At 46.2% G+C, this 144,179-nt stretch overlaps 1 protein-coding gene across 2 annotated transcripts; it reads right to left on the bottom strand.

Annotated features, from left to right (window-relative positions):
• Positions 1-28,841: 28,841 nt before the first annotated feature.
• On the bottom strand, positions 28,842-65,606 carry LOC123428396 (phospholipid-transporting ATPase 3). Of its 2 annotated transcripts, XM_045112594.1 has the most exons (27): positions 65,070-65,606; positions 63,745-63,810; positions 59,767-59,828; positions 59,551-59,632; positions 59,343-59,453; positions 59,113-59,190; positions 58,907-59,003; positions 58,652-58,758; positions 57,360-57,425; positions 57,150-57,271; positions 52,336-52,420; positions 52,184-52,261; positions 51,993-52,109; positions 51,593-51,748; positions 51,384-51,488; positions 51,027-51,169; positions 50,657-50,758; positions 50,459-50,522; positions 50,165-50,377; positions 48,661-48,826; positions 48,456-48,535; positions 46,527-46,766; positions 30,436-30,657; positions 30,187-30,354; positions 29,745-30,107; positions 29,535-29,641; positions 28,842-29,407 (listed from the first exon to the last, which is right to left on the bottom strand). In XM_045112594.1, the coding sequence occupies exons 1-27, from the start codon at positions 65,292-65,294 to the stop codon at positions 29,095-29,097; spliced, it is 3,738 nt and encodes a 1,245-aa protein (XP_044968529.1). In that variant the 5' UTR covers positions 65,295-65,606; the 3' UTR covers positions 28,842-29,094. The 2 variants fall into 2 exon arrangements, with proteins under 2 accessions (XP_044968529.1, XP_044968535.1); XM_045112600.1 differs by lacking the exons at positions 59,767-59,828; positions 63,745-63,810; positions 65,070-65,606 and having other exon boundaries at positions 59,113-59,195.
• Between the last annotated feature and the right edge of the window lie 78,573 nt (positions 65,607-144,179).

Genomic DNA, 144,179 nt, shown 5'->3' on the forward strand with positions numbered 1-144,179 from the left:
AAAAGTTATATGGAGATTTGAATTCCGCCATCATTGTTCTTGCAGCATCCATCATTGACCGGTTCTTCCTTTCCGCCACACCATTTTGTTGAGGGGTATATGCTGCCGAATATTGATGTTTTATTCCCTCATCACCTAGAAACTCATCCAAGGTGTAGTTCTTGAACTCGGTGCCGTTGTCACTTCTGATCATCAAAATCTTTGCTTGATGTTGACGTTGAGCTTCATTAGCAAAGTTGATAACAGTCTGTTGAGTCTCACTCTTCCTCTTGAATAAATATACCCAAGTGTATCTTGAGTAATCATCAACAATCACCAAGCAGTACTTTCTGCCCCCAAGACTATCAAATGATGGGGGACCGAAGAGATCCATATGAAGGAGCTCCAACGGTCTCTTAGTGTAAATGAGAGTCGTTGAACAATGAGCAGTTTCATGGATTTTTCCTTCAATGCAGGCACTGCAAGCACGATCTCTGGCAAAACTCACACTTTTTAGTCCACAAATATGGTCCCCTTTAAGGAGACTTTGCAAAGATCTCATATTGACATGAGCTAGTCGGCGATGCCACAGCCAGCCCACATCAACTTTAGCCATTAGACATGTCGCAGTTTTAGTGGGTCGCTTTGAAAAGTTCACCACATAGAGACCATTTTCGACATGTCCAACATAGGCTACTTTAAGAGTCTTGCTCCACAAAAGGACCAGAGTATCAAGATTAAAGAATGTGGAAAAGCCCATAATTGAAGTTGACGAACCGAAAGTAAATTATAAGCAAGGGACTCAACAAGCATGACCTTCTCAATAGATAACTCTTGAGAGATGACCACCTTACCAAATCCCAATACCTTTGACGATTATGCATCGGCGAATTGGACATGGGTGGGCATAGATGGGGAAGGATGCACATCCACCACTAAGTCCTTGCTTCTAGTCATATGATTTGTTGCTCCACTATCGAGCAACCATGACACCCCTCCGGAAGCAAACTCCTGAGTGATACCTTTGGCCATGAGGCACTTGGCGATGTGATTATCGTTGGGGGCGTTGAAGAGGGACACCTTCTTGGGAGAAGGAGTGGCAATAGCGACAGTCGCAGTTGCCACCATACCATCATCATCATCATCGGAGGAGTACTCTTCAAGTGCCACCATACCCTTTGGATGGGGTTTCTTGACAAAGTTATTCTTGCTTGGGAATGACTTTGTTTTGTCTTTGCGAATGAGCTTGCCTCCGTTGTCTTCCCTCTTCTCATAAGGACATTCCGCCATGAAATGGCTCACATTACCACAGTTATAGCATGTCCTCACTCGTTGCTTGGGTTTTAACCCACTTGAGTTGTTCTTGGTGAAGTTTGGTCTTGAGTTCCTCTTGTTGCCCCAGAATTGCCTCGACGCAAGAGCCATGTGCTCGTGATAAGCATACGTAGTGTCTTCAGGACAGCTCTCCTCTTCCTCATCCTCCTCTTCTTCTTCAGAAGCAGCCTTTTCCTTCAAAGCAAGGTTAGGTGAAGCTGTCTTTGACCGAACTCGAGCAAGTGCATTGTCAGCGGTCTCATTCATGATTGACATTGCAATGAATTCATCCAACACCTCACTGGAAGAAAAGGAGTGGAAATCTGGTCGTTGGCGAATGACTGATGACATGGCTTTGTTGAAAGGCATGATGGCCTTAAGAAACTTGCGCTTTACCCATGTGTCATCCACATCCTTGCTCCCATGATCCTTGAGAGCAACAGCAATAACAGTCACCCTCCGATAGAGATCACAAGGGTCCTCATCTTCCTTCATTACAAACTCATCGGCCTTATCAAGTACCACTTCATAGTTTGACCGTTAAATGCTAGAGCTTCCCTTGTATAGCACCATAATGTGCTCCCAACAGTCCTTGGCCAGAGAGAAGGGGCGCAAGTGAGGAAGATCTTCAGGCAGTACTGCGGACTGTAGAATAAACAATGCAGAGTGATTATATTGATTGTTCGCTTCTTCTCTTGGAGTGAGGTTGCTTGGGTCATGAGGATAGTAGCCTTGCTCGATGGTTCTCCATAAGTATGTTGAGCTGTGATTCAAATGAGACTTAATAGAAAACACCCAGTTAGCAAAATCACCCTTAACAAGCTTAGGAGGAGGACCAACAAGATTAAGACGCGGTGTGGGAACAGGTCCTCCATAGACCATGGGAGGTGGAACTCAGGCATAGGTTCCAGTCCCATCCTTTTCGAGAGATGAAGAAGGTCGCATACCTTTAGCCGCTTCCTTAGAGGAATTGGCCTCCGAATCGGTGATGGTGGGTTTAATCACTAACGCCGGTTCGGGTGGACTTTTAATTCCCTCAATTAACTCTTTAAGCATGGTCTTGACTTCGTTCGTCAAGGACGTCTTTAGGGCAGCCATAGCCGTATTCAAGTCGTCCCTTGTGACCGAAGTCAAGTCCATGGCCTCGGGTTGCTCATGGGGAACTCCCTCTTCGCCTTCCATACTCTTCGGGTGGTGAAACCCTTAATAAAGAGACGTGGCTCTAATACCAATTGAAAGGATCGATATGGTTGACTAGAGGGGGGATGAATAGGCAACTACCAATTTTTAGCTTTTCTAAATAAATACGGAGTAGCAATCATAAAGGTTCACTAACATGACACTAGGAGGACAACCTATATGATGCTACTTAGCAACGAGTAAAGAAGCACATAGGCGATACTCTACAACACAAACAAATACAAAGTAAAGGTAAGAGATAACCACAAGTGGAACCGATGAAGACGAGGATGTATTACCGAAGTTCCTTCCCTTTGACAGGAAGTACGTCTCCGTTGGAGCGGTGTGGAGGCACAATGCTCCCCAATAAGCCACTAGGGCCACTGTATTCTCCTCACGCCCTCGCACAATGCAAGGTACCGTGATTCCACTATAGGTGCTCTTGAAGGCGGCGACCGAACCTTTACAAACAAGGTTGGGGCAATCTCCACACAAAGCTTGGAGGCTCCCAACGAGACCACGGAGCTTCACCACAATGGAATGTGGCTCCGAGGTGACCTCAACCGTCTAGGGTGCTCTAACACCCAAGAGTAACAAGATCCGCAAGGGATTAGTAGGGGGAATCAAATATCCTTTGGTGGAAGTGTGGATCAAGGCCTTCTCAAGCAATCCCTAGAAAATCAACAAGGTTGATTGGCTAGGGAGAGAGATTGGGCTAAAATGAGCTTGTGGAGCAACAATGGAGCTTAGAGAGGTTAAAGGTGGGCTCTAGGAAGAAGAAGATGCATTCATATAGTGGGGGGCAGATCTAACCGTTACCCACCTACCACATAAATGCACGAGCGGTACTACCGCTTCCCAGAGCGGTACTACCGCTCCTAGGAGAGGTACTACCGCTCAGCTCCTCACCAACCATGGTAGTACCAGGGTGTACTACCGTGCCACCCCCTCCGTGGGAAAGTATGCGAGAAAAAGCCCGTCGGTGTGGTAGTAAAATAATACTACCGCACTGAGGGCGGTAGTACCGCCCTTGGAGTGGTAGTAAAAAACTACTACAGTTCTTCGGGCGGTAGTACCGCTCCTGGAGCGGTAGTAAAAGTTTGCTACCGCACCTCGGACGGTAGTACCGCTCTTGGAGCGGTAGTAAAAATTTACTACCGCTGTGCCAGCGGTACTACCGCTTACCCTTTTTCACATAGGCAAGGAAAACACAATGGTGTTCCATTGAAGCTAAAATATGGGTGGGTGCATGAGGTGTGTGCGTTAGGATTCCACCCAAACCTTTCCGACGCGGACCCCCTCTTGGAAGAAGACTTTCCTATGACTCAAACTAGGAAGAGAAATGGAGAAGAAAATCCGTCTTCGAGATCCTCCGATGGGCGTCAAGTCATCTTGTGCCTAGAAGAGAATATGCTGAAATGCTCAGGACACAAGATTAGTCCGCACAACAATTGTCATCAATCACTAAAACCACTTAGGAGAAATATGCCCTAACACCTCCTCTTCATCACATTCCTCGGATTCTGCCTCGAAGTCCATTTCCTTGCCAATAAGTGTCGGAGCCTTTCTGAAACTAGTCTTCTTGTGCGATGAGGACTTTGAAGATGAGGATTTTGAAGGATTCTTCTTTTTCTTCGAGTCATCCGAACTTTCATCCTTGTATTTCTTATTCTTTGATTCCTTTCCCCAACGAGGACAATCAGCAATGTAGTGACCTTATTTCTTGCATTTATGGCAGGTTCTTTTCTTGTAGCCCTCAGATGAAGATTCTGATTTCCTCATATCTCTTCTTGAAGATTTACCAAACTTGCCATGTCATGTAAACTTCTGGAATTTCCTCACGAGCATTGCAAGCTCCTGTCCAAATTCTTCAGGATCACCAATGCTACCATCTGAGTCTTCTTCTTCAGATGAGGAAATTGATTTGGCCTTCAGTGCGCGTGGTCTAGAATAGCTTGGTCCATATAGATCTCTCTTTTCTTCTTGTTGGAATTCATGAGTATTGAGTCTTTCGAGTATATCAGCTGGATCAAGCATCTTGTAGTCTGGTCTTTCTTGAGTCATCAGAATTAAAGTATCAAATGAAGAATCCAAGGATCTTAGCAGTTTCTTCACAACTTCGTGATCAGTAATGTCTCGAGCTCCCAGTGCTTGTAGTTCATTTGATATGTCAGTGAGGCGATCAAAGGTATCTTGGCAGCTTCCATTGTCAAACCTCTTGAAACGATTGAAGAGATTGCGAAGAACATCAACACAAGAATCACGCTGGGTTCATACTCCTTCATTCACTTTTGACAGCCTTTCCCAGATAAGTCTTGCTAAGCCCAACGCACTTACTCTGCCCTACTGGCCTTTGCTCAGATGGCTACACATGATATTCTTCGCTTGAGAGGCAAGTTGCTTGAATTTCTTCACATCAGCAGCAGAGACAGTAGCAGTGACGATAGGGACGCCATGTTCCACAATATACCAAAGATCGTTGTCAATAGCTTGTAGATGCATCTGCATCTTGGTCTTCCAGAAGGGAAAGTCCTTTCCTTCGAAAGTAGGACATGCTGCAGTAACCTTAATCATGCCTGTAGTCAACATAACTAAAACTCGAGGAGGTTAAACCAAAATCACACAGAACAAGAGAGTACCTCGCTATGATACCAATTGAAAATGTGTTATATCGACTAGAGGGGGGTTAATAGGAGATTTTTAGAATTTCGTCACCGAGGAAATTCCTTTTGAGGAAATTCCTCACTGATGACTAACTTACAACGGAAATAGCAAAGGATCGGGAGTGCAAAGTATCGCTAGAGCAGTTTTTCAGGATGAAGAATATGAAAACAGTTTGCACAGTATGCAGGCACGCAGAAAATAGATGAGGATTAACTTGCATGAAGAATTTGGGGTTGAGGAATTTCAAAGAAAGTCTTCAGCAAATTCTTCAAACAGTGACAGTGAAGATCATCAACACACAATCTTAGGAATATAAAGAGTTGACGAAATAGAACCTGTTTCACAGTGAAGACAGTGGTTGATGACCCAGTTCCAACTATTGTGACAGTTGTACATCGGGTTTGGAGCGGCTTGGTATTGAAACCAAAGGACACACAGTCCCGGGACACACAGTCCCTACCGTATTCTCCTTGGGCTAAGAACATATAGTCCTCGCCCAACACTCGTGGTAAGTCTTCAGGGCAGACTTCCAAACCCTCACAAACTTGGTCACTTGGCGATCCACAATTGACTGCTTGATTGCTCTAGACCATGACGCCTAACCGTCTGGAGGATGCACAGTCCTCAAAGGTAAAAGGCTTCAGTCCCACACAGGAACAACTTCTTCAGTGATGCTCAATCACTCGGGTTTCGGTTTGTGGTTTGGTGTTTGGGGTATTTCCTCACTGATGAATTACTCTCGAAGACTCTGAGGAATTTGGGTTGCTCTTATGACAAGTGTCAGTTTCTAACGGAGCAGCCAACCAGCTAATGGTTGTGGGGGGCGGCGATTTATAGCTTGGGAGCATCCCGACATGATTTGACATTAATGCCCTTAAATAATATGACTGTTGGTGTGGATAATACCAATGATGTGGCGTGGCTATCGATAATGGTCGGGACCCTCAAATGTGAGAGTCATCATGTCTCTCATATTCCTCACTTGAGGCTTTTCGTAGGATTAGGCTTGGGTTGAGCATCATGAGGAAATTCATTTCAATGTGTTACCTCGACCCCCTTTCACAGTGCGGTGTTCCTATTACTCAAGTGTGAAGAAAATAAAACAGAAAGGATAAATCTTCATGCTTCAAAGTCTTCAGATTGATTTTCTTCAGGACACACCGAATTCCTCAATTTCAATATCTTCATGAGGAATATCAATTTCAACGCAAATTCTTCGCGATTCAATTCTTCAGCTTCATACCAATTTCTTCAACCAAAGATATACATTTTTAGGGGTCGATATTCATCGAATATTTCAAACTCCTCAGCGACTTATAGATCATGTGTACACTCTTGAACACATTAGATACTTAACCTATAAGTCTTCAAACCGCCAAAATCACTAAGGGGCACTAGATGCACTTACACATACCCATATCTACTTAAATCATGAGTGAGGGTGAGAACATAATGATAGCCACCGCGATCTTCAACGCTCATTGGACCGCGTACATCGGTATGTATTATTTCCAATAAGTTGGTTGCTCGCTCCATTGTTCAGGAGAACGGAGTCTTGGTCATCTTGCCCATGAGGCACGGTTCGCATGTGTCAAATGATTCAAAATCAAGTGACTCCAAAAGTCCATCTGTATGGAGTTTCTTCATGCGCTATACGCCGATATGACCAAGGCGGCAGTGCCACAAGTATGTGGGACTATCATTATCAACCTTACATATTTTGGTACTCACACTATGAATATGTGTAACATCATGATCGAGATTCATCAGGAATAAACCATTGACTAGCGAGGCATGACCATAAGACATACCACTCATATAAATAGAACAACCATTATTCTCAGATTCAAATGAGTACCCATCTTGCATCAAGCGAGATCCCGATACAATGTTCATGCTCAAAGTTGGTACTAAATAAAAATTATTAAGGTTTAAAACTAATCCCGGAGGTAGATGTAAAGGTAGCGTGCCGACGGCGATCACATCGACCTTGGGACCATTCCCGACGCGCATCGTCACCTCATCCTTAGCCAGTCTGCGCTTGTTCTGCAGTTCCTGTTTAGAATTGCAAATTTCAGCAACAGCACCGGTATCAAATACGCACGAGCTACTACGAGCGCTGGTAAGGTACACATCAATTACATGTTGTCACACCCTGTTTTCACTGCACTTTTACTGTAATTCAAAAATCTGAGTTTATTAAAACTTCTCCAAAATCAATGATGTGAGTGCCATGGTTGTCATTGTATGTTTGTATGCTTGATTGTGTAATAGCAAAAGACTATATTTTTATAACATAAATATTCTCAAATCCTTTTTCCTATTTCTGGTTATTTCAAAACCCTATTTCGGGTTGCACTACAAGTCCTTGATAGCAAGGAGTGCTTTCACCCAAAGTTGGTATTATGGTTCTAAAACTATTTTTGTTCACCAAAAACCATAAAATAATTATTTTATAAATTATTTTCTTATTTTATTTGCATGTCCATTTCTGAGGCCAGAAATAATATTCCTACATGGAAAAATACTTTTCTGCCTTAGAAAAATCTGAGAAAATTTGGAGATAATGAGAGGACATATATTTTCCATACATAAGACTTTCAACCCCTATTTGTATTATAAATATTTGAGTAAAACCCTGAAAACCTATTCTATCTGTTTTGGCCTTTTGAAATATTTCCAAAGGAAATATTCTCAATAAATTCCTAGAACATTCCAGTGACCTTCCTAAGCCATATTCGGTGCCCACATGAAGTTTCACCTTGATCCTATGTGGTTAGGGTCATAAAATAATTCCAAAACCCTTTTTGTCCAGTATGGAGTTAGAGCAACTCTACATAGCAAAGTTTATCCAATGGAGCTGAAACTTTGCAGGAGTGCCTAATACCTCAAATGAGGACTCCATGCCAAAAATGGGATTTGTGGGACTTGATTTGCCCACACTCCCTTTGGAAGGGACGGATCTGGACATTTAGGAGTGATTTCAAGTTTGCATAGCTAAACTTGTCTAATGGAGCCCAAACTTGGTGTAGCCTCATGTTTTTGCACCAAACCTAGTCATGTTAAGTTGCATAGCCAGTGGTGGGGTGGAACCACCCCAAACCACTGTCGAGCACCTTTTGACAGTTTGGCAAAACCCCTCTTAACCCTAGCTACACCCACTCCCTTTCTCTCAAACTCATAGATTAGGTGGCCAGCATCAATGCCCAACTCCAGTCAAGTGGCTCTTCTCTGGTTCCAAGTAGAACATCCAAATCCTCTAATCTAAGCTTCAGCCCAAGACTCACAACAACTAGTTTCCTCCCCTCCTCTGACCAGCCAATGCTCCCACGGGATTCAAACAGCTAGGCACCTCCAAGCAAGGTCCGAGGACACGCCAGACGCGTCCAAGGCGCCCCAGAGCACGCCAGCATGTCGTGGCATGCCAAAGCTGCACTCTGGGCGCGCTACAGAGAGCAACCGAGGTGGGGGCGACCTCCCACGGCTAGTTCCAACCTCCCCGCGGTCTCTCTCCTCTCCCTCGACGGCTCCTCTGCATCAGGCAGCCCCCAGGGCCCCTCCTTTCCCGCGCTGAGAGCCGGTGCGACGTGTGCCCACGCGCACCGGTAGCGGCCAGAGGAACGCGGCCACACAAGCACGCCACTCCTTGCTCCCCTCTCTCTCGCAGTAAGCTCGGAGGTCCAAAACCATGTCATGAGACCGTGGTTTCGACCTGAGCCTCTCTCTGTGCCCCCATGCATGCCACGGTGAAACCACCGAAGTTTCCCGTCCGGTGCACCGTCACGGGCCTATATAAGGCCACCCCCTCGCTCCAGCTCCCCTCACACCACTCCACCTAGACCCCAATCACCTCCCTAGCCACCACATTGAGCAAGCAGAGCCCCGGTGCTCGAGATCGACCGAGGCCCCTCCGCCTCGGAGCTCCGGTCGATCTCCGGCTACATGTCGGTTCTCGCACCCCTCTGCCCACCTACACACTCCCCGTGACCCCAAGATCATTTCCCCTCTCTTCCCCGAGTGAATCCGTGCCCGTAGCCACCACCTCCACCGTTGACCGAAACCTCTTCGTCGCGGCCACCTCGTCGTCGGTGAACCAGGACCCCCCCCCCCCCCGTCGTTGACTCGACCACCAGTAGGTAGGCGAAGACGAGCCGGACCCATTTTCGCCGTTTCTAGAGCCTGAGGACGTCGGTAGCCATGCCGGAATGATCCTCCTCCTCTCTGTCCAGAGGTAAGAGACAACCCCGACAGGTGTACCCCACCTGTCGGTGGCCCATCCTCCTCTCCCTCGCTCCCCGTAGCCGCTGACAGCAGAGGCCCGCGCGTTAGGTTCAAACCTGACGACGCGCGTGCCTGGGCAGGCTGGCTGGCTCGCCATCTGGGCCGGCCCAGCCCCAGGCAGAGTCAGGCAAGGGTTGTTGCCCTTTTTGTTTTATTTTAAAACTTTGTTTTAAAAGATTTTTATAACAAGATTTAACGAGTGAAAAATAATGATTCTTCCATTGTTAGTTTTCTAAAAATAAGGAGTATTTAATAAAACTGTTAGGCAAATTTTTACGACAACTTATCTGTTTTATAATAATTAAGGCTAATTTGGAATAGTTTTGCTTCTGTTAAATTGATTTTTAAAATATTCCATTCACTAAAACTAGAGACAAGTATTTTTAAAATAACAATATGGATTTATTAGAATTAAACAACATTTTTAAAGTGACTTTGTGATCTGTTTTTGAGTGAGCTACTTATTGCCTTTTATTTATTACGACGATAGAAACTACGTTTGACGAAGGAGTTGGACTTGAAGACCCCGAAGACCCTGGATACTTAGTTGATCAAGGCAAGCAGCCCTTTGACCATGTTTGAGCATATTTTATATTGCATGCTAGTAAAGCAAATATTTCCGTTGCATGTGATCATAAGTATCGGTAAATCATTGAAGTGATGTTACCGATGGCTCCTCCATAGCACTTGCATTTTAAGCTTGATCCTATCACGGTAATATCATGTTGACAAGTATAGCTAAGCATAAAGGTAGCATGATCATCATGGTGGTATAAATCAAAGGTTTATGAAAACCCCGTCGGGTGCCACTAATGCCCGAGGGTGATGAAGAGTTAGGTGGCCACTTTTGGTGAAGTGGTGCACCGGGTATTTTGTGTGTGTATGGTTTCGGAAATGGGAATAGATTTATGATGTGTCGACTGTCCCAACCTTACATGTGCGACCACGTTACCCCTTTATGGGACGGGGCTTTGTTGATTACTCTGGTCGGTGCTATCAAAGAGTCACATTACTAGTGGCGGGAGTGATGTGTGGTCACTCTTGTGACGTGGTCGTGCCAGGTAGGGCAACTATGTCGTTTTTACGTGTTCCGGGCACACCGTTGGTCCCCACATGGATGATATTGTCTAAAGTCGGTGCTCGTAAGACGTACATCATGTGGGCTAGGTACCAATCGAGTGGACCTCTTTGTCTAGTATCGTCACAGGAAAGGCATTGATCGGGTACTTACCTCGGGTATGTTATATACCGCGAATCATGGATGACACGGAAGTTTCCTGGATCTCGTGGGTACAGCATACAACCTCTGCGGAGTGTCAAACTATTCGAATAGCCGTGTCCATGGTCAAGGACAGTTGGGTGGTGCTGCTTAAACTACGTCCAGTTATTTCTTCATAAACCAAGTGTCTGTGAGTTTAATGGTGTTAATATGAAAGAGTTGATATGACCAAGTTTGGTGACTTGGCATATCGGGTGAACCGGAGTGTTCAGCCCTTGACAGATATATTGATATTTGTAACCTGTTCTTCTAAACAACATCTACTTATGTTGTTTATTGATGAACATGTTTATTTACAGTTAAGTTGTTATCCACCAAATACTGCATATTACTTGTTATTCTACCAATTGCATTGTTCATATCATGGGTTGTTTGCAAGTACATTCAAAAGTACTCATTGGCTTGCCACTGGTTATAGTATTGACCAGACATGGAAGGACCGGAATTTGGAGAAGAGTACGTCTTTGGAGACGGCCCTACGAACTAGGACGCTTCCCAGTCAGAATGATTGTCGGTGTAGGCTGATGGCATGGGCACCCGCTTAGCCCTAAGATTTCTGCTACTAGTTGTATCAGTGTGATTTGGTCTTATAGCCTTACCTTGTGAACTTGACCCTTCGGTCATGTGTTGTAATAATTCGGTACTTGGACGTAAGACTCTTAATATTCAGCATTTATGTGTTCGGTGAGCATTGATCTCTAGGATCACTAAGCACGTTCATTTGGCAATCTCGACTCGTAAGTCGTGGTCGCCACAGAGCTGGTATCAGAGCCATCCTGACTGTAGGAAGCCTTAGGTAGCATGGACGATAGCCGAGACGATTAGTGCACTTAGCCTTTACACTTGAGATTTTTGAAACCACCAAAAACTTTCTAACCCTCTCCTACAACCTTGTAGATGGCCGCCGTACCTGAGATGCTTCTGGAGACGGGCTTTCCCCTACTTTTGGGAGATAGCCTCGAGAAGTGTCATGTACGCTGCATGCCCATCTTGCTCTACCACGAGCACTGGGTCAACATCGACACCAAGGAATATCACATGGACATGATAGTGAAGGCTAATGACTCCCCAACTAGTTGGTTATTTGAAGAACCATAGCTGGAGGATCTGATGTTGGCAGTGGAGACAGCCACATGAGAGGCGCTCGTGCGTCTCCGCGACATCCTTCCTGAGATGGATAATGAGCCACCTACTCGTCACCTGCCTTTTATTAAGGACGGGATTGACGGGAGTTGGACACTCAACCCATCTTCAGAGGATGGGATGCCACTAAGGTTTTAGACCAACTTCAGCCTCTCCTCATACACTTTGACTCGCCTTCTGGTCAAGGAGTCGACGAAGCTTCGCCAAGAACTGCACCAAGTCAAGGACCTACTTCGCCTGGAAAATATGAAGACCCGCAAGCTCAAGAAGGAAGGAGCACCCGGAGGGCGGTCAGCCATTGCCTTTCAAGGAGGAGTACCACCGCTCGAGGCCACTCCTATTCAGAGTCGCCACCTCACCGCAGAAGAGTACACTGAGCTCCTCACTGCTTCGCCAACTAAGAGACGCCGTGATGGACCACTTCCTTCTCCCACACCTCTGAAGGAGGAAAGTACCGATGAAGACGAAGAGGAAGACCCTGCAGAACCTGCCTACGAGACCGAGAAGTCCGCCGCTTAGGAGTACGGCTTAGGCAATTAGGAGTCTTCCCCAAGCATAGTGAGTTCATGTATCGGTTCATATGAACCATGAGTGTTGTGTGAACATGTATGATGCCAGCTGCATTTCTGCCTTAGGCAACTTGTAAGCGACTACATCACTTATTTTAAATTTAATGCATTAGTTTTTTCAAAAACCTTTGTTTAAAAATCTCACACTAGCACGGCACCAACTCCCTTATTAGAGCGTCATCCCTTATGATTCCCTACCAATTCGGCATACTGACGTGTCTACTCCCCTAACAGCATGGTGATTTCAACTCACACGAGAACCTTCGGCAACCCCGGCTCTGCCTCTTCAGGCCAACAGCAGGGAATCGGAGGGGACGCCCAAGCTGAAGATCACCACGAGCAGCAGCAAGGCGATATTCCTCCGCCATCGCCTCCTCCGGAGAGCTTCACTATGGCTCAGTCCCTCCAGGCTCTCCGAGAGGAACGCCAAGCTAGTAATGCCACCATCCAACAGCTGGCTCAAGTCTTGGTGAACAATCCGCCACAGAACGGAAATGGAAACGGTCGCTCTACTCTATCCGAGTTTATGTAGACTACGCCTCCTATATTCACGGAGACGACTGAACAATTGGATGTCGATGACTGGATCCGCACTATTGAAGACCTCCTCGCGCTGGTCAAGTGCACCGATGATTGCGAGAAAGTCCTTTATGCTTCTCACTGTCTCGGAGGCACAACAAGAGCTTGGTGGGATGGGTTCCAGATCACACGAGCAGGACAAGTTATCACTTGGGCAATGTTCAAGGAAGGATTTTGCGCTACTCACATTCCACCCGGAATGATGACCATTAAGAAGCGGGAATTTCGAGCCTTAAGGCAAGGCAGCGGAACCGTCAAGGAGTATCTGCAGAAGTTTAACCTCCTGTCGAGATATGCACCAGAGGACGTCAACACTGAGGCTGCAAAACTGGAACGCTTTATGGAAGGACTACAACAGTCACTCCAATATCAACTGGTTGTTTTTGAATGTCGTGCCTTCTGCGATCTCGTTAACAAGGCCCTTATGTTGGAGGATAAGCGTCGTGCAATCGACGACACCCGTAAGCGCAAGCTGATGGGTAGTGGAGGAACGAGTAGCCCGAAGCCACACCCATGGCAGTCAGCTCCAGCAAGACCCAGTTATCAGCAGCAGCAGTATAAGGCTCCAACATTCTACCAGAACTACCAGCCTCAACAGCAATTCAACACCAAGCCAGCATTCAACCCACCGAACAACAGTGGAGTCAAGACCAACATCCTGGGACAGGTTACCTGTTTTGAATGTGGACAAACTGGGAACTATTCCAGGCAGTGCCCTAACAAGAATCCCAGCGCACCGCGCCCCAATGCGCCAGATCAAGGTCAAGGAGCACCAGGTAGGAACCAGGCTCCCCGCAACCAACAGTACCACAGTAGGGGACGTATTAATCACATCTCCGCAGAACAGGCGCAGGAAGACCCGGATTGCATTCTGGGTACGTTCCTTGTCAACTCCGCCCCAGCAATAATATTGTTTGATTGTGGTGCTTCGCATTCTTTTGTTACTCATAAGTTTGCGGAAAAATGTGGTTTGAAGCCTACCCTACTTAATGGACAGAATGGCAGTACAAACCCCGGGAGAAGTGCTAAGGACCAACCTAAGATGTAGAGGAGTTGGGATCAATATTAATGGGATAAGCTTCTCAGCACATCTCATCGTCATTAAGTCGGAAGGCTTAGAAGTAATCCTTGGTATGGATTGGTTGGCCAAGCACGAGAGCATCTTGGACTGTGCCAACAGGACTATTACCATGACAAGCGACCAAGGGGTCAAAGTCAAGTATGTCTCCGAGCCTGTATCCGCTCGAGTCCCGTAGGTTAATAGACTATCGGGAGAAGAGCTGGACCGAGTGCCGATAGTCTGTGAATACCCGGACGTCTTTCCCGATGAGCTACTAGGGATGCCTCCCTACCGAGACATTGAGTTCATCATTGAGCTCATGCCCGGGTCAAGGCCTATCTATAAGAAGCCTTATAGGATGGGATCCGAAGAGCTAGCAGAGCTGAAGAAGCAACTGGATGAGCAACTCAGGAAGGGATTCATTCGTCTGAGTGCATCACCTTGGGGATCACCTGTTCTGTTCGTGTCTAAGAAAGATGGGACTATCAGACTCTGCATCGGTTACCGTTCTCTCAATGAAGTCACGATCAAGAACAAGTACCCACTCCCCAAGATTTAATAGTTATTTGACCAGTTAAATGGAACCAAGGTATTTTCCAAGATCGATCTCTGATCTGGATATTACCAACTGAAGATCCGACCTGAAGACATGCCCAAGACTACATTTGTGACCCGATACGGTCTATACGGGTGCACTGTCATGTCTTTTGGGTTGACAAATGCCCCAGCTTACTTCATGTACCTCATGAACAAGGTCTTCATGGAATACCTGGACAAGTTTGTCGTCGTATTCATCGATGACATATTAATCTTCTCCAAGTCCGAAGAAGAGCATGAGCAACACTTGAGGTTAGTGTTGGAGAAGCTTCGGGAGCACCAACTTCATGCCAAGGTCAGCAAATGCCAATTCTGGCTGCACGAAGTTAGATTCTTGGGTCATACCATGATGGCAAGCGGATTGCGGTCGATCCTTCCAAGATTACTACGGTAACCAAGTGGCAGTCGCCAATTGATGTAAAGGAAGTCAGGAGCTTCATCGGACTCGCGGGATATTATCGCAAGTTCGTAGAGGGATTCTCCCACATCGCTTGACCCATGACTCGGCTCTTGAATAAAGGCAAGAAGTTCGAATGGACGCCGGAGTGTGAAGCAAGCTTCCATGAGTTGAAGAAGAGATTGACTACCGCCCCGGTATTGGCCACTCCAGATATCAGCAAGGAGCTTGTGATATATTGTGATGCCTCCAGAAACGGGCTCGGTGGAGTCCTAATGCAAGATGGCAGGGTCGTGGCATATCTGTCACGGCAACTGCGCCCGCATGAGGAGAACTATGCCACCCATGATCTTGAGTTGGCAGCGGTAGTGCATGCCCTGAAGACATGGCGACATTACCTTCTGGGGAAGCGATGTGAAATATACACTGACCACAAGAGTCTGAAGTATATCTTTACTCATAGGGAATTGAACATGAGGCAGCGAAGATGGTTGGAGTTAATCAAAGACTACTAGCTCAGCATTCAATACCACCCCGGTAAGGCCAATGTGGTGGTTGATGCCTTAAGCCGGAAGGCCGGCACCTTGAATGTTACGCTCAAGGAAAGGCTGCCCGTCTTGTATGAAGAAATGGAAAGCTTTGGGTTGGAGCTAGTTGAACCAGGATTCCTCGCTAACCTCGAAGTCAAACCAACGCTAGCAAACGATATCAAGGAGGCCCAGAAGGGGCACAAGAGCATTGAAGGCGTCAAGAAGAAGATCCAGGAAGGAAAGGCCCCAGAATTCTCGGTGGATGAACAAGGAGTAGTGTGGTTTGGGAAACGTTTATGCGTACCCAACAAGGCAGAACTCAAGGATTTGATCCTGTAGGAGGCCCATGACACACCCTACTCTATTCACCCCGGTGGTACCAAGATGTATCAAGACCTCCGAGAGAAATTTTGGTGGCATGGCATGAAGAGGGAAATAGCGTCTTATGTTGCCAAGTGCGACGTGTGCCAGCGAGTCAAGGCTGAACATCAACGACCTGCTCGACTTCTACAACCTCTCCAAGTGCCTGAATGGAAGTGGGACAAAGTTGACATGGACTTCATCATTGGGATGCCCAGATCAAGGAAGGGGCATAATTCCATATGGGTCATTGTCGACCACCTGACCAAGGTGGCCCATTTCATTCGAGTCAACACCACTTATGATGGAAGCTAGTTGGCTAGTCTGTATATCCATCATATAGTGAGTCTCCACGGAGTTCCCAAGGAGATTGTATCTGACTGAGGCACGCAGTTCACCTCAAGATTCTGGAAAAAGTTCCAAGAAGACCTCAGAACCAAGCTCTCTTTCAACACCGCTTTCCACCCGCAGACGGGCGGATAGACAGAGAGAGTAAATCACATGCTCAAAGATATGCTCCGCACGTGTGTCTTGTCACATGGTGCCAAATGGGAAGACTGTCTGCCGTTCGCTGAGTTCTCATACAACAACAGCTACCAGTCCAGTCTCTAGATGGCCCCATTTGAAGTGTTGTACGGACGAAAGTGCCGCACCCCGCTCAACTAGTCTGAAACCGGCGAAGGGCTGATTTTCGGGCCGGAAGTTCTGCAAGAGGCAAAAGATAAGGTGCAGCTTGTCCGAGAAAACTTGAAGGTAGCCAAGTCGTGACAGAAGAGCTATGCGGATTCTCACCGTAGGGAATTGGAGTTCAACCTTGAAGACCAGGTGTACCTTCGTGTCACACCTCTCAAGTGAACCAAGCATTTCCACATCAAGGGGAAGCTAGCTCCAAGGTCCATTGGACCTTTTAAGATCACGGCAAGGCATGGAGAAGTTGCTTACGAGTTGGAGCTACCACCAGAACTTTCAGGTGTGCACAATGTCTTCCACGTGTCACAACTCTGGACGTGTGTGCAAGTGTTGAACCATCCAAATCTTTATAAGGACATTGACCATCAGGCCATCGACCTCCAGCCAGACCTCACTTATCGTGAGAGGCCAATCCACATCTTGGATGAAGCAGAGCGTTGCACCAGAAGCCGCACCATCAAGTACTTCAAGGTTCAGTGGAGCAACCACACCGAAGCAGAAGCCACATGGGAGCATGAAGACTATCTCTCATCCGAATTTCCGTACTTTTTTAGCACCTAGCTTAGGAATCTCGGGGACGAGATTCTTGTAAGGGGGATAGGTCTGTCACACCCTGTTTTCACCTCACTTTCAATGTAACCTCAAAATATGAGTTTATTAAAACTTTTCAAAAACCAATGTTGTGAGTGTCATGATTGACATTGTATGCTTGTATGCTTGATTGAGTAGTATGTTATATACCACGAGTCGTGGATGAAACGGAAGTTTCCCGGATCTCGTGGGTACAGCGTACAACCTGTCCAGGGTGTCAAACTATTCGAATAGTCATGTCCACGGTCAAGGACAGTTGGGTGGTGCTGCTTAAACTACGTCCAGTCATTTCCCCATAAACCAATTGTGTGTGAGTTTAATGGTGTTAATATGAAAGATTTGACATGACCAAGTTTGGTGACTTGGCATATAGGGTGAACCGGAGTGTTCAGCCCTTGACAGATATATTGATATATGTAACCTGTTCTTCTAAACAACATCTAGCTTATGTTGTTTATCCATGAACATGTTTATTTACAGTTAAGTTGCTATCCACCAAATACTGCATATTACTTGTTATACCAATTGCATTGTTCATATCATGGGTTGTTTACGAGTACATTCAAAAGTACTCATTGGCTTGGTTATATTATTGACCAGACATGGAAGGACTGGAGTTTGGAGAAGAGTACGTCTTCGGAGATGGCCCTGCGAGCTAGGACGCTTCCCAGTCAGAATGCCTATTTGTGTAGGCTGATGGCATGGGCACCCGCTTAGCCCTAAGATTTCCGCTACTAGTTGTATCAGTGTGATTTGGTCTTATAGTCCCTACCTTGTGAACTTGACCCTTTGTTCATGTGTTGTAGTAATTCGGTACTTGGATGTAAGACTCTTAATATTCAGCATCTGTGTGTTCGGTGAGCATTGATCTCTGGGATCACTCAGCACGTTCATTCGGTGATCTCGACTCATAAGTCGGGGTCCCCACACATGTATATCATATATACCATGGATGTTACCGGCCTTCTTATCCGCTAAGTACTTGGGGCAGTTTCGCTTCGAGTGACCCGTTCCCTTGCAATAATAGCACTCAGTATCAGGCTTGGGTCCTTTCTTTGGCTTCTTCCCGGCAACTGGTATACAGGACGTGGCAACTGCTTTGCCGTCTTTCTTGAAGTTCTTCATCCCCTTGCCTTTCTTGAAACTGGTGGTCTTATTCACCATCAACACTTGATGTTCTTTCTTGATTTCCACCTCCGCTGATTTCAACATTGAATACAACTCCGGAATGGTTTTCTCCGTTCCTTTCATGTTGCAGTTCATCACGAAGCCCTTATAGCTTGGTGGAAGCGACTGGAGGATTCTGTCAATGACCGCATCATCTGGAAGTTCAACTCCCATCTGAGTCAAGCGGTTGTGCAACCCAGACATTCTGAGTATGTGCTCACTCACATAATTGTTCTCCTCCATCTTACAGTTGAAGAACTTGTCAGAGACTTCATATCTCTCGACCCGAGCATGAGCTTGAAAAACTAGTTTCAGCTCCTCGAACATCTCATATGCTCCATGTTCCTCAAAACGCCTTTGGAGCCCTGGTTCTAAACTGTAAAGCATGCAACACTGAACCATAGAGTGGTCATCACTTCGTGCCTGCCAGGCGTTCCTAACGTCCTGGGATGACATGGGCGTGGGAGGGTTGCCTAGAGGTGCATCAAGGACATATGCCTTCTTGGAAGCCATGAGGATGAGCTTCAAGTTACGAGCCCAATCCGCAAAATTGCTACCATCGTATTTCAGCTTGGTTTCCTCTAGGAACGCGTTGAAGTTGAGTGGGACATTTGTGTTGGCCATTGGATCTACAATATTTATAAAGACAATTTTAGACTAAGTTCATGATAATTAAGTTCATCTAATCAAATTACATAATGAACTCCCACTTAGATCGACATCCCTCTAGTCATCCAAGTGTGGCATGATCCACGTCGACTAGCCCGTGTCCGATCATCACGTGAGACGGACTAGTCCTCAATGGTGAGCATCTCCATGTTGATCGTAGCAACCATACGACTCATGTTTGACCTTTTGGTCTCCTATATTCGAGGTCATGTTTGTACATGCTAGGCTCGTCGAGTCAACCTAAGTGATTTGCGTGTGTAAACTAGCTTACACCCGTTGTATGCGAACGTTAGAATCTATCACACCAAATCATCGCATGGTGCTTCGAGACAACGAACCTTCGGAACGGTGCACACTTAGGGGAATACTTATCTCGAAATTTTAATGAGGGATCATCTTATCTTTGCTACCGTCGTTCTGCATCTTCGGGGCACCATGATCATCATCATCACCGGCATGACACCATGATCTCCATCATTGTGTCTCCGTGAAGTACTCACGCCAACTATTACTTCTACTACTATAGCTAACCGTTGGCGATAAAGTAAAGTAGTCAACATGGCGTTGCATCTCATACAATAAATCAAGACAACTCCTATGGCTCCTGTCAGTTGTCATACTAATCGACATGCAAGTCGTGAATCCTATTACAAGAACATGATCAATCTCATACATCACATATGTAACATCACCTCCTTTTGGCCATATCACATCACATGGCATATCCTCCAAAAACAAGTTAGACGTCCTCTAATTGTTGTTGCAAGTTTTACGTGGCTGGTTAGGGTTTCTAGCAAGAACGCTTCTTACCTACGTGACAGCCACAAGTTGATATGCCAATGCTATTTACCCTTCATAAGGACCCTCTTCATCGAATCCGATCCGACTAAATTGGGAGAGACATACACCCGCTAGCCACCTTATCCAACTACTGCATGTCAGTCGGTGGAACCAGTCTCGCGTAAGCGTACGTGTAAAGTCGGTCCGGGGCGCTTCATCCCACAATGTTGCTGAATCAAGATAAGACTAGTAACGGCAAGCAAATTGACAAACGAGTGCCCACAACTTTTGTATTCTACTCGTGCATAGAATCTACGCATAGAACCTTGGCTCTGATGTCACCGTTGGGGATCGTAGTAATTTCAAAAAGAAATCCTACGCCATGCAAGGATCTATCTATGGAGAAACCAGCAACGAGAGAGGTTGTAGAGCATCTTCATACCTTTGAAGATCGCTAAGCGGAAGCATTACTAGAACGCGGTTGATGGAGTCGTACTCGCAGCGATTCAGATCGAGGTGGATTCCGATCTATGCGCCGAACGTCGGCACCTCCGCGTTCAACACATGTGCAGCCCGGTGACGTATCCAATGCATTGATCCAGCAAGGATGGGGGAGAGGTTGAGGGAGAGCTCCGGCAGCATGACGGCATGGTGACGGTGGAGCTACGTGGTACTCCGGCAGAGCTTCGCTAAGCACTACGGAGGACGAGGAGGACGAGGAGTATGGTTGCACCATGGAGAGATCAATTGTATGTCTCAAAAGGGAAAAAACCTCAAGTGTATATAGGAGGAGGGAGAGGGAGGGTTGCCTTGGCCCCTCCTCCAAGGACGAGGAGTTTGGCCGAACTAGGGAGGAGTCCACCTCCCACAAGGGAGGTGGATTCCTTCTTTTTAAATCCTTTTTTCCTTATCTCTTTATCCCTAGCCGCATGGGCCATTAGGGAAAGCCTTGGCCAGCCCAATAAGGGCTGGTCCACCTCCTCTAACAGCCCATGAAGTCCTTTGGTCGTCACCCCCTCCCGGGGGTCCTCCGGCACCCTCCCGGCACACCCGGTACACTATCGATGAGCCCGAAACTTTTTCGGTGACCAAAACAGGACTTCATATATACCAATCTTTACCTCCGGACCATTTCGGAGCTCCTCGTGACTTCCGGGATCACATCCGGGACTCCGAACAACCTTCAGTCACCACGTACACTTATTCCCTATAATCTTAGCGTCATCGAACCTTAAGTGTGTAGACCCTACGAGTTTAGGAGACATGTAGACATGATCGAGACATCTCTCCGACCAATAACCAACAGCGGGGTCTGGATATCCATGTTGGTTCCCACATGTTCCACGATGATCTCATCGGCTGAACCACGATGTCAAGGATTCAATTAGTCTCGTATGCAATTCCCTTTGTCTATCAGTATGATACTTGCCCGAGATTCGATCGTCGGTATCTCTATACCTTCTTCAATCTTGTTACCGGCAAGTCTCTTTACTCATTCCATAACACATCATCCTGTGGCTAACTCCTTAGTCACACTGAGCTCAATATGATGGTGGATTACCCAGTGGGCCCAGAGATACCTCTCCGTCACACGGAGTGACAAATCCCAGTCTCGATTCGTACAACCCAACAAACACTTTCGGAGATACCTGTAGTGCACCTTTATAATCACCCAGTTGCGTTGTGAAGTTTGATACACCCAAAGCACTCCTACGGTATACGGGAGTTGCACAATCTCATGGTCTAAGGAAACGATACTTGACATTAGAAAAGCTTTAGCGGACGAACAACATGATCTAGTGCTATGCTTAGGATTGGGTCTTGTTCATCACATCATTCCCCAATGATGTGATACCGTTATCAATGACATCCAATGTCCATGATTAAGAAACCATGATCATCTATTTATCAATGAGCTAGCCAACTAGAGGCTCACTAGGGACACATTGTGATGTATATATTCACACACATGTATTACGGTTTCGGGTTAATACAATTATAGCATGAATAATATACAATTATCATGAACTGTAAATATAATAATAACAACTTTATTATTGCCTATAGGGCATATTTCCAACACAGCACTCCTCAACTGCAGACGAGTGGCCCCTCTCTGGTTCCAAGCAGATGAGCCCAAAATCCCCATTTTAGTTTCTGAAGCAAGACTGGCAGCTCCTCTCCAAGCTCTTCCTTTGACCAGCAGTGAGACCCTCGGCTCCCAAACGGCTAAGGGGCATCTAAGCCAACCCCCGGACACGCTGGATAGGGCCAAAGCGCCCCAGAGCGCGCCAGCATGTCGTGGCATGCCAAATCTGCGCTCCAGGTGCGCTACACGGCGCACCCGAGGCAAAGGAGGCTAGACCCGGCATGTTCTCACCTCCCCTCGGTGTCTCTCCGCGTATCCGACAAACCTCCTGACTCGGGGCAGCCTCAGGGCCTCTTCTCCCCCTCTCCGCTGACCAGGGCGACGCGTGCCCGCACGCGCCTGGTTCGGCCAGAAGAACGCGGCCCCGCAGCACACGCGCACTAAGCCTCCCCTCTCTCTTGTTAAGTCACTGGGGTCTCAAACCGCGTCCGGGAAACCATGGTATCGACCCCGAGCCCTCTCTCCCTCTCCAACAGTCACGGTAAAACCACCAGCGCTCCCGCGCTAGGTGCACCGTTGCTGGCCTATAAATAGGCCTCCCCCTTTGCTCCAGCACCTCACACCACTCCTCCAGTACATCAATCGAGGCCCCAACCACCCCATTTGAGCACAGAGAGCTCCGGTGCTTCGTCGATCTAGGGCTATAGGCTAGGTATCGCGCTCCTCTCACCTCCTCCGTGACTGTAGTGAGTTCACAAAGCCTCTCCACCTCTTCCCCCAGCATTTCCCTGCATGTAGCACCCAACTCCACCACCACCCATAGCACCTTCGCTGCGGCCACCTCGTCGCCAGTGACCCAGGGCCTCCCCGCCGTTCATTCAACCACCAGAAGGTAGGCGACGTTGCCACGGTGCCATTCCTGCCTCACCTGGCCTCGCGTCAGTATCGCCGACAGCGTGCCTCCTCTCCCTTTGTCCAGAGGAGGAAGACGACCCCGACAGGCATGCCCCACCTGTCGGTGGCCTGTCTCTCCCCCTCTCTCCTCTCTCTCTGTCGCTGACCGCACGGTCCCGCGCGTCAGATTAAAACCTGACGGCGCGCGCGCACCTCGGCTGCTGGTTGGCTAACCGACCGGCTGGCCAGTTGGGCCGGCCCAGCCACTGACCGAGCGAGGCCAGGGTTAAGCCCCTTTTTTCCTTTTTTTATTTTTATATTGATTCTAAATGATTTTTGTAGAATTAAGTATTTAATCAAATTTAAATATTTTTCGATCGCAAATCTTCTAAAAACGTGTATAATTTATTAGTGTTGTTGCACTATTTTTTGTAAAAACTTATACACATAACTTTGATTAAAATGTCTCGTTTAAATATTTTAGCCACTGTTATTTAGGTTTTAAAAATACCTTTTTGCATCAAAACCAGAGACAAATATTTTTAAACTATAATAAATATTTATCACAAGGATAACATTTTTAAAATGAGTTTGTGCTCTGTTTTTGAATGAGCTTCTTATTTTATTACTATTATTACGACGATAGATTCCGCGTTCGAGGAAGGAGTTGGACAAGAAGACCCCGAAGAACCGGATACCTAGTTGATCAAGGCATGCAGCCCTTTGACCATGTCTGAGAAAACATTTTCATGCATGCCAAGTTGAACACTTTATTCCGATGCATATAGTTAAGGTTATTCGGTGCACCCAGCATGGTGTTACCGATGGCTCCTCCGGAGCTATTGCATTAAGCATGACCTTACCATCTATGAGGGTCACGCTAATAATATATTGACAAGTAGACGGTAGTGCCACGCATAGTAAGAGCATGTGCATAATGATGGTAACACAGAGTTAATATCAAAGGTTTTACGACAACCCCGTCACGTGCCACTAATGCCCGAGGGTGATAATGAGATAGGTGGCCACTTGTGAAAGAAGTGGTGCACCGGGAAATGTTTTGTGTTAATGGTTTCGGAAATGGATTAGATTTATAATGTGTCGACCGTCCCAACCTTACATGTGCGACCACGATACCCCTTTATGGGACGGGGCTTTGTTGACTACTTTGGTCGGTGCTAGAAAAGAGGCCACATTACTAGTGGCGGGAGTGATATGTGGTCACTCTTGTGACGAGGTCATACCAGGTAGGTTGACTATGTTGTTTTTACGTGTTCCGGGCACACCGTTGGTCCCCCACATGGATGATACGGTCTAGAGTTGCTGCTCGTAAGACGTACATTATGTGGGCTGGGTACCAATCGAGTGGACTCTTTGTCTAGTGTCGTCAGGGGAAAGGCAATGAACGGGTACTTACCTCGGGTATGTTATATACGGCAAGTCGTGGATGACACGGAAGTTTCCCGGATCTCGTGGGTACAGCATGGAACCTCTGCAGAGTGTAAAACTATTTGAATAGTCGTGTCCACGGTCAAGGACAGTTGGGTGGTGGTGCTTAAACTACCTCCAGTCGTTTCCGCATAAACCAAGTGTGTGTGTGTGTGTGTGTGTGTGTGTGTGTGTTTAAAGATGTTGTCTCAGAAAGATGATATGACAATTTTGGTGACTTGGCATATCGGGTTAACCCAAAGTGTTCAGCCCTCAAGAGATATGTTGATATATGTAACATGTTCTTATGTTTACCATCTAGCTTATGAAGCATACCCATACAAATACTTGACCATGTTCATTTTCAATTAAAACTTGCTTTCCGTAAAGTCTGCATATTACCTTATTATCGTACCAATTCCATTATCCACATTATGGGTTGTTTGCGAGTACATTCAAAGTACTCATTAGCTTACCACTAGTTATGTTATTGACCAAACATGGAGGAACCGAAGTTTGGAGAAGAATTCGTCATCGGAGACAGACATGCGAACTAGGATGCTTCCCAGTCAAAATGCATGTTCGTGAAGGCTGACGGCATGGGCTCCCGTTTACTACCAAGATTTACGCTAGTAGTTGTATTGGTGTGATTGGCCTTATAGGCCCTACCCATGTGAGACTTGACCATGATGGTCATTTGTTGTATCAAACGATATGTTTGGATGTAAGACTCTTAGTAATCAGAATTTGTGTTTGGTGAGGATTGATCTCTGGGATCACTGAGCACGTTCATTCGGCGATCTCGACTCGTAAATCGGGCTCCCCACACAAGGAGATCGCCTACTTCATGAATATTTGCCGTGAGTGGCTAGTCCTCTATGAACGGAAGCCATGGTGGAATAGACAAGGCCACTTCTTCATGGAGCCCTTATGGGTGGAGCCCTCCGTGGACTCTCGCACCTGTTACCCTCCGTGGGTTGAAGTCTCTACTAACATGGACATACGATAGCGCCACCTATTGGAACCATGCCAAAAATCGTCGTGTCAACCTTTGCATTTGATCTCCCTACCTTACCCTCTACTTTACATTTGCATGTCATTACTTTCCACTGACAGACTCTTAGATGTGCATGTGTAGGGTGAACTTGACTAGTCATAATTGTTAAAATTGGCCCACAACTAAAATTGGGGAAAGACTAAGTTTTTATCTTGTCAAGTAGTCTAATCACCCGCCTTCAGACATACTTTCGATCATACAACAAGTCGTCGCCTCATACGTCCATGCCGGCGCTAGAGGACGACCGCAACAACGCGGCGGCCACCGACGGGCTCCCCGCGATGCAGTGATCCCCATGGGCCTCTCCACGTGCCCCCAACGACCACCGGTGATGACACACGCGTCTGTCGACGTCACCTTTTTCTCTGGCGAACCACCGGTGACAAACCCCGCGTTGAGATCTCGGTCGTCCAATCCCGGGTAGACGATCTAGATTAGATCACTTCATTTCGTGAAGGGGTACGCAACAACGACTGTCAGATATAGATCTAATGGTTCTCAAACAACAACTACACTCGGATCGGTATGGGCCAACCAAAATGTTCCACGTTGCCACTTTATCCACAACCTTATCTGTAGCTATTTCTGTTTAACCGAATTAAATGGCAATTTTGCACAAAACCTGGTTCAACTTAAAACACTTATAACTTTTACCCGTAGGTCCAAATTGAGTGATTCTTTTTATAGAACTATCCTTATGAAATATACTCCCACTCACAAAATTTAAATTTCGAAATTTATATTTTAAAAAATTTAATTCAAAAGAATGAGTTTGAATTTGACTAGGGCATAACTTGCAGTTTATAAATCCAAATTAATTGATTCTTTTTGCAAATTGAACCTAAATAAATATAGTTTCGTCTTAGCTATTGTAATCTATTTTTAAAGTAATTTATAATTAGAACTCAAATATAGTTTAAACCGTGGTAGAATTCAAATGGAAATTAAACATAATTAGGTTTTAAGTTTGAAATAAATTATTGAATAAAACAATTAGGATACACAAACTATAATGTGTACTTTATTAGATATTTTTTATTATTACTTGACTATAGGAAATTCATATAACATTTGAATTTAATTATAACATAGTTTGAATATAACTTTGAAACCTTAGGTTTAATTTGAATAAAAATATGTCAATATGGTTTAATAAAATGAATTAAACCTAGTAAATGTTTTTGAGTTATATTTGACTTTAGAGAAAATGAACTCGGATTAAAATTTAGTTTAAACATAGACATAGTTTGAAAACTATTTGAACTTAGCAAATGATCTTGGATTTATATTTTGTTAGGAAGTACTCCCTCCGTTCCTAAATATAAGTATTTTAAGAGATTTCATTAAATGTCTACATACGAAGCAAAATGAGTGAATCTATACTTTTAAATATGTCTATATACATCCGTATGTAGTCTATTAGTGAAACCTCTAAAAAGACTTATATTTAGGAACAGAGGGAGTATTAGTATTGGTCTAGGAGTTCTTATTAATCTATGTTTACTTTCCTTGCACCTCAAATCTTGTGTAATATATATATGCCCCTTGAGCTTTTAATGAAGATAAGTTGCTTTTCTAACATGGTATTAGAGCTTAGGTTATCTTTTCGACGGCCGCAACTCGCCCTCCTGATCCAATCTTCTATTATGCCGTCGTTGCCTTCTCTCGGTGGTTGTCGCTAACTTCCCTACCGCGTGGCTCTTTCCGAGCCGCTGCTACCCCTTCTACCTCGTTGCTGGACATCCCGTGCATCTGTGGCATCGTCATGTCGGGTTGTCTCGTCACCCTCCTGGTCGACGCTCTCCTCTGCTGCGGGCATGGCTCTCATCTTGCTGTAGGTCAACCTCCCGACCGCCGCTCAAATCGATCTACGCAGACGTGTCATCATGTCGCAACGCGCCTCAAAGCCAGTGCATGTACGTCCGTTCGTGGGATCCAGCCGCTTCCCGTGCAAAGCTACTTGCCTGGTCGCTGCTAGTAGGTCGTCGTCGGCTGGTCGATTTTTTTTATAACCTTTGCTACAAACAAAACGCAAATCTGACCCCAGTTTGAAAATAAGCTCAAAATTGACATCTTTAAGTGACGCCAACGTTCCTGACGTCTGGGTTGCACTGGAGACGCCAGGGACCCCAGCGTATAGCACGGGCCCAGTCGATCAGTCTGTCGTTGATCGGATGACGTGGCAAAGGGGTCAGACGCCAGGGACCCTAACGTCTGGACCAGGAACCAGACGCCAGGGTCCCTTGCGTCTCATAAGTTCAATCTAGTGCAAACCTACTGGTGTCAATTGCGCGCACCCAGTCTCATAAGTTCAATCTAGTGCAAACCTACTGGTGTCAATTGCGCGCACCCAGACGCCAGGGTCCATGTGCGTCAACATTTACATTTTCTTTCTCATATTTTCATTTAAGACTTTTTTACTATGAAATTACATATGGATTATATATTAACATACATTTAAACTTAAGAATGGTTTTATACTTGAATCATACTTGAACCATATTCGTTCATTTATCTCTCAAAACCATACTTGAACCGTACCCATTTAGTGTCATTTTTAGCCCAACCAAAACCGAACCCACTATTTTTTCCACCCAAACCAATTTAAACCAAATACATAACCATGAATTTAAACCTAGTAAATAACTATGAGTTTGTTTTAATGTACATATGATTACACAAATTGACATGTTAAGAAGCATATGAGATAAAAAATGCATAAATGTGTCTACAATAGTTTGAAAACAAAACTATGCTTGAGATACAGTCAGCACACAGCAAGAGGCAAAAAAAACATGTCCATGACTGAAAAGCTCACTAACAAGTATATTAAAACCAAATTGCTTAGCGAAAGAACAAGCAAAATTGCTTAGTGAAAGAACAAGCAAACACTTTCGATTTTCATGTGGTGTTTCCTCGTAATACATAGTTACATAGTGCATTATAGCATGCACACGGATCAAAGATACTCGTTCTCGGTCATTGTTGATTATTGCATATAACCAATGCCTAAAAATTTGTTTGAACTCATAGTTTATAACCATTAATAACCAAACCGTTTAAACCCATAACCAATTATACCTAAACTGGTTTCTCCACACACCCAAACCAAAACCAAACTAAAAAAATCTCAACCCAATAAAACCTGAACCAAGCAAACCCAAAGTAAGAACCAAACCGTTACACCCGGTTCTTAATAACCATTCTTAGGTTTACATATATTATAGTGTAGATTCATTCATTTTTACTTCATATGTACTCACTAATGAAATCTCTAGAAAGACTTATATTTATAAACGGAGGGAACACAAAGTAAATACTCACTCCTCCGGCGGACAGTTCTCACATCTTGGGATAAGGTTGGTACGCTGCTCAACAGGAAGAAGAGAGGAAAGCTGGCGCTCACGCGTTAAGAGTCAGGGAGCAAACGGAAAAAAAGGAAAACTGACATGTCAACCCAACAAGCATCAAGATCTATGCCTGGAACACACCAGCACTGCATTCATTCTGCAACAAAGCAAGATTTCATAATAAGACAAGACAAATTTCAGTAACATCCAATTCTGTAAAAATCATAAGAATTTCGCTAACTGCATTTTCCAGTTTCCACTTTGTTTAACCAAATGCCTACCTGATTCTTCAGTCATCAAGATCAATGGTCACCTACTAACATCGCTAGCATAACATATTGGGTCATTGGGTGACAAACAAGAAAAAGTGCTACAAGGCTACTTATACACAATCATGTGGTCTGTGGGCAAACGAACATGATGTACAAAACTTTACACAAATCCAGGATTAGGATCTTCCTGTTCGTTGTGGCTGCTGCCGCTGCTGCTTCATGCTGGCTCTCCTTGCGACATCCCATGACTTGTGAGGCACACAGACACCTTGCTGCGATGCAAAAAATGACTCATAACCTGGGGAATCAAAAGCAAAACCAGTGTGCTTGGAGTTCTCTCGGGGGAGCATGGAAATCGCGTAGCTTCTCGCTTCTTCAGGGCTCAAATGGCTCCTCTCTGGAAGACGTATCATACTGTATTCATGGGGGTCATCCTTGTGCATTTCTTGAACAACTTGGTAGTCATAAGGGAATAGCCATCGCTGAAGCCTGGAAAACCGACAGAGTATCAGAGACAGCACACGGTTGATTCAGCCACTTCAGTATGTAGACTGAAAGAATCAAAACCAGACGACACTGACATATAATTGTGCAAAAGGAATAGGTGGTATCTTACGATAGATATAGGAAGTCACCAAAGAGAGCGATGACCGGAACAAGAATTAGTGTGAGGTAGAAGAAAAAGGTACTCATCAGAACATAAATCACAAAATATACATTTTCCTGCAGAAGGAACACAGCATGATGTTATGCATTTATAGAAAGAATGATCATTAGGCCCAAATAGTCATCAGCAGAGAGATAGATTAGTGCATAATTCACCCACCTGTCTGTCAAATGATGTCATTATGGCAGAGTATATAAAGATAAACAGAAACCAGGCCGCTATACTGCCAGCTACACTGAAATAATGCCATCTGGTAATAGAATTGCATGACATGAGGAGGCGGAGGTTCACAGTAACCACAACACAAGTAAAGGCCATCGTGCTAACATCCCATTGTCCAAGAATCTTGCCAGATGAGCCATGACCATGCTGACTTGCAGCTGCAGTGAAGTAATAGAACACTATTGACTGGTAGAAAGCAAAGAAACCCCACACCGCTATCACTTTCCACTTGAAGAATGTATTCCTAATTCCTTCCTGGTAAAGTTGTGGGTATTTCTTTGATAGAGATGCACTCACATCCTGAAATGGTTCAGTTACATGAATGCCACAAACAGCATCATTCCAGAACTAAATGTAAAATGAATACAGGCCGCTATACCTTATCAAATAATCCAACCATAATTACGGGTAGTGCTGTGAAAATGACATTATACAGCGACTGGAACCAGTCATCATAAAACCGCTGACCAGAAAAGCCAGTTTGGAAAGTGAACCAGAACTGAGTTAGCGTAAATGTCAGATTCTTGTAGAAGAAGTACGTGATAACCTGAAACAGCAAGTGACGACATTTAGTTTTGCGAACTATAAATATATGGAAAGATACAGGCTAACGAAACCATAAGCATACCTTGCACAATCTCAAGTATGACCACCGTCCATGTACAAGAAGCAAATCAGTAAGATAACGAAATTGAGCGATGGCAAAATCACTAGCCATAACTGCTTGCATTCCTTCTTGTCCACTAATGCCAATCCCAACATGAGCGGCTTGAATCATGCTTACATCATTAGCGCCATCGCCAATGCTGAGAGTTATCTTACGAGCACCCTTCCTAACTAAGCTAGTAACCTACAAAATGTGCGTCAACATTGGTATTTTGGCATCATTTGACCAAACAGTTTAGGCAAGGAAATTAACACACAAACCAGAAATTTTGATATTACTTGTATTGGGTAACTACTAAACCAGAAACTTTGTACTTGCTTTAGTACAAAGTTGTGAAGTTAGGACACTTGGCATGTCAACAGTACAGAATTGGTTTCTGAGATCAAAACTGGAATAGCAAATGAAACCAATGTACAATGATGAGTAGCGAATCACATGCACAAACTCTTATTGTGAAGGTACAATATTGGTTATTGCCTTTAAAATGTAATAATATCAACCTCATTTTACAGCCCAAGAACCTACAAACTATCCACATATGAGTACTAAAAAACTCGTATATCCACAAATAAAGGATGGCATGCTTGAAGCAGCACAAGGTTGTGGAGGAACAACTCCACCTTACTGCTACAATGTGTACAGCACAAGTGTTGAAGGAACTACTTCAACGTGCTGTGCTAGATATCGCTCTAGAGGCGAGCGGAGGCCAATATGGCAGCAGGAGTTCAATCCAAAACTCCTGGAGCACAAGATCTAGTCCAAGATCTTAGATAGGAACAACAAATTCTATTATAGATAGTGGGTACATAATCTGGTTACAACTAGAGGTGAGGACCTCTATTTATAGGGCTTTGAGAAGCTTTCACATACTTCTACTTATAGCTGGAACACTCTAGGAAACACTATTTAGTATTCACCATTCTACTCACAGCTACTTATAACTAGAGAACTCTAGAAACAGTAGGTAGGGTAAAGAAAAAAAAATACTACACTAGAGTGGAAGTATCTAGAAGTGGCCAAACAGATCTGGCATGTGATTTTCTCTTTCTTTTTCTTCTACTATTTTTCCTCATCATTCTCCCCTGGTTGTTTGGAACTCGCCCTCGAGTTATCTTCATAGAGCGTTTCTTCTGGATGGTAGAGGGTCAAGTCCGCAACATTGAAAGTATTGGATATACCCATGTCGCTTGGAAGATCTATCACATAAGCATTATCATTTATCTTCCTCATGATAGAGAAGGGCCCATACTTTCGCTGCCTAAGCTTCCCTTTAACACCTAAAGGCAGCCTCTCTTTTCGGAGGTAGACCATCACCTTATCACCAACTTGGAATGGTTTTGGCCTCCTTTTGCAATCAGCAAGTTGTTTATATTTCTGATTTTGTGCTCCCAAAACACCACGAATCTCTTCAAATAGTTCAGTATAATTATCAGCAAAGGACAAGACTGCTTTTGAGTTTCCCCTTGATGGTAGCTTCACCAGGTCCACCACATGTGTTGGAACTTTAGTGTAGACAATGGAGAAAGGACTCCTTCCTGTGGATCTATGCTTGGAGTTATTGTCGGAGAACTCTGCAAGAGATAGTGCCAAATCCCATTGTCCCTTTCTTTCTCCACAAATGCAACGGATCAGATTACCCAAAAACTTGTTTACCACTTTCGTTTTTCCATCTGTTTGTGGATGAGCAGTGCTAGAAAATTTCAATTCAGTGTTGAATTGCTTCCACAAAGTGAGCCAAAATGCAGCAAGAAACTTGCTATCACGGTTTGAGACGATCAACCTTGGAACTCCATGAAGTCTTACCACTTCTAGAAAGAATAGGTTTGCTACATGATGAGCACCCGTTGTCTTGCGGCATGGGATGAAATGACCCATCTTAGAGAATCTGTCCACGACCACAAACACAACATCACTCCCTCGTCTTGTTCTTGGCAAGCCCAAGACAAAGTCCATAGAGATGTCCTTCCATGGAGCAACAGGAACAGGCAAAGGCATGTATAACCCTGTGTTATGAACTTGGCCTTTGCAGGTTGACATATGAGACACCGTTGAACAAACTTTCTAGCATCTCTCTTTAGTTGCAGCCAAAAGTAACGAGTTTCCAGGTTAACGATAGTCTTGTCCCGTCCAACATGGCCACTAAGATCACTTGAATGAAGCTCTCTAACCAGCTTGTCACGTAGAGAACTTGTTGGAATGCACAAACGATCATTTTTGAAGAGATAGCCATCACCTAACGGCTGGCCTCTTGTGTGCTTTACCCAAACATGGCCAAGGTCTTCGTCATCCTCCTACAACTCCTTTATTGATCCATGCCTGGAAGTTCAACCTCAAAAGAAGTCAAGAGGCATGCACGACAACTCAAAGCATCAGCCACTCGGTTAGTCGGTCCAGATTTATGCACATAGAGCTCATTTTCCCTTAGTACTTCTAGCACCTTCCGAACGTGATCAAAGTGTTCATCTTCATCCTTACTATAGATCAAGATGTCATCGAAATAGACCACAACAAAGTGGGATAAGAAGGGTCAAAGGACTTGATTCATCAAGTGCATAAAGATACTTGGTGCATTTGAGAGTCCAAATGGCATGACTACCATTCAAACAACCTTTCCTTTGTCTTGAAGGCGGTTTTTCATTCATCCCCGGGTCTGACACGGATTTGACGATATCCACTTCTTAAATCTAGCTTTGTGAACACTTTTACCCCCACTAAACTGATCCAACATATCATCCAAATGGGGAAAAGGGAATCTATACCATACGGTGATCTTTGTTAATGGCTTTACTGTCCATACACATGCACCAAGATCCATCTTTCTTTGGCATGAGCAGGGCCGGTACAGCACATGGGCTAATACTTTCTCAAATGTGCCCCTTCTGCAGCAATTCCTCCGCTTTCTCCTTCAATATATCATGCTCTTTTGGGCTCATTCAATAGTGTGGAAAGTTAGGAAGACTTGCTCCTGGAATTAAGTCAATTCTATGTTGAATTCCTCTCATCGGTGGCAGGCCTTGTGGCTCTCCAAGTATGTTATAAATTTTGCCAATAAACCACCTACATTTGCTGTAATTTCAACAGTCAAATGCTCTTCTCCTTTTACAACAAGTGCAGCACACAAATCTGCCTCCTTCAAGTCTTCCATAAACTCATGAGAGGTATGGGAGATGGTTAACATAGTTTTCCCCTCATCCTTAGAGGTATTACCTTCAGTTTTGTTTGGTAGAATAATGATTTTTCTCTTGTTCCAAATGAAAGAGTAAGAATTTTCCTTGCCCTTGTGTGTAGTATCCACATCAATTTTCCAAGGTCTCCCAAGAAAAACATGGCTGGCGTCCATATCAACTACGTCACACAACACATTTGAGCGATAATGCTTGCCCAAAGAAAGTGGCAGGTTGCATTGTTTCGTGATCCTCATATTCACTCCTTTCTTGATCCATCCAAAAGTGTAGGGATTTGGATGATCACGGGTTTCAAGCTTTAAATGGTTCACCAACTTCTGGGAGATAAAGGGGTCAGTTTGGATGAAAGACTTGACAACATGCCTGGGAAAAACTCACGCCTGGATCCAGCCTGAGTTGTTGGAATTTTTTGCCTGGTCAGGCAAGCCTGACATGCACATGTTTGGTTTGTACCCTGGCTCTGCTGCTGCCTGAAGTGCAATTAGTATATAAAAGAAACCCATGCCCATCAATTTGATACAAAAGAAATAATATAATATTGCCAGGCAGCCCAGCAGGCACACCCAGGCGCATGGGAAGGAACGCCTGGCTCAGGCTAACCCCGCTGTCGGAAGATCAGGTGCGGCTAATCACTTTCCAGGCTTTTGCATGCCAGGCTAGTATCTAATGTCCCTGGATACAAACCAAACAAGGCCCAGGCAGGTCCCAGGGAAGCTCCAGGCCAGGCAATTTTACACCAGGACAGCAACCAAACTGACCCAAGATTCTCGCAACTGCAACTATCAATAACTAATTTGCATACCTTGTCATTCACGGAGCATTTGCTCTCAAATATTTTCTTCCGTTGTGTGTCGTCGGGTTGTGGAGTGGAACATAGGAGACGCTCAATCACAAATACCACCTCTTCACCTTCTCCTTGACAAACCTCTTGTCATTCTGCATCTTCAGATTCGTATTCTTCCTCATTGTCTTCACCATCATGGATAGTTGTGTTAACAAATTTTCTTACTGGGCAACCGTTGGATATGTTGTTAGGAATATGCAACTTATATTCCCATGAGACCATAGGCCGGTATATATACATGTACAGGTGGTGGACTATATGCAGGAAGCCCCTTATATATTGGGATAAACACAAAAGGGTACATGGCTATATTATATATACTCTAACACCCCCCCCCCCCCTCAAACTCATGGTGGATGAACAACACCGAGTTTGGAGAGATAGAAGCCATGCTGCGCTCTAGTCTGGGCCTTCGTCATAAAATCCGCCAACTGTAACTCGGAAGGCACATACTGAAGAGCAATAACCTAATCCTGCACACCAGCACGCATATAGAAAGCATCAACACCAATATGCTTGGTGAGCTCATGCTTCACAGGATCGCGCGCAATGCTAATAGCACCTGTACTGTCAGATAAGAGCAGAGTCGGTGTAGTGACAGAAACACCAAAATCCTGATGTAACCAGGGTAACCAAGTCACCTCTGTTGTCAAAAGAGCCATCGCTCGCAACTCAGCCTCTGCACTCGAACGGGAAACTGCAATTTGTTTCTTCGTCTTCCAAACAATGAGAGAACCACCAAGAAAAACACAGTAAGCAGAAAGTGAACGACGATCCGAAGGATCACTAGCCCACGTAGCATCCAAATAGGTCTTAAGCTGTAAAGAACTGGAGCGAGGAAAGAATAGACGGTGAGAGATCGTGCCCCAAAGATATCGGAGAACACGAAGGAGATGACTATAGTGAACCGATGTGGGAGCGGAGACGAACTGACTCAAAATATGAACCGCATAAGAGATATTCGGACGAGTGACAGCTAGATAGACAAGGCTACCAACAAGATGACGATAACGCGTCGGGTCAGGCAAGGGGTCACCATCAGTATCACGGAGGTGAACATTGAGCTCCATGGGAGTCTCAACAATGCGCTCATCAGTAAGAGCAGCACGAGCAAGAAGATCCTGGATATACTTTTCCTGGGTAAAAAAGCCATCAGAGATAGAAGAGACTCCAATCCCAAGAAAGGCAGCAGCAGACACCACAAAGGCAAAACGCTCAAACCAGGCGCGGGGGGGGGGGGGGGGCTTGCTTAAGGCCATAGAGAGAGCGACGAAGACGACATACCATGCCATCAGGAACAGAATACGTAGGTGGTGGCTGCATATACACCTCCTCACGCAGCTTACCATTAAGAAAGGCAAAACCATCTTCCACGGTCTCCTCGCCTAGCATGTCACCAGATTCTGCACCTTCATCTCCTCTGGTTTGTTGCGGGATGGTCGTTTTGCCTTTGGAGGAGCGATCTTTTCTTCCACTCTATTAGTGTGATCCCTAGACGAGCCTTCGGTATGAGGATATGGAGGATATGGAGCCTTAGTTGTCTTTCTTGTCCTCACAAACCTCTCGGCCTTCAAGGCTAGAGCTTGTGCTTGATCAATAGACCAAATTTGTTGCATCATCAATCGATCTTGAATAGCATCATTGAGACCATTAATGTCCTTGTTGTATGACCTGGTCGTGTAGATCAAGGAAGAGGCGTCCCTCTGGACCAAGGCAGGAGCGGCCGGTCTCCGTATCATCTACCCCCAGACCTGGGATGTACACTAGTCATAGGCTTTTCAATTCCCAGCATTGCCCCTCCTAGGAGGATTGTAATATAAACTCTTCCTTTTCAATACAAAGAAACGCACGTATCTCACTGCGTTTTCTCGAAAAAAAGACCATTAATGTACCTTGCAACTTGTTGATCTTCGGTTTCATCAAGGTTGCACCTCACTTGTAGCCTTAGAAACTCATCCGTGTAATCTCAAACAATCATATTTCCTTGAGCACAATTTTGGAATTGGATAAATAGGATCTGGTCATAATCAGTGGGTAAAAATCTCCCTTTCAAAATACTTTTCATTTGTCGCCAAGTTCTCACACGAGGTTCTCCTCTCAGCCTGGGTTCTTCTTGAACGTGATGCCACCGTGCACCGGCTCCTCCTTTCAGCTTGTATGCGAACAAAGGAACTCTACAATCTTCCGGAACCTCCATCACCTCAAAGAAAGTCTCCACCCATATAACCAATCAAGGCACCCTTCAATATCAACATTTCCATTAAAAGCTGGGATCTCATCTTTCACCTTCTATGTATCCCTTGCATATGTAGGGTTGGGTACTCTCCGATATGCATAGAGATTAGGTTCTTCAAGGGTATCATCATATTCTTCACCTTCAGAAGCTTCAACATAAATTGGCCTTCTTGAAGTGCGTTGAGCAGCACATTGTTGGGGCGGTCTCGCTCCAAGATTACCTCTCCTTCTTTGTTGAACATTTTCTTCTTTGGATGAATCTCCTTCATTGGCAGCAGGGGACACCCTTTCTTATCATCTCAACCAGCTGATCAAATCTCCAATTAAGATCTTCACGCAACTCTTTGATTTGTTGTTCTACAGCATCCATCCTCTTCTCCAATTGCTCCATTGCTTGCTGCAGCTTGCTCTCAAAGAGAACAACAATAACTTGTATGGATCAACGGGGCTCTGATACCACCTGAAGCGGCACAAGGTTGTGGAGGAACAACTCCACCTTGCTGCTACAATGTGTACAGCACAAGTGTTGAAGGAACTACTTCAACGTGTTGTGCTAGATATCGCTCTAGAGGCGAGTGGGGGCCAATATGGCAGCAGGAGTTCAATCCAAAACTACTAGAGCACAAGATCTAGTCCCAAGATCTTAGATAGGAATAACAAGTTCTATTATAGATAGTGGGTACATAGTCTGGTTACAAACTAGAGGTGAGGACCTCTATTTATAGGGCTTTGAGAAGCCTTAAAATACTTCTACTTATAGCTGGAACACTCTAAAGAACATTGTTTAGTATTCACCATTCTAATCACAGCTACTTATAACTAGAGAACTCTAGGAACAGTAGGTAGGGTAAAGAAAATAAAAGAAATACTACACTAGAGTGGAAGTATCTATAAGTAGCCAAACAGATCTGACATGTTATTTCTCTTTGTTTTTCCTCAACTACTGTGCCTCATCAATGCTTCACGATGTAAGTGGTGCTGGGTCCCACTAGTCACACATAGCCATCGACCAAAAAAACATTAAGTGGCAAGGACACCAAGGAAAATTAATCGGCGCAATGGATAGCCCAGAAAAGCCCATCAAACCAGCAGCAGTCCACAATTCCTGTTTGCGTCCTTCCCAGTCAATCGCCATGCCCTAGGCTAGGGCGTCGTCGCCTCAATCTCCACCGCACCACCTCCCGCTTCTAACCCTTCCTTCATTCCACGGCGCCTTCGTCGTCGTCGTGTTTCTAAGGACCGAGCGGAGCCTTGCGAGGACGCCTCCTCTGCTCTCTCCCCTATCCTACTTATGCCTCTTCAGCCCCTGCTCCTCCGCAGCCGTCAAAGGGAATAGCTAGGGACCAAGCCAAGCCATTCATGGCTGTTTCTCCCCCCCCCCCCCCCCCAATCTCGGCGATGGCGTCTTCAGCCCCTGCTCCCAGCCCCCTCCTTTTCTCCCCCAAGGTATGCAAAATCCCCTTCCCACACACACCACAGTAGTAGTGTTCGTGGCCCTCGGGTGTAATCGCCGCATCTCGCTGCTGTTTGCCCTGGCGGCCTTGTTTGTTGTGTGGATGTACTAGGATTGAATGGGAATGAAACTGCAGCAATTTACCCTTGCATTCTTACGTAATCTGTGGACTGTAGGTCTGTCGATGTTTGTTCCTGTGCGTGGTCAGATACTACCAGTGCGTTATTCGATTTCCAACTGCCTCGCTTTGTAAACTTCTGTCCCCAAATCTGATTGTGTTAGCGTCACTGTTTAGATTCAAACCAAATCCTATTTGTGTTGGCTTCAGTGTTTAGTGGATCCAGGATGAACAAGAGTTTTTTGCTGCTCCATCCTGATGTCGAACTTGTGCTGGAATCATACCCTTAGCTGGAATGTTTTGAACTATCTGTGACGTCAAACTTGTGCGATGTGTGCCAGTGTTGCCCTGGTGAACTGCTTGTTGCTTTGCTGAACATGTGCATCTGGAGAACTATGTTAAAATGCGCATTTGCGCATTTGGTGTTGAAGTACTGTATATTAGTTTTGTTGTGACTTGTGCATAGAAAATTGCTGTAGTACTACTTTGTTTGGAGAGCTGATAATATATAAACTGTTCACTGTAAACTGCTGTAGTACTATACAGTCTGAAGCAACTTCTAGGTTTGGAGAGCTTTCGCTGTGAGAGAGTACATAATACGTGTGGGTATAGTGAAGCGTGAGATAACGATCGAAAGGGAGCGTGCTTGCTGTGTTCAAAACTACGTACATGCATTAATTCATATGCAAATTTAGGCCCTGTTAAAAGTCTGATCTGCTATGAAATTAATTCATATGCTGAAATTAATTCATATGCAAGTTTTTTCAACATTTAACATGTGGGAAATCTTGTGTTGTGTCTGAAGAAAGCAAATAAAATAATTCTATGGTTGCGTCCATTTGATCTGATTGCTAGTCAAATTTAGCATCCATTCCACATTCATTTGATGGAAGTGACCATGGGTGATGTCGAAGACCAAGCGGTCTTGACGATCGACAAGCAAACTGAAAAGTGGGAAGCCATGGAGCAGGAACAACAGGTCTGGGATGCTATCGAAGAGCAACAGAAATCTCTGGGCCTCCTGTGTTTCCCTGTGGCATTAATTATATTCTTTGATATTTTTTGGTCCAGATGTAGAAAAACACTTGCTTGCTGTGAACGAAGCTCTTGACAACCTTTTCAAAGAATATTTTTCACAAATGACAGATGCATTGGATGAGTCAGCATCCGGACAAAAAATTGACAAGGTTGTGATGAGGAGAATGATCCGTTGGCGGATTGGGACGAACACTTGAATAAGAAGCAACGTCAAACTGCATTCACTTGCACAGATGATTTCAACATTCTTCAATGATGGCATCTTCACTCGTCCAAGTATCCCATCCTTTCTAGTATAGCTCGTGATGTTCTTGCTGTACAAGCTTCCGTCACATCGTTAGAGTCGGCTTTCAGTACTGGAAAGCGTTTGATAAGCGATTAGGCACGAATAACAGAGTTTGGAGAGGATGGGTCGGGAGAGCTCCTTTGCAGGCGACAAGGCCCCGCAGGTCGCTCTGCAACCTGCCCTGCCCGAAACGGCCCCTTGTGGTGACCTGGGCGGACCTGGCAGAGGATGCTGACCGCACCTCTGGCCTCCCCATCATGCGCCCCGAGCCCATCCAGCGACCTGCTCCTCGCACCAAGGTGGACGACCGTGCTGCGGCCATGGACTTACTCCCAGGGGTGGAAGTCGTCCTGGTGACCGGCACGCTCTCCCCCGTGCCTGGTTGTCCTACCCAGCTGGTTCGCCCCCTAGGAAAGGGGTAACCTTGCGGGTGTAGGCAGGCCCCCAACATCCCTGTGGCTGAGGAGTCGCCGGTCGCACAGAGTGAGGGGCTACGCAGCTCTCCTGGCGGGTGGATCGAAGCCCGCTGGTCCGTCCGGAGCACGACAGATCAGCCACAGCAGGTGTGCTCCCGTTCCGGACCACGGCTCGTCCTTAACCTCGACGGGCCTCTGCCGCCGTAGATCCCCCCTCGGCCGTTCATCGCCTCTTTCCGCTCCGTTCAAACCTCCGCATCTTTGTCATCAATTCCGGCTCCTGGATTCTCACCACCGCCAGCGGCGCGCCTCCCTACGGATGGGGAAACCCTGGAGCGTGTGTCCCGCTGCCTGGACAACCTGATGGGCCTGCCCTCCCCAGGTGGGCCGTTGGAGACGACCATGGGCCCAGTTGATGCTACCCCTGGTGCCACTTGGGCCGGTTCGCGTCGAAGATGGGTTGTCCCCAGCGTCGGCCCAACTTGATGTTGGCCCCTCTTCCTCCACGGCTGGTTCGCCCCGTAGGAAAGGGGCAACCCTGCGGGTGTACGCGTGCCCTGACGTCCCTGTGGCTGAGGAGTCGCCGGTCGCACGGAGTGAGGGGCTACGCAGCTCTCCTGGCGAGTGGATCAAAGCCCGTTGGTCCGTCCGGAGCACGGTAGATCGGTCACGGCAGGCGTGCTGCCCGTTCCGGACCCCGGCTAGTCCTCAACCTCGGCGGGCCTCGGCCGCCGTAGATCCCCCTTCGGCCGTTCATCGCCTCGTTCCGCTCCGTTTGAACCTCCGCATCTTTGTCATCAACTCCGGCTCCTGGATTCTCGCCACCGCCGATGGCGCGCCTCCCTACGGATGGGGAAACCCTGAGCGTGTGTCCCGCTGCCTAGACAGCCTGCTGGGCCTGCCGTCCCCAGGTGGGTCGGTGGAGACGGCCTTGGGGCCAGTTGATGTTGACCCCCTGGTGCCACCTGGGCCGGTTCGCGTCAAAGATGGGCTGGCCCCAGCGCCGGCCCAACTTGATGTTGGCCCCTCTTCCTCCATGGCTGGTTCGCCCCCTAGGAAAGGGGCAACCTTGCGGGTGTACGCTGCCCCCGACGTCCGTGTGGTTGAGGAGTCGTCATCTTGCGGGTGTACGCTTCCGGAGGTTGTGTCATCCAACCCCTCCCTGTTGGCGATTGCTTCGAATCTGGGCAAGGGCACGGCCACCCCGGAGTTGTTTGCGGCTGAGCTCAATCACCTATGCAAGGTGGAAAGGGACTGGCAAGTCGCCGCCCTCTCCGACCGCAAGTTCTCTATGATCTTCCCTGAAGAAACTAGCTTCGGCATGTGTACCCGGAGCACGGACATCACCCTGGCTCTGAACAAGTTGGTAGTCGACATCTTGGCGCCTCGCATTGACCACGCGGTCGCGGCCGAACTTAACATGGCTTGGATCCTTATCAAAGGCCTCCCGGACATCGCTAGACATGAGCGGGTAATCCGCAATATGTCTAAGCTCCTCGGCAAGGTTGTGGTGGTTGATGAGCTCTCCCCCTCTATAAAGAAGAGGTCCGGGTCAAGGTGATGGTTCTCGATGCGTCCAAGATGTGTGCCATCGTCCGCGTGTTCTTCAACAAGGTCAGGTATGACCTCCGGATATATCCGGAACCACCTCACACCAGGGTCGCCCCCGCTTCCCGGACGGTGGTGGTAACGATGATGGTCCGAGGAACCATGACAACCATCAAGAGCATCATTGTCGCCGCTCCCGTACCTCCGACGATGAGGACTCCCCCGAACGCAGCCACTCTCCCTCCCGGGATCCTCCTGCTCACTCCCGTTGGGGGAGCTCCAAAACTGCTACCACCCCTCTTCTGCCGGTGGTGGTGGATGTTTCTGATGCACCCCCCCCCCCCCCCCCAAATGGCTTGGATGTCTGTGGATCCACCTGCAACGGTTGCGGATGCCACCGCGGCCCTCATCTCCTCGGCCTCAACTTCAATAGAGGGCCCCGTCCCGTCAAGGAGTATGGCTCCTTTCTGCTGTTGGGGGAGGGATGATTGACTGCATGTGCTCCCTGGTGTCTCCAGATCCTGTCCAGACGCCCTCCCCCGCAAGTGACTCCTCAAACACCAGTATGCAGGTGCTCCCGCCCTCTTCACCCCAGTCGCCGGCTGCTCTCGCTCTCGGGGATGGGCGAAGCTCAGCAAAGCGCTGCCTCAGCTCTGGTCTAGTGGAGTCGTCGGGCTGCCCCTACCTCCCCCCTCCCCCGACTCCTCCGTGTCGATCTCCCTGGCCACGTCGGAGCTGCGAGTAGAGGCCACGCCCCCCGCCTCGTCTTGCCCCAGTCCCCACCCTCCAGGCAGCGTCTCCCCAATCCCCCATCTGAGGCCCCGGCGACGCTGCTAGGCCCGGATGTCTCTCCCCCGGCTCCGACCATGACCGCAACCGCAGCTTGCGGTGGCATCGAGCTGGCCGCCCCTTCGCCCGATGCGGCTAAGGATGCTCGCTCGCCGCCTCGACTGCCGACCTCTCCACGGGCTCCTCTGTCGCCATCCCCAGGCCCCGTCCCCTGCTGCTTCATGCCGATCTGCCCCCCGTCTCTGACTGTTGCCTCTGTGGTGGTGTCCTCAGTGGTGACCACTTTGTTGGACGCTCACCCACACCCACCATGGACGGCTGCATACTCCAGGAGGGTAGGTCAACCTCGACCCCGGCGACGTCATCTCGAAGCAGTGCTCGAATCACCTGGAAGCCCAGCTCTGCCCATCTTGGAGCGGCTGGAGCTTCGGGCCACGGCCCGCAACCTCGAGCCAGGTACTCCATCCATTCCTGTCAGTTCTTCCAACTGCTCGTTTTCCACTCTCAAGTCCGCCCAGCTCGGTCACTTAGCTAAGGTCGCGGCGGACTCGGCAAACGTCCTCAGGGGGAGGTGGATCCCTCCCTAGTTCAAATCGATGCAATTCGCCCCCGGGAAATCCTGGATGGGCGGCTGGCCGAGACCCGCGCTCGCCTTGCCTCGTCCACGGCCCCCAATCCTAATGGGCCACCACCCCACCCCCCTCCTCGCGGGCGGCTGCTCGGACCTCTACGACTGTCGCTAAGGTCCGAGGCCGCACCCGCTCACGCACTACTGCCCTCCGTGCGCAAAGTGCCTCTCGTGTCTTAGGGTCCCACGATGGTTCCTTGATGCGAACTCTCTTTTGGAACATCCGCGGCTTCGACCAAGATGGTCGCCCCCGTCAACTCGTCGAGTCCATGCATGATGAACAATTCAACATTGTTGCCACCAAAGAAACCATGCGCACGGAGTTTTCCCTGCCCGAACTCAAGCGTCTAAGCTCCCACCTGTTTGCCTAGCATTGGCTCCCTTCTAGTGGGATCGCCGACCACTCGGGTGGCATCCTTTCAAGCGTGCGTGAAGGATGCCACCTTTGAGGTGGGTAGCATGGACCGTGGTGAGTTCTTTGTTAGTATGGAGCTCTTCGAGCGAGTCATCAACTTCAAATGGGAGATCATAATTGTAAATGGCCCAGCAGATCCGCAGCCTTCCTCAACAAGCTCAAGAAGGTCTCGACCACCAATCTTCCGGTGGCGGTGGGCGATGAACCTTATCCGCTTTGCAGAGGATAAGAGCAACAATTTAGTCAACTTCCCGCGGATGCAGATGTTCAACGACTGCATTGCAGAGCTCGGCCTCCAAGAATTAGATAGAGTTGGTACCAGATACACTTGGACCATCCGCCAGGAGGACCCGACTCGTTCCGTTCTAGATCGCGTCTTGGTCTCCCCTGAGTGGGAGCTTCGCTGCTCCCTCGCCTCCTTCCAGGCTATCATCCAAACTGGATCAGATCATGTCCAGCTGCTCCTTTCATTGGAGAATGATCCCCCCCCCCCCGATTTCGCTTTGAAAACTTCTGGTTTAACGCTTTGAAAACTTCTGGCTTAACCAGAATGGATTCGTCGTCGCCGTCCGTGCTAGATGGACGGAGGCTCGTCTTTCTCCCCATCGCTCCATCTCAGCTGTCAACAATTGGCACTGCTATGCCAAGCGCTCGAGACAGTTCATGAAGGGATGAGGGCGAACCTCGACCGGGATATGCAGGAGCGGAAGAAATCCATACTGGTCTCCATTCAGGCGCTTGACCTTCGGGCGGACTCGGTGGGTATATCTCCTGACGAGTGGCTGCTTCGATACGACCTTGAGGATCAACTCGACCATTTACACCGACGAGAAGGCTTATTGGCGCCTCCACGGGACCCAAAAGTGGGTCCTCAAGGGAGACGCCAATACGGCACATTTCCAGGCCATCGCCAATGGCCGTCGACGCCGGAACTCTATCCCCTTGCTCTGGGACGGTGAGACCCTCCTTCAGCGCCCGGCCGACATCCGCGAGCATGTCCATGGCTTCTATAAGGCCCTCTCCTCCTCATCTAGGAGTGGTTTGGCCCTGGCAGCAAACTTCTGGACTGAACAGCAGTGTGACTCAGCCATGGAGAATGCGCTCTTACGGCCCCGCTATTTGAGGAGGAGGTTTGGACAGCCATCAAGGGGATGAATCCATCGTCCGCGCCGGGCTCGGATGGATTGTCGGTCAAGTTCTTCCAAACCTTCTTGAGTGTCATTAGGCATGAGGTGATGGCCCTATTTGAGGAGTTTTATGTAGGCTCCATCGACCTCCTCCGCCTTAACTATGGGATCATCACCCTGATCCCCAAGGTCACTGGTGCGTCGGATATCCGCCAGTTCCGCCCTATTACAGTGATGAATGTGATCTTCCACATCCTGGCAAAGGGGTACACAAATAGTGTGACCCCTTTTGCCGACTGAATTACCCACCCCGACCAGTCGGCATCCATCCGATGCCGGTGTATCCTGGATGGGGTCCTTGTATTCCATGAGGTCCTCCACGAGGTTCGGGTCAAGCGCCTCAAGGTCGTCTTCTTGAAAATAGACTTCCACAAAGCCTATGACACGGTTAGTTAGTTCTTCCTTTGGGAAGTGCTGCTTCGGAAAGGGCTTGTTGAGTTATGCCCTCAGCAGACCCCCCCCCCCCCCCACCCGCACACTTCGTGTCATGCTACCTTGTGTGTGTGTTTGGGTTGGACTTGGGTTGAACCTTGTGGCTGTGGTGGTTTACTTTATCTATAAAGCGGGGCAAAAGCCTTTTTCTGCATAAGCAATTACAGAAGTAGATTGTGAGCAAGACGGTGGAAACCTTAATCTGCCTTCAAGATTGGTATAGACGTGATGATAACCGTGCCAATACTCCTGATCAAGGTCACTACTATTAACTGACGTACGTGTGCACTACATAATATTGCTAATAAATTGTTCCATTGTAGCAAGCTTTGGGTAAATCTTAGGAGCATTTGAGTTAAATCTGGTTTCTTCTACGTCCATAGTTTCGAGAACATGGAATATGCTGTCAAGAACATGGAATGTAGGCATGCTAGTACAGCCTTGCTGTGACAACATCTGCTACTTAACATGAATTTAGCCATTTTCCAATTATGTTATCCATTTCTTGTCAGTTTTAATCAAACTTCGTATCTTTATTGAGATGGAGATTGTCTGCACTACAGTAATTTGATCTGGTTATAATAATGCTCACTGAGGACTTTTCTTGGTTAGAATATTAAGTAAAGATAATTGCTTATTGTGACTTTGTTGCTAGCTATCTGCATTTTTTTAAGATTGTGGTGCTAGCTATCTGCACTTTTAATCCTTGATGGTTTTGATTTCCTACTCTGCAATATGGAGTAATAATCATTTTAGGGAAGGGAAATACACACTGGTATACATATCTTTATGTTAGCTAGTGTCATTCAAAAATTGCACTTACTCAGTATTCAATATTTTTTGTGATTTTTTGCAGATGCAGACTGGGGTTGAGCCATACATGGTAGGATGGAAAAGTTACTGAGGCGATAGATGGAAGCATAAATGTTGTCAACTGCTAATGAATAAATTCAGTTGAGCTGAAACATGCTGAATTCATGGCGCAAATTGCAGCTGCTTTGTGGATTTTGTTATTTCCTGTACTATGAATGCTACTCTGAATTTTAATTTTTATACGAGACAATCTAAGTTGTAGATAAATGTTGAATCTGGAGATTTAAAGTTGACATTTTCACTGTATGTAGTACAGTACTGTAGTGTAAAGGCTGAATCTGGAGATTCTAAGTTGCCATTGTTTTAACTTTTATTTGCTCTGTACTGAATGATCTGAGAGGCTACTGATTAGGCATATATTAATGGCACTCTATAGAGTTTGCTTTGTAAATATATGGCACTATGTGGACACCACATACGCCACAAAAGAAATAACTGGACTATGACATAGTCCCGCATAACAAGTGGTGGTCAGAGCTGGCAAGTCCCACAATGTCCAGCGAACTGTCCATTTACATCCTGAGGCATGCTGTTGATACTTCATTACTTCCCTGAGTAAAACGCAAAGCCTGCATAAAACACTAAAAGCAAGAAATGATGTTTACCTGTGCCTTTTGCAGTGGAGAAACTCGACAACATACAACTGAGTGACAAATTAAACTCAAACCAAGAAGATTCACACGCAGAGCTGGGTCTAGAGCATACATCAAGCATCTTCCATCAATAATAAAAGCCAACTTTCGTTCCGGTGTGTTATTTAGAGAACGGTGGGCTTCCTCGAGGTAACTTCTTAGACTCTGTTTTACCGAGTCTTTAATAACTCGCGCAATTTCCACAGGGTCTCCCTGAAAATGACCAGAACATTATATATGGAAAGGAAGGTCCATAACGAAGATTACACAAGTCAAAAAGTTGGTTTAATACAATCAGATACAATTGTATTGCTGATTATGCTTTAACCAAAGTACAAAGAGCAAAAAAGATGTACCAAGGCACGTATAAACACGGCAGAGAGGCTAAATCAACACAATCCACATAAGAGGTAAGACATTTAAAAATATTTTATGCTGTTATCTACTCCCTCCGTTCCTAAATATAAGTCTTTTTAGAGATTTCATTAATGGACTACATACAAAGCAAAATGAGTGGATCTACATTCTAAAGTATGTCTATATACATCCGTATGCAGTCATCTAGTGGAACCTTTAAAAAGACTTATATTTTGAAACGGAGGGAGTATAGAAGAATCCTCTATAACACTAATCTCCCTAGTTTTAAAGAGCCCACATTCAATTAAGGTCTTCAATTAGAATTGGGTCACCCGATTTTGACCAGGTCAACAATTTCTCAAAGCTCTCCCATTCAATTCTTTTATACTATACACTATGCTTTCTAATTAACAAGGCCTCATAATTAATTGGGTCTTCAATTTAGAATTGGGTCACCCGATTGTGACCGGGTCAACAATTTCTCAAAGAGCTTTGTCATTCAATTCTTTTAGTTCTGCATGTTCTCTAATTTTGAAGCTCTTTCATTCAGTTGAGGTATTCAATTTTGGGTTTGGTTTACGGATTTGACCGGGCCAATGATTTTTCAAATCAATCAGCATCAATCGGCCTATAAAAACATATTAATCCCATGCATCCTCCCACAACCTAGAAAAAAGAAAGCAACCATCTGTAATTATAGCACTAATATAGTACATACAGCCGCGACACAGAACTTTCCCCATATGAATATACGTTGGTTAGCGGATAACACATGTCACACTATGAAAGTCCCATCAAATCACCGCATTATAAATAAAAATAAACACACTTCATTATCTCCCTTACCCGCCAAACTAAATATTCCATAAGTTCCAAAATATAAAGGGTATTAATTTTTTGGAAAATCAAATTTCTTTGACCTTGACCAAGTTCAGAGCAAAAAATATCGACATCCACAATATTAAACAAAAAGTATGGAAATTCATTTCATGATGAATCTATCAGGGAATATATTTATCTACAAATTTGATCAAACTAAAATAGTTTGACTTCTCAAGAAAGTTATATGCCTCATATTTAAAACAGAGTGTTTTTTTAAGAAACCCAACAACACCAACGACGCAGCAAAGCGCGCCCAACCCTTCCAGTAAAGACTAAGTCTCAGCCTAAATAAATCCCTTAATACCCCCACCAATCAATGTGAGTTCTACTCGCAAGAACCCAGTCAAGCTATTCCCTGATCAAAAAGATATAATTTAGCAGTCTACACTCGTATATCCATTTAAATCCTATAGAAGATAGTACACCCTCTGTTCCTAAACATACGACGTTTATGCAGTACAATTTCAACTGCCAAACAGAGGTTCCGTCCGAAAAAGCTTGTCCCAAGCTTGCCCCTCAAATGGATGTATCTAGCACTAATTTGGTGCTAGATACATCCATTTGAGGGACAAGCTTTTTCGGACGGAGGGAGTATTTGTTAAGGCTTGATTGCCTCTATGACAGAATATCATTTGACAGTGCAATTCTATATGATTATCTTACCCTGTCTTCAGCCTCTCTAATTGCGTCTGTCTCTGAACTTATGATGAACTGTTTTGTGTCGTTGTTCACCAGGCTGCATGCTGCGGAGCAAACAAATAACCAACTGAAAAATTTCAGCAGCTTCTCTAGGGGGGGGGGGGAGCTTTTACTATTCCCTTTAAGAAACAAGCAATGTTAAATCAATAACACACAACTAAAACCTCACCGTATGCTATATTAATTGCTGTTTCCATTTTATCTCCAGTTAGCACCCAAATTTTTATGCCAGCTGCAGAAAGAGTTTCGATGCAGGCTGGCACCCCTTCTTGCAGTTTGTCTTCAATAGCAGTGCAACCTATCAATATAAGGTCCTTCTCAATCAATTCAGCCACCTAGAAGAAAAATGGGAAGAAAATTATATCACATTATGGCCCAGCAATAGCAGAAAAGATTAACTTCAAATCCTTTTTACAACTCACTGTCCTTGATAATATGCAAGAATACACAGATAATGGTATTCTTGTGACAATTTTCAAACAAACTTAGGGAATTCTGTAAACGCTTAATGTTTTAGGGAAAAGGACCAGTCTATTTTGTTCATGATCCTCTTTCCTACCTTGGTACATATACATCGAATTGACTGGACAAAGATGTTTTTTCTAAATTATGTATAGAATACTAATATTCAATGACAAGGTAAGATTACAAATTAGCAACAAAAAATATTAAACTAACATTTACAGGTAATAAGACTCGTCCAGTTTTTATCTTTTGGAGAGAAAAAGACACTCATTAAAAAAATTACTCCTGTCTCTTAAGTAAAGGTTGTCATGGCATACTCGGATTCACGCAGTCCACCGCTTAAAACATTGACCATCAATATATAGAGAAGTATACTGAAATAGTACTAGCAAAGTGCCTGTGCATTACAACGGACCCAAAAGAGACAGCTACATGTTCGCAAACTTGAAAGGAAATCACCCAAAAGTACGTTCCTCTTATTTGTTTGGATGATATGGGGACAGATAGGTCTGGCCTAGAGAGACTAAGGGGTTTTCTGCAAATGTGGGGTAGAGTGGCAGGATATTTTTACAATACCACAGCTTACCTCGACTGAGTTGGATGTAGATCGAATGGTCAGAAACGACGGTGGATGGCAGGCACACCATCATCACCAACTGGGTCTTTTATAGGAGTATAGAGACGTGCAACAGTGGCACTGATTTGGTTTTAAAACAATCTGTTTAGAAACATCTTTTGCTACTACACTATTATAGAAATCACAGAAAGAGTTCCGCAGTAGAGAATGAAAATTCAAAAAGGACCTATTTGTCAAGTACATTCATTAATTAAAATGATCACAAAAGATATTCAACTTCTGATTAGACGAAATGCACAGATTCAATAAATCCAAAACGAGGCTTCAGATATGACAAAATGCAGAGCTACAGAGAATGCACCTATATAACAATTATTTCTAAACCACATTACTTTTTATACATAAATTGCTAAGTGATCACAGGAAATTAATCACATGCCCAGCAGCGCATACATCAAGACTAAGTCCAGTAATAGATGACAGTAAACCAAGATGTCAGGCAAACGATAGAAGGGATTGGAGAGGCAGTAACAGAACTTCAAATCACAAGGACGGCAATTCAGCACATATACTCAATAAAAGAAGATATAATATCATACTAATAAAATATTCAGAAGATAGTGATGCATGCCTCATCAAGCTTCTTATCGCGGTCACGTAAAGAAGATTTAGCTTGCACAAACTTCTCATTCCAGCTTTTGTATTGGTCCAAGCTGAGATCTCGATAAGCAAGGCAAAGTGTACGCAAGCCAGCAGATCCAAATTGCTCTAGATGTTCTCTGCTTGTCTTTTTAATGTCATAATTTCCATCAGCTAAACGTTCATAGATTACATTATCAGCACCCTATAACACAAAATTTGTTGTATAAGGTTAGTGCAACAATCTGAAAAATGCAAGCTATATCAAGTGTTTGTTTCTTATTACCTTGCAATAGAGAACAAGTTTTCCATTTGGAAAACGGCAAACCACAGATTGGCGCTTCCTTGTACTGTAAGTGCAGCAAAGTGTCAAATGAAAAAAAAAGGCAGCAAAGTGTCGGATGAAAAAAAAGGTACCAAAGTGAGAAGTGCAGAACAATGATTTAATCTCATCAAATTTCAGTTGGAATCAAAGAAAGCGGACCTGTTAAATTCCAAAACATTCAGAATTTCATAGGCAGCGTCTTGCATACTACCCATCCTATCAACATGTGATTCACGAACCATTACTGTGGTCGGCGTACGTCTGCAAAAGAGGCATAAAATGTCACTCTCCAGCATTCCCATTCACAAACAAAAGTATTTTAGCTCAACAATTTTAGCTGAACGTTTTGGTGCGAAATGGTAGATACACGTTTTAGTGTGTTTGTTCACTCATTTCAGTCCATATAAAAATATCCAAAACATCTTATATTGTGAACGGAGGGAGTAACAGAGTACAGAGCCTTTCTATATATCCTGTTTAGAACAAAACCACAAGAGCAATCTAAAACGACATCTAAGTAAAGACTTGCCTATAAAAAAAGAAACCAAAATTCTTTGCTGCAGCCACAAGTGCGGCCTCATCAGGAGAGGCAGCTTGATAAGTGATCTTTTCCGGTGTCTCCTCACCCTCAGGAAGAACTGTATGACAGATTGCCAGGCATCTGAAGAATTCCTAAAGAGACATAAGAGCAAATAAGGAATGGCGGTTTAGCAATTCACACAATAAAAAGGGAAAATCATTAAAAAGGGAACATATGTTTTAAATCATTTCATATTACAGAAATAGCTCCCGGTATGCCAATAACTCGCGTCAATCAGATTAAATGACCGAAATGAAATCAAAGTTAAGAATAAAAACTATTTCGCAAGTAGTCCAATGTATCTACCATGCAGGCCTCAGGATTAGGTTCATTTCTCCATGCACCACGCATTATTCTAGCGTCGTCAAAGTTGAATCCTTTCTCGTGAACTGCAACGGCTGATCTTTTACCCTAATAAAAGTAAGTAGGCCAAATATAAGGGTAGCTGTGCATCAAATGTTTCATCACAAATACCACACTTTAACAGCTTAAGTAGCAAGGAAGATATTGGAGACCTCATCATCATCAATCCTAACTCCGGCTCGCTCAGCTCCTCCCTTTTCAATCTCTGTAATGCCAGTTCCATATATTTCCCCACCAATTGAACATTTAAAGAATTCCATCAAGTTTCTTGTAAGTGTTCCAGTTTTGTCAGAAAATATATACTCAACCTGAACCATTAATGGTGAAAGAAACAAGGTAGAAAGAAATGTCAGAAATGTAAAATTTATTTGCAAGTGCTAAATATGCTTAGTTCAGTCGTGTTGTGTTATCGAGGTCTAATAACCAATCTAGAGCTAAATGTGCTTAGTTCGATCGTGTTGTGTTATCAGGGTCTAACAACCAATCTGGAAAGAATAAATTCATCTTGGACACAATGGAGCCATTGAAACATTTTTTGTAAGGGGATATTACCTGCCCAAGCTCCTCATTCAGATTAGAAGTACGGGCCAAAGCTGGGGTGTTGCTCTCAGCATGATACATATTCACATCATTGTTAATAAACTGTGCGCACTGAATGAATTTGATCATCTGCATATCAAAGGTAATATGAGGTCCAAACGTCCAATAACAGAATGCACTACATGAGTACTTGGACAATATACCTCAATGGACACGTAAAGAGATATGGGGATGATCGTTGAGTATAGAGTTATTAGAGTAAACATGGTTAAAATTGTCACCTGCAGCAGAAGTGCAATTGTATGAAATCATGCTTGGGGCAAAATATTTGAGAACATAACAAAATAGTACATACCACAAGTCTGTTCTTGGGATTAAACTGGTCCTCAACATGCCCACGCAATCCAAGATAAAAGTATTTCTCATTAATGAACACACCACTGTTGATAAAAGCCAAATATAAGGTATATTAGTAAAGTTACAATTATTTTTTAGATAACATGCAAACAGAACATGCACATCATTGCATTAAGATAAATCAGTCATGGAAGATGGCTCCGCTCTCCCTCCGACCTGCTCCCGCTCCGCGCGCCTGACCTAGCCGACCACCGGCCTCGCCTCCCCCATGGCGTCCTCCAGAACCCAGTCCGGCCAGCGCCACTCGGCCCGGTGACTAGACTCTGACGACGACGGCTCCACAGCACGCTCCTACCACGACGTCCCCGCCTCCCCCGCTACGGGCCCGACGCCTCGCCCGGGCGGCCCGCTCCGGTATTTGCCCCCGCCGGGCAGGCCGCCGTGGCTGTCACCACGCAGGTCCCAGCCACCGCCCGCCTTGGCCCGCGCTCGAAGATTCATCGCATGGGCAGCCCCGTCCGCGAGCCCGCCCTGGACCAGGACGGTTTCCAACAGCCCCAGCGCAGGAATCGACACCACCGTCCTCGACCTGCTCCTGCACTGGCTTCTCCGCGGCTGCCGCGCTCCCCCTCCCCTGAAGTTGTCTCGACCCCGAGCACGTGTTGGCGCCACCAAAGAAGATCCTCAAGATGCTTGAGAGGATCCAGCGAGGGTTCCTTTGGGCTGGCCTCGCCGAGGCTAACGGTGGTCACTGTCACGTTAACTGGCGCCGGGTGCACGCCGAAAATGCCTTGGTGGGCTAGGAGTGCACGACTTGGAGCGCACCAGCATTGCGCTGGGGACTCTTTGGCTATGGTTCAGCAAAACAGATGACCGCCGTGCATGGGCTGGGCTCGACCTCCAGTTCTCTGCTGAGGAGCGTGCCTTCTTTTTCGCGAGCACCCACACGATCATTGGGAACGGCGAGAGCACTAGATTCTGGGAGGACCGGTGGATCAATGGGCACTCCGTCTACAAGATCACGCCCCTGCTCCACGCCTGCATCCCCAAGCGACGCCAGAAAGGGCAGGACGGTCGCTAAGGGCTTACAGGCCCACCTTCGGGCGCGCGACATCCACGACATCCTCGGAGTCCACGAAATCGAGCAGTACTTGCAGCTTTGGCGTCTCCTCAAGAGCGTGGCACTCTCCATTGAGCCTGATATAAGCTGGTTTGGAAGTGGAACGAGGCCGGCACCTACACCGCTAGATCGCCTCCAACGACTGGAAGCTCATCTGGAAGAGTTGGGCACCGCCGAACATGAAATTCTTCCACTGGCTAGATCGATGTCGGACGACGGATCGACTCGCTCGGCATGGAATGCAACACCATGCGTAGGGATGGGCAAAAAAACCAAGAACCGAAGACCGGAGCCGAAAAGTTCAAAACCAAAGCCAAAAAAACCGAGGACCGAATCTTCGGTCATTTGATCGGTCAGCGAACGTCAAAAACCGAAATTGATTCGATGGTTCCGATCAGTGGCTTAGGTGCACCAAATTAACCGAATATTATATTAATACACCAGCAAAGCTAAGCCCAATAGTCCGGCCACATAAAAATATAGCCTACACTACACGGAGCTTTCCCATCCATTTTCTCTACCCACGCACGCAGCTTGTACGCAGCCACACACCTTATCCTAATGCGCTCCAGACTTCAGGCACATCACGCAGCGCCGCCGTCTCCATTTGCGGATTTGCCCACCTCCCGGCAGTGGCCGGCCAGCTCCAACGCGCAGCTCCCATGCGGCAGCGTTCCCGACGCCCATAGCTCCCTAGCGGCGGCCATGGCTCCCACACGGCTGCATCCAGCGGCGCCGGTGGCTCTCCTTCACGCCTGGCGGCCATGGCTCCCACACGCCTGCATCCACCGGTGTCGGTGTCTCTCCTTCACACCTGGTGGCCCGCGTGCAACGATATTCAGCTACACTTCCTTCCTCCTGTAGGCTATGCACGTTTCAATTGATTTTCTGTGCGGCAGTTCATCATTTGTTGCTATAGAATTGACTTGTGGTTTCTTCCTCTCCATCAATCTCGGTTCGGTTGTACCGACGATCGAACCGAATTGTCGGTGGACCGAAATCTCGGTTATTGATTTCTCATAATACCGATCGGTCAGTAAAATCTGTAAACTGAATTCCAAAATTAACCAAGGTACCGAACCGATCGATTCGGTCTAACCGAATGCCCAGTCTGAACCATGTGGCATGCCCCTTGTGCGACCAGGCCCAGGAGACGCTGCACCACCTACTATCATGCCCCTTCTCGCGACAGGTATGGCATGAGCTCCTTTGGTTGGATGCGCGTGACCTACAGACCGCCCGACAACGATAGCTCCCTGCTCGACTGCTGGCACCATGCTAGGCAGGACACCCCTCAACTGATGCGCAGGGGACTTGTATCTGTGACGCTCCTGACACCTTGGATGATTTGGAAGCATAGGAACGATTGCCTTTTCAAGCGTGCAACCGTCCGTCCACACTCTCATGGGCAGGATAAAAGACGAGGCCAGGCTTTGGGCCACTGCTGGTGCCAACACTCTCGTGGGCAGGATCAAAGACGAGGCCAGGTTTTGGGCCACTGCTGCTGCCAAAGGGCTTAGGATTGTGCTGCCAGCCTCACGGGATGTGCACTAGTGACCACCTGACATGTGTAACCACCTCCTAGGAAGACTGGAACTTCACAAGTATCTCTCTTCTCAATGAAATGAAATGCAAAGGTCCATTGCGTTTTCCCAAAAAATAAATCAGTCATAGTTACAACTTACAAGGTAACCAAAAGCAATGATTGGCAATCCATAAATCAACTATACATCTGCATTATTCTTGTGACATCCCAGCTTAATAGGAATGATAGACTACTCACATCAACAAGTTAAGCATGCTTAGCTTGAAGCAATTTGAGAACAGGTAACCGATTAGAAAGTTGATCCCTGGTGCGCACGAGTGAGGAGAAAGTGCACAGGAAAGACTAGTATTGGTCTGTGGGGCCAGTCTAGATCCTAGATGGCAGCCAAGCGGACAGGATTTTACCGTGTGATGATTATAAATTTGATTGTTAACCTGCCAGCCTGCAAAGAAATTAATATGCTGAAAAGAGCCTTTCCCTTCTATCCATCAAAAAAGAGATCATTTTGTTTGTCCACCCCCAAATCAGGATGGAAGTGGGACGTGTTGCGGTCACTGGCTCTTGCCCGCAAAAGCCATATGGCCAACACGGCAGATTACCAAGCTTTTATGCGGGCCCGTGGGAACAGCAAGCCCGCATATGCTTTGAATTTCAATGAACTTGGTTCACGGCTGAGGTGATGCCCTGCCTCACCACGGATTGTGAAGACTCTTGCCGATTGCTTTCCAACGAGAGCAACTTGATATACGAAGCTAGCTAGACACGCGGCATTGACTGATTGATTATTTTCTCTGGCAAACACTTCTTGCAATGAGTGACCTGTACAAAGTTGGTTGATTCTCCTGAACAATCCGGTTCTGGTTGATTCCCTGCCTCGCCACGGAACGTGAAGACTCTTGTCGATTGCTTTCCGACGAGAGCAACTTGATATACGAAGCTAGCTACACACACGGCATTGACTGATTGATTATTTTCTTTGGCCAACATTTCTTGCCGTGAGTGACCTGTACAAAGTTGGTTGATTCTCCTGAACGATCCGGTTCTGGTGTTGATCCCGGGTGCGCACGAGCGAGGACAAAGTGCACAGGAAAGACTAGTGTGAATCGATGGCTTCGGCTGAGGCGTTACAATTCTTTTACAATTTTATGTGTGACGCTTATAATATTGATTGTTAACCTGCTAGCCTTCAAAGAATTCAATATGCTGAAAGAGCTTTTCCCATTCTGTCCATAAAAAAAGAGCTCATTCTGGATGCAAGTGGGACGTGTTGTGAGCTGCTCACGATCAGTGGCTCTTGCCTGCAAAAGTTATATGGCCAACACGGAAGATTGCCAAGCTTTTATGCGGGCCCGTGGGAGCCGCGAGCCTGCATATGCTCTGAATTTCAATGAACTTGGTTCGTGACTAAGGTGATGCCCTGCCTCGCCACGACATGTGAAGACTTGTCGATTGCTTTCCGAGGAGAGCAACTTGATATACAAAGCTAGCTAGACACGGGGCATCGACTGAACGATTATTTTGACCGGGCAACACTTGCCATGAGCGACCTATACAAAGTTGGTCGACTCTCCTGATCCGGTTTTGGTGTTGCTCTATAATACATGCAATAACTAGCGAGAAATAGATCGTAGATGGTTGGATTGACTGTGAGCTTAGCTTGTGCGGCGGCAAGATGCAAACCAAAAGTCTGAGGCCAACAAGGCATGCATGGAGAATATGATCGTGCCTCTTTTGCTATGTGGGCTTGCTGCGGATCATACAGGTTGACCACAAATGGCAGCTACAGTTTGCGGGATGACAGCAACTGCCGCAAGAGTTGTGGGGCGGGCAAGAGGGCTCACTGACAATCCCTTTCCATAAACTGAAGTTACGTGTTTATTCATAACCCTCTTATGCCACACAAAACCACTAAAAAGAACTAAAACAATGAAGATCTCCCCCCCCCCCATGCATAGACGCAGACTCCAACAGCTCCTGTCAGAATTTTTGAAACCATATTTTAAAATTGTTCTCTATGGCCAACAAAGAAGCTCGAAAAAAAATGCAAGAGTGAGCCTCCAGAACATATACCTAAGCGGTATTACTATTTTTAAGAAGTACAGAATAGACATGTCAAATAAATTAAGTGAATAAAGAAAAAGCTTACCTTCCAATAGCACCAATGACACACATCGTAAAGAGGGTTGCAAATAGAGCTAGAATAAGCTTGTCTAGCTTTTTCTCCAATGTACTTCTTTTAGAGGGAACATTCATCGAGTTCATCATAACCTGCAATAGTGTTCCACTGCGGTAAATAAGAAAACCAGAAGCAAATCACAAGAAGTTGAATACATAGGAAACACAAAATAGCCCTTACTTTCGTCTCATGGCCCGTGAATATAACAACCGCAACAATGTACTCAGTATTACGAAGGCTGCATCCCTGCAGAAAAAAGGTAGTGTGACGTTATGGTCTATTGCACAGGCACAAACATACAGAGATAGAACTGAGTGCTGTGCAAGCAACTATTCAGTCTGATGAAAGTAAACACTGAAAGGAAGAAAAATAACAGAGCATCTCCCAACCCAGCAGGTGCATAAAAGGTGGTTAGAAGGGAGAATTCATGTCACCAAGCATCCAATAGTCTAGCCCTCCACTGTAAGCACCTTCACATGGGTGCTCAGATGGTCACACTGCAAAAAAACTCGCAAAAACCCATACATCTAAGCAGCTTCCACCTTGGAGCATCGCAGGTCTACTTTCTCTACTCGTATTTTTACTTCTCAAAAAGTCTTGGAAATATAACTTTTGGCCATAAGATTTCTATATACTTGTAACAAACACTACGGCATAAGTGCTCATTTCTTATACAATTTCCGGAATCTGGCTAAACCAGTAGCTGCTTGTCCAACATATGAGACTAGAGAAGTGGATGGTTTTTTTGTGTGATGGTTGAAATTTTTGAACTGTTCTAACTAAATACTTGTATCATCGGCTTGTCGCTATTCACGTTTGCAAAAGCTATAATAAATACTCCCTCCGTCTCAAAATTCTTGTCTTAGGTTCGTCTAAAAATGGATGTATCTAAATACTAAAACGTGACTAGATACATTCATATCTAGACAACTCTAAGACAAGAATTTTGGGATGGAGGGAGTATCACATTACACTTTTTTTCTGATGAATCCACTGATGATGTCAATCGAATATGCCCAACAAAAGATGTTTCATGTTTGTGGTTAAAGAGAGAAGGATGTGAGTGAAGGCAGTGATGTACATTTTTTTATGATATTTATAACTTGCAAACAACTTGGCTAGTGTATAGTATAGTAAACAAATATCAAAGGCCTATTTTGATAAGAGGCCTTTAATTGGAAGGCTTTGGTAACAAAATACCTACACTTTCCATCCAAGGAAAAAATCTCATCCAAACAAGCCCAAGAGGGAAATTCTGAATCATGCTACTCAAACTTGGTAAGTTTGAAAAATGCCGTCATGTCTAACTGACATGTCAGACCTGGACCCACATGTCTGTTTCTCGAGCAACAAGACCCATATGTCATTCTACCAGTTAGACGCATTTTTCATGATGCCAACTTCGCAGTGGAATGGTTCCAATTTTCTCAATAAGAAACGAAAAAAGAAAACACAGCATGAACAGAATTTACCCTTAGAAGTATTTGGTTTGGTGAAATTGGTATAGTTTGCTTGTCCACAATAAGATTCCCAGTAAATGTGTAAAGCGAATTGTTTGGCTGTTCACACTGTATTTCACCTGTAAGCCATAATAAAAACAGAGAATGTGAAGTTCAGAAAAGGTAGAATGCTTATGCGAAGTTCAGAGGAAGTACAAAGCTTCCTTAATTCCACCAACTATGGAATAGAATGTCCTCGAGATAAAACAAAATAAATACATGAATAACCTTTGAATTCCGAAGCCTTTTCAGGAAGAACATAGTCCCAAGTTTTCTCCAAAGCCTTCCTTATTTTCAGGTTGGTTTCCCCATCAAGATTAGCTGTCTAAAATAAATAAAAATATATAACACAAATCAATTAAGTTTTCTCTGAAGATCAACTAATACTTCCAATTTGAGCAAAAGAATGAAACATGTAAGAATGAATTATTAACCTCGATGTAGCAGACACCATCAGCGTTCGTACTTGATAGGAAGAGCAAATCAGCAGGGAAGTAACTGTCTTGCTTGATCTGCTCTAAAAAGTGTCCATCACTATTAGTTTTTTCTTTATGCATTTCAAGCTCAAGATTGAACTAAAGACACGACAAAAGATCAAGTGTATTAATTTTAGAAAGCAACAGACCAGTGATCAATAAGCAATAAGGAAGATTTGAGACATTACCCTCACAATATCTCCAACCTGCAGTCTTTTCCATGGACTACTTTCCCATTTTTGACCTTGTAATACATCGACATGTGCATTATTAATTGACATATCATTCTGGAAACGTTTCTGTATTAAGGACAGGAAACAAACAAAAGGGAAAGGCATCAGATATCATCATTACGATGGCACAATAAAATAGTGTAGCAACTGACAATATACTAACCCAGTCCTCAAAAGCTTCCTTGATGAGTGACACCAGAAGCACTAGACTAAGGGGAACCACATTGGTGACAGGGTGGACTGGACTACATAAATACAAGCAAGTGTGATGTTAAGATTGTTAGAAGTAAAGCTAAAGGGTGGCTTATTATGCTCAGAAGTTTGAAGTTGCAACTACAGAATTCCATAGAGACACACACACACACACGCACGCAGATACCTAATTGGTGTAGTCGACAAGATTGAAATCATGAGGAAGTAAAGATTTGCCACCCGCCTGAACTGTCAAAGCAAAAAAGAAAAGAAAAATGAATTACAAAAGGTTCCTAGGTCATATTGCTATCGAATAATACAGTAACACTTAAATCGACGTTGCAGCTGTCACTGCAAAGCTGCTTTGTTCAGCATGGAAACATGCATTGTATTTATAACAAGCATTACTTGATTCAATAGCTACAAGCTCATTGTGATACTATGATACCCCTTACCTAATGACGAACTATCAGACTGTCAGAATTATGTTGCCAAAATACAGCTTACAATGTGTAAGAGCAAGTCTAGTAGAACCCTCAAACCCTCAAATAACCGCTTTTTTACAGTTTTCATCGACAAAACGACGTAGACTAGAACCCTTAAACCCGTAAAAAAAATTAAAGGTCCAACCCGCAAACCCCTTCCCATCTTGTAAAAGTAAGGGTTGGGAGGGAAAACTGCCCCCAACCCGTACTCCACTTTCCACCTCGCGCGGGCAGTTGGTTCCCCGAGCGCGCGAGGAAGTTGCCTCGGCCGCCGCCGCCCCGCCTCCCCCCGCGCTCCGGCCGGCGCCCCGCGCTCCCTCCGCGCCCCGGCCGTCGCGCCCCGCCCCCGCGCCCGCCGCGCCCGCCCCGGCCGCCGCCCCGTCCGCCGCGCCAGCCGCCCCGCCCGCCCCCCGCGCCCGCCCCGCTCGCCGCGCCAGCCGCCCCTCCCCTTCCCTCTCCCTGCCGCAGAAGGAGCTCGCCGCGGCGGCGCCGCAGCAGCGCGCGAGCTCCAGCAGCCGGCGCGCGCGGTCCTGGCTGTATTCCGATTTTGAGGGTTGGGTTTGAGGGTTCTAGTCTTTGCCCCTGTTTTTCAGCCCTTAAAAGTGTCAAAAATGTGCAATTCTCAACCCTTAAAACTGGTTTTTGTTTTAAGGGTTTGAGGGTTCTACTAGACTTGCTCTAACAGGATGATGGGACCTCGATGTGTTGTCAAATACCAAACTCATATGATCTAACAGTGCATGCAACGATGTCGGCGGATTTTACATCAGGTCGTAACAGCAGTAGTAGAGGGAGTAGCTTATAAGCAAAGAGAGTTCAAGAAAAAGATGTGCAAAATGTTAGGAAAGCACCCGAAAAAAATAACCTAAGCTCTGATACCATGTTAGGAAAGCAACTTATGTTTATTGAAGGCCCAAGGGGCATATATATATTACACAAGACTTGAGGTGCAAGGAAAGTAAACATAGACTAATAAGGACTCCTAGACTAATACTAATAGACTAATAAGGACTCCTAGACTAATACTAATACTTCCTAACACAAAAGACATGTTGTATAAGAATTGTTACGCTTGCAAACGTAGGTTGCTGCCAAGCTTTGCGAACCTTGCCCTACAAGTGCAATCAAGTAGCGTCTCTTCTTGAGGTTGCGGGACATGAGCTTCATCTTTGTTACGCCAATTTTGTATGCTCACTTTCTTGGTTGCACAAGCCCAAATATCTCTGTGCGTGGGTTTTTCTTTTGGCCTCTCAATCCTTACTTTTGTGATCCCTTGCATAGCATTTGAGTACAATTTGGTTCACTTCCAACTTCTACATATCTAGAACTTCAAATTGCTTGAACAATGCCACTTAACACTCAAAGCTATCTAGCTGGCACGGTTACTCGGCAACCTAAACGGGAAGAGAGTTGACACTGTTAAGCTGAAGATGGACAGCAAGTCCGCGTGGAACTCAGCAGAACCCAGTTCTCCACGAGCAGGGCAAGGAAAGGATATTGATTCCCAGTATCATTTCATCTCTGAATGCTTGGAAGCATCTTTGCTGATTTCGTTGCCACCAAGGACCAGCTCGCAGACATCCTAACAAAGGCATTAGGGCGAGTTCGTTCCATAAGCTCAGCACAAGGATTAGAATGGTCAAGATCAATGCCAAGTAGACACACGAGGTTTAAGGGGGAATGCTGTTGTAATCCTTGTGATCAGCGACGCTTATTTTGTGATGGAGGGAGTATTAGATAGTTCGACTAAGTATCCCTAAAAAGTAAGATGTATGCAGGTAGACATCTAGCGTGTGTTTGGATGGTTGCCAATACCCACTCTACCAATTATTTTGCAAGAGCTCCGCCACAGCCAACAATTGCATTGATGAGCACATTGAGGAAATTTCCCGGTTCGGTTAGGGCATGTACAATGGTTGATAAGAAAATCTTATCTTAAGTCTTGCATGTAATTTAGAGATAACAAAAAAAATGTCTATAATGGGTCATCTTTTAGCCTTATCTTCAATAACTAGCTATTCCTAAAAACGTGGTGAGACAAATTGTGCTAAGAGATCATCTCTTGTCTTCTCTTAAATAAGAGAAGACAAACCTTTTGTTATGAGCTCCCTCTCCTCCACCTCATCATTTATCCTACGTGGCACTCCTAAGATAACACCATTGTACATGCCCTTACCAGATTGCTAAATTCGCGCTCACGTATACGGGCCCTCACGGTCAGAAGCACAACTTATACACACTCTCATCGAACGCACCACCAACAGGCTGCCAACTTGGAAGGCACGCATCCTGAACAAATCTGGTTGTGCCACGCTTGTTCAGTCTGTGTTGACCTCTATTCCATCCCATCAAGCAATGCAACGAGAATCGCCGTGCGCAAGGAGGCCAATGGTGGCAATTGTGTGGTCAATCAGAGTCACGTCTGTCGTCCACTTGAGCTTGACGGCCTTGGACACCTCCACCTGGACGCATGGGCATGGCGCTGCGCCTTCGGTGACTTTGGTGCAGCAAAACTGACCTATCCAAGCCCTAGTTTGGGCTCGACCTCCAAGCCTTGGCCCCTGAGCATGCCCTGATCCGCACCTTCACTTTCACTAAACTTGGCAATGGGCAATCCTGCTGCTTTTGGTCTGACCATTTGCTCGGCGATCGTCTTGTGGTTGAAACCACGCCTGCATCCTCACCAAGGCCCCTAAGCATCGAAGGAAAGTACACACATTGCCCAAGGGCTTGAGAATGGGGCCTGGATCGGCAAAATCCTTGGCAGCCTTTCATTGCCAAACCAGTTCATGTTGCTCTGGCGGGCAGTGGCTGCAGCCAACCTTTCTGATGAACCTGACTGCCTTGTCTGGAAATGGATGGAGTCCAGGGTGTACTTTGCCCGTTCAGGCTACAGGGCGACCCTCCATGGTTTAGTCAACTGCCATGCCTGGAACCTCACCTGGAAGACTTGGCTCCGTGTAAGGTCAAGTTTTTCCTTTCTAGCTGGCTGGTCAGGATCGTTGTTGGACAGCACAGCGCCTAGCTTATCGTGAGCTGCCACGCAATCCCCCTGCATGTTATGTGGCGAAACCTTGTTGACCATGTAGCACCTTGTTCTTGGCTGTCCGTTCGCCAGAGCCGTTTGGCATGAAGTCCTGCCCTGAATCTATGCCACCGTCAGTGGCTCCGCTGGCAAGCCACTCATCGGCAGATGGCTGCCGGCCAAGCAGAGTACTCCTCCAAAGCAGCGCAAGGGCCTCGCAAGCACCACGCCTCTCACATCCTAAATGATCTAGAAGCGCACAGGGACGCCTGCACCCTTGACAGCACACAACCAGACTCTCACGCCATCCGCAACGTGATCCTTGACGAGGGTCATGCATGGATTCGAACGGGTACCATCAGGCAAGTTGCCTAAGAGCCTGAGGGTTGGGATGTTCATTTATTTCCCCGTGAGGTCCCTCTTCTGCATTTTCTATTCCAATTTTGCTGTGCCAACTCATGTTTGTAAATAACCTTTACTCCTACCTATTCAATATATCAGGACACAAAGCTTTGCTTTTTCTAAAAAAACAAGATAATAGTTTCATGTTGCGTCAAGGCAAAAAAAAGAAAGGCCAAATTAACTTTAAAAGATGATAAATCTATAGGGTATGTCAATAGAATATGCATCAAACAGAAAAACAACGTATAAATACCTGTTCAAACAACCCTTTAGGTAGAAATGTCAAGACGCTGTACTTTGTAGTCGATACAGAATTTCCCTGGAAATGACGAACAAGAATGTTGAAGAAATAAGGTACGAATTATTAGAAGAAGAAAAAAACAAGGTGGGACTCTGGCATTAGAATTACAACACTGATGATTTGATATGCTACACACGGCAGACTGTGAAACTAAACAGAAATAGTCATGGTCAAACAAACTAGAAGATGTGAAGTGAGAAATGATATAGCTTGATCTTCACATTATCGATCCCGAATATATTCATTTGTTTACACTAGCATGTACGGAAAGGTGGGGTGTCAGTGAAAATTTACGAGAATGTTAAACAAATAAGATACAGATTATTAGAAAAAACAAGGTGGAACTCTGGCATTAAAATTACAAAAGTGATGATTTGATATGCTACACGCGGCAGACTGTGAAAGAAACTAAACAAAAATAGTTGATTGCATGGTCAAACAAACTAGAAGTTGTTGATAAAATGAGAAGTGATAGCTTGATCTTCACAGTATCGATCCCGAATATATTCATTCGTTTACACTAGCATATGTATGGGACAGGTGGGGTCTCAGTAAAAATTTATGAATGCATCTACTTACAATAATGGGGCATTTTTGCAGGGATCAAATAAGTTACGGTTAAGATAATAAAATAGTTGAAGTGGCAAGTAACAGAGTTTCGATTATTTTGTGGCACAAAATGGAGTATTACAATTAGACCAACAGCATTTTCATGGAAAGCTAACATGGCAACGAATGACGTGGAGAGCAACCATTCCCCTTACAAATAAATAGGTTGCTTCAGCTTGCAGCCATCAAGAGGTGAGTTGGCTGCCCTGAGCCCCTGACTGGAAACAAGTTCAGTAGTCGACACAGCAAGCATCATGCAGAGGTGTGGTTAGGTGGACGGGTGTATAGTATAGTCCAGCCTATGCATCTGAGCTCTTAAGCCTAAACGCCAGTAGCATCTATGTTGTACTGCTGCCATAGCAATCTAAGTGACTAGTAATTCACACAATCAGACTAGCTCTAATCCACTCAATTGGCTCATAGTTGACTAGAAATGCAGGTCTCGAGGACAAACTATACCTAAGTGACTTTCTCGCGGAATAATCAGTGTTAATGACTATGTAAACCGAAACAAACTATACTGCTCTACTAGCTCACAGCACCAAATGGATATCTCCAACCCAAACGACCGAACACGGAACACACAGGTGATTACGGGATCTAGGCACATAGAGCCCTACGCTTAGAGACGAATCAACCGAATTAGAGGAGGGAAGCCGGGCCTGTACCTTGTATGCGACGGGCGCGTTGGCCTCGCGATCGTTGCAGTAGATGGTGCGCACGGTGGGCGCCTGCGGTTGAGGCTGGCGCCGGAGGCTGGCGCCTCCGCCACCGAGACGTGCCGTCCTGGACGACTCCGCACGTCCGGGCTGAGAAGGTCCCGCCCGCGGCGACAGCTCGCCGCCCAGCCGTGCGGTGGCCACCCGCACCATCTCCTTTATCCGCGAGCTCATCCTGCCCTCTGCGGCGCCAGACCAAGCGCTGGAAGAACCCGCGGAAGATCTAGGGAAACCTCCCGATGGACCACGCGCGAGATCGGGGGCCAAATCTGGCCGGATTTGCGCGGTCTTCTCTGTGGATTTTGGGTTTCTCCGTAAGGAGGGGATTCGATTTGGATCACGCGTTCCCGTATGTGCGCGTTTTTGTTTTCCTCTCTACTTCCTCCTTCACTCCAACCTCCGGAGTCCGGAGAGGAGGAGACGAGGTCGCGAGTAGGGATTCTTAGATCGCACGACCTGGTTTGTTTAAAATGACGATGGCCCAGTTCTTTTGAGCTCATTACTCACCAAACATGGCGAGGCAAAATTGACATCGGGACGAAATAAATTATAAATTATACAGTATTAAAAAAAATCATTCAGCTGATCTTTTCGTGTCACGTCCGACAGTCACGCGTCATATTACCACTGTGTGATGACTTAGCCAAAGGCGGCACATCCCCAACCACGCCTATGTCTCGTGGCGGGCCGACCCCATCCTCAAGCAGTGTGAGGCCTAAGAAAAAGGCCGAGCACTTAGAGCATCTCTAGTACAGCCCTCAAACCCTTAAAAATAACCGCTTTTTACAGTTTTCATCGAAAAAACGGTGTAGACTAGAACCCTTAAATTCGTAAAAAAAAATAAAGGTCCAACCCTCAAACCCCTTCCCAGCCTGTAGAAGTGAGGGTTGGGAGGAAAAACTGCCCCCAACCCGCACTCATTTTCTCACCTCGCGCGGGAGGCAGTTGGTTCCCCCGTGCGGGAGGAATCCGCCTCGGCCGCCGCCGCCCCTCCGCGCCCCGGCTGCCGCCCCTCTGCGCCCCGCCGCCCTCCGCATCTCGGCCGCCGCCCCCCGCGCTCCGGTCGCCTCCCCACCGCCCATCCGCGCCCCGGCCGCCGCCCCTCTGCGCCCCACCGCCCTCCGCATCTCGGCCGCCGCCCCCCGCGCTCCGATCGCCTCCCCACCGCCCCTCCGCGCCCCGGCCGTCGCCCCCGCCGCCCCGGCCGCCGCCCCTCCGCGCCCCGGCCGCCGCCCCGCCGGCCCACCGCGCCCCGGTCGCCGCCCGCCGCCCCTCCGCTCCCCGGCCGCGTCCCCGCCCCGGTCGCCGCCCGCCGCCCCTCTGCTCCCCGGCCGCGTCCCCGCCCCGGCCGCCCGCCCGCGCCCCGCCCCGGTGAGATTTTTTTTTACTTTTTAAGTTTTTAATTTTTGCTTCATTGGCACTAATTGTAGCCACTTGGTATGTAGATGGACTCGTTGTAAGGGTTGGGTTTGAGGGTTCTAGTATTTGCCCCTGTTTTTCAACCCTTAAAAGTGTCAAAAATTGGCAATTCTCAACCCTTAAAACTGGGTTTTAGATTTAAGGGTTTGAGGGTTCTACTAGAGATGCTCTTAGGCGCCACACGGACACTTATCAGACTCGCGGGTCGGCCTCCCCCCACCCCCCTCCCATTCACCTCCATCAACCAGAACAAAGAAAGAGGTCCCCTCGAGTTCCCCTCTCCCCTTTCCTCAAATCCATCCCCAAATCAAGCACATATGAAGGATTGGTTCGCGGATTTCGACCCCAATCCCTCCCTTAAGGTAATCTTCCCCGATCCCCGCCCTCTCGTCCAAAAAGAAAATCTCATTTGCTCACTTTTTTGCAAATTTGAGCAAACGTTAGTTCTTCATGAAATTTGGAATGTGTATGATTTTGTTGCACTTGTTTGTATGTTAGGATTAGGGTTCTTTGTATGTAAGACTGAGAGTTGTGTTGGGGTTAGGGGTGTGGTGGGGTTAGGATTAGGGTTGTTTGGATGTTAGGATTAGGGTTCTTATGATTATGCAAATTTTGTAGTATTTGGATAATTTCTTATACAATATATTGTATGTTTTGTTGTTTAGGGATAATTGCTTATACAATTTGTACCTGGCTACGAACGTGTGAGGGCGTCGCGTCTTAGCAATCGCTAAACCAACTTTGAGAGGTTATTTACCACGCTAGAGCACGATCAACCTGACCACGAAGGTCTATTTCCTGCACGCAAACGAAGAACAAGCAAGAAACCAAGATGCAATCAAGATATTGCGAATATAAGAGCAAAGCTTTATTGATGAAGGTGGGGTTCTATGACGCATTTGTCTCGTCGTAGAACACAAATGAAGAACGCGAAGTTGCAGCTATGACGAACTTGTAATCTAAACAAAACCCAAGTCTAAATGGTGCCCTAAGGGCTGTATATGTGAGGGAATAGAGAGGCAATTTCGTGGCCCTTGGAGGAGGGGTCCGAAAACAGCCCTAAACTCGGTTTTCCCACACATACGGACTCTAAAAATAGCCTATATTATGGTATTTCGAAATTACATGGGCCTGGCCCAAAAATAAGGTGGCGCAACACCTATAATAGCCTATGGAGGAGATTTATAAAGTGTCATCTTGAATATTTCGTCCAAAGCCTTCATGATATCCTTATGTTGGCTTTAAAGTGTGAAAATCACCACTGGAAGCTCCATTGTTCTCTCCCACGTGTGCACCTTCTTCTCCATGCTTGATCCCGCTCCAACGGATATCCTTCTTGTCCATGTTAGATCCTTCATTCATGAGCACAACAAAAGTATCTAACTTAGGCAGCATCATATGTTCATGAACATTAGAAGTATTCCCAAGAAACGAAAGTACCTGGTAATTCAATTGGCGTGCACGAGCTCTAGTAATTGGTCCAGTATGTATAGCAGTTGGGGTTGTGGGTGTAACAATGGTGTTGATGTCCTCATCATCCTCCCCTTCTTGAAATGAAGTCGTCCTCGACGGAAGCTCATCTTCCTCACCCAAATATGACTTCAAATCTGCAATGTTAAAAGTGGGACTAACCCCAAAATCTCCAGGCAGCTCAAGTCTATATGCATTATCATTTATTTTCTCTAACACTTTGAAAGGACCATCAGCACGCGGCATTAGCTTTGAGTTGCGCAAATTAGAAAACCTATCCTTACGCAAATACAACCAAACAAGATCTCTATGTGCAAAGACAATATGTTTTCTACCCTTATCTCCAGCAAGTTTATATTTAGCATTCATGCGCTCAATGTTTTCCTTAGTTAAATCATGCATCTTTAATATCAAATCAACACGTTCTTTAGCATCAAAATTAACCTTTTCCAAAGATGGAAGAGGTAACAAATCAATAGGTGCACGAGGTAGGAAACATACACAACTTCAAAAGGACACGTCTTTGTAGTAGAATGGAGCGAACGATTATAAGCAAATTCAATATGAGGCAAGCATTCTTCCCATAGTTTTAGATTGTTCTTCAAAACAACCCTAAGCATAGTAGACAAAGATCTATTGACTACTTCAGTTTGTCCATCAGTTTGGGGGTGACATGTAGTACTAAAAAGCATTTTTGTCCCCAACTTAGCCCATAAACATCGCCAAAAGTGGCTAAGAAATTTAGCATCACGATATGAAACAATCATATTTGTCACACCATGCAAGCGAATAATTTCACGAAATAACAAATCAGCTACATTAGCAGCATCGTCACTTTTATGACATGGTATAAAGTGTGCCATTTTGGAAACTCTGTCCACGACAACAAATATGCTATCCCTCCCCTTCTTTGTTCGAGGTAAACCTAAAACAAAGTCCATAGATATATCCTCCCAATGAACACTAGGTACACGCAAAGGCATATATAAACCATGAGGATTGAGTCGTGACTTAACTTTTTGACATGTCGTGCAGTGAGCAACAAAACGCTCAACATCCCGTCGCATCTTTGGCCAAAATAAATGTGTAGCAAGTACGTCCTCCGTCTTCTTTACGCCAAAGTGTCCCATCAATCCTCCTCCATGCACCTCTTGTAACAACAAAAGACGAACGGAGCTAGCTGAATGCATAGCTTGTTAGCACGAAACACAAATCCATTAATAATGATGAACTTGTTCCATGTTCTCCCTTCTTTACAATTCTCCAACACATCTTTGAAATCAGCATCATGCACATATTGATCTTTGATGGTCTCCAAACCAAATATTTTAAATTCAAGTTGTGAAAGCATAGTATAACGACGAGACAAAGCATTAGCAGTAACATTTTCTTTACCCTTCTTGTGTTTAATGACGTAGGGGAAAGTCTCAATGAATTCAACCCATTTAGCATGTCTACGGTTTAGTTTTGCTTGACTTTTAATATGTTTCAAAGATTCATGATCATAATGTATGACAAATTCTTTGGGCCATAAATAATGTTGCCATGTTTCCAAAGTCCGAACAAGAGCATATAATTCCTTATCATAAGTAGAATAATTCAGACTAGGCCCACTTAATTTTTCAGAAAAATATGCAACAGGTTTACCATCTTGTAATAACACACCTCCTAATCCAATTCCACTAGCATCACATTCAAGCTCGAAAGTCTTATTAAAATCAGGAAGTTGGAGTAAAGGAGCATGTGTTAACTTATCTTTCAAAATCGTGAAGGCTTCTTCCTGTGTGGTACCCCAAGAATAAGGCATATCCTTCTTTGTAAGCTCATTGAGAGGTGCAGCAATGGTGTTGAAATCTCTCACAAAACGCCTATAAAACCCGGCGAGTCCAAGGAAACTCCTCACTTGCGTGACCGTTTTGGGCTGCGGCCAACTCTCAATAGCTTCAATCTTGGCTTTATCAACTTCAATTCCCTGTGCAGTAACAACATAGCCAAGAAAAGATACTCGGTCTATGCAAAAGGTGCACTTCCCAAGGTTACCAAACAAACGTGCATCACGTAGAGCAGTAAAAACAACACGCAAATGATCCAAGTGTTCCTCCAAAGATCTACTATAAATCGGTATATCATCAAAGTAGACTACCACAAACCGTCCAATGAAAGCACGTAAAACCTCATTCATTAATCTCATGAAAGTGCTAGGTGCATTAGTCAATCCAAAAGGCATAACTAACCACTCATACAAGCCAAACTTAGTTTTATATGTCGTTTTCCATTCATCTCCCAATTTCATGCGAATTTGATGGTATCCACTACGCATATTAACTTTGGAGAAAATTATAGAGCCACTTAATTCATCAAGCATATCATCTAGCCTAGGAATAGGATGACGATAACGAATAGTAATATTATTAATGCCTCTACAGTCAACACACATACGCGATGTACCATCCTTTTTCGACACTAGAATAATAGGAACAGCATAAGGACTAAGAGATTCACGTATATAACCTTTGTCGAGCAGCTCTTGTACTTGACGGATAATCTCCTTCGTCTCCTCTAGATTGGTACGGTATGGTGCACGGTTGGGTAGCGATGCAGCGGGAATTAAGTCAATCTGATGCTCAATCCCTCTAATAGGTGGTAATCCCGGTGGCACATCTTGTGGAAAGACGTCAGCGAACTCTTGCAAGATGTTAATGACAACAGGGGGGCAAAGAGGGTGGCATGTCCTCGAATGAAAATAATACCTCTTTGGATACGAAAGCATAGCAAACGGATGTAGTAATATCCAAATTAGTTGATGGGGTTATAGTCCTAGGGTAGGGTCATAGGCCTGTCCTATAGGTCCTACCCAAGGACTACCCCTCATAAGGGACAAGGCCCTTAGTCAGTTCCTACTGAATTAAGGACTTCTCATCATCCAGTCGGTGACGATCCCTCCATCATCCAGTCGGAGATGAGCATTCGGAGCGACTCAAACGTACCGACTGAATTCCACTCTGTACATCGTAACCCCCTGGAGGGCAATGGTCATACGTTTCCATATGCCTTTATTAGCATTTAAGACATACGTTACCTGTAACGTGGGCATTTATTCGCCACTACTCCACCCCTGTGCACCGAACCGTTGTGAAGGGCAGCGCACTCTATATAAGCCACCCTTCCCCGCTTGTGCAGGGGTTAGAAATTCACTGTAATCCATATTCCACTCGACAACAAGCTCCCAGAGCACTGAGACGTAGGGCTATTACCTCCACCGTAGAGGGGCCTGAACTCATACAACCTCGCCGTAGCTAAGGCTCTGCCCATCCTTTCGTACCCTACACATCTACTGTCAGACTTATACCCACGACAGTTGGCGCCCACCGTGGGGCTCGCGTCTAAGCGACTTCCGGCGAGTTTGCGACTACATCTTTTCGTCATGTCTTCCGGTGGAGATTTGAGCATGGGTCACGAGATCCTCTTCGGCGCTCTCTCCTTCATCGTCGATGATTCGGCATGGCTTCGGGACGCCCCTCTCGACATCAAGGCGCTCCCCCGTCGCGGTGCTACGCACTTCCGTGCCGGCGCCCGCGGTGTTCTTCTTCTCCAGCAGTCGGCTCCGGTGTCGACCTACGCCGTCGTCACGCGCCGCAACAAGCGGTCCCGCCGTCCGCGGCTCCAGCGTTGGGTGCAACACGCCCAGGCGCGCCAGAACGCGTCTTCACAAGTGGCGGTCTTAGAGTCGGTTGTGGTTGCCCCGCCATCCCAGCGCTCGGACTCGGTTCTGACTGAGTTCCCTTCCTAGTACTTGGGTCGCGGGCCTGCAGCAGAAGTACACATGGCCAACTCCCATGAAAGTCCCCGCCAAACTGGCCGGAACGAGCACGAGATCGGCGAAACATCCGGCGCACGCTGTCCTCCCCGCCGTTCAGCCAGTCGGCACACTCGACGGAGCAATGTTGAGTTGTTCCGCACACCCATCCTCAACCTGTCTGCTGCCGCCAAGATAGCCGATCCCCTTCAGTCGACTGACTCAGAGGCTGGCAGGGGGATCGAGCAAATCCTCGCCCTGCTGCACACGGGCAGCAGCAAAATTCGGTGGTCTCCCAGTCGCACAACAGGATCCACAATAGTTCTGTTCATGCGAACACGCATCGGTCAGTTCACAGCCCCGGTTCTCATCAGTGACACAGGGCAGGTAGCCGTTCCATAAATCCCGAAGATCATCGCCGTTCACGCACCCCTCCGCGGGGTGGGCCCTACGGGCCCCGACATCATGATGATCGGCGTTCAGTCGGTGACACTTACGATCCAAGGCCCGACGCGAGAGGGCATATCGCACAGCGGAGGGTCGATAGGGGCCGAGCCCACCGCGATGGTCTCGATTTGGACCGTCCGAGTGGAAGCAGAACCATCGTCTCTGGTCCCGAGTGTTTCAGTCGAGCCATCCGTTCGGCTGACATCCCTCCGAACTTCCGTTTGGCGACGGGGATCAACAAGTTTATAGGAGAGTCCAAGCCCGAAACATGGCTGGACGACTACCGAGTGGCAGTTCAGATTGGAGGAGGGGACGACCACATCGCCATGAAGCACCTCCCTCTGATGCTCGACGGCTCGGCGCGAGCGTGGCTGAACCAATTGCCCCCCTCAAGCATCTACAGTTGTGCAGATCTGGCCCGAGTGTTCATCAGGACCTTCGAAGGGACGTGCAAGCGCCCTGCTGGCCTCGTGGAGCTCCAGCACTGTGTCCAGAAGTAGAATGAGCCCCTGCGCGATTTCATTCAGCGTTGGACGACCCTCTACCACACGGTGGAGAACGTCATAGAGCACCAAGCAGTCTGCGCCTTCAAGGTAGGCGTGCGGTACAGGTGAAAGTGCATGCTATGCCCCTAATCGTCTTTTGGTGTTAATGACAACACATACATAGGAAACTAATCCTATTTGTTGAGTGTATCTCAGGACGACAAGTACTTTAGTAGATTGAGATTTATGTGGCAAAGGTTGCCTGAAAAGATTGATGATTTATATTTCGAGAAGACTAGGGATTAAGAAGAGATGATGTAGAGTAGTCTTTTGAGTTTACTCATATTGAGTATAGGGATCCCACACTATTAAAAGGGGATCACAAGCTTTGCGATAAACTTGCTCATACCACATCTCTACAATCATACCAAACACCACATACTACCCACTCTGTCTTCAGTTCAATACATGTCCAATTACCTCGGACATCCGGCTCCCTCCGGACGTCCGAGGGCCGGACGTCCGGCTGGCTTCGGAAATCCGCAGCCAGGCACCAGTAGTTTGTAAGGCTTATATCTCGGAAATCCGGCTCCTTCCGGACGTCCGAGGGCAATAACGTCCGACCAAGCTCCGGAAATCCAGAAGTCTACACCAGTAGAATGTGTGCCCTATATCTCGGAAATCCGGCTCCCTCCAGACGTCCGAGCGCCGGATGTCCGACCCCCATCGGAAATCCGGTAGCCACCACCAGTAGAAATTGTGCTGTATAACACGGACTTCCGGGCCACTCCGGACGTCCATATGCTGATGAATTCAAAATATGTTCAGGCACATGTACAGGCCTCGGACGACTGACCCCTGTCGGACGTCCGGCCGCTGATGAATTCAGAAGAGCTCCAGTCATGCCTACAGGTCTCGGACGACCGACCCCTGTCGGACGTCCGGCCCCTCACGGACGCCCGGACTTCCGACAAGCGTCGGACGTCCGGACCCTGTGTGACTTATTGCACCTCCAACGGCTGGATTTCACTCCACACTATAAATACTCTTCTCCCACCTCGTGAAAGGGTGTTCAACACAGCTAAGATACACCCAAGAACACCTTTCCTCTCACTCACTCTTGTCTACACCAAATCCTAGATCCCAAGAGAATTTGTGAGTCCTTTTGAGTGTTGTTCCAATCAAAAGATAGATCGTCTCCCTCTCCTCCTTCCCACCAAAGTGATTTGTGATTTGAGCAAGTTTTGAGCAATCCCCGTGATCTTGTTACTCTTGGAGGTTGGGGACTCCTAGGCGGTAGGAGTCTTCGGAGAGGAATCAAACCATTGTGATATCCCCCGGAAAGTTTGTGAAGGTTTGGAAGCCACCTCAAGGCTTACCACTAGTGGTTGAGAAACGCCTTCGTGGAGTTATCTCAAAGGGAGAATAGGGTGAGCCTTCGTGGCGTTGGTGTGCCTTCGTGGTAACATCCGCCCCTCTAACGGTGACGTAGCTTCCCTCCAAGGAAGTGAACATCGGGATACATCCTTGTCTCTCTCGGAGTTTTGGTTATTCCTAACCCTAACTCTCTACTTGTGTTAATCCTTATTACATACTTGTATTTGATTATTGTTTACCGCTTGCCTTGCTTCACTCCTAATAGCTTACCCTTTGTCATAGCAATTATTAGGCTTACACTCATATTCCGCACTTTAGCCTAAAATTACAAAGTAATTATTGAAATTTGGATTTGTACCTATTCACCCCCCCCCCTCTAGGTCCATCTCGATCCTTTTCAATTGGTATCAGAGCCTCGTGCTCTATTTGTGTGGCTTAACCGCCCTAGAGCGAGATGGACATGGATCCAGCTACGGTAGCTCGAGTGCAGAGGGACGGGACTTCCGCGGAAGTCGAGTCTTTCACCTGTGAGGACCTGGAACGGGCCCTTGCCAAGCAAAAAAGAGGAGCATGATGCTTCTCTTGAGGCCATAATTCATGAGACTAGCATCACTAACCACGGGGACAACCACGTCCCCGAGGGCCTCAGGGCCCCACGTGCACGGTACCTCATTTGGCCAACCTCCTCCGGAGAGGAACCAAACCAGTGTTCCATGACTCTATGCTAGATCTCAAATTGAGAAACCTAAGTACAATCCTGGAGGAAAACCTCCCTTGGTTGATGACAATTCCGATTTTGCTTTGTGGAGAGTTGGTATGCAGGATCATCTTAGGTACGCCAATGATGAGATGTTGGACATCCTCGAGCATGGGTACAATCCTGTTGATCCAAGATGCCTCACGCCCAGAGAAACTTATGACAAGCATCTCAATGACACTGTGATCATGTGCATAAGAAAAGGAATGAATGACAAGCAATGAAGGCCTTACATTCACATCACAAGTGCCAAGGAATTATGAGACAACATCATAAGGACCAAGACCGGTACCTCCACTCTTCGGCTTGCTCAATATGAAATTGCCAAGGGGCAATTACAGAATTTCTCTATGGAAAAGGGTGAATCTCCCAAGCAACTACTAGAATGGCTCATGACTCTCGCCGCAGACATTGAGTCATGTGATTGTGACAAGACGCAAGATGGTTTCAATCTGACCAAGAGATTTTTTGTGGACAAGTTACTTCACGCTCTTGCTCCATATCACCATCAAATGGTATGGGACATGAGACAACATCATGCTTTCAAAGAAATGACTCCAGATGACATCATATCCACTTTCCAATTATTTGAAGAGTCAAAGGCAAATGCAACAAAGCACCTAGCCATGCATGGCACTTCAACATCAAAGATCAATCTTGCTTTGAAAGCCAAGCATGAGTATGACGAAGAAGAAAGTGAAGAAGAAGGTGATGATGACTGTCAAGATGGTGATGACGTTGACTCTGATGAAAGCCCATCGTTTGAGGACATTGCTCTCTTTGTGAAGAAGTTAAGTGCAGGGAAGTTCAAGGGAAGATTCCCAAAGAAGAAGGTAAGGAAATGCTATAACTGTGAGGAAACCAACCACTTCTCCAATGACTGCCCTTATGAGAAGAGAGAAGACAAACCAAGGTTTCCAAAGACCTTTGTAAAGAAGAAGTTGCCAAACCCTATGAACTCCAAGTCCAAGAGGACAGATGGAAGAGCAATGGTTGCACAAGAAGAATCAGATCCAGAAGATGTTGGTGGAGTTGCCGGAGTAGCTCAAGATACACAGAGTACCTTGAGGCTAGTCAACAAAAGTGGTGATGTTGTTCACTACAACTATATGAAGGACTACAAGGGCAACGCTCACAAGTGTTTGATGGCAAAGACTGCCATGGGAGATGGGGAAGACCAAAGCTCCCATGATAAGGTTAAGGTAACCCCACGGTTAAACTCTTTCAGTCTAGTTTCTACCCCTTCTGATGAGTATCTTGATGCGGAAGATCACTATGAGGATAATGATTTAGATCATCCCATGTTTGCTAAAATGAACAAATTTATGTGCTCTCTTAAAGGAAAGAAGCTCACTATGTTTCGCATACTTATGGAAATGGTGAGTAAGCACACCAATACCATCAAGGAACTCGAAACCCTCGTCACTGAGGAGAAGGAGAGAAATGAACTCCTTGAGCAGAAAGTCCTTTATGAGGAAGCACAAAATGATGCATTATGTTCAAAAGTAGGTGAAAACCTTGATAAACATGCTAATGATCTTGCCTCCTTGAAAAAGGCTGAAAATGTGTGCAGAGAATTACTAAATGATAAAGACCGACTTGTGAACTCTCATGCTTCTCTTTCTAAGGACCGTGAGCGTCTATCCTTGTCTCTCAAAGACAAGGAAGAGAAACTCACTGTTCTTACAAAGAGCTTTGAGGCACTTAAGGTTACTTATCTTGACACTCTAGCTAAGGCCTACTCCTCACCTATTATCAATGTTGATACCTGCACTACTAACCCTAGTAGTGAACTGACATCTATCCTTGAGGAAAACTGTTCGTTAAGGGCACAGCTAGACGGAGGTCTCATGACATGTGCACAAGGACAAAAGACTCTCAATGAGATCTTAAGTCGACACAATGGAGGTTTCGCCAAGGAAGGGCTTGGGTTCAACCCAAGCACTGCCAAGAAAAGTGCATCTCCTCTCAAGTGTACCACTCCTCTTAAGGAAATATTTGTACCAGAGGGACACACGGAGAAAGGTAAGGTTGTGAGTGGATCGGCCACTAGGGGTTCGTCTACTCACAACAAGACAACCGAATTCATGCCGCCATCCTATGTACTACGCAAATCAAAGGAAGGAGAGGTCTATGCTAAATTCGTTGGTCCCCATAATGCATTTCGATTCTATGCTATTTGGGTCCCTAAGACTCTTGTAACTAATGTGAAAGGCCCCATGACAAAATGGGTACCTCAAACCAAGTCTTAATTCTTTAGAGGCTGTTTTCTCCGGTGGAGCAAAATGGGTGATCGACAGTGGATGCACAAATCATATGACCGGAGATAGTAACTTGCTCTACGACTTCATGCAAGCCATTCGACCATACATGAGCATTGTATTTGGTGGAGGGTCGAAAGGGCAGGTAATTGGGTTGGGCAAGGTGGCAATCACTAATGACATGTCTATTGCAAATGTCATGCTTGTCCAATCTGTTCAATATCATTTACTTTCAGTTCGCCAATTGGCTTCCGTCGGTTATGACACACTATTTGGACTAACGGATGTGAAAGTCTTTAAGAGAGACACTCTTGAAGTGGCTTTTGTTGGAGAGTTAGATGGCAACCTTTACACGGTTGATTTCTCGAAAGAGAGCACTTTCCATACAACTTGTCTAATGGCCAAGGCCGACATGGGATGGCTGTGGCATCGCCGGCTCGCCCATGTTGGCATGAAAAATCTTCAAAATCTCTTAAACGGTAATCACATTCTTGGACTAACAAATGTACCTTTTAAGAAAGATCGTGTGTGCAGTGCATGCATAGCTGGGAAACAACATCAATCAAGACATCCACCCAAGAACGTTGTATCCACTTCGAGGCCGTTAGAGCTCCTTCATGTGGATCTATTTCAGCCTCCTTCATGGGCAAGTCTTGGAGGGAAAAAGTATGGCCTAGTCATTGTTGATGATTACTCAAGATATACATGGGTGTTCTTTCTCAAGTCCAAGGACGAGACGAAGGTCACTTTCATTGACTTTGCCAAACAAGCCCAGCGGAAGTTTGACAAGGACATCAAGGCAGTAAGAAGTGATAATGGCTCTGAGTTCAAGAACTACACCCTAGAAGAATTTCTTAGTGATGAGGGGATTGAACATCAGTACTCCGCACCTTACACCCCCAACAAATGGTGTGGCAGAGAGGAAGAACCGGACACTTGTGGAAATGGCAAGGTCCATGTTAGATGAATACAAGTCACCACATAGCTTTTGGGCTGAGGCCGTCAACACAGCATGTCATGCATCAAACCGGCTCTTCCTCCGATCAATATTGGAGAAAATTCCATATGAGCTCCTAACTGGGAACAAGCCAAATGTTAAGTATTTTCGTGTGTTTGGATGCAAATGCTTCATCCTCAACAAACGGGAACGGTTAGGGAAATTTCAATCCAAAACAACTGAGGGGATTTTTGTTGGCTATGGGTCAAACTCTCACGCCTACAGAGTCTACAACAAATCCACTGGATGTGTTATAGAAACCTGTGACGTGACGTTTGATGAATTTAACCGCTCCCATGGGGAGCAAGTTGATCTAAATGATGCAGGTGAAGAAGACTCTCCACAAGATATCTTAAACATGGGTGTAGGTGCACTTCTGCCTATGGAACAAAGACCCCATGATGATGATGAAGATGATGAGAACATCTCGCATCCTCAAGACAGTTCACTGCCCGTACCTCCACAAGATATTAGCACACCCATCATGTCAGTTGTTGAGGATCAAGTGGGAGAACACGTCTCTCACCCTGATGACACTCAAGAACAAGTTGATCTTCAAGAGGTAGACCAAAGTATGGGTATGCTTGATGATGAACCTCAACAGGTGCAACGCGAAGAGGAATATCTTCCTCCGCACATAAATGATCCATATGTTGAGGACGTTGATGATGGAAACAAAGTTGAACCTCGTGAAACCTTGACCTCCATCATGCCACGTGTGGCCGGTCGTGTTGATATTGATCAAATCCTCACACGCGTGTCAGAAGGTAGAGTGACTCGTAAACAATTAACAAACTTCTGTGCTCACTTTTCGTTTGTCTCTAGTACCGTGCCACACAGGGTTCAGGATGCATTATGTGACAATGACTGGCTACTTGCTATGCAAGAGGAGCTAAACAGTTTTACACGCAACGAAGTATGGTCATTGGTAGAACGACCAACTGAGGAACATAATGTCATTGGAAATAAATGGATTTTCAAGAACAAGGAAGATGAGAACGGGACTGTCCTACGCAACAAGGCAAGGTTAGTAGCACAGGGGTACTCCCAAGTTGAAGGTTTGGACTTTGGTGAAACTTTCGCCCCTGTTGCTCGTCTTGAGTCCATTCGCATTTTATTGGCCTATGCTGCTTTCAATGGTTTTACCTTGCATCAAATGGATGTGAAAAGTGCTTTTCTTAACGGTCCTCTACAAGAAGAGGTATATGTATCACAACCACCTGGGTTTGTTGACCCTCATCACAAAGACCATGTATATAAACTTCACAAGGCACTTTATGGTCTTAAACAAGCACCCTGTGCTTGGTACGATCATCTTAAGAAGTTCCTACTCGATGATGGCTTTGTGGTGGGGGTGTTCGATCCCACTCTTTTTACTAAGAGGGAAAATGGTGATTTGATCTTATGCCAAATCTATGTAGATGACATCATTTTTGGTTCTCCTAACATCCATTTGTGCAAGAAGTTTGCGGCCTCCATGAACAAGACCTTTGAGATGTCACTCAACACGGACTTGAAGTTCTTTCTTGGTTTTCAAATACAACAATTTCAAGAAGGGATTTTCTTGTCTCAAACTAAGTACCTCAAGGACATTCTTGAGAAATTTGATATGACAAATGCTAAACCAATGAAGACACCCATGGCCACCGATGTAGTTCTAAATGAAGACTCAAACGGTATTCCTTTTGACCCATCTACTTATCGCTCCATGATTGGTTCGCTGCTTTATCTTTGCGCATCTAGACCGGACATCATGTTAAGTGTAGGAATATGTGCTAGATTTCAAGCTTCCCCTATGGAAAGCCATCACACGGCGGTTAAGCATATTCTTAGATACCTTGTTCACACCCCAAAGTTAGGCTTATGGTACCCTAAGGATGCAAAGTTTGATCTTATTGGGTATTCTGATGCGGATTGGGCCGGTGATAAAGTGGGACGGAAATCCACTTCCGGTGCATGTCAGTTTCTTGGACGCTCGTTGGTAAGTTGGTCCTCGAAGAAGCAGAACTGTGTTTCTCTCTCCACGGCCGAGGCCGAATATATTGCAGCCGCAAGCTGTGCTACTCAATTGCTATGGATGAGGCAAACACTGAAGGATTATGGTATCACGTGTCGACACGTTCCTCTCCTCTGTGATAATGAAAGTGCCATAAAGATCTCCGTGAACCTCATTGATCACCCTCGCACAAAACATATTGATATTAGGTATCATTTCTTGAGATACCATGTGCAAAAGGGTGACATTGATATTACCCATGTGGGTACCGACATGCAGTTAGCCGACATTTTCACCAAGCCACTTAGCGGAGCTAGGTTCTGTCAACTTAGGCGTGAACTTGGTATCTTGGAGCTTGACAACATATCTTGAAATCTTGCACACATACATACACTCACATTATGGTTGTGTCTTGATGTGCGCATACATTTAGGGGGAGTCGTAATTCTATGTGTTTTTAAGCTTACAACGTACGCACAGATCATTTCATGCATGTAATGCTTCTAGGAAAACAGTGTTCGTATTTTTTTTCCATGCAAGTCATCATCATCAAAACAAAAATTACCAGAACTCGCCTCTCCCTTCTCCTCTCTCTCGGACGTCTGGGTAATCTCGGATGTCCGGGGCCAGAACAACCTCCAGACGTCCGACGCCTCTCGGACGTCCGACGCGGCAAAACCTCCTCCGGTCGTCCGACCAGTGTCGGTCGTCCGACGCGAGAACAACCTCCGGACGTCCGACGCCTCTCGGACGTCCGACGCCTCGGGGCCTCTATATAAAGCTGGGCGCGGGGCTGGGCTTTTGCCCTAACCCCCAGCGCCCCCTTTTCCCCCAGCCGCCGCCGCCAGCTCGAGGAACTGCTCGAGGAGCCCCTGCCCAGCGCCGATCTCCTCGAGATCGGGCCGATCTCCTCCGCGGATCCCCCACTTCTTCCTCCGTATTCTTCGCGGGATCCATCCTCAGGTCGCTCCTCCGTCTCCTTTCGCGTTGGATTTGATTTCTCCCATGTATCTCCATGTTCGTTCCTCATTCGGGGATTTTTTTTCATCCGCGTAGGGTTGAGCTTCATGGGAAAGACCAAGCACACCGCTCGGAAGACCGTGGCCGGCTCATCCTCTCGCACCCCTATGAACACGGGGTCGGAATCGGATGAGCCACTTCGTCCCTTCAAACGGACTGCCCGGCGTTCTCCGCCCCGGCGTTCGCCATCTCCCTCGCCGTCTGATGATGCTGACCCCGACTTCGAGGAGGAGCTTGCCGCCGAGGAACTTCCTCAACACGTCGCTCAAAGGTCCACGTCCAAGCTCGGGACTCGCAGGGCGTCCTACATGCCGCAACCGCCTCCTGCCCAGCCTGCAGGTGAAGCTCGCCGCATCTCCTTAGAGCCTCCTGCCACGTTAGGTCGTGATATCACAAACTTCACCACACTTGGAGCAGCTTCCTATCTTACTTTCCGCCGCGATGTAAATCAATACGAGGTCGGCAGTGATTCTACGGATTCACGTTTCCGTACAAACGTCCAGGCGGACATCTTTACCACTGTCATAGTTCCTAAGGGGTTATCTAATCATCTTTTCATTGATGTTGAGCATATTCGCATGCACCTGGCGAAATATCCGGGTGCCATTGAGCTTATTGAGTCATCGGGGCTTGCCGCCCCATTTGCTTTTCATCGCGACTATAATGCTGCTGCCATTCACCAGTTCTATGCCACATGTCATTTTGGCTCCGACAACACTGTCAGCTGGATCACCTCTGACGTTCGCTTCAAAGCCACTTATGCTACTTTTATTGCCGCACTGGGTTTCCCCAATTACGGTTATAAAATACATAAGGATGATCCTAACCATGCGCCTAAGACTATTGACGTGTGTGGACACCTTCTCAAACCACTACGTGAGCTTGATGCGGATGAGCGCCTGAAGGACCTTAACCAGGTATCCATCTGGCGCTCACCTTACTTCATTATCTTTCAGTGTGTCATCCGCACCATCTATCCCAAGATGGGTGATAAGGGTTCTTGCAGTGGCTATTGTATCGACATCATGTACCACCTGTTCGAGAACCCCGAGAGCAAAATCAATGTGCCCCATTTCCTATGGCATGAGATTCGGCTTGCTAGCTTTCAGTACAAGCGAGCCTTTCCTCACGCTCCTTTCATCCAGGTACTTATTAACCACGTTGTTGATTTCTCTGTGGCTACCACTCACATCCATCGCAAGTGGGTCATTCCCGCTCACATGGCGGATGACTTTGCTCCCAAGAACGCCCTTTCTTCCTCTACTACCACTCGCCGCACTGCTGCACGGGCCGCCACCCCTTCATCTAGCTCCGCTCCTCTCGGTCGCATTGCCAAATTCCTTAGCAAAGCTCACTCTGCGTTGATGAAGGCTGTCTCCTTTCAGTGTGGTCAAACCCATGATGTGGTTTCCCGCTTAGTCTCCTCCCAGAATGCCCTCAAGGCTCGTCTGAGAGCCTCGGGCGCTCTTGATGTCAGTGATGATGAGGCCCCTCCTGCTGCTCCTTCCATTGATTTTGGCTTCCCTTCTGGTCCTGAGTGGTCTGATTTCTTTGACGAGGCTGGGGGCAGTGGTTTGGCTGATGATGCTGAGATGATGGTGATGAGCTTTGAGTTTGGTTGGCGCTGTTGATGGCTCCCTTTTTGGTACTTGGTGCCAAAGGGGGAGTAATGTATCATAGTTAAATTTTTATTATCGTCACTTTTAGTCTTTGGAGATTTTATGTAATGGATAAAACTCATGTATGGCTACTTATGAATGGTTGTGACTTGCTATGATATCATCATAGACTATTATGTCTTGCTTCCTTATTTCTATGATGATTTACTATCCTTCCATGTTGATCCATTGGAGCTTCGATCTCTTTATCATGCATATCTTAAGGGGGAGCTCTGTACTAAATATCTCCCAGACTAATATTTTTTTGAGACCTATGTATATGTTGTCATCAACTACCAAAAAGGGGTAGATTGAAAGTGCATGCTATGCCCCTAATCGTCTTTTGGTGTTAATGACAACACATACATAGGAAACTAATCCTATTTGTTGAGTGTATCTCAGGACGACAAGTACTTTAGTAGATTGAGATTTATGTGGCAAAGGTTGCCTGAAAAGATTGCTGATTTATATTTCGAGAAGACTCGGGATTAAGAAGAGATGATGTAGAGTAGTCTTTTGAGTTTACTGATATTGAGTATAGGGATCCCGCACTATTAAGAGGGGATCACAGGCTTTGCGATAAAATTGCTCATACCACATCTCTACAATCATACCAAACACCACATACTATCCACTCTGTCTTCAATTCAATACATGTCCAATTACCTCGGACATCCGGCTCCCTCCGGACGTCCGAGGGCCGGACGTCCGGCTGGCTTCGGAAATCCGCAACCAGGCACCAGCAGTTTGTAAGGCTTATATCTCGAAAATCCGGCTCCCTCCGGACATCCGAGGGCCGGACGTCCGGCCAAGCTCCGGAAATTCGGAAGTCTACACCAGTAGAATGTGTGCCCTATATCTTGGAAATCCGGCTCCCTCTGGACGTCCGAGCACCGGATGTCCGACCCCCATCGGAAATCCGGTAGCCACCACCAGTAGAAATTGTGCTGTATAACACGGACTTCCGGGCCACTCCGGACGTCCGTATGCTGATGAATTCAAAATATGTTCAGGCACATCTACAGGCCTCGGACGACCGACCCCTGTCAGACATCCGGCCGCTGATGAATTCAGAAGAGCTCCAGTCATGCCTACAGGTCTCGGACGACCGACCCCTGTCGGACGTCCGGCCCCTCACGGACGCCCGGACTACCCACAAGCGTCGGACGTCCGGACCCTGTGTGACTTATTGCACCTCCAACGGCTGGATTTCACTCCACACTATAAATACTCTTCTCCCACCTCGTGAAAGGGTGTTCAACACAGCTAAGATACACCCAAGAACACCTTTCCTCTCACTCACTCTTGTCTACACCAAATCCTAGATCCCAAGAGAATTTGTGAGTCCTTTTGAGTGTTGTTCCAATCAAAAGATAGTCGTCTCCCTCTCCTCCTTCCCACCAAAGTGATTTGTGATTTGAGAAAGTTTTGAGCAATCCCCGTGATCTTGTTACTCTTGGAGGTTGGAGACTCCTAGGCGGTAGGAGTCTTCGGAGAGGAATCAAACCATTGTGATATCCCCCGGAAAGTTTGTGAAGGTTTGGAAGCCACCTCAAGGCTTACCACTAGTGGTTGAGAAACGCCTTCGTGGAGTTATCTCAAAGGGAGAATAGGGTGAGCCTTCGTGGCGTTGGTGTGCCTTCGTGGTAACATCCGCCCCTCTAACGGTGACGTAGCTTCCCTCCAAGGAAGTGAACATCGGGATACATCCTTGTCTCTCTCGGAGTTTCGGTTATTCCTAACCCTAACTCTCTACTTGTGTTAATCCTTATTACATACTTGTATTTGATTATTGTTTACCGCTTGCCTTGCTTCACTCCTAATAGCTTACCCTTTGTCATAGCAATTATTAGGCTTACACTCATATTCCGCACTTTAGCCTAAAATTGCAAAGTAATTATTAAAATTTGGATTTGTACCTATTCACCCCCCCTCTAGGTCCATCTCGATCCTTTTCAACAGGGATTTGTACTTGAAGTTCGGCCGAACAGGCGACATCTCCATGAGCAAGATGATGGAGATAGCAGCACACTATGCAAATGGCGAAGAAGAGGTACGCATCCGTAGCGGCAAGCACAAAACAGTCGGTGATGGAGATGGGAATAACACTCGGAAGCAAAAGCCGAAAGCTCCGTCCACTCCGCAGGCAGAAGCCGCAGTTGTTACCAATGCCAAGTTCAAAGGCAAAGGGAAGGCTCAGTTCACCCCCAAGAAGAAGCAGTTCAACAACCCCATCCTGGACCAGCCATGTCCGATTCACACGAAGATGGATGAAGAAGGCAACGCCATATATCCGAAGCATACCACTCGGCAATGTCGCCTCCTGATCCAGGAGTTCGGTGAAGGGCAACCAAGTGAAAAGGGCAATGAACAGGATGAGGAGGACAAGGAGGATCCGTTCCCCCAAGTCCATGCAACACTAATGATTTTTGCTGACGTTGAGAGCAAGAGTCGACTGAAGCTGGTGAACAGGGAGGTGAACATGGCCGTGCCGACCAACCCCAGTTCCTCAAATGGTCTCAGACTGCGATCGCCTTTGACCAGTCGGATCATCCAGCACACGTACCCACCCCAGGGAGGCAGGCTCTGGTCGTTGACCCGGTGGTGGAAGGAGTCCGACTGCGCAAAGTCCTCATGGACGGCGGTAGTGGCTTGAACATCATGTACGCCGACACTCTCAAGGGGATGGGCATTCCGATGTCCAAACTTAGCGAGAGCAGCATGCAGTTCCATGGAGTCGTCCCTGGACGAAAGGCCAAATCACTCGGCCAGATCGCGTTGGACGTCGTCTTCGGTTCCGACAAGAACTTCCGCAAGGAAAAGATGACGTTCGAGGTAGTGGACTTCCAGAGCGCGTGCCACGCAATTCTGGGCCGCCCAGCGTATGCGCGTTTCATGGCCCGTCCATGTTACGTGTACCTGAAGCTGAGGATGCCAGGCCCGAAAGGTGTGGTCACTATCACAGGCAATCGGCAGCGGGTCGAGGAGTGTCTGCAGCAGGGATCGAGGATTGCCGATCAGCAGATGGCTGTCCTCGAGCTCGACGAGTACAAGAAGACAGTCGACCCCGCTGACTTGATGCGTTCGAAGAAGCCACGTTCGGAGTCCGCATTCCAGTCGGCGGGAGAGACGAAGAAGGTCAGCATCCACCCGACGGACGACACCGCCGCCCCGACGAACATCTCCACCACCCTCGATCCTAAATAGGAAGCCGAGCTCATCCAATTCCTCCGTGAGAACTGGGACATCTTCGCATGGAAATCTTCTGACATGCCAGGTGTACCCAAGGAGTTGGGTGAGCACCGACTGCATGCGGATCCCGCCGCTCGGCCTGTCCGAGAACGTCTGCATCGATCCGCCGCGCACAAGAGGAAGGCAATCGAAGAAGAGGTGGCCAAGCTTTTGGCGGCCAACTTCACTCGCGAGGTACACCACTCCGAGTGGCTCGCCAATGTTGTCATGGTGCCGAAGAAGGACAAGTCGCTCCAAATGTGCATCGACTTCAAGCATCTTAACAAGGTCTGCCCGAAAGACCATTTTCCGCTCCCCCGCATCGATCAAATTGTCGATTCGACTACGGGCTGCGAGCGTTTGTCATTTCTTGATGCCTACTCGGGCTATCATCAGATCCGTCTGTATGGCCCAGATGAATTAAAAACAGCCTTCATCACCCCATTCTGGTGCTTCTGCTACATCACTATGCCATTTGGTTTGAAGAATGCAGGAGCAACCTTTATGCGCATGATCCAAAAATGCCTCCTCGACCAGATCGGTCGGAATGTGGAGGCATATATGGATGATATCGTAGTCAAGTCACGCAAAAGGTTCCGACCTGCTGACTGACTTGGCAGAAACATTCGCCAACCTTCGTAGGTACGAAATCAAACTGAACCCGGCCAAGTGTTCATTCGGTGTTCCCATCGGCAAGTTACTCGGTTTCTTCGTTTCCGAACGAGGGATCGATGTTAACCCCGAAAAGATCGGGACCATCGTCCGAATGGAGCGACCGGTCAGAATACACGGTGTTCAAAGGCTCACAGGTTGCCTAGCGGCTTTGAGCGGGTTTATCAGTCGACTCGGCGAGAAAGCACTTCCTCTGTACCGACTCATGAAGAAATCAGATACTTTTGAGTGGACAGACGAAGCCCAAGTTGCATTCGACGACCTCAAAGTCCTACTTTCCACCCAGCCGGTTCTTACTGCTCCGCTCAGTAAAGAGCCCCTTCTTCTGTACATCGCGGCTACAAATCAAGTCGTCAGCACTATTCTCACAGTCGAATGAGAAGAAGAAGGCAAAGCATACAAAGTTCAGCGGCCAGTGTATTACGTCTCCGAAGTCCTGACTCCTTCCAAGCAGAGGTATCCCCACTATCAAAAACTTATCTACGGGATTTACATGACTGCGAAGAAGGTGGCTCATTATTTCCAAGACCGCTCGGTGTCTGTCGTTTCTGATGCTCCGTTGTCGGAAATCCTCCACAATCGGGACGCATCGGGCCGAGTGGCGAAGTGGGCAATGGAGATGTTGTACTGCGACATCAAGTTCGAGGCGAAGAAAGCTATAAAGTCTCAAGCTCTGGCTGACTTCATAGCAGAATGGGTAGAACAACAGCAACCGACCCACATCTATTCGGCTCATTGGACAATGTTCTTCGATGGGTCCAAGATGTTGAATGGCTCCGGCGCTGGCGTAGTGATCGTATCGCCAAAGGGCGACAAACTCAAATATGTGCTGCAGATACACTTTGATTCCTGCAACAATGAGGCGGAGTATGAAGTTCTCCTTTATGGACTGCGCATGGCCATCGCACTCGGCGTCCGTCGCCTGATGGTCTATGGCGATTCGGATTTGGTGGTTAATCAAGTGATGAAGGAGTGGGACGTCAGGAACCCCACCATGACCACATACTGCAATGCAGTGAGGAAGCTCAAGAAAAAGTTTGAAGGTCTAGAACTCCACCATGTTCCGCGACTGGAGAACCAAGCAGCTGATGAATTGGCAAAACTCGGATCCACTCGGAGACCAGTCCCGAGTGACGTCTGCCTTGAGCACCTCCACCTTCCCTCAGTTAATGAAGATCCTTTCACAGAGGAACCAGTACAACCAAAGAGCTCGACAGATCCGACTGAAGTCGACGTACCTGCTGTGGTTGATTTGATCATGGAGATTCTTGCTGTCATCCCCGATTGGACTGTGCCGATCATTGCATACATCCTGAGGCAAGAATTACCAGAAGACGAAGTCCAAGCCAGACATATCGTCCGCAGGTCAAAATCGTTCACTGTCATTGATGGCCAGTTGTACAAGGAAAGCGTTTCAGGCGTTCTTCAGCGATGCATCTCCCCTGAGGAAGGACAGCTGATCCTAGAAGAAATTCACCCGGGAACCTGCGGTCATCACGCCTCTTCAAGAGCAATCGTCGCCAAAGCATTCAGAGCTGGCTTCTTCTGGCTGCAGGCGAATGAAATGGCTAAAGATATGGTCGACCGATGTGAAGGCTGTCAGTTCTACTCCAACAAGTCCCACAAGCCAACATCTGCGTTGAAGACAATCCCTCTCGTTTGGCCGTTTGCGGTATGGGGATTAGATACAGTGGGTCCATTCAGGACAAACCAAGGGGGATTCACACATCTGTTGGTGGCAGTCAACAAATTCACAAAGTGGATCGAAGCCAAGCCCATCAAGAAGCTCGACACCCTAACGGCCATCAAGTTTGTCACTGACATCATCTCCAGATTCGGGGTACCTCACAGCATAATCACTGACAACGGAGCAAACTTTGACTCGTACAGATTCAAAGGTTTCTGTATAGGCCAAGGTATCCGAGTGGATTTTGCATGTGTGGCGCATCCCCAAACAAACGGGCAAGCAGAGCGGGCGAATGGACTTATTTTGCAAGGTTTGAAGCCTCGACTCCTGCGAGAGGTAGGACATGCTGCTGGCGCATTGGTCTCCGAGCTACCTTCGATGCTTTGGGGTCTCCGCACAATCCCAAATAGATCTACAGGGCGATCCCCGTTTTTCCTCGTTTACGGAGCAGAGGCAGTCCTTCCGAGTGACTTGCTTCACAATGCTCCACGAGTTGAACTCTTCTCCGAAGCTGAAGCAGAACAAGCAAGGCAAGACGGAGTGGATCTTCTAGAGGAGGAGCGCGAGATGGGACTGACTCGCTCAACCATTTATCAACAAGATCTGTGACGCTTTCACGCGCGACACGTCAGGAGTCGTACATTCCAAGCAGGCGACCTGGTGCTCCGAGTGGATCAGCAGATACCTCACAAGTTGGCTCCCACCTGGGAAGGACCCTTCATTATCTCCAAGGTGCTGAACAACGGAGCATACCGACTCTACAACATCGACAGGGAAACGGACGAGCCGCGAGCATGGAACGGAGACCTCCTGAAGTGCTTCTACACGTGACCGTCGACTGAAGCAATGTAAAGAACAAGTATCGGTGAAATAATACAAAGCAGATTAAGTTTTTGCAGGTCCAAAATTCTTCCGCGGTCACAGTCTCCGGTCTCAAAAAAAAAACTTAGCTGCGATCAAGAATCGCCTAAGTATTAACTTTCTCCCAGTGTACACTAAACGTCGCACTCGGGGACTTAGCTGCGATCAAGAATCGCCTAAGTACAAACTATCTCCGAGTGTGCACTAAGGGCCCCTTTGTTTGGGCTACAGATTCCTGAGAATCACTTTGCTAGGGATTCCTAAGAATCAGTTGTGGCTCTGGATTCCTGAGAATCAGAATCTGGTTGTTTGTTTACTCTATTGTGTGTCAGCTTTAGGAGTTGTGGCTGTTGTGAAATGTCAGTAACGCCCTCAACTGCTTATATGTAGATTATCCGTTTTGACTTGATAAAGTGTGAATTAGCACAAAAACACAATATATTAAAAATATGCACTAACCATAGTCTTACATACGTACACATATCATCCAAAATATTCACCATTCATCAAAGTCTCATCAAGTAATATGTGAAACTATACTTGATCCGCCATCAATCCATCAGCAATCGCATCACGAGTTGTTTTCATGGTCGCATCATCACCAACCACAATGTTCGACACATGTCCTATGGTAGGGGATGTAAATTCCCTGGCATGTAGTTCTCATCATCTTCAAGACACCAAATGAACGCTCAATAACATTGCGTAGAGATGAATGTGCAAAGTTAAATGTTTCCTTCTTTCCATTTGGTGGGAGACCTTGACGAAATTCTGGCACATGGTACTTTTGCCCTTTGTATGGAGCTAAATATCCATCACAATTGGGATAACCCGAGTCAACAAGATAGTACCTCCCTGCACAAAGTAATATTCATCACAACAAGGGATCAACAAGGTAAATAAAACGATATTTTTATGCACATGTAAATGAAGTGGATACCTATAGGTGGATGTGGAAACCTATCTGCATACTTCACCAAAGTATATCTGAATATCCTTGTGTCATGTGCTGACCCTGGCCATCCCACAACAATAGAAGTGAATCTCATGTCAAAGTCACACACTGCCATGATATTCTGTGTTGGATATCCATGTCGACCAACATGGTTGACGATCTCACCATTTGGTACTATTACAGGAATATGCGACCCATCAATTGCACCTATGCAACCATCAAAGTGAGGCGCAAATCTCGCATCTCGAAGCCTATCATGTACAACTCTGAACTCTGGATCACTTGGTCGAATGATGTCTACAGCCATGTCATTCAAGCATTTCAATACTTCATTGAATTTGCGATGTATAACTTCAGTTGATCTCTTGAAACGATTCTCCACTTGGCTTACGGATTGAGGGCCCCCAACCGTCCAAAGAAACACACCCAATGCTTCTTCTGAACTTGTGTTTCTTGTTCCTTTCAAACCATATGTGTGTACAAGTGTACGATGCAATCTATCAAAGCAAGGCTTGTACATCCTGAACATGTTCTAGCAATCTTTTGGAGTACTCAAGTTTTTGGTAACCCACTGTTGTCCGGTTATAATAGGAACTCTTCTCTTCCTTTTCATGAGATACTTCTCACTGTACATGATACCAACAAGTGCAACCATCATGTATTTTCTTTTCCTTTGCCTCCTTGAGGTTGCCATAGCATCAGAATCAGTTTCAGACTCTTCACTATGGCTGCCACTTGTGCTCATCTACAGAGAGACAGAAATATAGTTCAACAAGTCTCAAGTCACATAACACAAATGGAAATATAGTTCAACAAGTCTCAAGTCACATAAAATAAATGGAAATATAGTTCAACAAGTCTCAAGCGACATAACATAAATGGAAATATAGTTCAACAAGTCTCAAGCAAGTTTACAAAAAATAGTGGTCATTTCTGAACTCCAATTGGCTTTTGACATCTATAAATATTCAGCATGCAAATAATGTTAACAAGATGCATATTCTATCAATTGGAACAATCATCTGGCACAACACAGGCATGCTTAGGAAATAAACGCATGAAACAATCATATGTTAATAATATTCCCTGTTTACCTTGTTCTGATGGGGATGGGGGCAGCGATGCAGCAGGAGCCGGCAATAGGGAGGGCGCAGTTGGAGGCTTGGGGGCGACGGGGCCGGAGCTGGAGGCGGGACGGCAGAGGGGCCGACGACGGGGCGGGCGCGCTTGGGGCGACGGGGCGGGCGCAGCTGGAGGCGACGGGGCCGGCGACGGGGCCGGCGACGGGGCGGGCGCAGCTGGAGGCGACCGGGCGGGCGCAGCTTGGTGGACGGCGGAGGGGCCAGATCCGCACGCCGGGGTGGCGACGACCCGACGATGGCGGCGGTGGCGGCGGCGGCTACGACGGAAACCTAGAGAACGAGAGCCTCTGTCCCAGAACGAATGCGAGATGTTTCGATGGAGAGATGAGTTTGGGCTGCGGTGGCATATCCATCGTAATAACGGTGAGAAGAGTGCGTGTATTTGGAATGGGGTAAGTGGCAGCTCGGGAATCAGCGATTTCGCTGATTCTGGCTTCCGGCTGCGTGTAGTGCATTTTTAGGAATCGATTCTACGTAGTTGTGATGCGAATCTGCTGTTTGTTTCAGAATCTGATTCTGGAGGAGCTAGAATCTGGGAATCAATAGCTAAAGCCCAAACAAAGGCCACCTAAACGTCGCCCTCGGGGACTTAGCTGCGATCAAGAATCGCCTAAGTATTAACTTTCTCCAAGTGTACACTTCACGTTGCACTCGGGGACTTAGCTGCGATCAAGAATCGCCTAAGTACAAATTATCTCCGAGTGTGCACTAAACGTCGCACTCGGGGACTTAGCTGCGATCAAGAATCGCCTAAGTATTAACTTTCTCCGAGTATACACTTCACGTTGCACTCGGGGACTTAGCTGCAATCAAGAATCGCCTAAGTACAAATTTTCTCCGAGTACGCACTAATCGTCGCACTCGGGGACTTAGCTGTGATCAAGAATCGCCTAAGTATTAACTTTCTCCGAGTGTGCACTTCACGTTGCACTCGGGGACTTAGCTGCGATCAAGAATCACCTAAGTACAAATTTTCTCCGAGTACGCACTAACCGTCGCACTCGGGGACTTAGCTGCGATCACGAATCGCCTAACTACACACTTACTCCGAGTCTGCACTTAACGTCGCACTCAGAGACTTGTTTGCGATCAAGAATCGCTTAAATACAAAGCTTCCTTCGAGTGTATCTCACAGATCCACTCGGAGGCTCAGCAGACCCTCATTGAGGCTCATGTAGATGTCAAGACCACTGACAATTACATGAGTAGCAGAACCTCATTGAGTCTCATGTAGGTGTCAAGACCACTGACAATTACATGAGTAGCAGAACGTCATTGAGGCTCATGTAGATGTCAAGACCACTGACAATTACATGAGTAGTAAAACCTCATTGAGGCTCATGTAGATGTCAAGACCACTGACAATTACATGAGTAGCAGAACCTCATTGAGGCTCATGTAGATGTCAAGACCACCGACAATTACATGAGTAGCAACTCGCTCCGAGTACGTCCTTACAGTCGCACTCGAAGACTTAGCCGCGATCACGAATCGCCTAAGTATTCTATTGCCTTCGAGTGTATCCTACAGATCCACTCGGAGGCTTAGCAGACCCTCATTGAGGCTCATGTAGATGTCAAGACCACTGACAATTACATGAGTAGCAGAACCTCATTGAGGCTCATGTAGATGTCAAGACCACTGACAATTACATGAGTAGCAACTCGGTCCGAGTACGTCCTTACAGTCGCACTCGAAGACTTAGACGCGATCACGAATCGCCTAAGTACTCTATTGCCTTCGAGTGTATCCTACAGATCCACTCGGAGACTCAGCAGACCCTCAGTGAGGCTCATGCAGATGTCAGGACAACTGACAATTACATGCTCCGCATGTTTGCCATTGGCTTCACCAAGAAACGCCAAACAAAAACCACGAGCCAAAATCGTATCAACAACTCTTTGGCAAAAGAAGAGAAAAAGATTCGATTCAAATGCAAAGTTCACCTAAGGATAGTTGGCTCGGTGTAGATCAAGCTTATCCACACCGAACCACGAATGTGACGACCAACAGCAGTGGCCAAAGTTTCTTACAACCAACACTCGGCATACCGAGGTAAAAGTTTTCTTAAACGTCATCAGGACTGGCGCTAGGACTGGCAGGCTCCACGAATGTGTCGAGGTCGATCCCGTCGGCGATGCGAGTGGCGCTCTCAAGGAAGGTCTCCATGAAGTCTTTGAATCGAAGCTTTTTGGTGTTAGCAACTTGCAACGCCTTGAGCTTCTCTTCGCGAACCTCCTTGCAGTGCACCCAGACCAGCGACAAAGCGACGTCCGCACCACAGCGAGCCGTAGACTTCATCCACGCCTGCACTCGGTTTGGGACCTCCTCCAGCCGGGTCATCAAGCCTTCCATCTCGTGCCACGACTCGTCTTCAGGCCAAAGCTCCTTGTCGATTCGTCCGACGACCTCTCTCAGTCGACCGATGAAAGGTCCAACTTTGCCCAGGCGAATGTGCGCTCGGAGCATATCTCGATTGGCGTCCTCGCCGAGTGGAACGTTCTCAAGAATCGACCGCTCAACGTCAGCTGCTTCAACCTCAGCGTCGATGTAAAAATCTGCAAAGACAGGACGAGCAAACAGTCAGCATAGAAGGAAATGCACAGTCCACAAGCACTCGGAAAAACGGAACTTACCACCGAGAAGCGCTATCATCTTCCGGGCCCAATCACTGACGTAATTTTCCTGTGCTATGCACCGCCTGTTCAACACTTTCATCTGCCCCATCAGCTCCGTCCTTTGTTTCCCCATTTTTCCACTTTAGCAGTCAATGCCTTGTTTTCCTCACAGGCCTGCTCCAAGGACTTTTCTCGCTCTGCTAGAACATCCTTCATACCAGCCATTGCAACCATTGCTGCATCCAGTTCCCCAGCAAACTGAACCTTTTGAGCTCTCAGAGTCTCGTACGCTGCTCCCATCTCGCAAGTTTTCTGCAAGTCAGCGCCAAGAGACGATCAGACAAATTCAACAAGGACAACAATAAAAATTCTTAGTTCTTCAGACCCCTGCCGACGCAAGCAGTCGACAACGATCTCGGGGACTACACCCAGTGGGTTCACTAAGAGTGACCCCACTGGCATGAAACTCAAATAGGTCCGCCCTATTGAGCTACATGAAAACAAATAAGCCTATGAGGTTACTACTACCCGACCTGAGTAAAATTAATCTCGGGGACTCATCGAGTAGGTGCACTCCGAGTGCCCCCACTGCTAACATTCGAACAGATTAATTTTTGATCTGATCAAGTTAAAGAAAATGTGTATAAAGACAACTGCCGGTGCAAGCACTCGACAGAAGTCTCAGGGACTACACCCACTGGGTTCACTAAGAGTGAACCCATTGAAAAAAAATCATACAATATCCGAGTGCATTGCTCAAACACCCAGTGGGTTACAAGAGGAAAGTAAATACTTACTAGCCCACTTACTCGGATATCGTCCCGCAGTTCCAAGCTTCACTTTTACACGGACGCGATGGAGTCGTACGCTTTCTTGGCCTCTCCCGCCATCAGCTCCGCCTGCACCATGGCCCCCTTGGCAGCTCCCACCTGATCTTCTGGGAGGCGCTGGACGTTGTACTCGACAGTAGACGGGCCTGGCATCGTAGTAGGCTCCTTGGGCATCCCAAGGCTTGCTCCAGTCAGTTCAGCAGCGATCGACACCGTTTCAGTCGACGGCATCGTCTCAGTCGGCGGCGCATCCATGGCGAGAGTGGTAACCGGCGGAACAGCCTCAAGGACAGGCACTGCAGCTTGCTGGGACCTCCTCTGGTCGCCCTCCTCCACATAGATCACCTCTGAGGGAAACCCGACCGAACGGCGTGAGACCATAGGAAAAAGACAAGACCAAAGACAGAATTCATGATGCAATAATATAAACCCTCGGAATCGCCACGACGCACCTGGCTGGGATGTGACAACGTTGTCCATGTCCATGGGATCGTCCCCTTGGCGTGCCGGAGAGGTGGCAGAGGTAGCAGCTCTGTCGAGTGCCATTCATTCGACCAATAAGCATGAGTTCAATCAAATACTGAAGGAAGATAGAAGGACAATGCACTTACGTTGAGGTGACGGGAACCGTGACCCTCATCCGCGGCAAGGCCTTCCGAGGCTTAGATCCACTCGGTTTGGCCGCTTTGGAGGGTTGGCCCGTGGGCTCAGCAGCAGAGTCCCTGGTCCTCTTTGTGCTCCGAGCACTCGGAGCCATAGGAACGGCCGGCGAAGCACTCGGTACCACAGGAGCAGCTGGCGGAGCTGGCGGCACACTCGAGGATGCTGGAGGGGCCGGAGGAGCCACGGGTTCATGACGGCGTTTAGTTCGAAGCTCTGGCGGTGGAGGTGGCGAGCTCTGCTCCTCATCTTCCTCTTCTTCTTCTGCAGACTCCTCCTCTGTCTCCCCACTGTTGGAGACGTACTCGACGCTCTCCACGCTGCCCTCCTGGCTGCCTTGCTCCTCCTCGGCCGGATTCCCGTTCGAGACAGGAGAAAACCAGTTAGTCCACTCCTGCACAAGATACAGTCGACAACATCAGACGTCAGACAGTGATTCAAGAAAGCGATAAATCTAAGACAATTGGGTGCACTCGACAAGTTATACTCACTGCGTTTGGAGGAGGGTTGTCCGCGCGGAAGGCCTTCACTCGTCGAGCTCCTCTAGGGTTTTCGCAGGCGCCTGTGATGTTGAGGACCCACGACGCCACCGTCTCCCCGGTCACGCACTCGACGTTGGTCCGAGTGGAGTCCTCAGGCCCCGTGTAGTGCCACATGGCGTGGTGTCGAGCTTGCAGAGGCTGGATACGCCGACCCAACAAAACCTCCAGCAAATCTATGCCGGTGACTCCCCTTAGGACAACCTCTACAAGCGCATCGACCAGAGGCTGGATCTGGGTCTTCTCCGCCTTCGTGAGCGCGAGTTGCCTAGGCGGAGCCGGTCGGTCTAAGCTAAAGGGAGGCAGTCCAGTCGTGGCATTCGGGCAAGCAACATCCTGGCAGTAGAACCATGTCGACTGCCAGTTCCTAACCGGTTCACTCAAATGAAGAGTCGGATAGCTACTTCTACTCTTCTTTTGGAAGCTTAAGCCTCCACAAAGCTGGAGGAGGTGAGTTTTATCATCCGACTGGCTAAGTCGTTTGATGGTTTGGGATCTAGCAGAGAAGATATGTTTGAAAAGCCCCCAATGGGGAGGACAGCCGATGAAACACCCGCACAGCACGACGAAGGCAGAGAGATGAGCTATGGCATTGGGAGGAAAATGGTGGAGCTGCACCCCGAAGTGGTTCATGATACCTTTGAAGAAGGGGTGTGGAGGCAGAGAGAAACCCCGGTGCACGTTGCTGAGGAGCAAGACGCGCTCCCCCTCCCGGGGCGCCGGCTCGGTCTCGCCCTCCGCCGGCAACCTCCACGACTTGTGCGCAATCATTCCGTGCTCCACAAATTCCAGCAAGTTCTCCTCCGTCACCGTGGTGGGAAGGAAATCCCCCTGGATCCACCCCGCCGGTAACGCCCGCTGCCGCCGCTGAGCAGGAGCCGCCGCCTTCCCCTTCTTCTTCTTCGCCTCTAGCTTGCTAGTCTGCCCCTTTGTCATGGCGGAGGCTGCAGATGCGCGAGGGAGAAGGAGAAGGAAGGCGCTTGGGATGCGCAGGGGACGACGAGAGAAGCGGGGCAAGTGCAAGTTATCCGGCGAGTGAAACGAAAAACCCTTGCCGCAGAGGTTTAAATAAGGTTCCGACTGGGTCACTAGCAGGTGGCCCCAAAATCTTATCCCCGACCGGCCGCTGCGATATTAGTGGAGAAGATGAAGGTGCGGGAATCGAGGCGTCAGATACTACTCAATCGCGATGTCGTCATCCCCGCTGAGCGCGCGGCAACCGAAATTTCGAGATCCCGTAAAATCCGTCGCTGTCAGTTGACTGGTCACGTCAAAAGATACCATGGAAGCACTCGGTCCCTGACGATACGTTTCACAAATACATCCACTCGGATCATTGGTCAAAGAAGATAAAATGGATCGAGGCAAACAACGCCAAAGTTGCATACGTACCAGTCGGATCCGTACTCCAAGCATCGCTTCGTCGTTCCAACCCCAATCCATTCGGGGACTAATGATGGGGTTATAGTCCTAGGGTAGGGTCATAGGCCTGTCCTATAGGTCCTACCCAAGGACTACCCCTCATAAGGGACAAGGCCCTTAGTCAGTTCCGACTGAATTAAGGACTTCCCATCATCCAGTCGGTGACGATCCCTCCATCATCCAGTCGGAGATGAGCATTCGGAGTGACTCAAACGTACCGACTGAATTCCACTTTGTACATCGTAACCCCCCTGGAGGGCAACGGTCATACGTTTCCATATGCCTTTATTAGCATTTAAGACATACGTTACCTGTAACATAGGCATTTATTCGCCACTACTCCACCCGTGTGCACCGAACCGTTGTGAAGGGCAGCGCACTCTATATAAGCCACCCTTCCCCGCTTGTGCAGGGGTTAGCAATTCACTGTAATCCATATTCCACTCGACAACAAGCTCTCAGAGCACTGAGACGTAGGGCTATTACCTCCACCGTAGAGGGGCCTGAACTCATACAACCTCGCCGTAGCTAAGGCTCTGCCCATCCTTTCGTACCCTACACATCTACTGTCAGACTTATACCCACGACATTAGTAATATCAGATTTAGTGGCAAGTAAACAACCACTCTTCAGTTTTATTTCAGAGGCAACACTAGATGATGATTTAGTAGGCTTATTGTGTTGCTCAAATTCCTTTGCTGCAATCTGATTTTCACTCTTATGTAGGTCTTGTTTTGCTTTACTAGCTCTAGCAATGTCATCTTTCATAATATGTTCAGGAGACATAGGAAGCAAAGTTATATTTTGATCCTTATGAATAAGAGTATACTGATTTGTTCTACCATGGTGTACAGTGTTTATATCAAATTGCCATGGTCTACCAAGTAAAACGGAGCATGCTTGCATGGGTACCACATCACAATCAACAAAATCAGAATATGTAGCAATGCTAAAATGCACACGAACAGTACGTGTTACCTTAACCTTGCCACTGTTGTTGAACCACTGGATATAATAAGGATGAGGATGTGGTCTGGTGGTGAGAGACAGCTTCTCCACCATCTCCATGCTAGCTCAGTTATTGCAACTCCCTCCATCGATGATTATGCGAACATAACGTTCCTTTACCACTCCCTTGGTATGGAACAAGTTGTGCCTTTGATTTTGCTCAGCCTGTGTTACCTGGACACTTAAAAACACGTTGAGCAACTAAGCTTTCATACGTGTCAGTATAGTTAGCAGCCATGTATTGTGTCTCTTGTTCCGTATCATCGACACCCTGTTCTTCACTCGCAATAAGAGCCAGAGTCTCCTCATCATAATCACTAGCAGAGTCATATCCACCATCCTCAGTAATAATCATCACGTGCTTGGATGGCCACTCTCGCGCATAATGACCTCCACCCTTGCAACGACGACAAATAACCTCATGTGTTTGCCCTATGGATGCCATGGATGAAGAAGAACTCTGTGCGGGCCCGGAAGGTGTGCTCTTGGCGAAGGGTGTGGCACGGGCATGTTTCCTAGTATCTGTGGTGGAATTGGCGGCTGAAGTAGACGGTGCTGATGTAGCAGGATGTATGGAAGTAGATCTGGTTTGTGGCGTCCATGAGGAAGTGCGACCTGCAGAAAAATTAGTACTCGCCAATGCCTGTCGATCATGCACTTCACGTTCAGCTTTGCAAGCAAGATGGAATAAACGAGTGATAGTGTTATAATCCTTATATTCTAGAATAGTCCGAATATCTCTATTTAATCCACCCATAAAACGTGCAAGCATAGCTTCATTGTCCTCAACAATACCACATCTAATCATGCCAGTTTGTAATTCCAGATAATATTCTTCTACAGACTTTTTCCCTTGTCTTAAACGCTACAAGTTTTGAAGTAATTCACGTTGATAATATGGTGGAACCCAACGAGTACGCATAGCAGTTTTCAAAGTAGGCCAAGTAGTTGGAATATTAGCATGATGTATTCTGCAATATTGAGACCACCGAACACAAGCAAAACTAGTGAAAGAACAAACAGCAGCAGCAACACGTCTATCATCAGGAAATTGCAAGCAGGTAAAACGTTGCTCTGTTTCTAACTCCCAGGTAAGATATATATCAGGAACATATCGACCATCAAAAGTAGGAATATTCAATTTAAGTCTAGGGAGATGGTCATGATCCCGTACCTGAGGGTGTGGTGCATCCGTACCGTTACGATTGTATCCATGTGGACGACCGACGGCTTGTCCTGGTGGTTGTTGTTCTTGGTCCTGAACTGGAGCAACCTCTCCCTCATCATGGTAATCACCATCATAATCATCATCATACTCCTCATTCTGCTCAGCCACAGAAACCTCGGTAGTAACAACAGGAGGAGCAGCAGCAGGAGGAGCAACAACACCAAAATTCTGCACTTGGCCGACAGGCACGCGTCGCGATCGTAGCCGTTGTTGTGGTTGAAGAGGGACAACAACTGCAACTGGTGGTGGTAAACGGGCAAGCACCTCATCGAACTTGGCGTTCATCTTGGTGTCGAATTTCTTCTCCATACCTTCGAGCTTGTCCATGGCCTCTCCAAAGGTGGTCACGAAATCCTGTACCTGGTGAGACATCATTTGCTGAAATTTATCATGAAGCTCCCGGTTGGTCAGGTTCTCCCAGTCGATCTCATCGGACTTCCCGCTTCTTAATGGTCATCAGTCCAGGTGGAATGTGAGCCGCACGAAATCCTTCCTTGAACATCACCCAAGTGATGACTTGCCCTATCCGCATGATCTGGAATCCATCCCACCATGCCCTGGCGGTGCCTCCGAGACAGTGAGAAGCATAAAGGACCTTCTCATGATCGTCGGTGCACTTAACCAACGCAAGGAGGTCTTCAATGGTGCGGATCCAGTCATCGGCGTCCAGTGGTTCAGTCGTCTCCGTGAATATGGGGTGCGTAGTCCGCATGAACTCAGAAAGAGTAGAGCGACCACCGCTATTCCCATTCCACGGCGGGTTGTCCACCAGGACTTGAGTCAGCTGCTGAATAGCGGCATTGCTGGCTTGACGCTCCTCCCGAAGAGCTTGAAGGAACTGAGCCATCGTCAAGTTCTTAGGAGGGGGTGGTGGCGGAAGGTCTCTAGGCTGCTCGTGGTGACCTCCAGCGTGAGCTTCTCCTTCGGTTCCCTGCGGCGTCCGTGAGGAGCCGGCGCTGGGGTTGCCGAAGGTGCTGTTGCGGGTTGTGTTCACCATCCTGTCATAGAAACAAACAGGTCAAAGTCCCACCTTGCTCGGGAATACAAGGATTCGCTTCTAGTAAGAGGGGGTCCAATGCGTGCATGTGCCAAGTTTTCAAAACCAAAGTTTTTGACAAACGGAAATTGCATTCATAAAAACTAGGTGATGTAGTCACTTACAGGCTGCCTAAGGCAATAGGTGACTTACATCATGCACACATACGTAAATTAGAAACGGGTACATGGATACCCTATGCTCGGAGTACTCCTAATTGCCTACGCTAAGTCCTACGCGGCGGACTGCTCGGTCTCAAAGGTGGATTCAACAGGATCCTCATCTTTGTCCTCGTCTTCATCAACATCTTCTTCCTTAATATGAGTGGAAGAAAGAATCCGCACATCACGGCGTCTCTTAGGCGAGGCGGCGAAGATCTCAGTGTACTCTTCCGCTGTCAGGCGGCGACTCCGAAGAGGGACTGCCTGGATGTGTAACACACCACCCCGAGTAGCAACAGCTGTCCTCCCTTCAGGTGCGCCTGCCTTCTTTACTTTGCGGTTCTGCATCTTCTCAGTGTGGAGCAGGCCCTTGACTAGGTGCAGCTCTTAGCGAAGCTTGGCTGATTCCTTAATCAGGAAGTGCGTCAGGGTGTCCGACGAGAGGCTGAAGTAGGTCTGAAACCTTAATGGCATCCCATCCTCCGTGGTTGGGGTGAGTGTCCAACTCCCATCCACCCCTTCCTTAATGAAAGGTAGGTGACGAGTGACAGGCTCATTAGCCATCTCAGGGAGGAGGATGCGGAGACGCACGAGCGCCTCTCGTGCGGCCGTCTCCACTGCCAACATCAGCTCTCCCATCTGTGGTCCTTCAAAGAACCAACTAGACGGGGAGTCATTTGTTGGGGAACGTCGCATGGGAAATAAAATTTCTCCTACGTGCACGAAGACCTATCATGGCGATGTCCATCTATGAGAGGGGATTTCCGATCTACGTACCCTTGTAGATCGCACAGCAGAAGCGTTAAGAAACGCGGTTGATGTAGTGGAACGTCCTCACGTCCCTCGATCCGCCCCGCGAACCGTCCCACGAACCATCCCGCGATCCGTCCCATGATCCGCTCCGATCTAGTGCCGAACGGACGGCACCTCCGCGTTCAGCACACGTACAACTCGACGATGATCTCGGCCTTCTTGATCCAGGAAGAGATACAGAGAGGTAGATGAGTTCTCCGGCAGCGTGACGACGCTTCGGAGGTTGGTGGTGATCTAATCTCAGCAGGGCTCCGCCCGAGCTCCGCAGAAACGCGATCTAGAGGTAAAACCGTGGAGGTATGTGGTCGGGCTGCCGTGGCAAAAGTTGTCTCAAATCAGCCCTAAAACCCCACTATATATAGGAGGGAGGGAGGGGAGGAGGCAGCCTCAAAACCTAAAGGTTTGGCCGAAATTGGAGGTGTAGGAGTCCTACTCCAATCCTACTTGGAGTAGGATTCCACCTTCCCACTTGGAAACTCTTTCCACCTTGTGTTTTTTCCTTCTCAAACCTTATGGACCTTAGTGGGAACTTATTCCAGCCCACTAGGGGCTGGTTTATCTCATCCCATAGCCCATGAGACCCCTTGGGGCGTGACACCCCTCCTGATGGTCCCCGGCACCCCTCCCGGCACTCCCAGTACACTGCCGATGAGCCCGAAACTTTTCCAGTAATGCACGAAAACCTTCCGGTAACCAAATGAGGTCATCCTATATATCAATCTTCGTTTCCGGACCATTCCGGAAACCCTCGTGACGTCCGTGATCTCATCCGGGACTCCGAACAACATTCGGTAACCAACCATATAACTCAAATATGCATAAAACAACATCGAACCTTAAGTGTGCAGACCCTGCGGGTTCGAGAACTATGTAGACATGACCCGAGTGACTCCTCGGTCAATATCCAATAGTGGGACCTGGATGCCCATATTGGATCCCACATATTCTATGAAGATCTTATCGTTTGAACCTCAGTGCCAAGGATTCATATAATCCCGTATGTCATTCCCTTTGTCCTTCGGTATGTTACTTGCCCCAGATTCGATCGTCAGTATCCGCATACCTATTTCAATCTCGTTTACCGGCAAGTCTCTTTACTCGTTCCGTAATACAAGATCCCGCAACTTACACTAAGTCACATTGCTTGCAAGGCTTGTGTGTGATGTTGTATTACCGAGTGGGCCCCGAGATACCTCTCCGTCACACGGAGTGACAAATCCCAGTCTCGATCCATACTAACTCAACGAACACCTTTGGAGATACATGTAGAGCATCTTTATAGTCACCCAGTTACGTTGCGACGTTTGATACACACAAAGCATTCCTCCAGTGTCAGTGAGTTATATGATCTCATGGTCATAGGAACAAATACTTGACACGCATAAAACAGTAGCAACAAAATGACACGATCAACATGCTACGTCTATTAGTTTGGGTCTAGTCCATCACATGATTCTCCTAATGATGTGATCCCGTTATCAAGTAACAACACTTCCCTATGGCCAGAAAACCTTGACCATCTTTGATCAACGAGCTAGTCAACTAGAGGCTTACTAGGGACAATGTTTTGTCTATGTATCCACACAAGTATTGTGTTTGCAATCAATACAATTATAGCATGGATAATAAACGATTATCATGAACAAAGAAATATAATAATAACTAATTATTATTGCCTCTAGGGCATATTTCCAACAGTCTCCCACTTGCACTAGAGTCAATAATCTAGTTCACATCACCATGTGATTTCAACGAATCCAACACCCATATAGTTCTGGGGTTTGATCACGTCTTGCTCGTGAGAGAGGTTTTAGTCAACGGTTCTGAAACTTTCAGATCTATGCGTTCTTTACAAATCTTTATGTCATCTTATAGATGCTGCTACTACATGCTATTCAGAAATTCTCCAAATATCTACTCAACTTTACGAATCCGTTTCACTACTCATAGTTATTCGGATTAGTGTCAAAGCTTGCATAACCGTAACCCTTTACGACGAACTCTTTAACCACCTCCATAATCAAGAAAAATTCCTTAGTCTATTTAGTTAATAAGGATAACTTTGGCCGCTGATCAGTGATTCAATCCTGGATCACTCTGTGTACCTCTTAACAGACTTGCTGCAAGGCACACATCAGGTGCGGTACTCAGCATGGCATACTTTAGATTCTACGGCCAAGGCATAGAAGACGACCTTCGTCTATTCTCTTTATTCTGCCGGGGTCGGGTTTTGAGTCTTACTCAAATTCACACCTTACAACGCAACCAAGAACTCCTTCTTTGCTGATCTATTTTGAACTCCTTCAAAAACTTGTCAAGGCATGCATCTTGTTGAAACTTCTATTAAGCGCTTTCGATCTATCTCCATAGATCTTTGATGCTCAACGTTCAAGTAGCGCAATCCAGGTATTCCTTTGAAAAACTCCTTTCAAACAACCTTGTATGCTTTACAGAAATTCTACATTACTTCTGATCCACAATATGTCAACCACATATACTTATCAGAAATTCTATAGTGCTCCCACTCACTTCTTTGGAAATACAAGTTTCTCATAAACCTTGTACAAACCCAAAATCTTTGATCATCTCATCAAAGTGTATATTCCAACTCCGAGATGCTTGCACCAGTCCAATGAAGGATCGCTGGAGCTTGCATACTTGTTAGTATCTTTAGGATCGACAAAACCTCCTGGTTGTATCACATACAATGTTTGCTCAAGGAATCCGTCGAGGAAACAATGTTTCGTCTTCCTATGTGCAATATTTCACAAATAATGCAGCAACTACTAACATAATTCCAACAGACTTTTAGCATCGCTACGAGTGAGAAAGTCTCACCATAGTCAACTCTTTGATCATGTCGGAAACATCTTTGCGACAAGTCGAGCTTTTCTTAATAGTGACTTACCACCATCGTCGTCTGTCTTCCTTTTAAAGATCCATCTTTACTCAATAGTCCTATGACCATCAAGTAGTTCTTCCAAAGTCTACACTTTGTTTTCATACATGGATCCTCTCTCGGATTTCATGGCTTCCAGCCATTTGTCGGAATCCAGGCCCACCATTGCTTTCTCCATAACTCGTAGGTTCACTGTTGCTTAACAATATGACCTCCAAGACAGGGTTACCGTACCACTCTGCAGTAGTACGCGACCTTGTCAACCTACGAGGCTTGTAGTAACTTGATCCAATGCTCGATGATCACCATCATCAGCTTTCACTTCAATTGGTCTAGGCGCCAGAGGAACAACTTCCTACGCCCTGCTACACACTGGTTGAATTGATGGTTCAATAACCTCATCAAGTTCTACCACCCTCCCACTCAATTATTTCGAGAGAAACCTTTCCTCGAGAAAGGATTCGTTTCTAGAAACAAACACTTTGCTTTCGGATCGGAGATAGGAGATGTACCCAACTGTTTTGGATATCCTATGAAGATGCATTTATCCGCTTTGGATTCGAGCTTATCAGACTGAAACTTTTTCACATAAGTGTCGAAGCCCCAAACTTTCAAGAAACGACAATTTAGATTTCTCTAAACCTCAGTCTATACTGTGTCATCTCAACGGAAATACGCGGTGCCCTATTTAAAGTGAATGCGGTAGTCTCTAATGCATAACCCGTAAACGATAGTGGTAATTCGATAAGAGACATCATAGCATGCACCATACCAAATAGTGCGTGGCTATGATGTTCAGACACATCATCACACTATGATGTTCCAGGTGGCATGAACTGCGAAACAATTTCCACATTGTCTTAACTGCGTACCAAAACTCGTAACTCAGATATTCATTTCTATGATCATATCGTAGACAGTTTATCCTCTTGTTACGACGAACTTCACTCCGAAACAGAATTGAACTTTTCAATATTTCAGACTTGTGATTCATTAAGTAAATACTCTTGTATCTACTCAAATCATCATTGAAGTAAGAACATAATGATATCCACTGCGTGCCTCAGCACCCATTGGACTGCATACATCAAAATGTATCACTTCCAACAAGTTACTATCGTGTTTCATCTCAATGAAAACAAGGCCATGCTCATGTGGTATGATTTGCATGTCACTAGTGATTCAAAATCAAGTGAGTATAAAGATCCATCAGCATGGAGCCTCTTCATGCAATTTATACCAACATGACTCAAGCGGCAGTGCCACAAGTGAGTGGTACTATCATCATTACCTCGTATCTTTTGGCACCAATATCATGAACATGTGTAACACTACGATCGAGATTCAATAAACCATTGAAGGTGATTATTCAAGCAAATAGAATAACCATTATTCTCTTTAAATGAATAATCATATTGCAATAAAAACGATCCAATCATGTTCATGCTTAACGCAAGCACCAAATAACAATTATTTAGGTTTAACACCAATCCCGATGGTAGAGGGAGTGTGCGACGTTTGATCATATCAACCTTGGAAACACTTCCAACACGTATCGTCACCTCGCCTTTAGCTAGTCTCCATTTATGCCGTAGCTTTCATTTCGTGTTACTAATCACTTAGCAACCGAACCGGTATCCAATACCCTCGTGCTACTAGGAGTACTAGTAAAGTACACATCAACGTCATGTATATCAAATATACTTTTTTTTGACTTTTGCCAGCCTTCTTATCTACCAAGTATCTAGAGTTGCTCTGCCTCAGTGACCGTTCCCCTCATAACAGAAGCACTTAGTCCCGGGCTTGGGTTTAATCTGGGGTCTCTTCATTAGTGCAGCAACTGCTTTGTCGTTTCACGAAGTATCCCTTCTAGCCCTTGCCTTTCTCAAAACTTAGTGGTTTTACTAAGCATCAACTATTGATGCTCCTTCTTGATTTCTACTCTCGCAGTGTCAAACATCGCGAATCGCTCAAGGATCATTGTATCTATCCTTGATATGTTATAGTTCATCATGAAGCTCTCACAGCTTGGTGGCAGTGACTTTGGAGAACCATCACTATTTTATCTGGAATATCAACTCCCACTTGATTCAAGCGATTGTCGTACTCAGATAATCTGAGCACACGCTCAACGATTGAGATTTTCTCCTTTACTTCATGGACAAAGAATCTTGTCGGAGGTCTCATACCTCTTAACAAGGGCACAAGCATGAAATCACAATTTCATCTCTTTAGAACATCTCTTATGTTCCATGACGTTTCAAAACGTCTTCGGCGCCTTGCTTCTAAGCCATTAAGTATTTTGTACTGAACTATCGTGTAGTCATCAGAAACGTGTATGTCGGATGTTCACAACATCTACAGACGACGCTCGAGGTGCAGCACACCGAGTGGTGCATTAAGGACATAAGCCTTCTGCGCAGCAACGAGGACAATCCTCGGTTTTACATACTCAGTCTGCAAAGTTTGCTACTATCAACTTTCAACTAAATTTTCTCTAGGAACATATAAAAACAGTAGAGCTATAGCGCAAGCTACATCATAATTCGCAAAGACCATTAGATTATGTTCATGACAATTAGTTCAATTAATCATATTACTTAAGAACTCCCACTCAAAAAGTACATCTCTCTAGTTATTTGAGTGGTACATGATCCAAATCCACTATCTCAAGTCCGATCATCACGTGAGTCGAGAATAGTTTCAGTGGTAAGCATCTCTATGCTAATCATATCAACTATACGATTCATGCTCGACCTTTCGGTCTCATGTGTTCCGAGGCCATGTCTGCACATGCTAGGCTCGTCAAGCTTAACCCGATTGTTCCGCGTGTGCAACTGTTTTGCACCCGTTGTATGTGAACGTTGAGTCTATCACACCCGATCATCACGTGGTGTCTCTAAACGAAGAACTGTCGCAACGGTGCACAGTCGGGGAGAACACAATTTCGTCTTGAAATTTTAGTGAGAGATCACCTCATAATGCTACCGTCGTTCTAAGCAAGATAAGGTGCATAAAGGATTAACATCACATGCAATTCATAAGTGACATGATATGGCCATCATCATGTGCTTCTTGATCTCCATCACCAAAGCACCGGCACGATCTTCCTGTCACCGGCATCACACCATGATCTCCATCAACGTGTCACCATCGGGGTTGTCGTGCTACTCATGCTATTACTACTAAAGCTACGTCCTAGCAATATAGTAAACTCATCTGCAAGCACAAACGTTAGTTTAAAGACAACCCTATGGCTCCTGCCGGTTGCCGTACCATCGACGTGCAAGTCGATATTAACTATTACAACATGATCATCTCATACATCCAATATATCACATCACATCGTCGTCCATATCACATCACAAGCATACCCTGCAAAAACAAGTTAGACGTCCTCTAATTGTTGTTGCATGTTTTACGTGGTGACCATGGGTATCTAGTAGGATCGCATCTTACTTACGCAAACACCACAACAGAGATATATGAATTGCTATTTAACCTCATCCAAGGACCTCCTCGGTCAAATCCGATTCAACTAAAGTTGGAGAAACCGACACTCGCTGGTCATCTTTGAGCAACAGAGTTACTCGTAGCGATGAAACCAGTCTCTCGTAAGCGTACGAGTAATGTCGGTCCGAGCCGCTTCGATCCAACAATACCGCGGAATCAAGAAAAGACTAAGGAGGGCAGCAAGACGCACATAACCGCCCACAAAAAAGTTTGTGTTCTACTCGAGATTACATCTATGCATGAACCTAGCTCTGATACCACAGTTGGGGAACGTCGCATGGGAAACAAAATTTCTCCTACGCGCACGAAGATCTATCATGGTGATGTCCATCTACGAGAGGGGATTTCCGATCTACATACCCTTGTAGATCGCACAGCAGAAGCGTTAAGAAACGCGGTTGATGTAGTGGAACGTCCTCACGTCCCTCGATCCGCCCCGCGAACCGTCCCAAGAACCATCCCGCGATCCGTCCCACGATCCGCTCCGATCTAGTGCCGAACGGACGGCACCTCCGCGTTCAGCACACGTACAACTCGACGATGATCTTGGCCTTCTTGATCCAGAAAGAGATACAAAGAGGTAGATGAGTTCTCCGGCAGCGTGACGACGCTCCGGAGGTTGGTGGTGATCTAATCTCAGCAGGGCTCCACCCGAGCTCCGCAGAAACGCGATCTAGAGGTAAAACCGTGGAGGTATGTGGTCGGGCTGCCGTGGCAAAAGTTGTCTCAAATCAGCCCTAAAACCCCACTATATATAGGAGGGAGGGAGGGGAGGAGGCAGCCTCAAAACCTAAAGGTTTGGCCGAAATTGGAGGTGGAGGAGTCCTACTCCAATTCTACTTGGAGTAGGATTCCACCTTCCCACTTGGAAACTCTTTCCACCTTGTGTTTTTTCCTTCTCAAACCTTATGGGCCTTAGTGGGAACTTATTCCAGCCCACTAGGGGCTGGTTTATCTCATCCCGTAGCCCATGAGACCCCTTGGGGCTTGACACCCCTCCTGATGGTCCCCGGCACCCCTCCCAGCACTCCCAGTACACTACCGATGAGCCCGAAACTTTTCCGGTAATGCACGAAAACCTTCCGGTAACCAAATGAGGTCATCCTATATATCAATCTTCGTTTCTGGACCATTCCGGAAACCCTCATGACGTCTGTGATCTCATCCGGGACTCCGAACAACATTCGGTAACCAACCATATAACTCAAATATGCATAAAACAACATCGAACCTTAAGTGTGCAGACCCTGCGGGTTCGAGAACTATGCAGACATGACCCGAGTGACTCCTCGGTCAATATCCAATAGCGGGACCTGGATGCCCATATCGGATCCCACATATTCTACGAAGATCTTATCGTTTGAACCTCAGTGCCAAGGATTCATATAATCCCGTATGTCATTCCCTTTGTCCTTCGGTATGTTACTTGCCCCAGATTCGATCGTCAGTATCCGCATACCTATTTCAATCGCGTTTACCGGCAAGTCTCTTACTCGTTCCATAATACAAGATCCCGAAACTTACACTAAGTCACATTGCTTGCAAGGCTTGTGCGTGATGTTGTATTACCGAGTGGGCCCCGAGATACCTCTCCGTCACACGGAGTGACAAATCCCAGTCTCGATCCATACTAACTCAACGAACACCTTCGGAGATACCTGTAGAGCATCTTTATAGTCACCCAGTTACGTTGCAACGTTTGATACACACAAAGCATTCCTCCGGTGTCAGTGAGTTATATGATCTCATGGTCATAGGAACAAATACTTGACACGCAGAAAACAATAGCAACAAAATGACACGATCAACATGCTACGTCTATTAGTTTGGGTCTAGTCCATCACATGATTCTCCTAATGATGTGATCCCGTTATCAAGTAACAACACTTGCCTATGGCCAGGAAACCTTGACCATCTTTGATCAACGAGATAGTCAACTAGAGGTTTACTAGGGACAATGTTTTGTCCATGTATCCACACAAGTATTGTGTTTCCAATCAATACAATTATAGCATGGATAATAAACGATTATCATGAACAAAGAAATATAATAATAACTAATTATTATTGCCTCTAGGGCATATTTCCAACATCATTAGCCTTCACTATCACGTCCACGTGATATTCCTTAGTGTCGGCGTTGACCCAGTGCTCGTGGTAGAGGAAGATGGGCGTGCGACGTACGTGGCACTTCTTGAGACAATCCACCAGGAGTAGTGGAAAGCCGGTCTCCAGAAGCGTCTCAGGTACGGCAGCCATCTACAAGACATAGGGGAGAAGTCAGAAGGTTGTATGTGCAAAAGTTTTGTGCAAGGCTGGCGTTCTAACATTCTCGGCTAACGTCCATGCTACCTAAGGCTTCCTATAGTCAGGATGACTCTGATACCAGTTCTGTGGGGACCCCGACTAGCAAGTCGAGTTCGCCGTGCCCAGTGACCCCAAGGATCAATGTTCACTGAACACAGATACTGAATAATAGAGTCTTATATCCAAGTACCAAAATTATTACATCAAATGACCAGAAGGTCGGGTTCAAGAGCGAGGCCTAAAGCCAATTAAACGGATACATCGAGTAGCGGAAACTCGTAAGGCCTAAGCGGTGCCCATGCCATCAAGCCTACACCGACACGCATTCTGACTTGGAAGCGTCCTAGATCGCAGGTTGGTCTCCGACGGCGTACTCGTCGCCAAACTCCGGTCCTTCCATGTCTGGTCAATAATATAACCAATGGCAAGCCAATGAGTACTTTGAATGTACTCGCAAACAGCCCATGATATGAACATTTATAGTGAAGAATAACATGTAACTTGTATCTTAGGTGGAATGGAATTTGGTGGGATGATCAGGTATATGCAACAAGTTAAAGAACTACTCTTGAAGAACAGGTTACAGATATCGACATATCTGACAAGGGTTGAACACACCGGGTTCACCCTATATGCCAAGTCATCGGACTTGTCATAGTCTCAATGTATTAATGAGGGCTAAACCATCCGGGTTTACCCTACATGCCAAGTCATCGAACTTGGTCATATTATTGTGATTATCATAACAACACCTTTTTAAACACCACACACACACACACTTGGTTTATGCGGAAACGCTGGACGTAGTTTAAGCAGCACCACCCAACTGTCCTTGACCGTGGACACGGCTATTCGAATAGTTTGACACTCTGCACAGGTAGTACGCTGGACCCACGAGAAACGGGAAACTTCCGTGTCATCCACGACTCGCGGTATATCACATATACCCGAGGTAAGTACCCGATCATCATCTTTCCCCTGACGATACTAGACAAAGAGGTCCACTCGATTGGTACCCAGCCCACATGTTGTACGTCTTACGAGCACCGACTCTGGACAGTATCAACCATGCGGGGACCAACGGTGTGCGTGGAACTCATAATAATGGCATAGTCGTCCTACCTGGCACGCCTCCATCACGAGAGTGACACCGATCACTCCCGCCACTAGTAATGTGGCTCTTTGCTAGTACCGACCAGAGTAATCAACAAAGCCCCGTCCCATAAAGGGGTATCGTGGTCGTACTGGTAAGGTTGGGACGGTCGACACATCATAAATCTAATCCCATTTCCGAAACCACACACGCAAAATACCCGGTGCACCACTTCTCCAAAAGTGGCCACCAACTCATCATCACCCTTGGGCATTAGTGGCACCCGACGGGGTTTTCATAAACTCTTTATTTAACTCATCATCATGCTCATGATAATATGCTCTATCTTTACTTGTCAACATGGTATTAGCATGACCCTCAAGGGGTAGGGTCAAGCTCAATGCAATGATCTTACTCTACTAGTCAACATGACAGTAGCATGATCCTCATAGATGGTAAGATCAAGCTCATCATGCTCATGCTCCGAGGAGCCATGTGAATAACATCATCAACATGCAAGGGCTTTGAAGAAGCCTCCGGTGCCATCACCACAATGATGAACCGGCATCGTGATCACATGCAACGGGAAAATACCAACTATACTAGCATGCAACAATGTTTATGATCAAGTCATGGTCAAAGGGCTGCTTGCCTTGGTCAGCTAGGTATCCGGGGTCTTCGAGGTCTTCCGCTCCGAATCCTCCGTCACTCGGTAACTCTACCGTCGAGAAAGGAATAAATAAATAATAGTTCACACCAAAACAGATCACAAGGTGCTTTTAAAAATGTTGCAAAGTTTGAATAAATTCAGTTTATTATATTGGAAAATGTTTCCTATGGTTTTTATTAGCTAAGCATATTTATTTCAAAGCAAACAAATGCTTTCAATATCATTTTATTATACCAAAACAGTTTCTGTTTTTGATAAATGTCAAACACTACAGAATCAATTACTACACATTTTTAGAAAATTACTGGTGGAAGAATCATATTTTTCTACTGGCTAAATATTTTTATAAAAATCATTTAAGCTACAGGTAAAAAAAATGAAAGAAAAAGGCCAGGGGGGAAGACCCAGCCAGCCCAGCCAGCAGACCGGCCACCAGGCGCGCGCGGGCCAGGTTCAAACCTGACCTGCGGGCCCGTGGGGTCAGTGTCAGCGGCTGCGCGCGCTGGCTGCCCCAGGACACCGACAGGTGGGCTCCACCTGTCGGGTCCTTCTCCTACCTCCAGCCAGAGAGGTGGAGACGGACGCCAGCGAGGCTACCGTTGTCCTCAGGCCAAACTAGGAGCGGGAATGGGTCCCTCGTTCCTCCGCCTACCTGCTCGTGGTCGGGACGTCACCGAAGGTGGTATGGGTCGCCGGCGACGAGGTGATCGTGGCGGAAGGGTTTCGGGTTGGCGTCGAGCTAGTGGCTAGGGGCACGGATTCGCTCGGGGAAGTTGGGGGAAATGATCCTGGCGTCAAGGGGAGTGCAATGGGAGGCCGGGCAGCGCAGGAGTCGGCATGTAGCCGGAGATCGACCGGAGCTCCGAGGCGGAGGGGCCTCGGTCGATCTCGAGCACCGGGCTCTGCGAGCTCGATTGGGTGGCTAGGGGGAGTCTAGTGGTTGTGCTAAAGCTACCTGGGGGGTGCTGGGGGGACCTATTTATAGGCCAGCGACGGTGAGCCGACTCGGGCGTGCCGGTGACTCACCATGGCGCGCGTGTGTGCACAGTGAGGTGCTGGCCGCAAAACCACGGGTTCGGGACATGGTTTAGGACCTCCTGGTGCATCGACCGTAGAGGGAAAGCGAGTGGGGTCGAGCCGCAGCGACCGTGCATGCTCGGCCGCGTCGGGCGCGCGCGGGCACGCATCTCCTGAGATCTTGCGCGAGGGGAGGGGGTCCCTGGTGGTAGCTTTGCACTGAATGGCTGTCGGGGGAGCGTTTGGACATTACTGGGGAGGTTGGGACTGGCCGGGGCGACGTCCCCTTGCTGGAGGCTCTCTGCAGCGCGCCCAGAGTGCAGTTTTGGCATGCCATGGCATGCTGGCGTGCTCTGGGGCACTTGGGACGTGTCCTCCATGTCCTAAGTGTTGCTGGGAGTGTGCCTAGCCGTTGTGTGTTAGTGAGAGCACGAGCTGGTCAAAGGAGGCAAGGAACACTAGTGTTGCCAGTACTGGCTTGTGGCTCAAATTGAAGATCTTGTCACTTGTGCTTGGAGTTGGGGAGGGGCTGGTTGACTGGGTGCTCAGGGTGTTCTGGGGCTCTAACTCATCAAGTTTGGGGCCTTGCCATTGGGTAAAACAGTGGCTAGGAGGGTTTTTACCTTCCTGCCAGTAGGTGTTCGACAGTGATTTGGGGTGCTTCCACTCCACCACTCGAACTGAAACTTAACATGTTTGGTATTGGGGTAAAAACATGGGGTTTCACCAAATTTGAGCTCCATTGAACAAGTTTAGCTTTGTAAACTTGAAAATGCCTCAAAATGACCAGTACTGTCCTCTACAAAGGAAGTGTGGCCAAACAGAGTCTCACAAATCCCATCTTTGGTGTGGAGTCCTCATTTGGGGTGTCTAACACTTCTGCAAAGTTTCAGCTCCATTGGAGAAACTTTGCAATGTAGAGTTGTTCCAACTCTTCTCTAGACAGAGAGGGTTTTGGGCTCATTAGGTGCACTTACCCACCTTGGATCAAGGTGATATTTTATGTGAGCACCTAATATGGCTTGGGAGGGCTCCTGTAATTTTATGGGAATTTATTGAGATTATTTCCTTTGGAAACATCTCAAAAAGCTAAAACAGACAGAAATGGTTTTCAGGGTTTTACTCAAATAACATTAATATAAAATAGGGCTGAAAATCTTATATATGGAAAATATATGTCCTTTTGAGCTTCCTTGAATTTACTCAGAATTTTCTAAGGCAGGAAAGCAATTTTCCTTGTGGGAATATCATTCCTCGCCTTAGAAACAGACATAATTATAAAATAGGAAAATAATATTTTAAATCACCAATTATTGTTTTTAATGAATGAAAATAATATTTGGATCAGATCACCAACTTTGGTTGGAAGTGCCACTTGGCTTCATGAGCTAGTAGTGTATCCCAACATGATGAAGGTGATCTTGATATAAAGGAAAAAGGGTTTTTGAAGAGAGCAAAATAATAAGTTTTTCATGGGTTTGAGTCATCAAGCAAGTAAGCATTCACTCATACAAGGGTTGACATTGCACTCACAACATTATTTGAAAAAGTTTTAACAAGCTCTCATTTTTGCAACATAAAAATACTTGTGGTGAAAAACAGGGTGTGACACACCTATCCCTCTTACAAGAATCTCGTCCCCGAGATTCCTAAGCTAAGCGTTAAATAGCTCGGGAAATTCTGATCGAAGATAGTCTTCATGTTCCCACGTGGCTTCTGCTTCGGTATGGTTGTTCCACTGAACTTTGAAAAACTTGATGGTGCGGCTTCTGGTGCAACGCTCGGCTTCATCCAAAATGCGGATCGGTTTCTCGTGGTAGGTAAGGTCCGGTTGAAGGTCAATAGCTTGATGATCAATGTCCTTGTAAAGATCGGGATGGTTCGGCACTTGTAAACATTTCCGGAGCTGTGACACGTGAAACACGTTGTGCACACCCGAAAGCTCAGGAGGTAGTTCCAACTGATAAGCTACTTCCCCGCGCCTTGCCGTGATCTTGAAGGGTCGAATGAACCTTGGAGCTAGCTTCCCCTTGACGTGGAAACGCTTGGTCCCCTTGAGAGGCGTGACTCGCAAGTACACCTGGTCTCCGGGAACAAACTCCACATCTCTGCGGCGAGGGTCCTCATAGCTCTTGTGACTTGACTTAGCCGCCTCCAAGTTCTCTCGGACAAGCTGAACCTTGTCCCCTGCTTCCTGCAGTGCTTCTGGTCCGAAAACTAGTCCTTCACCGGTTTCGGACCAATTGAGCAGGGTGCGGCACTTCCGCCCATATAACGCTTCGAATGGGGCCATCTGAAGACTGGACTGGTAGCTGCTGTTGTAAGAAAACTCAGCAAACAGCAGGCAATCTTCCCACTTGGCACCATGAGCCAAAACACAGGCGTGGAGCATGTCCTCAAGTATCTGGTTTACCCTCTCGGTCTGTCCCCCCGTTTGCGGGTGGAAAGCCGTACTGAAGGTGAAAAGACCTCGATGACGCCTAGAGGGGGGGGGGGGTGAATAGGCTATCTAAAAACTTCTTCAGATTTGGCTTGACCCTAATGCGTAAATAAACTAAGAGGGTACTTGTCAAGCACAAATCCTAAATGCACAAGGCACTGCAACGTGTATCAACAACACGATCTACCAAGATGGACACAATGCAGTTACTAACACGCACAAGTAAGTTACACAAACTTACTTGAGCTATATCACACGACAAGTAGGTAAATAACACAAGATACTAGATCACACTATATCACACGATATATCAAGGGTTGCAAGTATGTACGTGTGGATATAGAGGGTATGCTTGAATGATTAATCTTGTACAAGAGATGGCCAACACAATATAATGAGCACAAGCAATATGCAATGTATGTATGCTCAAATAACACAAGTAAACCACAAGTAAGGAGTTAGGTTTAAGGATAACCAAGGTCACTGAGACGAAGATGTATCCCGATGTTCACTTCCTTGGAGGGAAGCTAGTCACCGTTAGAGAGGTGGATGTTACCACGAAGGCACACCAACGCCACGAAGGCTCACCCTATTCTCCCTTTGAGATAACACCACGAAGGCGTTTCTCAACCACTAGTGGTAAGCCTTTGAGGTGGCTTCCAAACCCTCACAAACTTTTCCGGGGGAAATCACACGAATTGATTCCTCTCTGAAGAACTCCTACCGCCTAGGAGTCTCCAACCTCCAAGAGTAATAAGATCACGGGGAATGCTCAAAACTTGCTCAAATCAAAAATAGCTTGGGTTGAGAGAAGGAGAGGGAGAAGATCTATCTTTTGATTGGAACAACTCTCAAAGGGGCTCACAAATGCTCTTGGGATCTAAGATTTGGAGTGAGCAAATATGTGTGAGGTGGAAATGTGTTCTTATGAGGATAAGGCTGTGTTGGGCAACCCTCTCACGAAGTGGGAGGGGGGTATTTATAGTGTGGAGAGAAAAAGAGCTGTTGGGGGACACTTTAAGTCACACAGGGTCCGGACGTCCGACAGGGGTCGGACGTCCGAGACCTGTAGGCACGACTTGAACTCTTCTGAATTGCATCAGCTACCAGACGTCCGACAGTGGTCGGTCGTCCGAGACTTGTAGATGTGCCTGAACATATTTGAATTCATGAGCCACCGGACGCCCGAAGAGGACCGAAAATCCGAGATATACAGCTCAACTTCTACTGGTGGTAGGTTCCGAATTTCCGACGGGGGTCGGACGTCCAGCCCTCGGACGTCCGGAGGGAGCCGGAAATCCGAGTTATAGAACACATGTTCTACTGGTGCAAGGCACCGGATTTCCGAGGCTAGTCGGACGTCCGGACCTTGACCGGTCCTCGGACGTCCGGAGGGAGCCGGAAGTCTGAGATATATGGCTCTGAGTTTCTGTGGTGCAGTGTTCCGGAAATCCGAAGCTGGTCGGATATCCGGCCCTCGGACGTCCGGAGGGAGCCGGAAGTCCGAGTTATATGACTCTGATTTTCTCTGGTATAGGATTCCGGATTTCCGAAGCAGTCGGTCGTCCGGCCCTCGGACGTCCGGAGGAGGCCGGATGTCCGAGGCACTGGTTCTGTTTTCAGATAATAGCAGAGCAGTGGAGATGTGGTCTGAGCAAAACAGTGGAGATGTAGTTTGAGCAAGTTCATCGCAGAACCTGTGATCCCCTCTTAATAGTGCGGGATCCCTAAAGACTCAAGAATCATAAAAGGGGTACTGATGATCCATACTTGAGTGTATACTTTTATTCGCTGATCATCACTCCGCACAACTAACGTCAAAGGAAGTGATACCTTTGAGTTAGCTCTTTCACTTGAGCTTGATGTTGTTGTTCCTTCTTGGCTCAAGTTGAAAGCAAGACATGATGAAGTCTTCAAGTAGCTTTCCCATACACAATGCGGAAAGCCTAGCTTATGTATTCATCTTCATTTGTCCACCATGTGAACATCCACAAGAATCAAGCATGAAGTGCTCAAGAATGCTCATCTTGATCTTGTCCTATCCACCATGTGCACATCCACAAGAATCAAGCATGTAGTGCTCAGGAATGCTTATCTTGATCTTGTCGTTGTTAGCACATGAGGTTTTCCTTATCAACACATGATCATTGACAATAGTTTCAATGATATATTCATGTTGATCCACTTGAACTTGCACACCACAATCTTGATGACGATCACCACTTGACGTCATCCTTCATGGGTTGTATGAGATCTTCCTTTTGACGCAAGCCCAATGCAAACACACCTAACCTCCACATAGGAGTCTCACAAAGACCATGGGTTAGTACACAAACACGTAATGGAGAATGCTTACCATACCATGGGATCACTTGATCCCTCTCGGTACATCTTATACGCTTTGTGTGTTGATCATCTTGATTTACTCTGTGTGTGAGATCTTGATCAACCTAGTGTTTCTATGACCATTCTTTGGATAATAACTTGAATAACATCTTGGTCACCATATAAACCATATAAACTCCTTGAACCCAACTGATGGACTTCAAGAAGTGCCTATGGACAAATCGCAATAAAAGCAATGTGTTGATCATCTTGATTTACTCTTTGTCTGAGATCTTGATCAACCTAGTGTTTCTATGACCATTCTTTGGATAATAACTTGAATAACATCTTGGTCAACATATAAACTCCTTGAACCCAACAGATGGACTTCAAGAAGCGCTTATGGACAAATCCTATAAATATAACTTAAGGCAACCATTAGTCCATAGAAATTGTCATCAATTACCAAAACCACATATGGAGATATATGCTCTAACAATCTCCCCCATTTTGGTAATTGAAGACAACCACTTCAAGAGAGTTTATATAAGGAAATAAGCATAACCAAGCGCACACATACAAGATAATAATGCATGTGAGCAAGATGTAAATGCTTACGCAATAAAAGCAAAACCCTCTAAACATATCCAAAGTAAACTCTCCAAACTTCTCCCCCATTGGCATCGATTGCCAAAATGGACGAACAGTTTAGAAAGCAAATATAGTAGGTGGTCCTCCAAAAAGTGTGTACTTCTCAGCAAATGAGTGCAGAAAAATATACAAATACAATGATAAGTAGTTGGAGGAAAACAAACTATATTAAGGACCCAAAGATTGCAAATAAAAGGATCGTATGCCACAAAGTCATACAAAGATAGAGGCAAGCAATCAAAGAATTCCAGATGGAACAAACAATCATATGATCCTTCGAACCACATGAATAAAATATATTATGATAGAGGCAACATAGTGCTTTATCAAAAACTAGAGAGGCTCCCCATGATTTGTGCACTAATATGAGATTTTTGTATTTGACACAGGTGCACACAATAGGATCGTTGCTCCCCCAGAATTAATAGAAACACACAACGAGTGCAAGAAGATAGATGAGACAATAAGCATATCAATTGCACAAAACTAATGGTTGAGCAACATGTAAAGGAAGCAACTTAAGAATAAGCTCAACCAAAGTAATGTGTATGAGTCATGGCAAGGCACTTGAGTAGACTAAGATAAGGATGAGCATTACTCATCAACATAGTCTTGATGAAATGAGATACAAAGTGCAAGACCTATCATTCCCACACACACATACTAGGAAATGGGTTCACAAGCTTACTAATAAACAAAATAAGAACCAACTCTTGTGACAACCCATTGTGAAGATATGAAGTAAGAACCTTGTCAAGAGGAGGGATACTAATTGAAAATGACACCAACCTCATCAAGACAAGCACGAGGAAAAATAATCTTCACGGCCAAAGAGTGCATCAAGATGTAAGAAAATAATATACGCACTCAAAACAAATTCTTTCACGTTGCCACCAAAAACCGAAAAATGAAATGCAGGGTTGGACGTGAAAGAAAAGAGGATATCAATTAGAGATGTAACTTCTCTCATGTGTGAAAGATTCTAAGTAGAAGATATATCCACAAGGGAGGATGTACACACGAAATGGTTACAAGAAGGAAGAAAACTAGATATCCAAAAGGGAAGTCATAAATCTATCAATGAGATCTTTTGCTTGGAAGCATAGCACATGGTCTAATATTTTCTTATTGTATAATATGAACTTCCAACATACGAACATCAAAGACATCCCAACTAGTAGTAAGACATCATCGTTCGGATGCTTCGAGAAAGCAAACAAGTACTACAAGAACGAATCAAGAGATTCATGCCATGATGCAACCTGACAAAGAGAAGACAAATTGGGTCCTTTGCAAGAAAAGAATGCATGACGTGGATACTTGTTACTGAGACAACATTGGATTGATGTAGTAGATAGTTGTTCTTTGATCATCCTAACTTGGCTCCAATAATCACATGGTCTCAACATCTTCCTTATAGGTGAGCCGGGCATCCAATGCATCTCCAGTTGTTCCTGGAACAACAAAACAAACAAAATGGTGCCCAAACTCATTGGGACCAAAGAGTTAGAAAACCAGCAATACATAGGACAAACTCCACACACATATGTGCATATAGATATGAATTTGAATTTCATGCACACCTTAGCCAATTTATAACAAGGTGGAGTTTCCCTTATATATTGGGTCACAGGAGGAAAGCAAGCAAAGGAAGTTGTATATAGTAGCTAGATATGCATGCTCAAGACTCTCAAGAAATCAACTCAACACAAAGTTGATAAGTCATCAAAAGACAAGGCATCAAGTGATAATAAGATCCTAAAACAAAAGAACTATCACTTGAAGGATATCAATTAAAAGATAGATCAAGGAATGAGATATCCATTGACACATGCCAAATAGGAGGCAACAAGAAACCAATTGAAGGAAAACAAACACGAGGTTTCTAGTTTCCAAAAGAGAGAGCTAGGTTCCAACAAACCAGTCCCTCGACAATTTTTCATGATGGCACAAAGCATCATAAAGAGCAAGACTTGCCTCCCATCAACACACACTTGATGGGGATCAAATGATTTTATGATGGGTGAATAAGAGAGTGTTTTAAAGAGAATAGGATAGCTCCCCCAAGGGACGTGCATTATATAGAATTTGCATTTGGATACAAAACGCACACGATGGGATCATCACTTTCTCTATATCTATTAAAGGACTAGACAGGTTGGAATAGATCCATAAGAGGCAAGGAAGACAAACGAAACACAAAAACCAATGTAAAGATGATTAGCAATTCCAGTCACATGATGGGAATACCAATTGTCAAGGACAAGAAGTATTTTCGAAATAATACTCATTGGTAGATCACAAGTATATCCAAGATCATCTTTATCCATAAAACGCAAGCAAATGACACTTGTAGAGATAACATGCCACCTAGGAACAGGATAATTTACAATATCAACACTAAGTGGCAACACCTCAAATGTACACATTTTTAGGTTTGTAATATGCACATAGCATATTACTCCTCCATAATGTGATAAACCAACAGTATTAACAAGTGGCAAATCGAAACCAACAAGAGATAATTAATGGACCATATAGAATTTGAATTTCTCATGAGTAAGACATACCACATAGAAACTAGATAATCTTGAAATATCAAAACTAAGTGGTATTCCCCATGTATACACATTTATAGGATTGTGAGGTGTGCAAAGCACATCACTCCCCCACAATGGGATAATCCATTAATCTCTCACAAGAGCCAACAAAAATATAGACAAGATGCAAATAGGCTCAATACAAGACTCACATGTACATGATGTGCAAACCAACATACACATACTTGATTACTCAAGATAAGCAAGCTGGAGGCACAACATATACAAACGCATGCAAGGTACAAAACCACAACATGCAAAGGGGCAAGCACCTAACAATGTAAACAGTTTAAGTATAAGGTACCGTAAGGAGGCACATTGGATATAAGATAAAAACTCGATAATCCAAATGACTTGGCTTGAGATAATAAGAATGATGAAGACCCCTTAATTCTTCATTATGTATCCAAGTCTCTAATGTCCTCCATAGTCACCTATTGATCAAGTTTGAGCTTGTTGGTCCCCAACTACGTTGGGTCCTAAGAGGTTAATCACAATAGGCTTGGCAACCCAAATGGTTCTTTTCTTGACACCATTTTGAGTACCAACAAACTTGGCAAACACATTGCCAACCTTATCCTTCCCAAGGGAATAGATATCATCAATAGTGATTGGGTTGGATAAGTTACCTCTTGTGCAAGACGAAGCGACGTGACCCTTCTCACGACATAAGTAGCAACATCTACCCTTTGCTTTCTTCCTAGTTGATTTCTCGCCCCGGGGAGTGTTGGCTTGGGTCTCATTGGGAAGAGGCCTTCCTTCAACTTGTAGTTGAATATGTGATTGAGTTTGTGGCCGCTTCCCTTGTTGCTTGTGATTTTGAGACTTCGTCTTCAGAGGGCAAGATCTAACATGGTGCCCTTTAACTTTGCACTTGAAGCAAATGATTTTGGCCGAATTCTTGACTTGTTCTAGGCCCCTCTTGTTCTTGTTTGAGTTTACTCCAAACTCATTTTTGTCATTCGGAGATGTTTGCTCACACAGGACGTTGTTGAGTGTGGGCATCCCTTCATGACACTGTTCCAAGTCTTTCTTCAAATAAGTGACTTGGGCCTTGAGCTCTTTGATTTCCTCTGCACGGTTAGTATCAATGCAAGTACTAGAGGAAGTGTAAGCTTCAATGTTAGAGCAACAAGGCAAGGAAAGTAATTCATCATACGAGGTAGCAACATTATGAGTAGACGAATTACGAGGACTAGCACATGGAAATATAGTACTTTGACTAGAAGTAGTGCCATTGTCCACATGAGGCTCGCTTGATGTTACCTTGGTGATGATAGCCTCATGAGCTAACTTTTGCACATTATGGGATGTTAGAAGATCGGCATGAGAGCTTGTGAGCATTACATGTTTTTCTTCCAACTTCCCATAATTGCTAGTTAATAAATCAAGTTCAGCACGTAGCTCAACATTCTCCTTCAATGTTGATACTTCAAAAGAGGTAGAGTTAGACGTACAAGTATCATCAACAACATGAGAGGAGTAAGTAGCAAATAGAGACTTCTCATGAGTAGATTGAAGCTCCTCATAGATCTTAGAGGTTTTGATGAGCTCTCCCTTGACATTATTGCATTCAAGGAGAAGGACCTCAAAATCCCTTTTAAGTTTATCATGAGCAACTTCAATCTCTCCTTTTGAAGATCTTAAGTCTCTACATGCTTGATGACTCTTCTCAAGTTCATGTTCAAGTTGTTCACTTTTAGCTTGTTCATGATTAAGTGAATCATTACAGTTTTCAAAGTAAGCAAGAACATCTTGGAACCTTTGAAGAGAGTCATTTTTAGCTTTATGAAGAATTTTACTGAACACATAGATATTTTCAGTCAAGTCATCATCATCATCCTCATCGCAAATATCATCGTTATTGCACAGGGAAGATGATACCTCATTATTACCTCTTGCCATGAGGCACATGTGAACTGGAGGAGTTGATGATGATTCTTTTGGTGAATCAGATTCTTCATTAGTCAGTACTTCATATTTCTTGATTTCCCCTAAATGGTTAGTCATAGAGCAACTAGGGAGAAACAAGATATTTTGATCAAGAGGACACGAGGAAGCACACATATCACCACAAACATTTGTCAAGGAATCTTTAGGTGAAATGCATGACCTATCAGCACGATAATTTACACTATGTGTGGTGCTAGATATGCTCGTGTCCAAAGAGGCTATGCCATTTTCATCAACGTATATTTCTTCACTCACCATGTCATTACCTTGTGAGATTGAAGATGCTGAGGTGTGCAAGCAATCGGATATGGGAGTAGTGGTGGACTCTTTAAGATCGAAAAGACTGAAGAGCTCATGCACCAACTCCTTCATCATAATACCGTCTTCATCAAGATTGGACCCACCATATATATCTTCAAGTTTAGTCCAAACTTCATGAGCTGACTTGCAAGTCAAGATAGACTTGAACACTTCAGAACTTATGGTTCGATGAATGGCAAGAAAAGCCTCACAATCAAGATACATTTCATTAGTAGATGAAGATGCATCATCCTTTTTGTCGGCAATCCCTACAAGAACAATTCGTAAAGTATTTGGGCCCATGGCCCAAAAGTGATGAAGCATACGAATTCTCCATAGGGTATAATTTGTGCCATCAAAGTCAAAGATGCCATTATGCATTAATCCAATAGTCGACATCGATACTCTCTAGGTCGTGAAACCTAATTAAAGAGAGACCTAGCTCTGATACCAATTGAAAAGACCTCGATGACGCCTAGGGGGGGGGTGAATAGGCTATTTAAAAACTTCTTCAGATTTGGCTTGACCCTAATGCGGAAATAAACTAAGAGGGTACTTGTCAAGCACAAATCCTAAATGCACAAGGCACTGCAACGTGTATCAACAACACGATCTACCAAGATGGACACAATGCAGTTACTAACACGCACAAGTAAGTTACACAAACTTACTTGAGCTATATCACACGACAAGTAGGTAAATAACACAAGATACTAGATCACACTATATCACACAATATATCAAGGGTTGCAAGTATGTACGTGTGGATATAAAGGGTATGCTTGAATGATTAATCTTGTATAAGAGATGGCCAACACAATATAATGAGCACAAGCAATATGCAATGTATGTATGCTCAAATAACACAAGTAAACCACAAGTAAGGAGTTAGGGTTAAGGATAACCAAGGTCACTGAGACGAAGATGTATCCCGATGTTCACTTCCTTGGAGGGAAGCTAGTCACTGTTAGAGAGGTGGATGTTACCACGAAGGCACACCAACGCCACGAAGGCTCACCCTATTCTCCCTTTGAGATAACACCACGAAGGCGTTTCTCAACCACTAGTGGTAAGCCTTTGAGGTGGCTTCCAAACCCTCACAAACTTTTCCGGGGGAAATCACACGAATTGATTCCTCTCCGAAGAACTCCTACCGCCTAGGAGTCTCCAACCTCCAAGAGTAATAAGATCACGGGGAATGCTCAAAACTTGCTCAAATCACAAATAGCTTGGGTTGAGAGAAGGAGAGGGAGAAGATCTATGTTTTGATTGGAACAACTCTCAAAGGGGCTCAAAAATGCTCTTGGGATCTAAGATTTGGAGTGAGCAAATGTGTGTGAGGTGGAAATGTGTTCTTATGAGGATAAGGCTGTGTTGGGCAACCCTCTCACGAAGTGGGAGGGGGGTATTTATAGTGTGGAGAGAAAAAGAGCCGTTGGGGGACACTTTAAGTCACACAGGGTCCGGACGTCCGACGGGTGTCGGAAGTCCGGGCGACCGCGAGGGGCCGGACATCCGACAGGGGTCGGACGTCCGAGACCTGTAGGCACGACTTGAACTCTTCTGAATTGCATCAGCTACCAGACGTCCGACAGTGGTCGGTCGTCCGAGACTTGTAGATGTGCCTGAACATATTTGAATTCATGAGCCACCGGACGCCCGGAGAGGACCGAAAATCCGAGATATACAGCTCAACTTCTACTAGTGGTAGGTTCCGGATTTCCGACGGGGGTTGGACGTCCGGCCCTCGGACGTCCGGAGGGAGCCGGAAATCCGAGTTATTGAACACATGTTCTACTGGTGCAAGGCACCGGATTTCCGAGGCTAGTCGGACGTTCGGACCTTGACCGGTCCTCGGACGTCCGGAGGGAGCCGGAAGTCTGAGATATATGGCTCTGAGTTTCTCTGGTGCAGTGTTCCGGAAATCTGAAGCTGGTCGGATATCCGGCCCTCGGACGTCCGGAGGGAGCCGGAAGTCCGAGTTATATGACTCTGATTTTCTCTGGTATAGGATTCCGGATTTCCGAAGCAGTCGGTCGTCCGGCCCTCGGACGTCCGGAGGAGGCCGGATGTCCGAGGCACTGGTTCTGTTTTCAGATAATAGCAGAGCAGTGGAGATGTGGTCTGAGCAAAACAGTGGAGATGTAGTTTGAGCAAGTTCATCGCAGAATCTGTGATCCCCTCTTAATAGTGCGGGATCCCTAAAGACTCAAGAATCATAAAAGGGGTACTGATGATCCATACTTGAGTGTATACTTTTATTCGCTGATCATCACTCCGCACAACTAACGTCAAAGGAACTGATACCTTTGAGTTAGCTCTTTCACTTGAGCTTGATGTTGTTGTTCCTTCTTGGCTCAAGTTGAAAGCAAGACATGATGAAGTCTTCAAGTAGCTTTCCCATACACAATGCGGAAAGCCTAGCTTATGTATTCATCTTCATTTGTCCACCATGTGAACATCCACAAGAATCAAGCATGAAGTGCTCAAGAATGCTCATCTTGATCTTGTCCTATCCACCATGTGCACATCCACAAGAATCAAGCATGTAGTGCTCAGGAATGCTTATCTTGATCTTGTCCTTGTTAGCACATGAGGTTGTCCTTATCAACACATGATCATTGACAATAGTTTCAATGATATATTCGTGTTGATCCACTTGAACTTGCACACCACAATCTTGATGACGATCACCACTTGACGTCATCCTTCATGAGTTGTATGAGATCTTCCTTTTGACGCAAGCCCAATGGAAACACACCTAACCCCCACATAGGAGTCTCACAAAGACCATGGGTTAGTACGCAAACACGTAATGGACAATGCTTACCTTACCATGGGATCACTTGATCCTTCTCGGTACATCTTATACGCTTTGTGTGTTGATCATCTTGATTTACTCTTTGTCTGAGATCTTGATCAACCTAGTGTTTCTATGACCATTCTTTGGATAATAACTTGAATAACATCTTGGTCACCATATAAACCATATAAACTCCTTGAACCCAACTGATGGACTTCAAGAAGTGCCTATGGACAAATCGCAATAAAAGCAATGTGTTGATCATCTTGATTTACTCTTTGTTTGAGATCTTGATCAACCTAGTGTTTCTATGACCATTCTTTGGATAATAACTTGAATAACATCTTGGTCAACATATAAACTCCTTGAACCCAACAGATGGACTTCAAGAAGTGCCTATGGACAAATCCTATAAATATAACTTAAGGCAACCATTAGTCCATAGAAATTGTCATCAATTACCAAAACCACATATGGAGATATATGCTCTAAGAGAAGGAGAGTTTGGTTCCGAGAGCTTCTTGAGACTTCTTCCAGAATCTTGAGGTGAATTGCGTTCCGCGGTCAGACACGATCTCCTTGGGAACTCCATGGAGACTCACCACTCGATGAATGTATAGACTGGCCAGCTGGCTGCCATCGTAGGTGGTGTTAACGGGGATGAAATGGGCCACCTTGGTCAAATGATCGACTATGACCCAAATGGAGTTATGACCCTTATTCGACCGGGGCAACCCGGTGATGAAGTCCATGCCGACTTTATCCCACTTCCATTCCGACACTTGAAGAGGTTGCAGCAATCCAGCAGGTCGCTGGTGTTCAGCCTTGACTCGCTGGCATACATCGCATTTAGCGACATAGGAGCCAATTTCTCTCTTCATGCCATGCCACCAGAATCGTTCTCGGAGGTCTTGGTACATCTTGGTACCACCTGGGTGGATAGAGTATGGTGTGTCATGAGCCTCTTGCAGGATCACGTCCTTAAGTTCGGCCTTGTTAGGTATGCATAAGCGCTTCCCGTACCACAGTACTCCTTGCTCATCAATCGAGAATCCTGGGGCTTTGCCTTCTCGCACCTTCCTCTTGAGGCCTTCGATACTCTTGTGACCCTTCTGGGCTTCCTTGATGTCGTCTGCCAGAGTAGGCTTGACTTCGAGGTTGGCCAGGTATCCTGGTTCGACCATCTCAAGCCCGAAGTCCTCCATCTCTTCATACAAGACGAGTAACCTTTCCTTGAGCGTGACGTTCAAGGAGCCTGCCTTCCGGCTTAAGGCATCGGCTACCACGTTCGCCTTGCCGGGATGATACTGAATGCTGAGGTCATAATCCTTGATTAACTCAAGCCATCTCCGTTGCCTCATATTCAGCTCCCTTTGGGTGAAGATATATTTCAGACTTTTGTGGTCTGTATATACCTCACATCGCTTCCCCAGAAGGTAATGTCGCCACGTCTTCAGAGCATGCACTACGGCTTCTAGCTCGAGGTCATGGGTGGCGTAGTTCTCCTCATGCGGTCGCAGTTGCCGTGACAAGTACGCCACGACCCTGCCATCTTGCATTAGGACTCCACCGAGGCCGGTTCCAGAGGCATCACAATATATTACGAATTCCTTGTTGATGTCTGGGGTAGCCAATACCGGGGCGGTAGTTAGCCTCTTCTTCAACTCCTGGAAACTTGCTTCACACGCCGGTGTCCACTCGAACTTTCGGCCTTTCCTCAAGAGCTGAGTCATAGGTCGAGCGATGCTGGAGAATCCTTCTACGAACTTGCGGTAGTATCCCGCGAGTCCGAGGAAACTCCTGACATCCTTCACGTCCTTTGGTGATTCCCAGTTGGTCACTGTAGTAATCTTGGATTGATCTACGGCCAAACCGCGTGCCATCAAAGTATGACCCAGAAATCCAACTTCGTTCAGCCAGAACTGACACTTGCTGAATTTGGCATAAAGTTGGTGCTCTCGAAGCTTTCCCAGAACTAACCTCAGGTGTTTCTCATGCTCCTCTTCGGACTTGGAGAAGATTAATATGTCATCGATGAACACGACGACAAACTTTTCCAAATATTCCACGAAGACCTTGTTCATGAGGTACATGAAGTAGGCTGGGGCATTTGTCAAACCGAAGGGCATGACAGTGCATTCATATAGACCATATCGGGTCACGAATGCAGTCTTGGGTATATCTTCGGGTCGAATCTTCAACTGGTAATATCCCGATCGAAGATCGATCTTGGAAAATACCCTGGCCCCGTTTAACTGGTCAAACAGGTCTTCGATCTTGGGGAGCGGGTACTTGTTCTTAATTGTGACTTCATTAAGAGAACGGTAATCGACGCAGAGTCGAATGGTACCATCCTTCTTTGAAACAAATAGAACAGGTGATCCCCAAGGTGATGCACTCGGACGGATGAACCCTTTCCTGAGTTGCTCATCCAGCTGCTTCTTCAGCTCTGCCAGCTCTTCGGAATCCATCCTGTAAGGCTTTTTGTATATAGGCCTTGATCCGGGCATGATCTCGATGATGAACTCGATGTCTCGGTCAGGAGGCATTCTGGGTAGCTCGTCAGGAAAGACGTCCGGGTATTCACAGACTACATGCATTGATCAAGCTCTACCTCGGATAGACTGCTGACTCGAGGCACTTGAGCCGATACTGGCTCGGAGACAAACTTGACCTTGACTCCTTGGTTGCTTGTCATGGTAATGGCCCTGTTGGCACAGTCCAAAAGACTCTGGTGCTTGGCCAACCAATCCATGCCGAGGATTACTTCTACACCTTGCGATTTAAGCACAATGAGGTCTGCCAAGAAACTCGTTCCATTGATAACTATCTCGACCCTTCTACACCCTAGGTTGGTCCTCAATACTGCTCCCGGGGTTTGAATTGCCATCTGCCCACGGAGTAGAGTGGGTTTTAAACCACACTTCTCCGCAAACCTTTGAGTAACAAAAGAATGCGAGGCACCACAATCAAACAACACTGTTGCTGGAGTTGAGTTGACGAGGAACGTACCCAGAATGCAGTCCGGGTTTTCCTACGCCTCTTCTGGAGTGATGTGATTGCTCCGGCCCCTACCATTGAACTGCTGGTTGCGGGGGGCCTGGTTCCTTCGTGGTGCACCTTGACCGGGGTTGGGTGCATTGGGACGCGGTGCGTCGGGCTTCTTGTTGGGGCACTGCCTGGAATAGTGCCCGGTCTGACCACACCCAAAGCAGATGACCTGCCCCGGAGGGTTGGTCTTGACTCCACCGTTGCTCGGCGGGTTGACTACTGGCTTGGCTTGCTGCCGAGGCTGATAATTCTGGCGGAACACCGGGTGCTTGTACTGCTGCTGCTGAAAGTTGGGTCTTGCAGGTGCTGACTGCCATGGTCTTGGTCTTGCGCTACTGGGCCCTCCACTGCCTATCAGTTTGCGCTTGCGGGTGTCGTCCATCGCACGACGCTTGTCTTCCAGCATAAGCGCCTTGTTAACCAACTCGCTGAAAGTCTGGCAGTCGCAAACCACGAGCTGGTATTGCAGGGACTGCTGTAACCCTTCCATGAAGCGTTCCACCTTAGCAGCCTCAGTGTTAACATCTTCGGGCGTGTACCTCGACAAGAGGTTGAACTTCTACAGGGACTCCTTAACAGTTCCACTGCCCTGCCTCAAGGCTCGGAATTCCCGCTTCTTAATGGTCATCAATCCAGGTGGAATGTGAGCCGCGCGAAATCCTTCCTTGAACATCACCCAAGTGATGACTTGCCCTATCCGCATGATCTGGAATCCATCCCACCATGCCCTGGCGGTGCCTCCGAGACAGTGAGAAGCATAAAGGACCTTCTCATGATCGTCGGTGCACTTAACCAGCGCAAGGAGGTCTTCAATGGTGCGGATCCAGTCATCGACATCTAGTGGTTCAGTCGTCTCCGTGAATATGGGGGGCGTAGTCCGCATGAACTCAGAAAGAGTAGAGCGACCACTGCCATTCCCATTCCGCGACGGGTGGTCCACCAGGACTTGAGTCAGCTGCTGAATAGCGGCATTGCTGGCTTGACGCTCCTCCCGAAGAGCTTGAAGGAACTGAGCCATCGTCAAGTTCTCAGGAGGAGGTGGTGGCGGAAGGTCTCTAGGCTGCTCGTGGTGACCTCCAGCGTGAGCTTCTCCTTCGGTTCCCTGCGGCGTCCCTGAGGAGCCGGCGCTGGGGTTGCCGAAGGTGCTGTTGCGGGTTGTGTTCACCATCCTGTCATAGAAACAGACAGGTCAAAGTGCCACCTTGCTCGGGAATACAAGGATTCGCTCCTAGTAAGAGGGGGTCTAATGCGTGCATGTGCCAAGTTTTCAAAACCAAAGTTTTTGACAAACGGAAATTGCATCCATAAAAACTAGGTGATGTAGTCACTTACAGGCTGCCTAAGGCAATAGGTGACTTACATCATGCACACATACGTAAATTAGAAACGGATACATGGATACCCTATGCTCGGGGTACTCCTAATTGCCTACGCTAAGTCCTACGCGGCGGACTGCTCGGTCTCAAAGGTGGATTCAACAGGATCCTCATCTTTGTCGTCGTCTTCATCGACATCTTCTTCCTTAATATGAGTGGAAGAAAGAATCCTCACATCACGGTGTCTCTTAGGCGAGGCGGCGAAGATCTCAGTGTACTCTTCCGCTGTCAGGCGGCGACTCCGAAGAGGGACTGCCTAGATGGGTAACACACCCCCCTAGTAGCAACAGCTGTCCTCCCTTCAGGTGCGCCTGCCTTCTTTACTTTGCGGTTCTGCATCTTCTCAGTGTGGAGCAGGCCCTTGACTAGGTGCAGCTCTTGGCGAAGCTTGGCTAATTCCTTAATCAGGAAGTGCGTCAGGGTGTCCGACGAGAGGCTGAAGTAGGTCTGAAACCTTAATGGCAAACCAACGAACTTGGTTCACCCTATATGCCAAGTCATCGGACTTGTCATAATCTCAATGTATTAATGAGGGCTAAACCATCCGGGTTTACCCTATATGCGAAGTCATCGAACTTGGTCATATTATTGTGATTATCATAACAACACCTTTTTAAACACCACACACACACACTTGGTTTATGCGGAAACGCTGGACGTAGTTTAAGCAGCACCACCCAACTGTCCTTGACCGTGGACACGACTATTCGAATAGTTTGACACTCTGCACAGGTAGTACGCTGGACCCACGAGAAACGGGATACTTCCGTGTCATCCACGACTCGCGGTATATCACATATACCCGAGGTAAGTACCCGATCATCATCTTTCCCCTGACGATACTAGACAAAGAGGTCCACTTGATTGGTACCCAGCCCACATGTTGTACGTCTTACGAGCACCGACTCTGGACAGTATCAACCATGCGGGGACCAACGGTGTGCGTGGAACTCATAATAATGGCATAGTCGTCCTACCTGGCACGCCCCCATCACGAGAGTGACACCGATCACTCCCGCCACTAGTAATGTGGCTCTTTGCTAGTACCGACCAGAGTAATCAACAAAGCCCCGTCCCATAAAGGGGTATCGTGGTCGTAATGGTAAGGTTGGGACGGTCGACACATCATAAATCTAATCCCATTTCCGAAACCACACACGCAAAATACCCGGTGCACCACTTCTCCAAAAGTGGCCACCAACTCATCATCACCCTCGGGTATTAGTGGCACCCGACGAGGTTTTCATAAACTCTTTATTTAACTCATCATCATGCTCATGATAATATGCTCTATCTTTACTTGTCAACATGGTATTAACATGACCCTCAAGGGGTAGGGTCAAGCTCAATGCAATGATCTTACTCTACTAGTCAACATGACAGTAGCATGATCCTCATAGATGGTAAGATCAAGCTCATCATGCTCATGCTCCGAGGAGCCATGTGAATAACATCATCAACATGCAAGGGCTTTGAAGAAGCCTCCGGTGCCATCACCACAATGATGAACCGGCATCGTGATCACATGCAAGGGGAAAATACCAACTATACTAGCATGCAACAATGTTTATGATCAAGTCACGGTCAAAGGGCTGCTTGCCTTGGTCAGCTAGGTATCCGGGGTCTTCGAGGTCTTCCGCTCCGGATCCTCCGTCACTCGGTAACTCTACCGTCGAGAAAGGAATAAATAAATAATAGCTCACACCAAAACAGATCACAAGGTGCTTTTAAAAATGTTGCAAAGTTTGAATAAATTCAGTTTATTACATTGGAAAATGTTTCCTATGGTTTTTATTAGCTAAGCATATTTATTTAAAAGCAAACAAATGCTTTCAATATCATTTTATTATACCAAAACAGTTTCTGTTTTTGATAAATGTCAAACACTACAGAATCAATTACTACACATTTTTAGAAAATTACTGGTGGAAGAATCATATTTTTCTACTGGCTAAATATTTTTATAAAAATCATTTAAGCTGCAGGTAAAAAAATGAAAGAAAAAGGCCAGGGGGGGAAGACCCAGCCGGCCCAGCCAGCAGACCGGCCACCAGGCGCGCGCGGGCCAGGTTCAAACCTGACCTGCGGGCCCGTGGGGTTAGTGTCAGCGGCTGCGCGCGCTGGCTGCCCCAGGACACCGACAGGTGGGCTCCACCTGTCGGGTCCTTCTCCTACCTCCAGCCAGAGAGGTGGAGACGGACGTCGGCGAGGCTACCGTTGTCCTCAGGGCAAACTAGGAGCAGGAATGGGTCCCTCGTTCGTCCGCCTACCTGCTCGTGGTCGGGACGTCACCGGAGGTGGTCTAGGTCGCCGACGACGAGGTGATCGTGGCGGAAGGGTTTCGGGTTGGCGTCGAGCTAGTGGCTAGGGGCACGGATTCGCTCGGGGAAGTTGGGGGAAATGATCCTGGCGTCAAGGGGAGTGCAATGGGAGGTCGGGCAGCGCAGGAGTCGGCATGTAGCCGGAGATCGACCGGAGCTCCGAGGCGGAGGGCCCTCGGTCGAGCTCGAGCACCGGGTTCTGCGAGCTCGATTGGGTGGCTAGGGGGAGTCTAGTGGTTGTGCTAAAGCTGCCTGGGGGGTGCCGGGGGGACCTATTTGTAGGCCAACGACGGTGAGCCGACTCGGGCGTGCCGGTGACTCACCGTGGCGCGCGTGTGTGCACAGTGAGGTGCTGGCCGTGAAACCACGGGTTCGGGACGTGGTTTAGGACCTCCTGGTGCATCGACCGTAGAGGGAAAGCGAGTGGGGTCGAGCGCGCAGCGACCATGCATGCTCGGCCGCGTCGGGCGCGCGCGGGCACGCGTCTCCTGAGCTCTTGCGCGAGGGGAGGGGGGGGTCCCTGGTGGTAGCTTTGCACTGAATGGCTGTCGGGGGAGCGTTTGGACATTACTCGGGAGGTTGGGACTGGCCCGAGCGACGTCCCCTTGCTGGAGGCTCTCTGCAACGCGCCGAGAGCGCAGTTTTGGCATGCCACGGCATGCTGGCGCGCTCTGGGGCACTTGGGACGTGTCCTCCATGTCCCGAGTGTTGCTGGGAGTGTGCCTAGCCGTTGTGTGTTAGTGGGAGCACAAGCTGGGTAAAGGAGGCAAGGAACACTAGTGTTGCGAGTACTGGCCTCCGGCTCAAATTGAAGATCTTGTCACTTGTGCTTGGAGTTGGGGAGGGGCTGGTTGACTGGGTGCTCAGGGTGTTTTGGGGCTCTAACTCACCAAGTTTGGGGCCTTGCCATTGGGTAAAACAGTGGCTAGGAGGGGTTTTACCTTCCTGTCAGTAGGTGTTGACAGTGATTTGGGGTGCTTCCACTCCACCACTGGAACTGAAACTTAACAGGTTTGGTATTGGGGTAAAAACATGGGGTTTCACCGAATTTGAGCTCCATTGAACAAGTTTAGCTTTGTAAACTTGAAAATGCCTCAAAATGACCAGTACTGTCCTCTACAAAGGAAGTGTGGCCAAACAGAGTCTCACAAATCCCATCTTTGGTGTGGAGTCCTCATTTGGGGTGTCTAACACTTCTGCAAAGTTTCAGCTCCATTGGAGAAACTTTGCAATGTAGAGTTGTTCCAACTCTTCTCTAGACAGAGAGGGTTTTGGGCTCATTAGGTGCACTTACCCACCTTGGATCAAGGTGATATTTTATGTGAGCACCTAATATGGCTTGGGAGGGCTCCTGTAATTTTATGGGAATTTATTGAGATTATTTCCTTTGGAAACATCTCAAAAAGCTAAAACAGACAGAAATGGTTTTCAGGGTTTTACTCAAATAACATTAATATAAAATAGGGCTGAAAATCTTATATATGGAAAATATATGTCCTTTTGAGCTTCCTTGAATTTACTCAGAATTTTCTAAGGCAGGAAAGCAATTTTCCTTGTGGGAATATCATTCCTCGCCTTAGAAACAGACATAATTATAAAATAGGAAAATAATATTTTAAATCACCAATTATTGTTTTAAATGAATGAAAATAATATTTGGATTAGATCACCAACTTTGGTTGGAAGTGCCACTTGGCTTCATGTGCTAGTAGTGTATCCCAACATGATGAAGGTGATCTTGATATAAAGGAAAAAGGGTTTTTGAAGAGAGCAAAATAATAAGTTTTTCATGGGTTTGAGTCATCAAGCAAGCAAGCATTCACTCATACAAGGGCTAACATTGCACTTACAACATTATTTGAAAAAGTTTTAACAAGCTCTGATTTTTGCAACATAAAAATACTTGTGGTGAAAAACAAGGTGTGACATTACCAGCAATAGGAACACAGAAGAATATGAACCTACAAACTACTAGGAAGTGGTGGTGGTGGTGGTGGTGTGTCACAAATACGTCAAGGAAATCTCAATTTCTTACCAATTCTTACCCAACAGCAGGTGGCGATCGGCAACCGGTGTAGTCAAAACTATCAAAGCTTGGATAGAGCGATTGCGAGGTGGTGTCAAACACACGATGTAGATGTATGTGGAGCTGGGAAGGCTTATAATATGGCAGCAAGAAGGATCAGCAATAATCAGTTGAGAGATGCAAAATTGAAAAGACGCTCAACGATTGTACCGTGCTGGTCCTAGGCTAGACCGTACTAGAGACGCGAGCCTAGAACACCAACGAAGTCACGACAACACGTACTAATCAAGGGAAGAGCCACTCTGATTTTTCTCTCTTTTTTTGTGCTCTTTTTTTCTGCGCTCTTTTTCCAGAAAATCACTATAATGGCGAGTGTCTCAAAACTCTTCCCAAGGATCAAAAACAGGATATGCACGAAAAAAATTGACAATTTTTAATTTGTGTCGCAATTCGGGGCTGCGACGACCAAAAATTGCGACAAAAATCACTATGATGGCGAGTGTCTCAAAACTCTCTAAAATGGCTAACAAAATGATAGGGAAAAAATTGACCCCTCGAAATTTTGGCCTAAAAAGTGCTCTCGAAAGCGTGCTAGACTTTTTTTTCCCGAAACCTACTCAGGTAAGGAAACACGAAACCGAAAGCAAAAGGATCTCGAAGTTAACCTAAAGCAGAAAGGATTGTGGTGGATATATGGTGGTGGTATATGGCAGCAAGGTTAATGGTGGAGTGGTGGTGGTATATGGCAGCAGCGATGGTGGTAGCATGGAGGTGGTATATGGCAGCGATGAAAAGATGGTGCGGTGGTGGCGTGACAACCTGTGAACAGAACTCAAAACTCTAAAGAACTAGACACTAAGACCAGCAACTCGACACGACGATGTAACCGCAATTTCAACAAAGCAAACTACTGAAAAGACTATGCAAAGGCTCAGATTGGTTCGGATATGATGATCTAACACTATTTTTTTTGTGTTTTTTCATGGACTATGTATGAAGAACATATGCGATATAACTAAGAAAAACTCGTAAAATCTCACCGAGCAACCTAGAAATCTGATACCACTTGATAGAGGCGAAGTTGTCCCTGTCTTTCGATGAGATCGTGGGTATCGTTTTGGTGGAGTAGACTTTGACGATCTGACTACGAACATGTGAGGGCATCGTGCCTTAGAAATCGCTAAACCAACTCCGAGAGGTTATTGACCACGCCGGAGCACAATCAACCTGACCACGAAGGTCTGTTTCCTGCACGCAAACGAAGAACAAGCAAGAAACCAAGATGCAATCAAGATATTGCGAATATAAGAGGAAAGCTTTATTGATGAAGGTGGGGTTCTGTGACGTCTTTGTCTGGTCGTAGAACACAAACGAAGAACGCGAAGTTGCAGCTATGACGAACTTGTAATCTAAACAAAACCCAAGTCTAAACGGTGCCCTAAGTGCTGTATATATGAGGGAATAGAGAGGCAATTTCGTGACCCTTGGAGGAGGGGTCCGAAAACAGCCCTAAACTCAGTTTCCCCACACATACGGACTCTAAAAATAGCCTATATTATGGTATTTCGAAATTACATGGGCCTAGGCCAAAAATAAGGTGGCGCAAACCTATAATAGCCTATGGACAAAATTTATAAAGTGACGTCTTGAATATTTCGTCCAAAGCCTTCATGCTCTCCTTATGGTGGCTTTAAAGTGCAAAAATCACCAGTGGAAGCTCCATTGTTCTCTCCCGCGCGTGCACCTTCTTCTCCATGCTTGATCCCGCTCCAACGGATATCCTTCTTGTCCATGCTAGGTCCTTCATTCATGAGCACAACAAAAGTATCTAACTTAGACAACATCATATATTCATGAACATTAGAAGTATTCGCAAAAAATGAAAGTACCTGGTAATTCAATTGGTGTGCACGAGCTTTAGTAACTGGTCCAATATGTATAGTAGCTGGGGCTGTGGGTGTAACAATAGTGTTGATGTCCTCATCAGGTGAGGTATGGTTAAGTGGTGAGGCTGCAGCAAGCGACTAAGCGTTTATTTGAGGTGGCTAACTTACGATTACAAGAACAAAAGAGGGGGGGGGGTGATCTACGCATAAAGGACATGAATTAATGATGATCAAATGAATGATCCTGAACACCTACTTACGTCAGACATAACCCCACCGTGTCCCTAGTCGGAGAAGGAACTGGCGAAAGAGACATCCACAGTTACGCACATAGTTGGCAAGTTTTAATTAAGCTTACTTCAAGTTATCTAGAACCGGATGTTAAACAAAGTTTCCACGTTGCCACATAACCGCGGGCACGACTTTCCAAAAGATTTAACCCTGTAGGGGTGCTCCAGCTAGTCCATCACAAATTACCACAAGACGCATAGAAAGCCTCGATCACGGAACTCGTGATCTCATCGGATTCCTTAGTGGAAAATCTCAACTCTGAGATAACCCAAAGCATCACCGGAATCCTGATGCACAAGATATTTCATAGAAGTTAAAAAAAGTCCAGCAAGGCCACCTGACGTGTCGACGAACCCGATAAGAGTCGCATATCTCATTCTCAGGACACGACGGATAAGCGACGCGTACTGTGGCCTGATAAAAAGCACACAAGTTGCCTTGGGTTGGCCCCGCACAGTGCTCTAGTTTGGACCAACACTCATGAGGAGCACTGGCCTGGGGGTTGATTATTTATCCACGGGGTGATCAAACCCTATGCGGTTCATTAGTTAATTAGACAAATGTAGTACCAAAGTTGGGCCTTGCCATAATAGTTTTAATCTAAGATGGATTACCAAGGGGGTCTTCATAACAACCCCGATCATGTTAGGAGCACTCTATTATGGAATATAACACTGGTAGCCAAAACTAGGGCGGCAAAGATGGAACAAAACACCAGGCTAGAAAGGCTGAGCCTTCCACATTTTACCAAGTATATATGTATATTGAATTCAATAGCATTAATATGGTGATATAACAAGGAACCCATGTTATCACATGGAAGCACCTGCACCTACAAGTAGCAATGCTATAAGAAGGCTGAGCAAGCGGTAACATAGCCAAACACTGGTTTGCTGGGTTGTGAAAAAGGATAGAGGTTTTCGTGGAAATATTGGGAGGCTGACATTTAACAGGTGGTAGGTAGCAAGACATATCTAAAGAAATGAGAAAACTAGCATGACAATGATAGTAATGGTATCTAGGGGAATGGTCATCTTGCCCGTGATCCCGCTTGGAAGAAGATCGACTCCGTGAAGTAGACGAACCGACGTAGTCGAGCGAATCCTCACACTCCGAAGCGGTTCGGAACACTATCGAGAAGAAACAACCTCGAACAACAATCAACACACGATAACACCACACATATTCAGGACATGATGCACAACACATATGATGCATGTTCGCTTTAATTATGCAAGGCACGGTACGACAATTCACAACAATCAAAACACTACACATTAAGTGAAGCTCAATATGCAAAGAGATGCGTATTGATGAAACTCCACATTTGAATTACTTAGTTCGCTGCCGTTTAGATACACGTCAATATTAAATATTGTTAAACATGGCATGAGGTGAAGCATAATTAAACTACTTATCTTGGCATTTTAAATGAGGTCGGAAATAACTTATAGCATCTCCGAAATGACCACATATGTTAATTTCGAAATATGTCCAGATCTGAACTAACATGTTTTAATATTTGTTTAACAACAGAATAAAGTGGTTCACGTGATTCTACACGTCATTCTAGTCGATTTACATATATGTATCATCTCCAACGGAGCTACGGTTCAAAGATATGATCACCGTGAGATAATATGCCATGAATGCATTATGTATGGAAATGACAGCCACAAGTATTCCAAACCATACACGCAACAAGATATTATGAAACTACATGATATTCTGAGCAAGTTTCATAGATGACACGTTCGAAACGGAGCAACGGTTCAACTATTACAAGAAAAACAAGAAATAGCAACAATTTGCCAAAAACAACAACATGACATTTTCTACACCTCAAAACAACAAGCTACATGATTCTCAGAAGCTCAAACAAGACATGAGGCAGTAGTGGTCAAGATGGATAATAACGTTCTACCAATGACAAGTAGAATGGAAGCATGGATCACTAGTAAATGAGCTCACAAAATGGCAAGTTGCACACAGTTTTAGACTTAGTGAAAATAACAGTTTGACAGTGCAGTTTTTAACTAGATGGCATATTGACAACAGTAAAACTATATGCTACAGGGCACCGATTGGCATGAAACTTCACAGCATGCTAGACAATCCTAAGCACTACAACTAACTCCATTTCTCCAACCCCAAAGGGACTATAGATCACTAGCAAATATCATGGCAAGACAACAACAAAATATTACAGATTCCATACTTAGAAATATTCCAACATCTGAAATCGGCACTATTTTCTAGCATGTTGGCAACACGAAAACAACACCTAAAAGTGGATTTCTATAACAACAAAAAATATCAGGGGCTAGCATACATATCCAAGGGCATACCTCAAGTTCAAAACTAATTCATATCATGCACGGAGTAATTCACACAAATTAAACAAAAGGGCAACATGGCAATATACCATGCACGCTAACTTCCTCCAAAGACAAAGCTAAATGCACAGTTAAATTCCATGGATTTTCTACCCCGAAAAATTATATAATATGTGGGGTTTTAAATAAAACTAACGCCACCACATAAATGCGAGAATATGTTATAAACCCGACATAGCAAACTATTTATGCCACCTACATGCAAACATCAAGATAACTATTTTTACCATGCATGAAAATGTGTTGCAAACAGTATGAACATTTTACATACTAGGTTTGATCAATTCGGATGCACGCTTAAATAGCTATGGAATAATACATCTTAATATAATAGCATGCAAATCCATGCAACCAGCAGGTTAAACAGATTTAAACATGCACGAAAGTTGAAAAATATTAATCTACGTAAAATTTTACACGTTTTACATATAAAAATTATTTCGATCCGATGCGTGGTTAAAAGATATAAGCATTTAAAAATGCAAATATCTGAAAATAGATAATTCGCTGGTAAAAATAAAAAACTACTACGGCCGGATCTCCAGCAGTTGGGCCTACAGTACCCGGGCGCTGCATAACTAAAGCGTGCACATGGGCGGGACTTAGCGGAGGCGCGCTCACCTCGGGCCACCTGGTCCAGCTGATGGAGGGGCTGCGGCTGGGCCTTGATGTGGCCTGCTGGAGGAGGTCGATGGCTGGGTCGGCTTGCGAAAGCGGTTGCGCAGACTGGACCTGGCAATGGGGTGGCCGAGCGGCTGGCCTAGCGGGGCTATGGCAACAACGCTGGAGGCGGGTCTATCGATGGAGTGATTGCAATCTCTGGCGATGGCTAGACGAATGCTGATGACAACAAACCTTCCCCTGCAACAGCACTAGAAGAATGCTGCTAGCACTCCCCGGCAACAAAACTAGAAGAATGTTGTTGTTGGCCCACCAGCGCGTGGGTTCGCAGAAGTTTTTGAGGGTAGAGTATTCGACCCAAATTTGTTGGTACACCAGGCAGGAGGTTAGAGAATACTCTCGAGTATTAGCAGCTGAATTTGTCAGATTCAACCACACCTGAAAGATTAGTATCTGCAAGCAAAGTAGTAACAGCAAAGTAGTGTGATAACAACGGTGTCAGAAACGATCAAGGTAGGCTGTATGGAGAGGAGGGTCTTCTGGACGGATGGATACCCCAAGAAAATTTGCTAAGCGTGTAGCATAAACTCCACCAAAGAAATCCCCCTCACTGGCATTTTTATTCAGCCTCCTTGCTATAATAGCTCCCATATTGAAGCTCCTGTCACATGTTACTGCGCTCTTAAGGATACTAAGGTCGGAAGCGCATAGGTGACAATGTGCACCCTTGCCGTTAATGCACCTACCTATGAAGAGGGCAAGGTAGTGCAAGGCAGGGAAATGGATGCTTCCTATGGTGGCTTGCGTGATATCTCTGGTTTCTCCAACAGTTATACTGGAGACAAAGTCTCTGACCGAAGACTTAGGAGGATCATTAACACTACCCCCATCGGGTATCTTGCAAATCCTATTGAAATCCTCCAGATCCACAGTATAGGATTTATCGTACAGATAAAATAGTATGGATGAGTCACGGCCAACTGAGAATTTAAATCTACGCACGAAAGAGGCAGTGAGCATAGCATACTGTCCACATTTATCTGAGAGGAATTCTTCTAACCCGGCATTGCGGACAAGTGTATCAGACTCATCCTTCAAACCTGCTTCGATCATGAACTCATCGGAAGGCCATTCACATGGTTGTACCGGTGCGTCCCTTAGTTGAAAAGGTCCGGGCTCCCGAAAAGAGAGACGAGGACCCTTCTTACTTGAGGAACCACCATGAAACTTCCTCCTGAACATAATTTCCTTATGTTGAAATTTTTGAAGTTCAAGAGAAAAGTGAATAAGGACCCACCACACCTTGTAGCAACTACTCCTACTAGTGCCTAGAGACCGTATCACGCGCTAAAACTACTTGGGACCGGCTAAAATCAACATTTCTAGCTCAAGAACAGGGTCACCAAGGTAGCAAGAATACGCGAAGGATAAAGCACTAGAGCAAAAACTATTTGGACCAATGGAGGAGTCACTTACCAAGGAGTAATTTCCCCAAAACAGTTCGGAGAATGGTGCTTTGAGAAGGAGATCAAAAATCACAGCCAAATGAGCAAGAACACGGGTTTGAGCTGCGAAACAATTTTTTTTGGAGGTGGAAGAAGAGGGTGAGAGCTGGAATGAGTGGAGGGGGAGCCTGTGGGCCCCACAAGCTTGCACCCCGCCACTAGGGGGTATGTGGCGGTGGCAGGGCTTGTGGCCCACTGGTCTGGCCCCAGGCCAGCTCTCAGGCCCAAAAAATTTCAAAAATTCCATAAAAAATCATACTAAATTTTCAGGACCATCGGAGAACTTTTATTTTTAAGGTATTTTTCTCCTGGACGCTAAAACAGAAAACAGGAAAAGCTAAACTAATTCTATCATTTTTCTTCTAAGCAACATAAAAAGAAAGCTTAAAACAGAGGTATGTGACTCCTTGATTCATTCGTTTCATGGTCATCGAAAGAAATCTGTCAATGGGATTGATCAAGTCCTTATGACAAAACCTTCTTGAATCGCAAGAGAGAACGGAGAATTTTCAAATAGCCACTAAGTCACCTCAATGGGGATATGTATATCCCCAACAAGCAAATCATACTTCATCTTGACACGAGGAATAGGGCATTCAAAGCTCCCAATGAGAATCGATGAAGTCTTTTCGATAGCAATGATGCAATGTACTAGATATCGTTTCTTTGGAAAGTGCACTGTGTGCCCATTACCGTTGACATGGAAAGTGACATTGCCTTTGTTGCAATCTATAACAACCCCTGCCATGTTTAAAAAGGGTCTTCCGAGGATGACAACCATGGCATCGTCCTCGGGAATATCCAAGATAACAAAGTCTGTTAAGATAGTGGTATTAGCAACCACAACAGGCACATCCTCGCAAACGCCGATAGGGAAAGCACTTGATTTGTCGGCCATTTGCAGAGAAATTTCAGTGGGTGTCAACTTATCCAATTCAAGTCTATGATAAAGAGAGAGCGGCATAACACTAACACCTGCTCCAAGGTCACATAAGGCAGTTCTTACGTAGTTTCCTTTAATGGAGCAAGGTATAGTGGGCACTCCGGGATCACCAAGTTTCTTAGGAGTTCCACCTTTAAAAGTGTAATTGGCAAGCATGGTGGAGATCTCAAGATCTGGTATCTTCCATTTATTAGTCACGATATCTTTCATGTACTTGGCATATGGAGACATCTTGAGCATATCAGTTAACCGCATTTGCAGAAAGACGGGTCTTATCATCTCAACGAAGCGCACAGAATCCTCATCATACTTTTTCTTGGATGGCTTAGGAGGAAAGGGCATAGGTCTCTGAACCCATGGCTCCCTCTCTTTACCATTCTTCCTAGCAGTGAAGTCATTCTTATCGTACTTCTTCGATCGTGGATTATCAGGATTAATCGTAGGTTCAATCTCCACATCCTCATCATTGCTAGGTTGAGCATTATTATGAACATCACTGTCCATATTGTCACCAGGTTCATGTTCATCACCAGATTGTGTTTCTGCATCAGACGTAGAGATATCATTAGGTTCTTCAGGTGTGACAGTATTTGGTGAACTGGCGTGCAAGTTTCTATCATCCTTCTTCTTCTCCTTAGGATGACTAGGTGTATCAGCATTGATTCCTTGAGAATCTTGATCAATTCTCTTAGGATGACCTTCAGGATACAAAGGTTCCTAAGTCATTTTGCCTCCTTTAGTAATGACTCTGACAAAGTTGTCATTTAATTCATTGAGCAAGCCATTCTGAGCCTTAAGTACTTGTTCTACCTGAGTAGTAATCATAGAGGCATGTTTACTCAGAAGCTTCAGATCTTTGACATTTCTGTCTACACAAGCACTTAAATGGCTAAGCATACGAGTACTTTGTTCCAAATGTCTGCTAACATAATCATTGAAACTCTGTTGTTTGGCAACAAAGTTGTCAAATTCATCAAAGCATAGGCTAGCAGGTTTATCAAAAGGAATATCACTCTAATCAAACCTACACAGAGAATTCACTTCTACTACCTGTATCGGGTTATCGAGACCATGGATCTCTTCGATAGGTGGTAGATTTTTGACATCTTCATATCTAATGCCTTTCTCTTGCATAGATTCCTTGGCTTCTTGCATATCTTCGGGACTGAGGAATAGAATACCTCTTTTCTTAGGAGTTGGCTTAGGAGGTGGTTCGGGAATAGTCCAAGCATTATCGTTGATCAAGAGGTTATTCAGTAGAGTCTCAGCTTGTTCTACAGTTCGTTCCCTAAAAACACAACCGGCACAACTATCTAGGTGGTCTCTAGAGGCATCGGTAAGTCCGTTATAGAGGATATCAAGTATCTCGATCTTCTTCAGAGGGTGATCAGGCAAAACATTATGTAGCTGGACGAGCCTCCCCCAAGCTTGTGGAAGACTCTCTTCTAGGAGTTGAGCAAAGTTGTATATTTCCTGCAAGGCAACTTGCTTCTTATGGACAGGGAAATATTTCTCAAAGAAGTAAT

The sequence above is a fragment of the Hordeum vulgare genome, chromosome 1H, assembly GCF_904849725.1.
Source record: "Hordeum vulgare subsp. vulgare chromosome 1H, MorexV3_pseudomolecules_assembly, whole genome shotgun sequence".
NCBI lineage: Eukaryota > Viridiplantae > Streptophyta > Magnoliopsida > Poales > Poaceae > Hordeum > Hordeum vulgare.

What these genes read in the sequence shown, in the direction of transcription:
- LOC123428396 (XM_045112594.1), bottom strand. Translation starts at nt 65,294, where the DNA reads ATGAGCTCGCGGATAAAGGAGATGGTGCGGGTGGCCACCGCACGGCTG. An exon ending in GTCATTGGTGCTATTGGAAG is followed by an intron (nt 52,421 to 57,149) that starts GTAAGCTTTTTC and finishes TTTTATCAACAG; the next exon opens with TGGTGTGTTCATTAATGAGA. An exon ending in CTAATCCTGAGGCCTGCATG is followed by an intron (nt 51,170 to 51,383) that starts GTAGATACATTG and finishes ATGTCTCTTTAG; the next exon opens with GAATTCTTCAGATGCCTGGC.